The 141,930-nt window shown below is 51.7% G+C and overlaps 1 protein-coding gene and 1 non-coding gene across 5 annotated transcripts; one reads left to right on the top strand and one right to left on the bottom strand.

Moving 5' to 3' along the window:
- Positions 1-2,759: 2,759 nt before the first annotated feature.
- On the top strand, positions 2,760-106,660 carry PDE9A (phosphodiesterase 9A). Of its 4 annotated transcripts, none has more exons than XM_067035182.1 (19): positions 2,760-2,996; positions 37,970-38,040; positions 39,293-39,370; positions 46,341-46,384; positions 74,517-74,571; positions 75,454-75,524; positions 83,100-83,184; positions 88,908-88,989; positions 90,757-90,831; positions 93,630-93,716; positions 95,037-95,141; positions 95,331-95,413; positions 96,555-96,711; positions 100,052-100,165; positions 101,124-101,228; positions 101,696-101,824; positions 103,249-103,344; positions 104,809-104,881; positions 105,607-106,660. In XM_067035182.1, exons 1-19 carry the CDS (start codon positions 2,928-2,930, stop codon positions 105,618-105,620), a joined length of 1,593 nt encoding a protein of 530 aa, XP_066891283.1. In that variant the 5' UTR covers positions 2,760-2,927; the 3' UTR covers positions 105,621-106,660. The 4 variants fall into 4 exon arrangements, with proteins under 4 accessions (XP_066891283.1, XP_066891282.1, XP_066891285.1 ...); XM_067035181.1 differs by having other exon boundaries at positions 2,781-2,996; positions 104,812-104,881; positions 105,607-105,831; XM_067035184.1 differs by lacking the exons at positions 2,760-2,996; positions 37,970-38,040; positions 39,293-39,370; positions 46,341-46,384 and adding an exon at positions 74,284-74,336 and having other exon boundaries at positions 105,607-105,833.
- Positions 106,661-128,155: 21,495 nt separating this feature from the next.
- LOC131757914 (U6 spliceosomal RNA) lies at positions 128,156-128,262 on the bottom strand. Its single transcript, XR_009336061.1, has one exon. It is a non-coding gene; the product is annotated as a U6 spliceosomal RNA (small nuclear RNA).
- Positions 128,263-141,930: the final 13,668 nt, after the last annotated feature.

The raw sequence follows: 141,930 nt of genomic DNA on the forward strand, positions 1-141,930 counted from the left end.
CCAGCAGTGGCTGAACCCGGGGGGGGGGGGGGGCGCGTCTCTCCACTGCCCAGCCTTCCGCGCGGCACCATCTGGAAGAGTGGACCACGTCCGCGGCACGGAGCTGCCACCCCTCACCTCTCTGACGCACAGCCCGTGCAGGCCCCCGCGTACCACGCCCGCCCTCCTCTCCTGTGGGGGGGGAGGGGCTCGGCCTGAGGCTGCTCCCTTTGCTGGAAGGCTCTTTCCTCCCATGGACACGGCCGCCTGCTCCCTCTCTACCCCGGTGTGTTCCTGCCCAGACACCCTGCCGAGGTCGGCTCTGCACACTCCATGACGCACCCCTTTCCCCACGTGGCTTTTCTCCTTTGCACTAATTGCTATCCACCATGCTACATGTTGCATTTATTTACACCATCTCACCTGTTTCCCACTAACATGCCGGCTCCTCCAGACCAGGGATTTCTGTTTCTTCTCCACTCAATTCCCCGGGGCCTAGAACAGCACCGACACACGGCAAGGGTGGCGCTGATGAAGGATGGAACCTCGGCTCCTGGGGGCAGGGTAGAGGCAGGGGCTGCTGGCTCAGGGATGGAGTAACTGGGCAGCAGCTTAGTTGGTCAAATACTTATGGGGCGATTATTATTCTGAATGCAGAATGAGCCAGATGGAGTAAGGGCCACCCCCAACACACAGTGGTACGGAGTGAACCGTCACGGAACCTCACCCTCTGATCGGTGGTAAATGGCCCTGAAGAGCTGCGTTCGGTGTTTGGGCGCTCGAAGGAGATGGTCTGAGAGAGCAAAGGTCAGATGACAACAAGACACGGAGAATAAATAAGTACCAAGCTAATGAGCCATCTGCCGGGTGGTGAAGTTTCCACACCAGGCGGCACAATAGCTCTGCAGATTGGTCACCAGATGAGCCCAAAGAACATCAGAACGTTTGACAACAAAATTGAGCTGTAATAACTGTGCTCCTTCCAATTTTCTGGGGATACGTTTTCACAACCGTGAGCCAAGTGGCCAACTGTGGCCCCCCCACCAGGGTTGACCCTCCACCCCAAAGGCCTCCTGGTACCTCTTCTCACCTCCAGCCACGTGTAAAGCAAATCTCGTGGTGCCCGGGAGCTGACGTGGTCCCGTCGCTGCGCTGGACACAAGAGCAAAACCATCATCATTCTTTGAGAGCCAATCGGCCCCCCACCCCCCACCCCAGAGCAGGCAGGGGACGTGAAGCGACACGTGCTAGACCGTCCAAAGGCTGAGGAAGGCCACTTCACCTACAGATGATGACCCCATGCTCGCCAGGGGTCCAGCCTGGCCAACTCTCCAGGCAGCTGGGAGGAGTCTGGAAAGCCAGTGACTGTCCTCCAGGTGGAGGCCAGATGGCCAGCGAAGGAAAAGCAAAGACCATTGGCCGTGGCCGTGGTCAGCCGAGCCTGGGCGGACCGGCAGGGAGGAGGGAGCCTGTGTGCTCCAGCCACTCTCTCAGTAAGCAAGCCCCAGACATTCAACAGATGAAAAGCAGTGGCTTGGAATTCTCTTAGAGCGAAACAATAAGTGCATTCTCCGCCTGGTTTCGACACCAGCTTCCAAAAGCAACAGGCACTGAGAGCCATTCAGCATCATCACCCTCCCAAAACTTGTTCCCATCCCCTGAGAGAGCTGGGGAGCTGCAAAGGCAGCCCCCGCTGTGATCTCCAGGTCAAGAGCTGCCTGCAAGCCCTCCCTTTTTTCCCACATTCCCTGTGGCAATTAACGAGGGGGGTGGGGACCAGAACAGTGCTGAAACCAGCAAATAACTGGTGGCTGGGTAATCCTCGCTCTGGCTACATCAAGGACAGAAATAAAATTGCCATTTCAGCTCTGGGTGCAGCTGGAAAAAGCTTTCACTCTCGAGGATGTACAGAAAACTTAGGGGAAGGAGGTACATGAAGGAGAAGAAACTTTTCCCATCTCCTGTTGAAATTAAATGAGAATGGCACTCACAGCAGGGAGAGCAGGAACCCAGGGGGATTCTCCTAGCGTTAAGTGGTGCTTGGGTTTAGATCATGACCACGAATAGCTTGCGGCCCCATATGCCAGCCAGGTGCTTGCTGATGATGGAGTATCCACCAGCAGCAAAGGAGTCCCAACTGGCAACTGTCCACTTGCGGAGGCGACCAGCCCTGCGGCCAGAGGGGGTCGCTGTGGGATTCTGGTCACAGCGGGAGGTGACCAGCCCTGTAGCCAGAGGGGGTCGCTGTGGGATTCTGGTCACAGGGGGAGGTGACCAGCCCTGCAGCCAGAGGGGGTCGCTGTGGGATTCTGGTCACAGAGGGAGGTGACCAGCCCTGCAGCCAGAGGGGGTCGCTGTGGGATTCTGGTCACAGGGGGAGGTGACCAGCCCTGCAGCCAGAGGGGGTCGCTGTGGGATTCTGGTCACAGCGGGAGGTGACCAGCCCCCTGCAGCCAGAGGGGGTCGCTGTGGGATTCTGGTCACAGCGGGAGGTGACCAGCCCCCTGAAGCCAGAGGGGGTCGCTGTGGGATTCTGGTCACAGGGGGAGGTGACCAGCCCTGCAGCCAGAGGGGGTCACTCGCTATGAGCACCTGTCCAGAGGGCACTTGGAGACAGGCTGCCCTCTTGGCCCTGTCCCCAGGGCGGCTGGACTCAAAGGGAAGATGAGAGGGTGTGCCTTAATGTGGGAGGGGAAGAGAAGGGAGTGAAGATAAGGGGGAGAGGAGAAACGCGGAGGGGAGGGGAAGGAGGGAGGAAGGCGGCGTGGGGAGAGGAGGAGGGGCGGGGAGAGGAGGGGCCGAGCCTGCGGCACGGGCCGCGGCGGCGCGCTGGTTGGCTGGTCTCCGCGTCCTCCCGCCCCCCGCCCCCTCCTCCCACTGCCCGCCCTCCCCGCGGCGGCTGGCGTCGAGAAAGTACAGTAAAAAGTCCAAGTGCAGCGCTCGTCAAGATGGGAACGGGCTCCTCCAGCTACCGGCCCAAGGCCATCTATTTGGACATCGATGGACGCATTCAGAAGGTAGCCCCCTCCCCAGGCTTCCCAGCCCGGCGCGGGCGCCCTCCCGGCGCGCCCCCTGCGGTGCCAGCCCGGCGGCGGCCCCTCCCCGGTGCCAGCGCGGGTCCCGGAGGCGGGTGGGGGGCCGGCCAGGGGGCGCCGGCGGGGGAGGGGACGGCGGTCCAGCGAACCGGCATCAGTGGAGTCTGCTGCGGCCCTCGACAACTCGGGCCGGGGGTTGGTGGGGCCCTGCGGGGCAGGTGTCTCCACGCGCGGCCCCGTGGAAAGGCGCGACTGCAAGGGGGTATTTTTTCCATTTCGTGGGCAGAGCTTTCTTTGTAACAGATCTGATTAGGCTGAGTTCCTCCGTTCAGAGGCTGGTCCGTTAAGCCTTTTACTTCCGGTGGAACACTCACCCGGGGAGCCGGTGGGCAGACCTGCCGGGCAGAGTCCTCAGACAGGGCGGGTGCCCGGAGCTCGCAGCCCCTGTGGGGACCGGGCACTGCTTCCCGGCCAGCAGGGAGCGGGTTGGGCGTGGGGTGTTGGTAGAGGCTGGCTCAGCGGGGGCGGCTCATCCGCCCACCTCCTTCAGTTACCCATCTCAGCAGGTGGTCGGCTCTGACCGCCAGGGGGTGACCCCGGGGCTGCTGTACCTCCTGGGCCTGCAGAGAGACTGGGTGACCTTCTGGACCAGCTTTACATTCAGAGCATCTCCTGCTTCTCACTGGCAGAGAGGGACAATAAGAAAGCTGGCTTGGAGCGGGCTTCTCTAAGCTCCCCCTAAGGTCCTGTAGGCGCGGGGGACAGGGAAGGCCGCAGTGAGGGAAGCGCTCCCAGATCTCAGCTGGATGTTTCGGGGAAGCCCTGCAGCTGCTGAGGCTCACTTTGCTCTTCTCAAGGTGGCGCACGCAGAGCCGGGAAGCAGGGGGAGATGCCCCAGCCAGGCACGGAGTAGCCTCGGGGGCTCGGGTGTCTCCGGTTCTCACACAAGCCTCTGCCAGCTGCCTCGCTCTCAGCCCATCCCCTGCTTGATCCCAGGAAAGGAGAAGTATGGGCTCCCCTTCTCCCACTGTAGCCCACTTCATTGGAACCGTATAACGGGGAACAGGAAGCAGCTGAAACAAGGGCAGGTGGTCCACCCCTCGTATTTCATCAGCACAGGGCAGCTGGTGACCTGATGCAGGACTCCCCCCAGGTCCCCTGACTTCCAGGGCTGGGCACCTGTGACTGCACCAGGAATTTAACAGCCTCCCCAAAGGAAGAAAGGGCCCTCCGCTGAGTACTTCCCTGCTCCAGCATGGACACACATGCACAAGCATGCACACACCTGGGGACACGCATTCACACACAGCATGCACATTAAAATATGTGCACACACCACATGTAAACACACAAGCACACACACACACATGCACACACACAGGCACACATGTACACAAGCACACATGCTTTTTCTACCCCAGCAGAGGAGAATTATCAAAGATTGGCCCTTTTTATCTTTGGAAAGAGGTGAGATGAGATGCTGTCACCATCAGAAGTGACAGTTCCTTCCCAAGAACTTCCCAAAGGTTTCCTAGAGAAATTCAGTGGGATGTGGGTGAAAAGTGGAAGAGAGGGTCTGGAGGGAGGTGAAGGTAGAGTGGCGGGCTCAGCTCAGCTGTCACTGTGGGCATTTTGCGGCTGAGATGCTCGAGGTTTGGGTGACCTCCACGAGAGCAGCCCTGCAGGTGGCCCTGGGAGACCGCGGGCACCTGCGCTCAGGGGGTGCCAGATCTGACGTTGAGTGCTGGTTCCACCACTTTCTGTGATCCTGGGCATCTAACCCTTGGCTCCTCTGAGCTGGCCTCCTGGTCGGTAAAGTGGCACAAAAACGTCTGCTGCATAGACTGTCGTGCACAGTGAGGGAGGCTGTGTAGACAGAGCGCCCGGAGCGCTCCGGAACACAGCGGGTGTGACGCCGCTCTCTCTGTTTCGTCCACGCCCTTTAACTAATACAGAAGCGGGGAGACAGACCGTGCTCCTCAGACCTCGGCCATCTTTGTCACTGCTTCTTGACCTTGCTCTGCGCCCTCTGCCTTTGTTGCGGGTCCTGCTGGGGGCTCCTGGCTGCACCTTTAGCCCTGGGGGAGAGCCGGATCATTCGGGCTTCCAGGCGTGCGCCAGAAAGTCATAACCCCGCGCTCACCTCGCGCTGGACGCCCAGCAGCACTGTTGGGACTTGAGTCCTGGGTTGAGAGCGCCTGCAGCAATGCTTCCAGCGGCTGCGGCTTCTTTTCTTAAAGTCCCAGGCACTGGATGAATCCCTCAGGTTCCCGGCATGCAGTCGTGTTCTCTCTCCCTTTTATCCCCATCCCATCTCCTTTCCGGCAAAGGTCGCTCTTGAGGGGAGGGCCCCGCGGAGTCGGCGTCCGGGGATGAGGCAGGCACCGCCTCTGGCGCGCGCGCTCTTCTGTCCGCCCCTTCGTCCCTCCTGCGGCTCCCCCGTTGTTTCTGTGCCCTGTCCGTCCGGTTCCCCGGCTCCTGGTCCTTCCACGCTCCCCCCCGGAGAGGGCCCCAATGGGGAAGAAGATAACAGTCAGAACAGTGGCTTCTGCAGATGGTGTCTGCTCCAGCAAAGCTTGGGGTGCAGACGTAACGTTGCCTGTAGGGCGAGCCGGCCAGCGTCGCCGTCTGAGGGCGTACCCTAGGTGTACCGTAGGTGTTCCAGGTTCTTAGAGGACCCGTGGCGGCCCTCGGGAGGCTGGTTCACTGCTTCCTTGGTGTGAAGGAGACTCCAGCACACACGGTCACTTCACCTGCTCAGGTATCCAGTGGGAGGCCGCCACGGGGATCTGGGGTCCACTTGAGGGATCCGTGTTCCATCCGCAGGCTTCTCCTGCAGAGGCTGTGCAGGGGAGGCTCAGAGGGCAGGCATGGCTTATCTTCCCGGGTCTGGGTCTACACAGAAGCAGCATCCGAGGTGGCCGGGAGCCATGCCAGGAGCCAGACGGCGGTCCTGTCCTAAGCACCTCCCCTACCATCCCCACGGCCTCGGGTTAGTCACCCAACCTCTCTCTGCCGTGGATTTCTCCACGGTCACGTGGGGACGCTAGTCGTGCTGCGTTTTGTAGGAATCAAAGCAGACAGGGCAAATAGCTTAGTTATCCAAACGAGTTCACTGAGCAGCTGCTATGTGCTGAGAGCTGGGATCCAGTGTGAATGGAACATTCGTGACACTTGGTGAGTCCCCCCGAGCCATGGCCCCTCTGCCCCCTGCTTCCCCCGGGAGGGACAGGTAGGAAACTGCCACTGTTGCAGGGTGCCTGGTGACGGGCAGGACACAGCGGGATTCGGCGGGGGGGAAGGGGCTGTGATGCCGGCCATACATGGGGCCCGAGGAAGAGGCTTCCTTCCTCAGAGAAGACTTGCATTGTGGGGAAGGAGCGCTTCTCGCAGACCGGGTGGCCTCAGGGGGACCCAGGCCGGGAACTGCCGGGTGGCCGGGGCTGCGGCCTCTCGCGGCCAGCAACCCCTCTGCACGCCTGTCCCATCGCCTGCTCCTCCACCTGCCAGGGGGGCAGGTGGGACCTGGCACCTCGCAGCCCCAGATGGAGGAAGAGGGAGTGGGAGCCCCCAGGCCCGGAGAGCCGGAACCGCAGCTCCGCGGACCCTGCTCTAGGAGCTGACGCGTCCGGTCCCTACCCAGAGGGCTTTTGCTGTTTCTCTCCGCGGCTCCCCCGACTTCAGAACGTGCCCCTTTCTCCCACCCGTGTCAGAGGAAGGATGAGCTCGGCTGGCTTGCCCGGGGCATGACGGGACGATGCCCTTGGCGTCAGGGAGCTTGAGGGGTCCTGCCTGGTGGCACGTCCGGGCGTGGGTTTGCCACCTCCTGAATGAGGCAGTGAGGCCTTTGTGGGACCCCCGGACCTGGCCTTGGGCTTGGGTTTGGTGAGAGACCTCATCTGGGCAAGACTGACCATCCTGGAGGCCGTGATCAGCGCCATTAAAGGGACCGCCTGTTGGTGCTGGCCCTGGCCCAGCGGCCCCCTGGGGGCGAGCCCCTTGTCGTGGGACCACCCTCGGCCTCTCTGAGCTGCCACGTCCTTGTTCCTGCCTCGCTCCGCCGCTGGAACTCAGGTCGTAATGGGCGATCAGCCACTTGAGTTCTGCTGAGTTGTTTCTGCTCTAAAATAATGGAACAAATGAGAAAAGTCCAAAAGGAAGGGCAGTTAGAACATTGGAAAGTTGTTAACATGTCAGCAGAGGGCTGTTCCCAGTTCCCAACGCCTCGTTGTGGTGGGTTCTCCCCGCCCTGTGGCTGTGCCCCCTTCCCCGCTGGGGCTGAGCCCCCGTCTGCCGGGCCTTCTCTCCACCCCGCTGCCCTCCCCCCAGCCTGGCCCCGTTGACACGTGGGACCCCAGGCCATGAAGCCGGCGTTCAGCCCCCCTGGAGCTGCGGGGCGGGCCTGCCATCCCCTCCCCAGAGGTTCCCCCGGGGCTCAGGCTGGGAGCCCCGGCTCTGCCCGGTCTGCCGCAGTGTCCCTGTGCTCCCCCCCTGCTCTGCTCTGGCTCTGCTCGCTCCGAGGACGGCAGCCTCCGCTGCCTCTGGCACAGACACGAGCCAGCGCTTCAAGCTGGCTGCTCATCTTCAGCCTGTTCGTTGCAGGGTGCACCTGCCCCCGTCTGGTCCAGCGCGGTCCGCGTGGCGGGGCCTGGAGTCCCTCCCTGGCTCATGGAATGTCTTTCCCCTCCTGGAATGTCTGGCTGGCTGCCTGGCGAAGCCTAGTGAGGATTCCCGTTTGCCCTCAGACGTGCGCCCCTGCTTTGCCCCGCACTCAGAACGTCCCTGTCCTGCCGACCGGAAGGGTCTATGCCCGTTTGCACAGGGATGCTCTCCCCGGCCAGGCAGCCCCGGCGAGTCCTCTGGGCTTCTGCACTGCTGTCCTCTCTCCACATCACTGCCCGGTGGACAGCGACTCCCCTTGGTCACCCTCCACAGTCCCAGCAAAGTCGTTTATCCTCCTCTTAATGGTCATAATGTAAGAGCTTTAAAAAGATATTGCAATGGTAACAAGCTAACTGCAACCAAGGGAAGTTGGAGAGAGGGGGTCATTGCATACCCTTTCAGGGAGTCCGGTGCAAATGGAGGGATAGGGCTGGTCGTGATGGGGAGAGGACCCAGCCCCTCGCCTGTGATGACCCTCTGTCTGCAGCTGCACCAGAGCTGGGCTGTGAACACTGATGTCTCCATTTTCAGTCTCTTTTTCAACAAGTAGCTCAGCCACTGAAGTCAGCCAGCCTGACTCCTGAGATGCCGTATCAGGTGCTTCCAAATAGGATCTCTTGGAAACTTAGTCTCTCAGATTTTGGCCCGAGGTCGTGGAGAACTCAGGAGGCTGCTGGACTCCCTCCTTCCCACTAGCTACGGTGGGAAAACCTCTTAAACCAGACACTTTCTGACATCCGGACGCCCCAGCACGGGGTTGGCTGGAGGCCCGAACCTCACTAATGTCGTCAGGGTTGATGGATAGTGACATGGAGACCTTGGCGGCTAAGTGCAGGGGGGCCGGAGCTGCTCTCGGCGGTCACGTGGAGGGGCAGAGGCCGTGGTGCTGGACAGACAGCCTCTCAGTGCCCGGCTCTGCCACGGAAAGGTCACCTTCTCCTCGGTGAGGCGGGTGCAGTGCTGACGCCGCCCACGGGGTGATGCGGACGGCGCTGAGTAGCACTCGTACAGAGCCCAGGGCGGAGCTGGCCACCCGGGGGGCTCAGGAAGCACGTCCTGTCCCCCCCCCACCCTGTCCACTCGGAGACTCTAGAAGAAGCCTTGGCAGTGCCTTGGTGTCCCCGGTGTCATATCTGTGAGCCAGCCCTCTGTGACAGACAGCCACAAAGAGGGGGGCAGTGCCAAGGCCCCGAGACCCCGGGCCACTGCCCAGGGCACCTCCCTCTCTGACCCGGCAGAGGCGAATCTCTTGCCCTGAGCGAGAGGGCCAGTGGCCTCACCAGAGCCCTTGTGGGCTGAGCGGCTGCTTGGCCTCAGAAACGTGCAGAGTACGGCTCTGAGTGTCAGGGAAGAAAAGCAAGGGCAGGGCGCCCCGTCAGACAGCTTCTGGGAACCCTCATTTGCACGCTCAGCCGGGATGCTGAGCCCTGTACCAGCCACGGGGACCCCGACATGGGCCCGGCAGTGGGCAGTGGGGGCTGGGCGGACAGGTAGCCTTGGGTCACTGCAGGCTGGGGCCCCACTCCCCTGTCCTGGGTTTGCGGTTTGCAGGTGGCAGCAGCCTGCACTCCTGGGGACTGGGGGAGGGCTTTGGCAAGAAGGGCTGAGAGGGTCCCCACAGGACACAGAGGGACCTCAGGTGTCCATGTCAAGACAGCTGCAGCCCAGCCCTGCCCCGGTGAAGGATTCCTCTGTGCTCCCATCCCCTCCCCTTCGGCCGGACAGGCCACGAGATGGGAGGGGGGCCCCGGCAGCCGCCGCCCAGGTGTGGCAGAGGATGGGCTCCAGCCTGGAGGATGGCTTAACGGCCGGTGCAGGCGGCGTGTCAGGCGCCCAGCTCGAAAGCCGTTGAGATGGAGCCATAGCCCTCTCACTCAGCTCATCGGGCTAATTCCTCCCACTTTTGTGGTTAGGTGGTTGCATTTCCAGGGTTCTGACCCTTTTTGAGAAGAAAGTATTCTGAGGCAGTGCACGCTTGAAGATCCAGCTGTGGGAGTATAAAGATGCACCCGTCTCTCCCTGGGCACCAGGCTTACAGCCGTGCTGTGGGTCACTGTACGGTGCATTCGGGTGCCTGGGAAATGGCACCAAACGTTTTCGATCTCAAAAACATAACCTCTGCGGTCAATGGTGTGGTCATTTGCCTTGGCCGCAGCCCTGCCTCCCTGCGCGCCCCCCCGATCACCCCCACCAGGTACCACATGTGCTTCTCAGTTTCCAAAGCTGATCACCCGATAGGGACTTCTGCCTGGACAGAAACTCACAGCACCTCTGAGAACTCGGTCTTGACACAATTAAAGAAGAGCCAGAACGTTGCGTTCAGTCGGCTTTAGATGCACCCTGCCTTACATTTCTTTCAATTTTTAAAAATCGTAGTAAAATACACATGGCATAAAACTTGACCGTCTTCGCCATTTTCAGTGTACAGTTAGTGACATGAATACATTCACCTTGTTGTGCAGCCGTCGCCACCATCCATCTCCAGAACTTTCTCATTTTCCCAACTGAAACTCTGTCCCCACTAAACACGGACTCCCCGTCCCCCCTCCCCAGCTGCCCGGCAACCACCGCTCTACTTTCTGTCTCTGTGAGTCTGAGTCCTCGAGGGACCTTCTGTAGGTGGGATCATACGGGATTTGTCTTTTTGCGACTGGCTTATTCCGCTGAGCCCAATGTCCTCAAGGTTCATCCTTGTTGTAGCAGGTGTCAGAAAGCCCTTCCTCTTTAAGGCTGAATCCGATTGCATTGTGTGGATGGACCCCATTCCATTTATTCATCCATGAATTTGCCTGCTATCTTTTAAACCTGAGTCCTTTCTACTCTTATCACCTCAGTTTGCAAAGCGTAGGTCTGTTGCAACAGTGAATTATTGTGTCTTCTGGAAAACTTTGCATTTCCAAAGCCCTCCCCCATTTCCCGGTCCTGGTCGAGTTTATCTAGGGCAGTTGTGTGTGGTGTGGTCTACGAAGTGACATGTTACAGGCGGGGACAGGAGTCAACTGTTCAGGGAAGACAGATGCTTTTCAGATTCAATTACACTCAGTCCGTTTACCAGCAACATGACATCACGGCCGAGAGCACCGGTTCTGGGGCGGGTTTGTCTGCGTTTGCACCTGGGAGCGTGCGGGCAAGTTACATGCCTCGGTGTCTCCGTCTGTGAAGTGGGAGGAAGCCGGCGTCCACCTCACAGGGCCGCTGTGATTAAATTCAAGCGTGTGTGCTGCTGAAATGGGGTGGCATGTGGTGTATGCTTAGGAAGGTCCTGTTATTTTTACTCGTTTGTTTGTTATTTATGCGTGTCATGGATTCAAGCCGCCGGATCTCCGTGCCTGGCTGGGGGAACCTTCCCGAGACGTGTGGCCCTGTGTGTCCTGCCATGGTTCCAGGCACAGGACCGTGTGTCCAGGAGTGCTCTGCGGAATGAGGGGGCCGGCCCAGCCCCTCGGGTGTATCCAGCTCTGTGATACCCGGTGACTGGGTTCCCCAGGTCGGCCCCCAAACCTCTTCCCAGCAAAGAAAAGACCGCAAATGCCTTTCATTTCTCCTCCGGCTGTTTCGGAGGTGGCGCTCCATCAGGACTGCGGTAAGGAGGGAGGGCAGGGGAGGGGGACGTGACCGCCCAGTGCAGGCTCTCAGCTTGGATGCGCTGGGACCACCGGCCCGGAGAGTGACGTGGGGCAGCTGCATGCCCGCGTGCTCTCCAGCTGCATTAGGGTTTCCAGGCTTCTGGTCCGTTTGTTTTGCTGGAGGGGATGGTAGCGGTACCCACAAGCACTTAACGATAATTTTACAGGCGAAATCAGCCTTGCCTTGGGAACGAGCGGTGTTTGGAGAGTGCCCGGCTGATCGCCGTCCCCTGTGGCCCTGGGAGCATGCTGCTGTCTCTGTCCCTTGGATGCTGGCTGCGCTCTCCCAGCCTCCACGTGCAGCCTGGGAGAGCTGCTCGGCCCTGGGCCATCTGTCACAGGCAGACCCTCCTCGGTTTAGCCGAGAGGGAACACGGCCGCGAGGAAAAGCGGCCACCGCCCTGCGGTCACCACCGCCCAGCTGCAGGCTTCCGGGAGCCAGGGTGCTGTCCAGGTGGGGTCAGGCATCCCCGAGGCCAGCTGCAAGGTGCACTGATTCATTGTGTAAGCAGAACGGTTAGCAGGCCCAGTGATTCAGGCTGGCTTTATCCCCACAGCTTCTGCCTTGGGGATTTTTTTTTTGTTTTTACATTTATAGCCTTACAAATAACGGAAAAAGAGGCAGTGCATTTGACATGATCAACTAGAGATCTTCAATAATCTCTCCACCTGCAGTTCCCATTTGCAAAAAGCACAGCTAACCCAGAGCGTCGTTCCTTGTTACGTAAAGGCTGTCGGCGGAAGCGCCGGGCGTGGCCGGCGGCTCGTCCGGGGCCCGCCCGCCACGCGCACCAGTTCCAGGGCGCTTCGGGGAGCAGCCCCCAAAATGCTTGCGCTCAGAGTTGTGTTATGTAAGCTCCCCAGGGGGAAAAGTCAAGATGTGGGCAGTGCTTAAAGGCTCAAAATTCATGGTCACACATACTCTGAGATCTCTCAGTGAAGCTTCTTATGTAAGCCTCAGATGTCTTAACCGTCACTATTAATAACAGAAAAGGAGCAAACACAAGAAGCAGTGGAACACGTGACTCAGAGACGGCTTCAGATGTGGCCCCTGGAGCCAACAGGATGTGCGGCCGTGGTCCCGCGTGTATCTGAGACCCATTTTGCGGGGGGTGTTTTGAAGGCTGAGCCCCAACGAGCAGAGATGGGAGACGGCACCTGTGCCCTCCCGGCAAAGACGGCCCAGAATATTCCAAGGGGTGAGGGTCGGAGAGGCACTTCCTGTGGCAGAGTTATGAAGGGGCATACGTAGGAGCAGTGAGTTTTCTCCGGGAGTATTTCTTGAAGCAGTGCTGCTGGCACCAGGCAGAAAAGGTGGATGAGATGGGTGACAGCCTAAGGGAAGGAGAGGACACTCCCGTGCAGGTGAGGCCTGGGTGACGGGGGAACAGCAGGCCGGAGGGTGATGAGGTGGGTGGGCGGGGCGCGAGGGCGGCCCTTCTCAGGGTCAGGCTCGGCTGCCTGTCCTGGGCACCTAAGATGAAAAGCCTGACCATCAGGGCCCGATTCTCAGGGCTCCCGTGAGTGAGCCTGGAGGGTGCGGGCTGCGTGCAGCAGCGGACGTGGCCGATATTCTGAACCGTAGACACGTCCAGACCTCGTTCCACCCGCTCCCCTCTCCCTGCACCCCATATCGCCCCCCCAGAACGTGACGGCGTGCCAAGCCCTGCACCCTATTTTTTCCGACTCGTCCTGTGCACGGCATCTCCCCTCCCAGGCCTTTCCCTGAAGCCCAGGGCCTCTCCAGGGATGGGGGACCCCGGGCCTCTTGGGCACTGGTGCTGGAGCAGCGGGGCCCCCTCTACGTCTGGGGTTTCTGACTCGTTCTGCGGCCCTGTGGTGACCCCTCCCCACACGCTCCAGAGGGACAGCTCAGGCGGCCCCCAGCGGACACAGGTTGGGTCCAGACACCACGGGGCCCCCTCGAAGCCTCCAGCTCCCACCCCCCCTTGGAAGTGCCGGGCTTGGCCTCTGGAAGAAAAAGCCAGGGTTTAGTGGCTTTTGGCCAACCGCTGTGAGCCCCTGGCATCAAACTAAAACTAGTGAGCCCCAGAGGAATTGTTCGGTTCGGTGCAGAGGCTGCACGGGTGACACGGCCTGCACACGCTGGGTGGCACGGGCGCCGCGCGATGTGGGACAGCGGGCATCTCGGCGTGGCCCAGGAGACACTGTGTCCGGCTGACGTTACATCGGGGACGAGCACCCCCGAAAGTGCAGCCGCACTGAGCAGAAACCCCGATCTTTGGAGGCACTTGTAGCAGCCGTAGAGGATGCCCGTGGGGTTGTTCTCCCGGTGTGGACGCCGGCCTCTGCCTGGATAAGACGCAGGACGGTGGGGCTTGGACCCGCTCACGGCATAAGACGCAGGACGGTGGGGCTTGGACCCGCTCACGGCCCCCAGCGTCACCCGTGCCCAGAGACATTTCTTTTCTGGCAGGAAAACTGCTCAATTTTTCTAATGAAATTTCAAGCAATAAAAAGAAAGGGAAATACAGGAGGCGACGGAGGTGGGAAGGAAGGCCGCCCCACTGCAGGTGGAAGCCTCTGGGCACCCCCGCGCCCCACGGCCAGCTCAGCTCCCTGGCCTTTCTCCCCCAGCCCCCATCTCGGTGCACACGCCACTGTTCGCCAGGGGGCCCGCGTGACGGCCCCAGGTGCCTCTGGCAGGTTCCCGCCTGCCTGCGTGTCGCCTCGTCCTGTCTTTGTTCCCGTGGGTCCCCACTGTTTGGGGTGAATTGTGTCCCTCCCAAAAGATATGCCCACGTCCTAACCCCCAGTACCTGTGAATGGGACCGTGTTTGGAAATAGGGTCTTTGCAGATGTAACCAAGTTGAGATGAGGTCACGCTGGTTGAGGAGGGGGCTTTATCCCACGTGACTGTGTCCTTTAAGAAGAGGGAAATAAATGTGCACGTACAGAGGACAGAAGGTGGAGGTGGAGACTGGTGTCATGTGTCCACAAGCCAGGGAGCCCCAGGGGTTGCTGGCCGCCACCAGAGCTTGAGAGAGACTAGGACGGATGCTCCCTGAGAGCCCTCAGAAGAACCCAAACCCGCCATCACCTTGACTGCAGACTCCCGACCTGCGGGCCTCTCACTGTTGTGGCCTCTCCCATTGCGGGGCACAGGCTCCGGACGCGCAGGCTCAGCGGCCACGGCTCACGGGCCCAGCCGCTCCGCGGCACGTGGGATCTTCCCGGACCGGGGCACGAACGCGTCCCCACGCATCGGCAGGCGGACTCTCAACCGCTGCGCCACCAGGGAAGCCCAACTTCTGTGGTTTTAAGCTGCCTGTTTGTGGCACTTTGTTACGGTAGCCCCAGAAAACTCATACAATTGCCTCATTTTAACTCCACTAACCTCTTTAAAGACTTTCTCCAGAGACAGCCCTCCCCCGAAAGCCTTGATGTGCTCTGGAAAGGGCTGAAAGGCGCAGCTTCCCTAGACCCCTCGGATTCCCGGTTCATTCCCACTGGGGCTGACACTGGGGCGTGGACGCTTGCTTCGCAGGCCGGCCGAGCTCTCTGGCCTGAGCTGGAGGGAGGGGCCCTTCCCGCCTCCCGCCTCCCGCCTCCCGGGTCTCACCTTCCCGCGGTCTCTAACGCATCTCGTCTTCGCCCTTCCCCCCCCCTCCCCCCGCCACACTCACCTTCTGTCTTGAAACAGGGCCAGAGGGACTGCGTGTTGGGGGGAGGCTCCCCACGGCGGTCCCCGAGGGGCTTCGGCCCCAGGTCCTCTCTCTCCCGCCCCCTCCCACCCGGGGCACCCAGGAGCCCTGACCACAGGGTGGGTCTCCCGGGACCACATCGGAGTCCTGGTGCAGCAGAGCCGAGACAGGCCCGGGCGATGCAGGCAGGGGAGCAGGACGAGGGCCCATCAAGGGGAAAGACAAGGGTCGTGGACCGCGGGCTGCCTCTTGCTGGGGTTGGATCTCAACAAGTAAAGCGCACTTGAAGCAGACACGCCCCCAGCCACATCCGAGCGTCGAGCAGCCCTCCGAGTCGAGCTCCGCCTCAGCACATTTCTTGTTCTTCCGGCTCCTGGCTTTGTGCGATTTCAGTCCCCCGTGATCCATGATTTATGACAATGGAGCTTGACCTCAGACACTAGAAGCGAGGAAAGACAGAAGCAAAGCAACCCCGAAAGGTGACAAGAGCGGTGAGAGCATCAGCCATGACAGATGGGTTCAGGGTGGAGGCTGCCGCAGACTCGAGCTGGAAAATGGGCCCCGAAATCCCGCTGAGCCTCCGGGCAGCCCAGAGCCTGAGCGAGTGGGGCTTTACAGAGTCTGGCTGGCCGCGTCCTGCCGCTGGACAAGCTCACGTCCAGGACAGTTCCCACGACTGGACAGTTCCCGGGCTGTTCCCCTCCAGCCGCCCGGCCTCACCGCCCCCCAGGCCCACAGCAGCTCGTAGGGGCCGAATCACAGCCTTTGACCCGCTCCCGAGCCTCCAGTGTCTCCGCCCTCCGACCCGTGCTTCCCTGGCCCCGTCCTGCAGTTTGGTCCCAGTCCTACAGACACTGCATGGCTCACGCAGCTTCAAGGACTCCCATCACCTCCAGTAAAAGACTCCAGCCTTCTCAGAATGGAGGCCAAGGGCTTGTTAGCTCCCTGGGACTGCTGTAACAAATCGCCGTGGACAGCATGACCGAAAGCAACAGAAATGTATTCTTTCACTGTTCCGGAGGCCCAAAGTTCTAAATCAGTGCGACGGGGGTCAGAATCAAGGCGTTGGCAGAGGCCCTGGGGGAGCCTCCGCCCCCGCCCCTTCGGCCTTCTGCGGCTGCCGGCATAGCTTGGCTTGCAGCCTCATCCCTCGAGTCCTCCGGGCCAGCACCTTCCAGTCTCTGTGCCCCGGCTTCACATCACTTTCTCCTCCGTGTGTTGTCGGCTCTCCTTCTGCCTCCCTGTGATTCTGTGATTTCATCTAGGCCCGCCGGAATAATCTGGCATAATCTCAGGGCCCTAAGCTGACCGCACCTGCGGAGACGTTGCCCCGTAAGAAGATATCCATGGCTTCCCGGGGTTAGGGTGTGGGTGTCTTTGGGGGCCGGGGCATTCTTCAGGGCCCACGGGGCTCTCAGCCACTTGGCTGTACACACATTCTAGCCTCAGCTCACAGCACGTTTCCTCAGCCCCGCGGGCTCTCCACACAGAGTCACTGCGCCCTAAGCCCAGCGGGATTGAGGTCTAGAATTGTGGGCAGGGTGGAGCGAGATGATCACACCTCCCCTTCCCCTCCAGGCTGATGGCTCTGCGCCTGGTGGCCTCCCCATCCCTTGAGGTCGGCCCTCTTTCACAGATGTGTCCCTGGAGGTCGGCCCTCCTTCACAGATGTGTCCCTGGAGGTCGGCCCTCTTTCACAGATGTGTCCCCGGAGGTCGGCCCTCTTTCACAGATGTGTCCCCGGAGGTCGGCCCTCCTTCACAGATGTGTCCCTGGAGGTCGGCCCTCCTTCACAGATGTGTCCCTGGAGGTCGGCCCTCCTTCACAGATGTGTCCCTGGAGGTCGGCCCTCCTTCACAGATGTGTCCCTTGAGGTCGGCCCTCTTTTACAGATGTGTCCCTTGGGGTCGGCCCTCTTTCACAGATGTGTCCCTGGAGGTCGGCCCTCTTTCACAGATGTGTCCCTGGAGGTCGGCCCTCTTTCACAGATGTGTCCCTGGAGGTCGGCCCTCCTTCACAGATGTGTCCCTGGAGGTCGGCCCTCCTTCACAGATGTGTCCCTGGAGGTCGGCCCTCCTTCACAGATGTGTCCCTGGAGGTCGGCCCTCCTTCACAGATGTGTCCCTGGAGGTCGGCCCTCCTTCACAGATGTGTCCCTGGAGGTCGGCCCTCCTTCACAGATGTGTCCCTGGAGGTCGGCCCTCCTTCACAGATGTGTCCCTGGAGGTCGGCCCTCTTTCACAGATGTGTCCCTGGAGGTCGGCCCTCTTTCACAGATGTGTCCCACCTGCTTTGTTTTCGTGCGTGTCCTGGACACATTGCCTCCTCTGCCGCCAGGCACACGTTACAGGCAGGGTCTTAGACTCTCCCTGCTCCCCCCACCAAATTTGGGTCTTCACTTTGATTGCATTAACTCGTGCTGCGCTAGGCAAACGTGCCTCTCAAACCCTGTCACCTAACAGGCTGCCTCGACTGCCTCTTGTGTGTTGGACCCCAGAAAAGGTGCGTGAGGGAGAGATGAATCTCAGGAAGCTGTGGTTTGCTTCAGAACCTCAGCCTCACATCACGCCGCACCCCACCACCCCCTGGGCTGCTTATCCAGCGGCCCCGGAATCAGCAGACTGGGCTTTGCTTCCAGCAGTGCCACGTGCGGGTTGTATGAACTTGGGCCTCAGTTTCCACATCTGTAAATGGGGCTAGTGCCTGCCCGGCTGACATTTGGGTCATGCTCACCACATCCCAGGTATCTTGGGACACACTCTATAGAGGCTGTGCCTCTTCCCTAGATTGCAGGTGAGGAAAGTATGCGGTGAAGAAGGTAAGGAATTTGCCCACCAGCCCAGAGTCCTTGAGAAGCAAAGCTGGGCGTTGAGCAGGAGGGCAGGCTCCAGGCTCTGTGCGGTGAATGTGCCTCTGGGGGAGAAGGAAAAGCCACCCATGGGGTGGGGTGGTCATTCCAGTATCTGGGGCTCAGGGCAGAAGCTGCCCGGGGGAGCCCCGCAGCACCGAGAAGCTGGCCCTGTCCACTCTGAGGTTGAGAGACTTGCCTGGGGCACACGGTGTATTCGAGAAGGAACAGAGTCAGGTCCTGGAAGCCCAGTTCAGAGGCTTTTCCTCGGCCGGTTCGTCACGGCCTCACAAGCTCTGCAAGAGCAGTGAAGTTGGTCTCTAGGGACCTCTCTCTGCATTTGTCCCAAACTCACCCTCCCCCAATTCCAGGAGGCTTTGCATGTGTGCTGCCCCCCGAGCGTGTCCATAATTACCAGCTTCAGCCACACCTGATCTCCATCATCTCAGACGTTTATCGCACCGAGCCACCAGCTCCTCTCTCTTCCCTCGGCCTGACCTTCACCCGCTGCTGGACTCGCAGTCGCCCTTCCTTTTCATTCCCACTCACTGGCTGTGTGAACCTGGATGAGCTCCTCCACTCTCTGAACCTTAATACCTGCAAAATGGGAATAACAGTGCCCACCTTTAAAGCTTGCTTTAAGGATCAAAGAAAATGCGTGGTCTTCGACAAATAAATGGCAAGAAAAGGGGACCGTGTCTCTCTCTCTCTCTCTCTCTCTCTCTCACACACACACACACACACACACACACGCACACACACACTTGTTTTCAAGTCAGGATCTACACAAGACTCAACATGGTGCATTTGTTTGCTGTCCCTCTTCTTGGTCTTTCTCTAGCCATTGGTTTCATCCCTTTACGTTCCTTGCCATTTTATTGGTCCAAGAAGACATATTACTTTTGTCCTCTAAACATGCCCCAAGGATAGATATCTGACAACCTGAGAAGTGATAAGGGAGATTGCTGTCAATTTTATTCCCACGTGATAATCGCACTGTGACTATCTTAAACCATAAGAAAGAGATCTTATATTTTAGAGACCCACACTGAAGTACATGCATGAAATAATACGATGTCGAAAATGAGCTTTACAATAACCCCAGTGGAGGGAGAAGTCGGGGGACAGACAAAGCAGGATGGGTCTCGCGTTGAGAGTTGTGAAAGCTGCGAGGTGGGGAGTGAGGCCCCGTTACGCCAGGCCTTCTGCTTTTGCAGATGTTGGAGCATTTCCATTATACAAAAGTTCCTTTTTTTTTTTCCAGAGAATGTGTGTAATGCGTCTGGCTCATAGTAATAAATGGTAGTTTTCATTATTATTTTTAACACCTTTATTGGAGTATAATTGCTTTTCAATGGTGTGTTAGTTTCTGCTGTATAACAAAGTGAATCAGCTCTATGCATACGTATATCCCCAGATCCCCTCCCTCTTGTGTCTCCCTCCACCCTCCCTATCCCACCCTTCTAGGTGGTCACAAAGCACCCAGCTGATCTCCCTGTGCTATGCGGCTGCTTCCCACTAGCTATCATCTGTTTTACATTTGGTAGTGTATATGTGTCCATGCCACTCTCTCACTTCATCCCAGCTTACCCTCCCCCCCTCCCCGTGTCCTCAAGTCCATTCTCTATGTCTGCATCTTTATTCCTGTCCTGCCCCTAGGATCTTCAGGACCTTTTTTTTTTTTAGATTCCATATATATGCGTGAGCATATGGTATTTGTTTTTCTCTTTCTGACTTACTTCACTCTGTATGACAGACTCTAGGTCCATCCACCTCACTACAAATAACTCAATTTCGTTTATTTTTATGGCTGAGTAATATTCCGTTGTACATGTGTGCCACATCTTCTTTCTCCATTCCTCTGTCGATGGACACTTAGGTTGCTTCCCTGTCCTGGCTATTGTAAATAGAGCTGCAGTGAACATTGTGGTACATGACTCTTTTTTTTTTTTTTTTAACATCTTTATTTGAGTATAACTGTTTTACAATAGTGTGTTAGTTTCTCCTTTACAACAAAGTGAATCAGTTATACATATACATATGTTCCCATATCTCTTCCCTCTTGCATCACCCTCCCTCCCACCCTCCCTATCCCACCCCTCTAGGTGGTCACAAAGCACAGAGGTGAACTCCCTGTGCTATGCGGCAGCTTCCCACTAGCTATCTAATTTACATTTGGTAGTGTGTATATGTCCCTGCCACTCTCTCACATCGTCACCGCTTACCCTTCCCCCTCCCCGTATCCTCAAGTCCATGCTCTAGTAGGTCTGTGTTTTAATACTCTTTTTGAATTATGGTTTTCTCAGGGTATATGCCCAGTAGTGGGATTGCTGGGTGTTATGATAGTTCTATTTTTAGTTTTTTAAGGAACCTCCATACTGTTCTCCATAGTGGCTGTATCAATTTACATTCCCACCAACAGTGCAAGAGGGTTCCCTTTTCTCCACACCCTCTCCAGCATTTACTGTTTGTAGAATTTTTGATCATGGCCATTCTGACCGGTGTGAGGTGATACCTCATTGCAGTTTTGATTTGTATTTCTCTAATGATTAGTGATGTTGAGCATTCTTTCATGTGTTTGTTAGCAATCTGTAAATCTCTGGAGAAATGTCTGTTTAGGTCTTCTGCCCATTTTTGGATTGGGTTGTTTGTTCTTTTGATATTGGCTGCATGAGCTGCTTGTAAATTTTGCAGATTAATCCTTTGTCAGTTGCTTCATTTGCAAATATTTTCTCCCATTCTGAGGGTTGTCTTTTGGTCTTGTTTATGGTTTCCTTTGCTGTGCAAAAGCTTTTAAGTTTCATTAGGTCCCATTTGTTTGTTTTTATTTCCATTTCTCTAGGAGGTGGGTCAAAAAGGATCTTGCTGTGATTTATGTCATAGAGTGTTCTCCCTGTGTTCTCCTCTAAGAGTTTGGTAGTGTCTGGCCTTGCATTTAAGTCTTTAATCCATTTTGAGTTTATTTTTGTGTATGATGTAAGAGAGTGTTCTAATTTCATTCTTTTACATGTAGCTGTCCAGTTTTCCCAGCACCACTTATTGAAGAGGCTGTCTTTTCTCCATTGTATATTCTTGCCTCCTTTATCAAAAATAAGGTGACCATATGTGCGTGGGTTTATCTCTGGGCTTTCTGTCCTGTTCCATTGACCTATATTTCTGTTTTTGTGCTAGTACCATGTGTGTACTAGCATGTCTTATAGTTTTCTGCATACAGGTCTTTTGTCTCCTTAGGTAGGTTTATTCCTAGGTATTTTATTCTTTTTGTTGCAATGGTAAATGGGAGTGTTTCCTTAATTTCTCTTTCAGATTTTTCATCATTAGTGTAGAGGAATGCAAGAGATTTCTGTGCATTACTTTTGTATCCTGCAACTTTACCAGATTCATTGATTAGCTCTAGTAGTTTTATGGTAGCATCTTTAGGATTCTCTTTGTATAGTATCATGCCATCTGCAAACAGTGACAGCTTTACTTCTTCTTTTCTGATTAGGATTCCTTTTATTTCTTTTTTTTTCTCTGATTGCTGTGGCTGAAACTTCCAAAACTATGTTGATTAATAGTGGTGAGAATGGGCAGCCTTGTCTTGTTCCTGATCTTAGTGGAAATGGTTTCAGTTTTTCACCATTGAGGACAATGTTGGCTGTGGGTTTGTCATATATGGCTTTTATTATGTTGAAGTAAGTTCCCTCTATGCCTACTTTCTGGAGAGTTTTTATCATAAATCGGTGTTGAATTTTGCTGAAAGCTTTTTCTGCATCTGTTGAGATGATCATATCGTTTTTCTCCTTCAGTTTGTTAATATGGTGTATCACATTGATTGATTTGCGTTTACTGAAGAATCCTGGCATTCCTGGGATAAACCCCACTTGATCATGGTGTATGATCCTTTTAATGTGCTGTTGGATTCTGTTTACTAGTATTTTGTTGAGGATTTTTGCAACTATGTTCATCAGTGATATTGGCCTGTAGTTTTCTTTCTTTGTGACGTCTTTGTCTGGTTTTGGTATCAGGGTGATGGTGGCCTCGTAGAATGAGTTTGGGAGTGTTCCTCCCTCTGCTATCTTTTGGAAGAGGTTGAGAAGGATAGGTGTTAGCTCTTCTCTAAATGTTTGATAGAATTCGCCTGTGAAGCCATCTGGTCCTGGGCTTTTGTTTGTTGGAAGATTTTTAATCACAGTTTCAGTTTCAGTGCTTGTGATTGATCTGTTTATATTTTCTGTTTCTTCCTGGTTCTGTCTCAGAAGGTTGTGCATTTCTAAGAATTTGTCCATTTTTTCCAGGCTGTCAATTTTATTGGCATAGAGTTGCTTGTAGTAATCTCTCATGATCCTTTGTATTTCTGCAGGTCAGTGGTTACTTCTGCTTTTTCATTTCTAATTCTATTGGTTTGAGTCTTCTCCCTATTTTTTCTTGATGAGTCTGGCTAATGGTTTATCAATTTTGTTCATCTTCTCAAAGAACCACCTTTTACTTTTGTTGATCCTTGCTATTGTCTCCTTCCTTTCTTTTTCATTTATTTCTGACCTGAGCTTTATGATTTCTTTCCTTCTGATAACTTAGGGGGTTTTTTGTTCTTCTTTCTCCTATTGCTTTAGCTGTAAGGTTAGGTCGTTTATTTCAGATGTTTCTTGTTTCTTGAGGTAGGATTGTATTGCTATAAACTTCCCTCTTACAGCTACTTTTCCTGCATCCCATAGGTTTTGGGTTGTCATGTTTTCATTGTCATTTGTTTCTAGGTATTTTTTGATTTTCTCTTTGATTTCTTCAGTGATCTCTTGGTTATTAAGTAGTGTATTGTTTAGCCTCCATGTGTTTGTATTTTTTACAGAGCTTTTCCTGTAATTGATATCTAGTCTCATAGCATTGTGGTTGGAAAAGATACTGGATACAATTTCAATTTTCTTAAATTTACTGAGGCTTGATTTGTGGCCCAAGAAATGATCTATCCTGGAGAATGTTCCATGAGCACTTGAGAAGAAAGTGTATTCTGTTGTTTTGGGATGGAATGTCCTATAAATATCAATGAAGTCCATCTTGTTTAATGTATCATTTAAAGCTTGTGTTTCCTTATTTTCATTTTCATTTTGGATGATCTGTCCATTGGTGAAAGTGGGGTGTTAAAGTCCCCTACTATGATTGTGTTACTGTCGATTTCCCCTTACATGGCTGTTAGCATTTGCCTTATGTATTGAGGTGCTCCTATGTTGGGTGCATAAATATTTACAATTGTTATATCTTCATCTTGGATTGATCCCTTGATCATTATGTAGTGTCCTTCTTTGTCTCCTGTAATAGTCTTTATTTAAAGTCTATTTTGTTGGATATGAGAATTGCTACTCCAGCTTTCTTTTGATTTCCATTTGCATGGAATATCTTTTTCCATCCCCTCCCTTTCAGGCTGTATGTGTCCCTAGGTCTGAAGTGGTTCTCTTGTAGACAGCATATATATGGGTCTTGCTTTTGTATCCATTCAGCCAGTCTATGTCTTTTTGTTGGAGCATTTAATCCATTTACATTTAAGGTAGTTTTCGATATGTATGTTCCTATTACTGTTTTCTTAATTGTTTGGGGTTTGTTATCATAGGTCTTTTCCTTCTCTTGTGTTTCTTGCCTAGAGAAGTTCTTTTAGCATTTGTTGTAAAGCTGATTTGGTGGTGCTGAATTCTCTTAGCTTTTGCTTGTCTGTAAAGGTTTTAATGTCTCTGTCAAATCTGAATGAGATCCTTGCTGGGTAGAGTAATCTTGGTTGTAGGTTTTTCCCTTTCATCACCTTAAATATGCCCTGCCACTCCCTTCTGGCTTGCAGAGTTTCTGCTGAAAGATCACCTGTTAACCTTATGGGGATTCCTTTGTATGTTATTTGTTGGTTTTCCCTTGCTGCTTTTAATATTTTTTCTTGGTATTTAATTTTTGATAGTTTGATTAATATGTGTCTTGGCATGCTTCTCCTTGGATTTATCCTGTATGGGACTTTCTGGGCTTCTTGGACTTGATTAACTATTTCCTTTCCCATATTAGGGAAGTTTTCAACTATAATCTCTTCAAATATTTTCTCAGTCCCTTTCTTTTTCTCTTCTTCTTCTGGGACCCCTATAATTCGAATGTTGGTGCATTTAATGTTGTCCCAGAGGTCTCTGAGACTGTCCTCAATTCTTTTCATTTTTTTTCCTTTATTCTGCTCTGCAGTAGTTATTTCCACTATTTTATCTTACAGGTCACTTATCCATTCTTCTGCCTCAGTTATTCTGCTATTGATTCCTTGTGGAGAATTTTAAATTTCATTTATTGTGTTGTTCATCATTGTTTTTTTGCTCTCTAGTTCTTCTAGTTCCTTGTTCAACATTTCTTGTATTTTCTCCATTCTATTTCCAAGATTTTGGATCATCTTTACTCTCATTATTCTGAATTCTTTTTCAGGTAGACTGCCTATTTCCTCTTCATTTGTTAGGTCAGATTGGTTTTCTCTTGCTCCTTCATCTGCTGTGTGTTTTTCTGTCTTCTCATTTTGCTTATTAACTTACTGTGTTTGGGGTCTCCTTTTCCCAGGCTGCAGGTTTGTAGTTCCTATTGTGTTTGGTGTCTGCCCCCAGTGGGTTAGGTTGGTTCAGTGGGTTGTGTGGGCTTCCTGGTGGAGGGGACTGGTACCTGTGTTCTGGTGGATGAGGCTGGATCTTGGCTTTCTGGTGGGCAGAGCTGCAGCTGATGGTGTGTTTTGGGGTGTCTGTGACCTTATTATGATTTTAGGCAGCCTCTCTGCTAATGGGTGGGGTGGTGTTCCTGTCTTGCAAGTTGTTTGGCATGGGGTGTCCAGCACTGTAGCTTGCTGGTCGTTGAGTGGAGCTGGGTCTTAGCGTTGAGATGGAGATCTCTGGGAGAGCTTTTGCCATTTGATATTATGTGGAGCCGGGAGGTCTCTGGTGGACCAATATCCTGAACTCAGCTATCCCACCTCAGAGGCACAGGCCTGATACCCGGCCAGAGCACCAAGAACCTGTCAGCCCCATGTCTCAGAAGAAAAGGGAGAAAAAAAGGAAGAAAGAAAGAAAAAATAAATAAAATAAAGTTATTAAAATAAAAAATAATTAGTAAAAATTTTAAAAATTTTAAAGTAATTAAAAACAGAAAGAAAGAAGGAAGAGAGCATTGAAACCAAAAAACAAATCCACCAATTATAACAAGTGCTAAAAACTATACTAAAGAAAAAAAAAAAACCGACAGACAGAACTGTAGGACAAATGGTAAAAGCAAAGCTATACAGACAAAATCACACAAAGAATACACATACACACAAAAAGAGAAAAAGGAAAAATATATATATATATATCATTGCTCCCAAAGTCCACCTCCTCAATTTGGGATGATTCGTTGTCTATTCACGTATTCCACAGATGCAGGTACATCAAGTTGACTGTGGAGATTTAATCCGCTGCTCCTGAGGCTGCTGGGACAGGTTTCCCTTTCTCTTCTTTGTTGGCACAGCTCCCGGGGTTCAGCTTTGGATGTGGCCCCGCCTCTGCATGTAGGTCGCTGGAGGGCGTCTGCTCTTCGCTCAGACAGGACGGGGTTAAAGGAGCCGCTGATTCGGGGGCTGTGGCTCACTCAGGCCGGGGGGAGGGAGGGGCACGGATGCGGGGCGAGCCCGCGGCGGCAGAGGCCAGCGTGACGTTGCACCAGCCTAAGGTGCGCCGTGCGTTCTTCCGGGGAAGTTGTCCCTGGATCCCGGGACCCCGGCAGTGGCGGGCTGCACAGGCTCCTGGGAGGGGCGGTGTGGAGAGTGACCTGTGCTCGTACACAGGCTTCTTGGTGGCGGCAGCAGCGGCCTTAGCGTCTCAAGCCCGTCTCTGGGGTCCGCGCTGATAGCCGCGGCTCGCGCCCGTCTCTGGAGCTCCTTTAAGCGGCGCGCTTACTCCCCTCTCCTCGCGCCCCAGGAAGCAAAGAGGGAAGAAAAGGTCTCCTGTCTCTTCAGCAGCTCCAGACTTTTTCCCGGGCTCCCTCCCGGCCAGCCGTGGCGCACTAACCCCTTCAGGCTGTGTTAACGCCGCCAGCCCCAGTCCTCTCCCGGCTTCCGTCCGAAGCCCGAGCCTGAGCTCCCAGCCCCGCCCGCCCCGGCGGCTGAGCAGACGAGCCTCTCGGGCTGGTGAGTGCCGGTCGGCGCCGATCCTCTGCGGGAATTTCTCCGCTTTGCCCTCCGCACCCTGTGGCTGCGCTCTCCTCCGCGGCTCCGAAGCTTCCCCCTCCGCCACCCGCAGTCTCGGCCCACGACGGGGCTTCTAGTGTGTGGACACCTTCCCTCCTTCACGGCTCCCTCCCACTGGTGCGGGTCCCGTCCCGATTCGTCTCTTGCTTATTCTTTTATCTTTTGCCCTGCCCAGGTACGTGGGGAGTTTCTTGCCTTTTGGGAGGTCTGGGGTCTTCTGCCAGCGTTCGGTGGGTGTTCTATAGGAGCAGTTCCACGTGTGGATGTCTTTCTGATGTATCTGTGGGGAGGAAGGCCATCTCCGCATCTCACTCCTCCGCCATCTTGAAGGTCTCTCCCGTTATTATTTTATAGTCTTTTCACACGGCACGACCAGCAAAATATCTCTTAAATTGGAAAGAGACATAAGGCCTAATTCAAATTTAACTTAGCAGACAAAGAAGCCATGATTACCTGCCTGGTGGTTAACAGTGATCCATTCTGAATGTGACATTATTGTTACATGTTCTGGAAGCAAGGGGCAGGACAGAATGAACACTATGTTCACGTTTATATATATAATTTGTAATTAGAGGGGAATTGCAGATGAATTGTGGGTATACATGGATGGATGGATGGATGGGGAGACAGCCTACAATCTTTCCTTTGGTGAAAATGTACTTTTTGAGTGATAGTAAAAAAACAATAAAATGTGGGGTTTGGGTCTTGGTCTCTTTTTAGCTTGTTTGTTTTATATATTAAACACTTGGAATTCTCAGGTGCTGAAAAGGCAATAGAGATTCAGCTTTTAACTCCCCCAAAGATAGTGGAGTTGCAGAATCACCACTGAGTTGGTGTTTGGCTGTCCTGACAGCCAGTCTGGTGAATTCTAACTCGTGGACGTGGAGCACAAGACCAGGGGGTCAGACTGAAATACTCTTTGAGGGTAGACAAAGCCCTGTACAAGCTTAGCAGTTTATAAAAGCTACTAAAAAATCAATCATGGTCAGATAGACAAAGGAAAAAGAATTTGGATTGGTTTATTTTCTTCCAAGTGTGGGATCCAAATCAATATTCATTCCAAGTATGCAATCAGAAATATCAGTCACTTGAGAACAAGGCAAACAGAATGCATACAGTGTTATAGGAGAGTGACAGTGGCAAAGAGGCCAAGAGACCACCTCTACTTCCCATGTGGACCACCATTAAAAGCCTGATTTCAGGCACTGCACGCATCTCTGGGCTTGGAGCCAGGCGAGTCGAGTTTGTATCCAGGACCACAGGGACCCGACCGGGCCAGGTTCTGTCTCTGTGGCTCAGAGGCCTCCTCTGTGAGGAGGAGGAGGATACCCCAAGCTTATGAGGTCCTTCCAAGGACCCAGGGTCATAGGGTATAAGATGCTTGGCTCAGGTTCTGGCCCAAGCATGAGTTGAACCTCAGTAGTTGGTGGTGGTGGTGATGGTGACCGTAGAGGTGATGGCGGTGGTGACAGTGGAGGTGGTGGTGGTAGTCCTGGTGGTGACACTAGAGGCGCTGGTGGAGGTGATGGTGGAATTGGCATCCTTAGTGGCGGAACCTAAAACCCACAGATGCAAAATTCAGCCTCAGCCTGTTCACACAGGAGGATACTTGGGCACCGGTGTCCTGTGGTCAGATGGACAGGCCCTGTGCTCACAGATGGAATACAGAGGAACTAAGCAGGCTCCTGCCCACAAGGACCTCACCTTCCAAAGACTGTCCCCCATGTTTACCAGAAGAAAACTGACACTAAGCACAGTGAGGTCGAACTGATCATTTAACCTGTCAAAGTCTTTTAAATCCTGTGGCGATCCTGTCGACTAATGCACATTTGCATTGACACGATCCTGGTCTTCACTGCATTTTGGTTGTGGTTGGGTGTGGCTGGAAACACAGGGAGGTCAGTTAGTGCATCAGCGCCTGCTTTGTGGTGGCCTGCCCAAGTTAAGGTATCCCCATGTCCCGACGTATGAACCACCCAGAGATGCCAGCATGTTGAAGTTAAGGCTGTGTGTCCTCAGCGCCTCTTGCTTGTGAAAGGGCGTTGGAGGGGTCAAGGAGGAGCCTCTCTGTCTCTAGGGAAGACATCCGTAAGTTTCAAGGGGCCCGCCGTGTAATCACAGCTGCCACTTAACTGAGCACTTACTATGTGCCAGGCCCTCTGTGTGTCATGATGAAACCTCCTCTGGGGTATGATAGTCCTCACTGTGCAGATGAAGCATCAGGGTCTGAAAAAGGTGAAGAAAGTCGCCCTGGGTCCAGCTGGTAGGAAGAGGGACTGGAAGTGAACTCACTTGCCTGACCCCTCCCTTCCCACCCCTCTGCCCTGCGCGTGCCTGGAGCAGTGTGCGACTCTGGCACCAGCCGAGGGCAATCCTGGGTCGTGAGACACAGCATGAAACGCCTGGGCTCCGGCCAACCCAGCGCCCACCCGGCCAGCCGTAGCCCGCTAAGGGCAGTCACTCGCTGACTGTCCTCGCAGCCAGGCACCCCTTCTGCCCGGATGGCCAAAGAATTAGTGCAGTGATTGCGTAACTTTAGCAACGGAACTGTTTTCTTTCTCAAAAAATTTTACATACAGTCCTACTATATACAGCTTGGATAAACAGTTAAGTGCCATGTATTTGAACCCATTTATTCTGGCAGTTCAAATCCGCGGCACCCACCGGAGAATTGCTGCGAGCAGAGCAGGTCCCTGTGCCGGCACCGCGTTTGGAATTCGCGTTCAGAGCGGCAGCCGCCGGCTTGCACTGGCCTCAGCCTCAGTCACCCTCAGCTCGCTTCACTGGCCCCCAGAACGCTGCCTGAGGAGGGCCCTGACCTGCACGCCCCCGAGGCCGTGGAGAGGCCCAAAGGCCCGGGCAGCGCGGCCCTGCAACTCGCCGGCCAGGAGGCACGTACAAGACACTCAGGTCTCAGGACAGCAGTCGGGGGCAGCCGCGTGGGTACCGACCCCAAAGATGACGCGTCCCTCCTCAGATGCGTTGATATTTATGTTATTACAGCTGAGTACTTGCTTTAGAGTTGTGTCTAAAGGAGCTCACGTAAGGAAAGCTGAGCCCGGTACTGGCGGGCCTCCACCACCTGGCCCTGCCCCTGCCCCTGCCCCAGGGCAGTGCTGGTCAACCAGAGCCCCCCTTCTCATGTCTGGGGCGTGGCTCCCCGCCCAGGCCGGTCTCACCCCACCTGCTGGGCTGGACCCCTTGGGGTTTCTGCCCAGGCTCACTGCAGCCCCCTAGGAGGACCCCACACCCACCCTGATCACTGAAAACCTCACTTGGGTGAGTCTGGAAGATGCACGATGTGAGGCCCGTCAGGTCAGGGTGGGAAGCCGTAGAGATCCTTTAACGGGAAGTTCCGGCGCGTGGGCCGTGAGGCTCAGGTGGATGGGGCGGCGGGAGGGGGGAGGGGGATGGGGGATGCGGCTTCTCTGTGGCCCCTTCTGTCTGCACGGCCTCGGGTCCCCTGGAGGCCACGGCCAATCCCTCCAGCCCCGAGTCAGCTGTGTCCCTGCAGCTGGCACAGACCCGTGGGACCTGCTTTCTTGTCTGTCCCGGGAGGCACCCAGCTGGCCATTGCCTTCCCATCCACAGGGTCCCTGCCTCTCCGTCGCCTCTGATTTTCTGCCGGTGCCTTCGGCTCCGCACCAGCTCCCTCTACTCCTAGCCAAATGCTATTTAAGTTCTGAATTTTTTTTTTTTAATTCTGATTTTTGTTCTCTGGTTAACTTGTCATTTAATTTTCTCATCCGCTTGGCTTAAAGCCAAAGAGTATTCGTTCCAAATAAAAATGGTAAAGACCTTTTTTTTTTTTTTCCATCTCCTAAGAATCTTATGTAAATGCAGCGCAGCCCGCTGTTAGGAAGAGATATTCACAAGCCAGTTCTGTTATCGGTTATTAACCTCAGCTTCTAGATCTAGGTAACTTTTCTCTTGGTTATAAAAGCCCTGCGTATTCATAGTAGAATATTTGAAAACTACAGAGCAGCATAAAAAAGAAAAGAAAAGAACCCATTATCCCACCAGACAGTGCGAACATTTCAGGACCTCTCCTGCTGGTGTTTTCTTTTCAGAGAGACAAAGGGAGAGGGAATCACTTTCTTTTACATAATTTTTTATTTTGATCATTGTCACTCAGCATTCCATTAGCGGTCTTCAAAAACATGAGTTTAGGGCTTCCCTGGTGGCACAGTGGTTGAGAATCCGCCTGCCGATGCAGGGGACACGGGTTCGTGCCCCGGTCTGGGAAGATCCCACATGCCGCGGAGCGGCTGGGCCCGTGAGCCATGGCCGCGGAGCCTGTGCTCCGCAAGGGAGAGGCCACAACAGTGAGGCCCACATACCACAAAAAAAAAAAAAAAAAAAAAAAAAACATGAGTTTAATGCCTATATAATGTTCCATCGTTGAGACTTACTAAGATGTAATCATTTCGTTACTTTGAGATATTCATCTTAATTCCATTTCTCTGCAATAACTAACACACAAGGAACAGCCCCACTAGCTCTTTGCTTGCAAAGGGGCCGTGCAGGGCAGTGGTTTGGGCCTAAGCCTGGGAGGTGACTAGAACACTGCCTGACACTTGATAAATGCTCTCTTTATTATGTCTGCTATTATATTCTTAAGAGCAGTTCCTGGAAATGGGATTCCGGTCAAAGGGCACACATATGGCCACACTGTTTCCCAGCAGAGCTATCTGGACACACATTCCTGGAAGGCTATCCCTCTCCCCACTCCCATCCAGAGTCGGTGCCTTCACCTTATTCAGATAAGCTCTTGGGGACCATGGGAGATTAGCGTGCAGTTGTGAGCAATACTGCAGAATCTGTGTACCCTTCACCCCGTTTCCCCCAGTGTAACGTCTTGCAAAATCACGGTACAGGGTCACTGCCAGGATGTAACCGTGAGACAGGCCCCCGCCTTATGCAGACTTTCGCCATTTTGTTGTGCTTATCTGAGTGTGTGTGCTGAGTTCTGTACAATTCAATCACATATGTAGGGTCTCTTATCCACCACCACAATCACGGTAGAGGACAGTCCCAGCCCTTTTGTGACCACGCCCACCTCCATCCTCCACCCGGAGCCCCACCCTCCTGCTCCCCACCTCCATCCCTAACACTGTTCTCCATGTCTATAATTTTGTCATTTCAGGAATGTCGTATAAGTGGAATCATACAGCATGTAACCTCTTGGGTTGCCTTTTATTCACGCAGCATAAATCCCTTGGAATCCATCTCAGTTGTGTAGATCAGTAATTCATCCACAGTGTGGATGGACCAGAGTTTGTTTAACATTCACCTGTTAAAGGGTATCTGTGTTGCTTCCAGATTTGGGCTTTCCATCACTTTTTCGTTCTTGCCAATGTGGTGGTTTGCCTTCCATTTCTTGGAGGCCAATGTGGCTATTTTTAGAAGTCAGTACTCTAGTTTGGCTGGGTGGAGATTTCTGATGCCGCATGATGCGTAAAATTCATATCATCAAGTAAATACAAGTATGATGAAATGTCAGTGCTGAGATTTAAGGTGCTGCGGGGCTGAGGTCAATAGCTGACGTGGATGGAGCGAGGAGGGGCCAGAGTGAACGTCACGGGAAGAGGCGTCGAGTTCTCATTAACAGAGGAAGGCACCGGAGCCGGGTACTGCGTGGAGGAACAGAGCTCGCCACGTGCCCTCAGGAAGGACAGCTTGCTGGGAAAGGAGAAGTGCCTTTCTTCCCTGCCTGCTTCAGGGCCTCGGCATCCTGGTGTCTGCGCACCCCGGCTCTCATCTTCAGCTGTAGCCGTTTAAAATCACCTCGGGGAGAAACTGCAGAAGAATTACAATGAGGAAAGTTTTGCTCGAGATTCATTACTCCAAGTTCACAGACGCTCTGTGAAAATTGTTGCTAATGCAGTCGAATAAAAAATTTCACATGGGGCTTCCCTGGTGGCGCAGTGGTTGAGAGTCCGCCTGCTAACGCAGGGGACGCGGGTTCGTGCCCCGGTCCGGGAAGATCCCACGTGCCGCGGAGCGGCTGGGCCCGTGAGCCGTGGCCGCTGCGCCTGCGCGTCCGGAGCCTGTGCTCCGCAACGGGAGAGGCCACAGCAGTGAGAGGCCCGCGTACCGCAAAAAAAAAAAAAAAGAAAGAAGCATCACCTGTGTGAATTCATACGTGGATTTTAAGTCGTGTGCGTGCGTCAGGGGTCATAATCCTCAAATGCATGCTGCAAAACTCAGAGCTAATATCTGGCAAAGATGGAATACAGCATCTTTGCGCCACCTGGGCACCCACCCGGGCCAGCAGCCCCAGGCTCTGGGCCCACGGATAGAGCAGGACTCGGCCTCCGGGTCTGAGAACCCACCCGCACGGCAGCCACGACCATCGTGGGGCAGACGTGGAAGCAGGTGCCGGTCAGCCACGTGCCACAGTTGCGGACACATGGACGGGCTGGGAGTGGATCCGGGAGCGAAGGGGGCGGAGCCTGAGCTGGGGAAAGCGTGTGTGTCACGGTCCGGGCAGCCTCCCCAGGGTGGAGTCAGCTGCTGAACTGACCGGCTGCTCACCAGAGGAATCTTGCTGAACCAGCCCCTCCAAACTGGAGAATGGGACACATCGGCCTTAATTCTGCACCTTTTAGGTTCACAGAAACCCGGCCGGTGGGCCAGGCCACAGCCTGAAGGGAGAGGCAGACTGGAAGGAGGCCTGGAAGCTTCCAGGGCCGAAGGTGGGGAAGCCGGATGCAGGGCCCTCACAGGAGGTAGAACACCCTCCCGGGAAAGGTCCAGCAGAGGCGGGGCTGCCCCCACCCGCGGGTGAACACCTCAGGGCTTCTGCGGGTCTCGTTGAAGCCTGGGGCCCCAGTCCCCCGCGCCCCGTCGTTGCTGGATTGCCTATGTCCTGTCTCCCGCCCAGTGTACATACAGCCCATCGGGATTGGTTTCCAATCCAGAACATCTCAGCCGCTCCCCGCACACCGTCCTCGTGCTGAAACACGAAGCTGCGTTTCCCAGTGGAAGGTCCTGTTGGAATCTCTCCCGAGGAACGTGGAAACCCTTTCATGCTGGGTTGGTTTGCAGAAGACCAGAGAGTGCCCTCCAGGAGCCCCGGCTGGGCGATGATCAAATCTCCATCCTCCTAACCTCATAATGGGAAACTCGCTGATCGATTATCTGAGCTGCCTGGCGGCCCGGAGACCATCCGTCCTCCTGCTTTTCGACACGGAGACAGCAGCGTGTGGCTGGAACTCGGGAACTCAGGGGCTGCTTCCTGCATTCTCCCCTCCATAAGCCTCTGAACAGGGGGTCCAGGGGGAGAGAGGAAAACACAATAGAATCCCGTCCCAGGAAGAGGCCTCTGGACTCAGAATGGACAAGTCACCCCCAGGCCTTTAGGAAGTGCCGTCCTGTGTCTTTAACCCCTGGCAGTGCTCTGACCATCTGCGCCACGGTTACCAGCCCCGGGTTCTAAGTACGTTGATGGAGGTGCTTTTGATACCCAGAAACAGAACCATGCGTATATGGCAACTCAAGACACTGGGCTCTCCTGCCCTCTGAGCCCCGTGATCCGGCCTCCCTCCCCGCCTTCTCCGGGGGCTGCGCCTCCTTTGTGATCTCGTGGGTGGCCTGCCGTGGTCAGCCCAGGTCAGCCTCCCCGTGACCCTGTGACTCACCCCAATTGCCACCAGCTCCGGATCGCTTAGTGACGTTCCAACGAGGAAAGGAGATTGTGTGCTGGCCCGACAGTTGCAGGTCAGGCTGCGGGCAGGGTCCCCGGGGGCCAGGGCTCTAGGGAGGCGCCCCGTGCCTTGAGGGCTGTGGCTGGGCCACGGCAGTCCCCTGGGTCTCGCTCCCAAGTCCCCACCTGTAAGGACGGGCCTGCAGGATGTCTTCAGAAAGGTCCCCACCCAGCAACCCGCCTGGGAGGGCACAGCCCTGACCAGAGCCCCGGGCCCATTTCCTGGGCTGCCCGCCTGGGATGCGTCAAGGCCAGTCCCGACCATGCATGGAGCCGGAAAGCCCGGTGAACCCGTGTGGGCCCCGGGACACTCACCTCTCTTCCCCGTCTGCACCGGCGGTTCGTTGCTCCCCACAAAGCCCCAGCACCGTCCTGCTGAGAGCTCGCGGCCTGGAGCTCCCACCCCGGGCTCCATCCCTGCCTTTCTGGAGCCAAGGGTCCCCCGCCTACCAAGAAACAGTGGACACGGAGGAGCTGGGTTACACGTCCTGTCTTCACGCTCTGGAAATGCTGCAGTCGTACATTTGAGGTCCCACTGGAATAAAATTGGGTGCCAGACAAAGGAGGGCCAGAAGTCGCTTTGGGTGCATTCGGCAACTTGAAGAGCCCTGGAGACTTCCATCCACGGTCAGGATTTTAGAGCCGGTGGGGAACCGGGAGGCTCACAGGCCGCAGAGCTGACACGCGGCTGAACTTTGTGTTAGAGCAGCAGCGCCCTGAGGGCGCCGTTCAAGCTCCTTCCCTCACGTGCTGCCCGGCTCAGCCCTGAGAGGCAGGCGCAGCCGCCGCGATGGACCTCGTTCGCAGAAAGGCAAACTGAGGCTACGGGGCGGTGGCCGTCTTGCCCACGACGGCGGAGGGGCGGGCAGGGCACTGGGAGCGAACCCACGGATAGAAGAATAACCGACAGGGAGCGCGGGACCCCCTGCTCTTGCCAGGACACCATCGCTGGGTGGGCGGGGGGTGAGTACAGATATTGCACGCCACGCCGAGCCTGCGAGTCAGAGCTGTTTGGGTCACGTGTGTGTGTGCTGGACATTGGGAGGCCTGGGCTGTGATCCTGAGCCCCTGACCCCTCGCTGGCTGGGCCCAGGGGAGCTTCGTCCAGCTCTGTGTGCTGCTTCCTCCGGGGACCCCTCAGCTTGGCGGGTGGCTGGTCTCCATGAGTATTTGTTACCCAGCTCTGCAGGCAGCAGGCAGGTTCCAGAAGCCGAAGTTCCCCTCTGACGTTCGCAGACCCCCGCTGAATATGGGGGAGGACCAACATCCGGCAGAAGAGAGGCCTCTGGGCTCTCCTTGTTTTCTCTCGTCCTGTTTTAACGTCACGGTGCCGCCGACCAAGCCACGTGAAAGGCTCCGGGGTGACCCGCCGTGCTGACCGATGAGCCGCATTCCCCGGGGCCGCGTAAGACCCTTATTTCTCTGTCAGTCGTGCTGCCTCCACTTTTCACGTTTAAATTTCATTTCACCAACGCTTTTTTCCCCCGCTGTTTTATTTCTGGATAGAGCATAAAGGATTTGCAGAATGATTCAGCATGGGAACAGAAAGCCTTGTGCCCTCCTGACCAGGCTGCCTGGTGACGGGGGCCGGGGAGGGCTTCCTCCCAGGCCAACCAAGCCTTTGTGCTACAGGGGCTGGTTTCCCACCCCAGGAACAACCCATCTAGGCCGGGAGCTTCTCCTGACACCCGGCCAGGAACTAGGCTGTCCACGCACTTCCGACGTGAGGGCTCACGTGATGCGTCAGCCCAGCCTCTCACCTGCGTTGGCCCTGCTAAAAGCTCATCAACTAACTAACTAAGTAAGGCGAAAGCCTGACTCTCGCACAGACGTGAAATGGCCACACGTCAGACTAACTCGTTAGCTGAACGGGAAACAGCAAGATGTTACAACCAGTTCAGAAGTGCAATCAAAGAACCCTGCTTTTCTATGCACTAGAGGAATGTTGAAATGGATTTACAGATGGACACAGCATATGGTTTTCCAATGGAAAACCATATGGAAGATATGGAAGATACCCGATGCAATCTTTTCTGCTTATTTCTGATTTCCTTCCACCCCCCGCCCCCCCAGTCAAAAATAATCTCAAAGACTCTTCTGGACCCAGAAGAAGGCCGGCCTCCCTCACTAGGTTGGGCTGTGGTTACAAAGGGGCAGCGAGAGTGTCAGTGTGCCCTGTGGGCCCTTCTGGGTTTGTTTTGCTGGTTCGTAACTGGACTTTTTAAAGCTTCTATTATTTGCTATCCCGAGGCTAGGAAGCCATCACAAAAGACTCGCTCCTCCAGATTTCATCGAAGTTGGGCAAACTCACCTCTTGTCAGGGCCCCCAGGATGTTCCAAGCTCCTGGTCTCTGTTCCCACCTCCCTCGCTGGGGAGGGCCTTGTCAGCACTAACTTTCCTGCAGCCACGCTCAGCGCCTGGCCAGCATCTGGCCGTGACCTGCCAGCCACCTCGCCCTGCGCCGGAATCTCCGGGCACATCGCATGTTCACAGAGCTGTCTTGTCCTCTGCCTCGGCCCACCCTCGCCTTTTACTGGGCTCTGGAATAAACCCACGCAGTCGGCCGGCACCAGGTGGACACGAGCTTCACAAAGGCTTGAGTGGGAAGGTCAGAAATGGTCCCGTGTCAGTGGGCGAACGGCCAGGACCCCGCACCCCACCCGTCTTGGGCTCAGCTGCAAAGGCCGAGGCGTGAGCTAAGGCCTGTGCTGGGGGCTCTGGGACGCCCTGTCGTGAAAACGCGCGGGGACGAAGGCGCAAGACGCCTCTGGCGGTGGGGTCGGGGGGCCGTGTGGAGAAGCTGGCCCCGAGTCCCGAGGGCTGGGAGGAGGGAGAGCGGAGGAGGGTCTCTGGGAAGGGGGGGCCCAGAGCAGAGGGCGAGGGAGGGGCGCCCGTGGCCCGGAGTGAAGGCGGGGCGGGAGCTCGGCGAGGGCACAGCCTCGAGGGACACAGCCCAGAACCTCAGGTGCCCAGCGAGGAGACGGGCTTTCTCCGGTGGGCTTGCGGGGCAGCAGAGGCGTCTGCGCGGCAAAGTGGTACAGCCAGGTTTGAGTTCTAGAAACCAAGGGTGGGTGCTGGGCTGAGACCCAGCAGGGGTCCAGGCGGGACCAGCTCTGAGCCAGGCCGCTGGCCGCCGGGTGGACAGTGCCGAGCAAAGGCCCCGTCACCAAGGGAGCGAGTACCACCCCGGGGGGCAAGCGGGGCAGCCCGGACAGTGGTGCTGGCTGAGTCTCAGCGTAGCCAGGCCAGTAGCGCACAGGAGGCCGTGGTAGTCAGGGAACAGCTCCGTTTGCGGGGGAAAATATCTGCTTACTCTGTTTTACTGTTTCCAGTAAAAAAAAGGTGCAAACTGATCTGGCTGAAAAAATAGCGCTCTGGGCACTGAAAAATACCCACCCTCCTCAGCTTGGCTCTCCCCACGCCCACGGACTCCTGCTGGTGAGCAAGAGGGGCCTTGCAGCAATTAGCCAGGGAAAATGTGGAAGGAAAGCCTCTGCTATGGTGGAAATGGGAGCCTTGGCGTGGACCGTCCCGTGCGCTGTCCAGCCTTGGAGAGCAACCCCCCTCTCTGTACGTGAAGCCCCCTCTCTCAGGGAGGGGTTCCGGAGCTCAGATTCACAATCGGGGCCCCTCGGATGCAAGATGCTGATGTGACGTGTTTCTCTCCTGTCCAGCAGGGACTGGACACCCAGGCCGTGTGTAAAATTGCCTCTGGTGAAATTTGTTCACTAGGCAGAGCGACGGTTCCCATCGGACCCTTTCTCAGGGTGACGCCCTCTTGGATGTGGTCCTGCACCTCAGCCCCCAAATCCTAAAAGGCAATCTTTTGTTTTTAAGCTAATGATCTTAAATCGCTTTTGCATAATGGCCCCGGAGGTCGGAGGTCGTTGGAGACCCCCTGCGATGTGATATCGTTAAGCTGAGGTTGTCGATGCGGCATCAGACATCACCATCACGGGCACGAGGCAGCATGTCACCTCAGGTGTCCTCACGTGGGTGATAGCGCTGTTTCCCACAACTCTTTTCAGCGAACAAAAGAGTGAAGTTTTTCTCAGCCTGTATAAATCGACTCAGTGAAGAGACAGACGTGCATGTCACGTTCCAGTGCCCACGGTTATTTTGGTTTTTTCTTTGTAAAATTAACCTGCAGGTCGGGACCAGAGAGAAAGCTCTGGAATCTGACGTCACCCTGGAAACCAGCTGCCCTGTTCCTGCCCGTGTCCCTCACGGCCCTCTGCTTCTGTTTTGCAGGTGGTCTTTAGCAAGTATTGCAACTCCAGCGACATTATGGACCTGTTCTGCATCGCCACCGGCCTGCCTCGGTGAGTGACCCGGAATCGCCCCCGCCAGAGGGACGCCTTTAAATTCACCTGGAGGGACAGGTACCTGGGAGGGCGAGTGGCCGAGTGTAGGGGACAAGAGGTGTGGCAGGGCCCGTGGGCTCACCTTGTACCTTTGCACTCGGGACCTTTGGAATCAGTGGATGAGTCCCTGGAGGTTTCAGCTGCCGCTGCGCTACACAGAAGGACCCTTTGGGCGGAATTAGGCAGAAACTACTGTCTTAAGAGTTTCTTTTCTCCTTTCATTTATTCCTTTGCTTTGGGAGAAAGGGTAAAGGACGGTGGTAGTGTTCAGACTTTGGTCCCCCAGCCCCAGATGATCCGGCAAGGGGGAGAGAGGGGCTCATCACAGATCAAGGTTTAGGAAAAGACTGATGTCAGAAATAAGTTGAAAAGACCAGAAATCTACCTTATAGAACCATAAGAATTCCAGAAGAGCTCTTTTCCCCAAATCGACAGTTTGTTCCAGCAAGTGGAGTTTCGGTCCTAACTCCCCAACTATAGAGAGCGATCAGGAGTAGCTGTGGCTTGCAGTTAGCTAAAGGTATGACCCAGGCCAAGGAGGGTGAGAGAGGACAGTAGGAGCCTTTCAGAGTCAGGCGAGGAAAAGGAGAGTCGGGGATGAGATTACACACCTGAAGTTGCAGCACGTGGCGGTCTGCAACAGCAACAAATAGCCCACAGTTCGGGGCATCTCTTATTAGGCACTGTGCTAAGAAATAAATACATGTTATTCTTTAGAACAACCTGGGTTTCAGGTGTCACCCCCACTGCACAGATTTTGATACACTGCTGAAGACCAGAGAGTTAAGTCACCAACACCTCCCGTGAAAGACCCCGCAGATGAGAAGTTGGAGGAAGATTCAGTGTATCCACTTAGAACTGTTTGGTAGGAGAGCTTTTTGCCCCACAGGAAATGAAGCAGAAAGGCAAACCCTGAATTCATCACTGGCTGATATAAATGTTCATTTCTACTTTACCACAGTTTAATCTCCCCACTCAACAAATTACACTTTCTCCAATCCCCGTTTTAAATCACGTACACATCTACTGAGCACTTAGACCCGTAACTTTGTTTACAAGCTGAGGGCCGGTGTCCTGAGGCCAACTCCTCATGGCCCCTCGGGCAGGACGGGCTCGCTACCCGGGCTCCTACCTCACGGGAGGCCCAGACTCAGGTGCGCACCCAGGGGACAACATCGGGGTGAAGACACTGGCTTCTCCTGTCTTCCAGGAACACGACCATCTCCCTCCTGACCACGGATGACGCCATGGTCTCCATCGACCCCACCATGCCCGCCAACTCGGAACGGTAAGCGGCTGGCGGGCTACGTCAGCTCCTTCTCGTGGTGTGTCTGACAGCTCTCTGCGTGCGCGGCGGGGTCTGCGTGGTGGTTTTTGAAATTCACTGCTGCAGGAAAATCTGAATTTAAAGCAAAGATGGGAGGGTCTGGGAAGGAGGCTGCTGGTTCCTTTGCAGAACTCGTCACTTTCCAAGAAAGTAGCAGCTCTTCGTGTGGCCAGGGACCTTTCCGAGGCTCCACAAGAGCCCTCTGAGGGGGCGTTTACAGATGGGGAAACCGAGGCACTTTGTGGCAGTAGCAGAGCTGCCCCTAGTCCATCCGGGCAGGAGATTCCCTGACCAGATGCCCTGGGCAGCGCTGGGCGTTGACCCCCTGGGGCAAGTCCTGGGGTTGTCAAGCACTGTCCACCGGCTACTCTGCCCAAGAAGCCTGGGGGCCAGAGGAGCGAAACCAGGAGAGACCTAGAGAGGAAAAGGCTTGGGCAGTAAACACACCTGTGAACATCTGTAAAACAATCCGGCTGCATGTGGCCGGAGGGAGGACAAGGACTCGAAGCAGAGCCTCTCCCGTCCATGCCCGCCCCTCTGCCCAGCGGCTGGTGAGGTACCCGGAGGTCCCCACTTTGTATTTGTAGCAGGGCCGGGCAGAATCCAACCCACGTGCCCTGCGAGGCCGGAAGCAGGAGCGTGTTTGGGAGTGGGGTGCCCCTGGGGACCCCTGTCACTCCTGCCCCTCACTGCATCCCGCTGCGAGGGACACGTGTCAATCCGGCCATCAGGGTGTGCCCCCCCCGACCGAACCAGGCCAGCTGCTCCAGCCGCAGGAGAGAGCATGCCCGGGCAGACCCTCAAAGTTCCCGGCCACTGGAGGGCCCTGGCCCCCGGATGGCAGTGTGGGAATATTTGGGGTCCCACGATGGGGTCCCTGGGACCTCTGCTGTAGGTGCCCAAAAGGTTCCCCCGACCAAAGGTGTGTGCACACCTGAGCGCCCAGGGGTGGGCACCAGCTCTTCTTCCTGTGTCCCCCGAAGCCACCTGTCAGCCATCCACGCCAGCCTGGGAGCAGGATGCCTGGCCCCAGGCAAGGGCTCAAGACCTCGCAAAGACTGCCAGGCTTTGGTGCAGAAAGCCCGGCAAGTGCCAAACCCTTGGGATGTACAAAGTTCTAGAACGTTTGAACAGCCTCCAGTGTCCTCCGAGCTCCATGGTGAGCGGCCAGCACTGTCCTTCCCCGAGCATCTGGGTGCTTCCGCCCGGCCTCCCCTCCCCCTCCACTGCATCCATCAGTCTCCTGAATTTTTAATTTCGTCATCAGGAGCTTCTGCCCCCATGCGTTCTGGCTCTGATAACGCCCTGATTATCGGCTCCGGGCTCCCCGGAAGGAGCGATGCTAGTTGAATCCCCAGAGGCTCCAGGAGGATTGTTGTAAATTGTGGCATAAGCTCCAGCCTGACGCAGATCTGTACTCATAAGGAAAGTCACGAGTGACCTGTCACCCCTGACGTCCACAAGATACAACGATGTCATCAGGGGGAAGTGCCCTGTCCTTGCAAGCCGGTGTCTGATGGGGCAAAACTGCATTTTTCCCGAATTAATTTAAAGCAGTTTGTAGGGCTTCCCTGGTGGCGCAGCGGTTGGGAGTCCGCCTGCCGATGCGGGGGACGCGGGTTCGTGCCCCGGTCCGGGAAGATCCCACGTGCCGCGGAGCGGCTGGGCCCGTGAGTCGTGGCTGCTGAGCCTGCGCGTCCGGAGCCTGTGCTCCGCAACCGGAGATGCCACAGCGGTGAGAGGCCCACGTACCGCCAAAAAAAAAAAAAGCAGTTTGTAGTTTGTCAATTCTGTTCTGCCACTTCATCGTATCTCCTTTGGCTCTTTATTCTGTGCCAGCCCTTCTCAACGGGGGGCAGTTTTGTTCCCCAGGAGACACTTGGCGAAGTCTGGAGCATTTTGGCTGCCACGCCAGGGGATGGGGTCTCTGGCATCCAGCGGGCTGAGACCAGGGCTGCTGCTCTACGTCCCTCAGTGCCCAGGGCTGGTCCCACCCCAGACTCACCTGCCCAAATGTCCGTGGTGGCGAGGCTGAGAGCCGGTGTACGTGGTCCCCACTGCTTTCTCGTCGCAGAGCCGCCCGTTGTCCTCCAGGCCACCGGCCTCACGCACACCCCCGGGGGGCTGGCTGAAGCAGAGCCCCCTCCCTCCCTCTCCCCACCCCCTCGGGGCCCCAGAACCGGCATTTCCGCAGGTTCCCAGGTGGCGGTGCTGTTGGCCGGGACCTCCTTAATCACTGTTCTCAGCACTGGGCCTCCCCTCCCCATCTCTGTCTGCTCCCTGCATTCGAGGTCAAGGACTTCTCCTTGTCTCGAGCTGCCGCCATCATCTTCCCCGCCCCCCACCGTCCGTGTCCGCTTCCCTCTCTCAGCCCCCGAAAGGCGGCGTTCCCCAAGGTCCCCTTCCTACCTGCTCACCTCCCTCTCCCGGGCCACGCGCGAGCCCCGGCGAGGCCTCCGATCTGCTCCGTTAGCCTCTTAATTCTCCGGTCCCGGGGTTCCAGCTGCCGTCGGGGGTCCCGCCCCCTCTAAACATGCGCGGTATAACCTAGTCCCACCAATCCAGCGACCGCCAGCCCTGCCTGCAGGTTCAAACCACCAGGGATCATCAAAACGGCTCTGGTGGCCAGAGCCCCACGAGGACCCAGGAAATGTGGATTTTTGAGGGATTTTTTTTTTTTTTTTTTTAAGCTCACCGGGTGATTCCAATATGCAGCGAGGGTGAGAACCACTGGAGTCAAGCGGGCAAAACCTAAGAAACTACTCTCGACCCCCAGGTGGGTGCGTAGCCTGCCCGTGACCGGAAGGTCTCCTCTACCAGACACAGGGTTTCCGCTTCTCGGAAGGTGCTGGATACGTTCCGTTTCTTCCCGGAAGACGGTCAAGTCAGGTCGTGTCCCTCCAGCTTCCTCCGCCGCTGAAGACCCCGCAGCCCCTCGGTGCGGCCTTGTCAGCACCTGTGCCCCCGGCCCCCGGCCGCGGATTCAGGAACCGCCTCCCGGGAGAGGCTCCCCGGCAGGAGCCAGCTCGCCCGCCCGTGCCTTCTGTCGGCCCCAGTTCACACTCGCAGGGGCCGCTTTTCACCGCCTCTCCTCCAGGTTACAAGGGCTCTCGACCGTGCCCACCTGGTTACCGATCAGAAGTCGGGGTCCCAGTTTTCCCATCGGTTACACTAAACCTCGGCTCATTTCAAACCAGATCTCGTGACCTTCTGACTCTTCCTTCAAAATGCTTCTTCCCTTAACGATCAGAGAACGTTCAGACCAGCATTTTGAATAACCTGGTACCTCTTTACCTAAGTGAGAGAGGCTCTCATCTAGCACTGGGCCGAGTGGCTTCCTCTCTCTTCGGGAGCTGATAGAAAAGGTGATTGACTGCTAATCACCCTCGTTCCTAAAGACTAACAGACCCAGGTAGACACATGGCAGCTTCGTTCGGATCTCGCCCGGCGGGCCCGAGCGTCGGGTCCCTCGCTCCTTTCTGGACGAGGGGACATTGTGGATCCCGCGGTGTCCCGCTGACCAGCGTGTTGCTTCTTGAGCGCCCTTCCGTTTCTGCCTCTGCTGCTTCAAGATCCTTTGCTGAAGGAGAGAAACAGACCCTTACGTAGGTTGAGGAACAATGGGGCGTGTGGAGAGAGGCGAGCCAGGACGGCGCGGCACACGTGTGATACAGACGCTCCTCTATTTCCAGCCATAGCCAAGTTGTGGTACCGGAAGCTGTGCCCCCCCGATGAAATGGCTGAGCATTTACAAGGACCACGTGTGCCCGTCCCCTCGGCTGGGGACAAACGCTCCCTGGGTTCCGGCGCGGCTCCCACTAAACGTGTTTGAAAAGAGGCATTTTGGAAAGAGACAGATACAAGTTCAAGGCAAATGGAAAGTGGTTTATCTCGATTCTGTCGTTGAGGAAGAAGTGATGAAGCTGCAACTCAATTTAGGCCGAGGCAGGAGTTTATTCAATCGTGGAAGCAGCATAGCTGGTTCCGAGAACGTTCCTGCCGTTGAGTCAAGGGGATTAAGGAACCAAGGGCCAAGAGTAATCTCGGGGAGCCAGCTGTGGCCAGCGCCTCTGACACGGGGAGGGGGAGGCGCGTTTCGGGACACGTGGCCCTGTCTCTCCCCATCCGCACCTCCGGTACCTCCTCTGTGCCGTCACCGTCACCTCCCGGCCAGCGTAGGCCTGTGGAGAGCAGGGGAGGGCAGTCCTTGTGGCTGCAGGGGAGGGAGAGAGAAGGGAGAGAGGGGAAGGGAAGGCCCCTTCCTGCGCCGCTCGGGCCTGGGGTCCCGTCTCTCCACCCACTGCCCCAGCATCAGTGCTGCTCACGGGGCTGAGGGAGGAGGAGAGGGGAGAGGGGACGCCCACCTCGCCTCGGCTCTCGGCGCCCCTCACCCCGTCGCCGCAGCCCTGGCCCCGCAAGGCAGCATCGACACGTGCTCTGGACACGCCCCTGGTTCAGAGTCAGCCCCACACACGCGGTGGGCTTCAGGGAGGTTCCCCGCTTCCCTGAGCGGGGGCTCCTGGAAACCTGCCAGCTGGCGAGGCGGACGGCTGCTGGGGGGGCCCGGGGAGGGGGGACTCGCCCTGCTCACCGTCAGTGTGAGGACAGAGGCAGCCGGCACCGCCTCGGCCAAGCCCCGCCCCAGCCAGCCGTCTCACCTGCTCTACAGGTGGGGCCACACTTCAGACCGCGTTGATTCTGAGCAGGACGTTCTGTGATCTCCCGGGACCCAAACACCATGACGACGAAACCTCTGTAGGGAATGTTCCCCAAGTCCCAGATAACCAACTCCCGGGGACCTTTGGAAGAGGACCTTTCCCCAAGCAAGGTGCATGCTCCCGCGGGGGAGGTGGGTGGGGGTGACTTGCCCCTCACGGGCTCCACCAGGAGGAGACCCTCGCGGGGAGGCGGGACTCGAGACCACCATGGGCTTGTCCGTCCATCGCTACTAGTGCCACGCAGTTGTTATTTTTATACTTTATCGGCCTTTTAAATGTAAACAATCTTCCGTGTGCCCTGTAACTGTTAAACCACAGGTAGGATGCCCAGTCAGCCACCGTTAAGAGTCTGGCGTTTGGTGTAACTCCTTCCGGAGCCTCTGTACTTCCTTTCTCCGTCGCTGAGCTGATTCTCCGTCTGAGACCCTGTACTTGCCGTGTCTCCCTAACGAGCTGTTGTGGGCGTCCCTCCACGTCAGTACTTGCTCACTCATCTCCATCTTTTTGACAACTGAGTGACACTCCACAGTTCAGCTAATGTGGCATCCGGCCCCAGCGGAGAGGGGCCCGAATAGTTCTTAGCCACTCAAATGGCAGCACTCACGTCCTTTCAACGCGTACTTGACCGTGGAACGCGGGATCCGTGAGGGCAGAGTGTTCTTGCCTGATTCACTCTTTAAAAAAAAAAAAAAAATTATTTATTTACTTTTGGGTGCGTTAAGTCTTCATTGCAGCGCGCAGGCTTCTCACTGCGGTGGCTTCTCTTGTTGCAGAGCATGGGCTCTACGTGCGCGGGCTTCAGTAGTGGTGGCATGAGGGCTCAGTAGTTGTGGCTCGTGGGCTCTAGAGCACAGGCTCAATAGTTGTGGCATGTGGACTCAGTAGTTGTGGCTCACAGGCTCAGTAGTTGTGGCACATGGGCTCAGTAGTTGTGGCTTGCAGGCTCTAGAGCACAGGCTCAGTAGTTGTGGCACGTGGGCTCAGTAGTTGTGGCTCACGGGCTCTAGAGCACAGGCTCAGTAGTTGTGGCACGTGGGCTCAGTAGTTGTGGCTCGCGGGCTCTAGAGCACAGGCTCAGTAGTTGTGGCACGTGGGCTCAGTAGTTGTGGCTCACGGGCTCTAGAGCACAGGCTCAGTAGTTGTGGCACGTGGGCTCAGTAGTTGTGCCTCACAGGCTCTAGAGCGCAGGCTCAGTAGTTGTGGCTCTCGGGCTTAGCTGCTCCGCGGTATGTGGGATCTTCCCGGGCCGGGGCTCAAACCCGTGCATTGGCAGGCGGATTCTGAACCACTGCGCCACCACGGTAGCCCTGACTCACTCTTATATCACCAGAACCCGACCACACTGAGCACTCAGCGTAAAACGTGTTGAATGAATGAACGAGTGACACGTGAAGGTCCCTGTGTACAATAACCGAAAGAGTTAATACTTTCGTTCCTAGGTTCACATGCTGAGACAAAGGATTTTACATTTGAATCAGTGCTGCTAGGTTGCTTTCCCCTAGGTGACGGCAGTCCGTACTCCCACTAGCAATACCTGTGAGACCCTGAGTCCCTGTGTCCTAGTAACATTCATGTTACCAGGTTCGAAAATTTGGGTAAAAGAATAGCCTCTTTCTTGAGGTCCCTCTTTTTATTTTTATTAACTGTTATCAATGATTTCCTGTTCCTATTCTTTGCCTATTTTCTGTTGACTTGTCTCCCCTCAACCTTTGCCAGAGGTCCTTATATGTCAGGGACCTTTACTCTGTCTTTCCTATCACCAGTATCCTCTCCCCACCCCCTGTGGGTCTCGTGATTACCGGTGGTGACATCACCGAGGTGCCAGTGCATTTTTGACTGAGTTATTGACATCATCCTCTCTTGTGCGCTTGGGGGATGCAGTCTCCAGGAGCTCAAAGCAAAAGAGGGAGAGCCTCCTGCATCAGTCAGGTGTCAGGACAGACCAGGACAATTCTGTGCCATCCCAGCTGCATTCAACATGTTTATTTTATTAACCAAATATGAGCATTATAGAGGAGGTCCATTGTTTAAATGATATATTTAAAGTATTTAGAATTCTTCTGAATGAGAAAGCTCAGACCTGCCAAAGAAATTCATTTTTGAAAGACCTAATTGACTGAATTCTAATTCAGCCCAAATGCTTCTCTCTCAGACCAGATGTACATGAACCTCTTTGACAGCATGTTACAGTGGAACTGCCTTCTCTCTTGCAGGACTCCCTACAAAGTGAGACCTGTGGCCATCAAGCAGCTCTCTGGTAAGACCTTGCTATCATTTTTTAAATTAAAAGGAAAAAAAAGAAAGAGCTCCAGGCTGTGCCTGTGATTGAATATGTATGAGTCAGGCGTTGAATTGGACGCCCGGTACTGTGACAGAATCTAAAGCCGTGAACTGCTGCAGAGACAGCCATGCTCTGCCCTCCACAAAACCCCAGGATGCCCAGCCCCACCCCCTCCCACCCGGTCCTGATGACTTAGCAGACACTGGGTGACACCCCACTCGTGTCTCCCTGGGCCCAGAGTCTGTCCTGACCATTCAGACTGTGAGCAAAAGGCCAGCCTCCAGGATACACCTCATACAGCCAGTGGTATTGTTTCCTTAAAATCCCATTTCCTTTTGGATCCTTGATCCCTCTTATTTATGTATGATTTACACATAATAAAATGCTCCCATTTCAGTGTATGTTTTGATAAGCTTTGAAAGTTCTATGCATCCTTGTTAACTGCCACCAAAACCAAGGCTGGGAACAGTTACGTCACCTAAAAAAGTTTTCCTGTGTCCCTCCGCTCCTGGCCTCTGCCAGCCACCAGCCAGCCGCTCTTTGACACCGTAGATTAGATTTGCCTTTTTGAGGGTCTCATAGAGAATGAAATTGCGTGACACGTGTACTCTCTCTCTTTTTTTGACTCGACCTAAAGTTTTTGAGACTCGTCCACGTGTATCAGCGATTCTTTCCTTTTTATTGGCGAGTAACATTCCTGGTATGGCTGGACCACAGTTTGTTTATCCATTCACCTGTCAAAGGACATCTGGGTTATTTCAGGTTGGGGACTTTTACGAATACAGTAGCTGTGAGCATCCAAGTACAAGCATTTATAGGGACATATATTTCTATTTCCCTTGGAGTCAATGGGATTGAATGGGATTGGTGGATCACATGGTTAAGTGTATATTTCACTTTATAAAAAGTACTGCCAGGCAATTTCCCTGCACGTCCTGCGTCCCCACCCAGAATGTACGAGAGTTCCCGTTGCTTCACAGTCTCAGCAGCACTTGACGTTGTCAGTCCTTTTCGTGTTAATCAGGTCTATTGGGTGTGGAGTGGTACTGCATTTGATTTTAATTTGTGTTTCCCTAGTGATTAATGATGGTGAGTATCTTTAAAGTATTTACCGGCCATTCTTTTTTTTTTTTTTTTTTTTTTTTTTTTGCGGTATGCGGGCCTCTCACCGTTGTGGCCTCTCCCGTTGCGGAGCACAGGCTCTGGATGCGCAGGCTCGGCGGCCATGGCTCACGGGCCCAGCCACTCTGCGGCATGCGGGGTCTTCCCAGACCGGGGCAGGAACCCGCGTCCCCCGCGTCGGCAGGCGGACTCGCAACCACTGCGCCACCAGGGAAGCCCTTTACTGGCCATTCTTAAATCTTCTTTTATGAAGTTTTTATTCAAATCTTTTCTGATTTGTTGGTTGTGGTGGTGGTGGGTAGTTTTCCTTCTTACTCTTGAATTGAAAGCATTCCTGGTATATTTGGGATACACGCCTTTTGTCAGGTAGATATTATAAATATTTTCTCCTGGTCTGCAGCTTGCTTCTTCATTTTCTTATGAGTGTCTTTCAATAACCAGAATTAAATTTTGATTAGGCCCAGTTTATCAGTTGTTCTTTTATGGTTTGTACTTTTTCTGTCCAAAGAAATCTTATTTTATCCCATAGATGTGAAGTTTTCTCCTCTGTTTTCTTCTACAAGTTTTATAGTTTTAGCTTTTACATTTAGGTCAGTGATCAATTTTGAGTTAATTTTTGTGTATGGCCTGAGGCAAAAGTTGAGGTTTATTTTTCTTTTTAAAATTTAATATTAATTTAATATTAATTTAATTTTAATTTTTGCAAAATTGATGTCTACAGAATAGAATTTTGATGCCACCCATACTCATACTGCGCTGGATGGTGTGTGAGTGAGGCCCTGATGTTTCTGTGTCTCAGGGTCTCATCTTTCAAGTGACAACGTTTACATAGGAGCACTGGTTGCTTTAAATATTTTTATGCCTGAGTAGCTCATTATGAAACTCTTAATTCAGTTCTTTTGATAGTAGATGTTAGAATAAAATCTGAGTTCTAACTTTTTTTCGTATGAAAATAACTTTCTTTTTTTAAAAAATAAATTTATTTATTTATTTTTGGCCGTGTTGGGTCTTCGTTGCTGCGCGCGGGCTTTTCTCTAGTTGCGGGGGCTACTCTTCGTTGTGGTGCGCAGGCTTCTCATTGCAGTGGCTTCTCTTGTTGCAGAGCACGAGCTCTAGGCACGTGGGCTTCAGTAGCTGTGGCACACAGGCTCAGTAGTTGTGGCTCGCAGGCTCTGGAGCACGGTCTCAGTAGTTGTGGCGCACGGGCATAGTTGCTCCGCGGCATGTGGGATCTTCCCGGGCCAGGGCTCAAACCCGTGTCCCCCACACTGGCAGGCAGATTCTTAACCACTGCGCCACCAGGGAAGCCCAATAACTTTTTATTAACATAAAAAGTGTTTATCAAGCCCTTGACTTAACAATAAACTTTTTATTATTGTTTTTTGTTGTTGTTATTAACTAGATCCTCAACTTCATTCAGGCTTCACTAGTTTTTTTCCTGATGTCCCTGTCCTGATCCAGGATCCAATCCACACTTAGTCGTTTTGCCTTCCAGTCTTCTCTGGTCTGACAGTGTCTTGGACGTTCCTTGTTTGTCATGACTTTGGCAGTCTTTTAAGAGTCTGTACAATGCCCTTCGATCTAGGCTTGTCTGATGCTTTTCTCATGATCAGCCTGGGGATGTGGGTTTTTGGAAAGAATACAAGGAGGCCATAGTACCCACATGAATCACTGGCTTCTTCGCTGTAAAGTCACCATTTTCCCCTTTCCTTGCTCGATTCTTTGGAAGCAAGTCCCTAAGTATAGCCCACCTTCAAGGGAGGGAGAAAAGAATTGAGGTTCACTTTCTTAGATATCCATTTGTTGAAAATGGTGCTTCCCCCCCCCATTGAATTATCTTGGCACCTTTGTCAAAAATCAATGGAACAGGGCTTCCCTGGTGGCACAGTGGTTAAGAGTCCGTCTGCCAATGCAGGGGACACGGGTTCGTGCCCCGATCCGGGAAGATCCCACATGCAATGGAGCGGCTGGGCCCGTGAGCCATGGCCGCTGAGCCTGTGCGTCCGGAGCCTGTGCTCTGCAACGGGAGAGGCCACAGCAGTGAGAGGCCCGCATACCGAAAAAAAAAAAAAAAATCAACGGAACATAAATGTGTGAGTCTTAACTGTCATGCTCCATTAATATCCATTTCCATCCTTACTCAGTGCCTCACTGTCTTGGTTTCCTAGGTTCATAATAAGTCTTGAAATCTGGGAGTGCAAGTCCTTGGATTTCATTCTTATCTTTCAAAAATGTTTTGTTTACTCCAGGTTCATTTTTTTTCAAATAAATTTTAGAATCAGTCTGACAGTTGCTACCCAAAAAAGTCTGCTGGGATTTTGATTGAAATGATGTTAAATATATTGACAATTTGGAAAGAACTACTATCTTAGTAATGTTGAGTCTTCTGATTGGTGAATATGGTCTCTCTCAATTTATTTGAGTTTCCTTTAATGTCTCTCACTAATGTATTATAGTTGTCAATGTAAAGTTCTTGAATGTATGTTGATAAATTTATCATGAAGTATTTCATATTTTTAATGCCACTGTCAATGGATTTTTTAAAATTTCAATTTCCAGTAGTTTTTCATTTATAGAAATACAGTTGGCTTCTCTGTATTGACCTGGCTAAACTCACTTATTAAGTCTAGTATCTTTTTGTAGATTTCCTGCGATTTTCTACATATGCAAAGATAGAATTACTTCTTCCTTTCAAATCTGATGCCATTTATCAGATTCTTTTTCTTGCTTTATTATACTAACTAGGGTATCTAGTACAATAGAAGAATAGAAGGTGTGAGTGGAGATTCTTGCTTTGTTCTCAATCTCAGAGGGAATGTATGAAGTTTTTCAACATCAGTTATGAGGTTAGCTATAGGGTTTTTTGGTGAATACCCTTTATCAAGTTGAGGGTTTATTTGTTGTTGTTTTTTTAATTTCTCATCCTAATGTGTTGAGATTTTTAATCATAAATTGGTGTTGGAATTTTGGAATTTTGTCAAATGCATTTTCTGGCTATATTGAGATCATCATGTTTTTTTTCTCCTCTCTCCAGTTAGTAGTGAATTTTACTGATTGATTTTAAAACCTTAAACTAAGCTTGCATTCCTAGTATAAACTCCATTTGGCCATGGCATATTTTCTTTTTGTTTTAGATTAAATTTACACATATTTTGTGAAGGATTTTTGCATCTATATTAATGAGGGACTTTGGTCCATAGTTTTCTTTTCTTATATACATCTAGCCTCATAAAATGAGTTGGGAAGTGTTCCATCCTCCTCTATTTTGTGGAAGAGTTTGTATAGAGTTGGCATTATTTCTACCTTAAATGTCTAATAGAATTCACCAATGAATCCATCTGTGTTTGGAGTTTCTTTGGGGAAGGTTTCAGATTATGAATTCAATTTAATAGGTACATTCAAGTTTTCTATTTATTTGGGTATTAATTTTAGGAAGTTGTGTCCATTTCACCTAAGTTTTATCTAAGAATATACTGGTATGATGTAGTTTGAAATATGTCTTTGTTATCCTCTTTAGGGGATTGTAGTGAAATTCCCCCTTTCATTCAAGGTATTAATAATTTATATCTTCTCCCTTTTTAAGTTGATCAGTCTAACTAGAGATTTATAAATTGTATTGATTCCTTTTTCCAAAGAAATAGGTTTCATTGGTTTTCTCTATTGTTTGTCTGCTTCCTATTTCATTGATTTCTTCTCTTGTGCTTATTATTTCTGTCCTTCTACTCATCCAGATCTGATGTGTTCTTCTTTTTCTAGCTTCTGAAGGTGGAAGCTTGGATCATTGATTTTAGATCTTTCTTTTTTTATATAATGATATAAAGCTAGAGATTTCCCTCGAAGCATACTTTAGCTGTATCTCATAAATTTTGATGTGTAGTGTTTTCATTTTTACTCACCTTCAAATATTGTCTAATTTACCTTGTGGTTCCTTTTCTGATCCATTTGTTATTTAGAAGTATATTATCTAATTTTCAAATATTTGGGTATTTTCCAGTTATCTTTCTGTTACTGATTTCTGTTCATTCCACTGTGACTATGTAACTTACGTCTTTTTTGATTTATTGAGATACATGGTGTATCTTGGTGACTGGTCCATGTACACATGAAAAAGAACATGTACTGTCGTTACTGGATGAAAGATTCTACACATGTCAATTAGGTCAAGTTAGTCAATAGTGTAGTTCAAGTTTTCTGTATCTTTACATATTTTTTGTCTGCTCATTCTATTGATTACTGAAGGATGAGTATTAAATTATGTAACTCTCTTGTGGATGTGTTGTTTCATTTCTCAGTTCTCTCAGGTTTTGCTTCATGCTTTTCAGTTGTTCTGTTATTGGACACATACTTATTTAGGATTGTTGTGTCTTCTTGATGGATCAACCCCTTTATTCTTATGAAAATTTGCCCTTTATCCTTGGTACTATTCCTTGTTTTCAAGTCTTCTTTATCTCATGTTACTATAACCACTCCAGCTTGCTTATGCTTAGTGCTCCTATGCTATATCCCTTTCCATCTTTTTACTTTTAATGTCTTTATATTTGAAGTGGATTTTTTATAGGTGGCATTATCAATTCTGGCAAATTAAGCTGTCCTTTTTTCTTTTTGCGGTACGCGGGCCTCTCACTGCTGTGGCCTCTCCCGTTGCGGAGCGCAGGCTCCGGATGCACAGGCCCAGCGGCCATGGCTCACGGGCCCAGCTGCTCCGTGGCACGTAGGATCCTCCCGGACCGGGGCACGAACCCGCGTCCCCTGTATCGGCAGGCGGACTCCCAACCACTGCGCCACCAGGGAAGCCCTAAGCTTTTTAATTAAGTTTTTAAGCCATTTATATTAAATGTAATTATTGATATGGTTGGGTTTAAATCTACTACCTTGTTACTCATTTTTTATTTTTCTCATTATTCTTTTTGATATTTTCCACTCTTTCTACATCTTTTGGATACGAAGCATTTTTAAATTCCATTTTTTTTCCTCCACTCTGGATTTATGAAGTATACTTCTTTGTCTTATCTCTTTGTGGCTGCTCTTTTTGGTTATTTTCTTTGTGGTACGCGGTGCCTCTCACTGCCGTGGCCTCTCCCATTGCGGAGCACAGGCTCCGGACGCGCAGGCTCAGCGGCCATGGCTCACGGGCCCAGCCGCTACGCAGCATGTGGGATCTTCCCAGACCGGGGCACGAGCCCATATCCCCTGCATTGGCAGGCGGACTCTCAACCACTGCGCCACCAGGGAAGCCCTGTGGCTGCTCTTGGTGTTCCAATATGTACCATCGACTCATCACAGTCTGCCTTTCAGTTCCATTACCCCACTTCACGATAATGCAGGACTCTCAGAATAGCATGATTCCATTTCTCCTACCTCATTCTTTGTGCTTTATGTCATACGTTTAAACCCCATGATACACTGTTATCATTTTTTGCTTCCAACAATTATATTTTTTTTCCTCATGTCTTTGTATATTCATGTTTGCCTCTTTGTTATGTTGTGGATCATCTGGATTTTGTTTTCTTCCATTAAAGAGCATAGGCTATGTCCTGGAAGACAGTTAAGCTACTTACAAATCAGTTTGTTGCCTTTGAGACCTGTCTTTTAGCTTAGCTAGGACGGTTCTAGAGAGCCCCTACTCCAGGGAGAGTTCCATCCTGCAGCTGAGGCGCCATCCCTGTGGGGTCTCCACTGACGTCCTGGCGACCACCAAGCATTCCTGACTCCAGCTCTTGGGAGCTCAGACATTTGGAAATGAGGTGTGAGGTTGCTGGGGGCAGGTCACGTGGGACCTTGAAGGTGCCTGAGGAGCTGGTGCCGTGATTCCCATGTGGGAAGGACAGGGGAGGTGGTGAGGAGTGATCAGATCCTGGCGTGTTCTGAAGGAAGAACCAGACTTATTTCCTGACTGAGTAGGAGTGGGATGTAGAAGAAAGAGCAGTCGGAGAAGCCTCGGGGCTCCGGCCTGAGCCACAGAAAGGACGGAACAGCAGCCCGTGAGGGTGTGAGCTGAGGGTGACGTGGGCTCAGGACGGCGGGTGGGGGCGGTGCATGGTTTGCCTGTTGGACATCCATATTGGGTAGACGGGTCTAGGGGAGCCGTCACACCTGAGCTGGGGATGTGACAACGTGACACCGGACTGTCGGTGTGGGTGGTGTTTGCAGCCATGGGCCTGATGAGCTCCCCAGCGAGGGAGGGACCGAGGGCTGAGGCCTAAGACACCACACTGGGGGACAGCATCCCCTGCGACGGACACTGACGACTTGACACCATCCAGAAGAGGGTCCCTTTGAAGAACAAAGGGGAGAAAAACAAGCCGAGCAGGTGGACGGGACAGGGATGAGCTTCCGGAGACAAAGACTGGGGGGCGTGGCAGCGTGGTCAGATGTCTGCACAGTCCTTGCTAGAGGAAGAAGCAAGAGGGTTTTGTGTGACTCTCTGCCCTCTGGGAATTGCTCGTAGGAGTCTTTAACCCTTTGAGCTTCTCTCTCTGGAAATAGCCTTCCGTCTCCCATCCATCAACACCTGGCCTGGCTTCCTGGAGCCTCTCGGCCTTTGCCCCCAGTCAGTAACCAGTCCTGGCCATGCATCCCTGAGTCAGGACCTGTAAGGAGCCCCACTGGCCCTGCAGTCGCCAGGCCGCACTCACGATGGCAGGGAAAAGAACCTCAGGAGAGGACTCAGGAACCTGTGTCCAGACTTACGTGCAGCTGCCGGGGCCCGTGGGCCTGGCCTTTCCTGGGGGCCCCGCCGTCTTTGCTGACCCTCTGAGTCACACGTGCCAATAAACGCTCCTGGCGTCCTGGTGGGCCCGGGCAGTGCAGAAATGCCCCAGTCTGCCTGTTTTGCAGTTTAAATATTAGGAAACAGTGAAGAGAAGAGTATTGTGAAAAACATGACTTTTCATAGAAGAGAAGGACGGCCCAGTCCTAACCCAGCCACCACATGTATAAGAAGGCCAGCCACCGTCCAGCTGCAGACGTAAATGCAAAATACACACTGAATTTTGAAGACTCAGCATGGAGAGAAGGAATGTGAGCTATCTCATGAATAATGTTTATATTTCCTGTTTTCTTATTGAGATGTACTTCACACAGCATAAAATCCACCATTTTAAAGGGCACAAACTCAGTAGTTTTGTAGTATATGCACCTTGTTGTGCAACCATCACCATTCTCCAATGCCGGAAGCTCTCCATACCCCCAAAAGAAGCCCCATAGCTTCCAGCACCCACTCCCATCCCCTCACCCTGTTCCCTGAGCCACCTGTCTGCCTTCCATCCCCGTGGATAGGCCTGTCGTGGACGTGTCGTGGAACAGAGTACGTGGCCCTTGGTGCCTGGCTTTGTTCGCTTGGCCTCACGTAGCCAGGGTTCCTCTGTGTTGCAGCGAAGGTCAGCGCTCGTCCTCTTGTGCGGAAGAGCCACGTGGTGTTTTTCATCAGCTCATGGACACTTTGGGTGTTTCCACTTTTTGGCTAATGTAAATGATGCAGTTGTGAACAGGTGTGGGCAGGTTTTCCTAGGAATGGTACATGTTGAAATGATATATTTTTGAGATAAGTTGGGTTAGATAAAATATTTCAATTAAAGAAACAGGGCTTCCCTGGTGGCGCAGTGGTTGCGAGTCCGCCTGCCGATGCAGGGGACGCGGGTTCGAGCCCCGGTCCGGGAGGATCCCACGTGCCGCGGAGCGGCTGGGCCCGTGAGCCGTGGCCGCTGAGCCTGCGCGTCCGGAGCCTGCGCTCCGCAACGGGAGAGGCCACAACAGTGAGAGGCCCGCGTACCGCAAAAAAAATAAATAAAATAAAATAAAAAATTAAAATTAAAATAAAATAAAAAAACAAGAGTCCAGCCACCTTGGAGGAAGGGTCTAAGAGAAGAGCACATGCAGAGTAAGGGCTTCCTCCTCGGAGTCCCCTGCCTGTGGGCTCGCTCTGCACGGGAAGCTCTGAGGGCTGACGCCCCGAGAACGGTCCTCCTGCCAGAGAGGGAGCCGCGGGCAAGTGTTTGGCTTCCTTGCCCCTGGGTGGAGCGGTGGGGACAGTTCACGCGTCGAATATGCAGTTGCCCAAAGGGACCCCAGAACGATCAGCCCAGATGCCCCAGCTCATCGGCTCACACTTCCCGGCTTTTCCTCCGCTCCCCACGCCCCCCGGCTTTCCTGGGACCTCCTCCCCGTGCCCTGCTGGCACCTGCTTCCTTGTCTCCAGCTCGGCTTCGCAAGATCCAAACCTAAGAAGCAGGGACCGTCCAGCTGCCTTCGTCCAGGTGTCAGTTGGGTGAAGTGGTGTCAGGAAAGCTACTGACCACGCCACAGCGCAGTTACCCTGCAAAGTAGGAATTAGGATACACACCCGCATGGTTCTTACGAGGATAAATGAAGCACTGCATACAACATGGTGCGCGCCACTTGGGGAGCGCTCGCTAAATGGCGCTATCGTTTAACATGACCTAGAGGACACGTGTGCATGGCTGAAGCTGTGTCTCTCTGGAATTGCTGAATTTTCAGGGAGCCAGGACTGCTTCCTAAGGTCGGAAACTACACATGGAGGGCTGGCTCTCTTTTTCACTTGCCAGTCAAGTTAATGCTTGACGTTTGAGCACAAGCCTGGTGCTTAGGAGAAATAATAATGCTTCTTAGTAATATTTTCTATTTTTAGTGCCGTTTCATTGCCCACAGCTTTGTCATCGTAGCCGTAGTCATCTTGTATTCTCTTGAGAACAGAAAGGGTTCAGTGTATAAAATGAAAAGCTCCTATTCTCCCGTGGTGTCCCTCAGGGGCTTAGCGCACTTCCGTTTTCTTTAGCTTTATGGAATTGCGTGTTCACCTGCTCCTTGGGGTGGTCTAGGCGACAGCGGGAGCGCGGAGCACATCACTGTCAGGGAGGCGGGTGGCAAACGGTAATACCAGACACAGAATCGGCATGTGATGACTGTAGAATCTGGTCCAGTCGGCCCTCGGTGCCCGCAGGTCCCACAGCCCCAGGTGCGGAGGGCCGACCAAGGGTACCAGAATCAGCAGCAGACTTTGCTGTCCTTGGGGGCAGGGGTCTTGGAACCAATCCCCTGCAGATACCGGGGACCAACCGTGCCTCTAGGAAGCAAAAGTTCAAACAGGAAGCAGACGCTCTCCGCCGCTGGGCATCTGCGAAAGCCAGGCGCACACACATCCGTGTCCCCTCTAACTGTGCGGTGAGATGCGCAGACACAAAGGATACCATCTGACGAACTTCCATCAAAGAGCGCACGCGTGTAGCCAGCACACCAGTCAAGACAGAGAATGTTTCCATCGCCCCAGAAAAATTCCCTTGTGCTTGTCTTCAAATCTGTTCCCACGCACCGTGAGAAACCACTGCTTCTTTTGCCGCAGGCAGACTGCTTTTTCCTGTTCTTGAATTTCATGCGAATGGAATCACACAGAGTGAGCTCACTCGCGTCTGCATTCTCTCGCTCAGGATCATGTCTTTCAGATTCACGCGTGTCGTTTATTTACTTTGTATCGCTGAGTAGTGTTCTATTTCACGAGCACCCCACCGCCGTCATCAGTTCTCCTGTGGATGGACGTTTCCAGTTTGGGGTTAAGCTACGGTAAGCATAGTGCACCTCTCGTGACGGACACATCTGTCAGTTGTCTTGGGTAATACCTAGGAGTGATGTTGCTGGTTCGTATGCCAAACTGTCTTCCCAGGCGGCTGCACCACTTATGTGCCCACCAGTAATGTATGCGTGATCCCGTTGTCACATCCAACCCAACGCTAGGCATTCTCAATGTTTTTCATTTTAGGCACTCAAGTAGGCGTAGAATCATATTTCACTATGGTTTAAATTCACATTTATCGGATGACTTAATAATTGTTGAGCGTGGTTTCCTGTGCTTATTGGGTACTTGACTATCTTACTTCGTGAAGTGTCTCTGCTCCAAGTATTTTTGTGCAGTTTTTAGACTCTGTTGTATTTGTGTTTATCACTGGTTTATAGGAAACCATATATTCTGGATATAATTCATTTGTGAGATGTATATATAGCAAGGATCTGTTCCCAGTTTGTGACTTACCTTTTTCATTTTCTTAAAGAGGTCACTTGATGAGCAGAAGTTTTCAACTTGATGAAGTTAATTGAACACGTTTTCTTTTATATGTAGCACTTTCTGTGTCTTCTTTAAGAATCCTCTCTCTACCCCAAGGTCATGAAGATACATTCTCAGGAAATTTAGGGTTATAGCTGTTATATTTCAATCTGTGATCCATTTCAAATTAAGCTTGTGTACAGTGTGAGATAGGAGTTGATGGTCTTTTTTTTTTTTTTTTCCATACGTGTGTACCCAGTTGTCACAGTATCCCTTGTTAAAAAAGAGTCTCCTTTTCCATTGAACCACTTTGGCATGTTTATTGAAAATTAATTGACTCTATATGTGTGAGTCCCTTTCTGGACTCCATGTTCTGTCTCATGGATCTGTTTGTCTGTCCTGACACCAAGACCACACTGGCTTAATTGCTAGAGCTTGGAATCTGGTAATCTTCCACATTTGTACTTCTTTTTCAGTTGTTTTGGTTCTATGGGTCCTTTTCTTTTCCCTACAAATGTTAGAATAGAGAATCAACTTGTTAATTTCTTTCAGAAAGGCTTCTCTACTTGAACTGGGATTGCATTCAGTACATAGATTAATTTGGGAATAATCAACTCTAAACAATATTGAGTCTTCCAACCCTGAGCATGATACACCCCTCCACTCAGCAACACTTAGAGCTTTCACAGTAGAGGTCCTGCATATCTTTTGTTAAATCTGTTCCTCAGCATTCTCTGTTTTCTGGTGTTATTATAAATGGAATCTTCATGTAATTTTCCATTTGTTTGCTCCTCATTTATAAAAATACAACAGATATTTGTGTATTGACATAGTATCTTGTGACATTGCTTATTAATTCGTGTGTTAGTTCTGGTAGTTGTTTCGTAGAATCTTAGGGTTTTCCATAGAGACAATCATATCTTCTAAAAATAAAGACAGTTCTACTTTCTGCATTCCAATATTTTTGGACTGTATTTATTTTACTTGTCTTGTTGCATTGGTTGAAACCACAATACAATTAAATAAGACTGAGAGCAGACATCCTTACCTCATTCCAACCTCAGGGGAAATGCATTCACTCTTTCACCATCGGGTGTGATGTGAGCTGCAGGCTTTTTTGTAGATGCCCTCTGTCAGAGTGAGGATGCCCTCTTCTCCCAGTTTACAAAGAGGTTTTTTTTGTCAAATCTCCTTTGACAAAATTCTCTGTTAAATTTTATCAGATGTTCTTTGTGCATTGAATGAAATGGGTTGAGGAAGTTTCCTTTTATTCTTAGTTTTCTAATGGTTTTTTCCATCATAAATAGGTGTTAGGTTTTTGTCACGTGTTCTTTCTGCATCTACTGGGATAACATATGATTTTTCTCCTTTATTCTGTTAAGACAGTGAATTACACCGACTGATTTTCGAATGTTAAAACAACTTTGCATTTCTGGGATAACCCCACTTGTATTCCCAGGAAGTGTTCCTAGGAAAATACTTAGGAATAACTTTAACAAAGGGTATACAGGACCTCTACCGTGATGTAAGATGTAGTCCCTTTTTATATATTGCTAGATTTTTATTTTTTAATAATATGTTAAGGAGTTTTGTGTCCATGCTCATGTGGGATATTGGCTTATAACTTTTTTCTTGTCATGTCTTTGTCATGCTTTGATTGTGGGGTTATGGTGGCCTTATAAAACATATTGGGGGATTTACTTTCTTCTCTGTTTTCTGAAAGATTGTATGTAATTTTGGTGTTATTTCTTCCTATATTCATTTACATGTAATGTATTTCTTGATATGCTCGAGGTTAGATCTACCCTGTTGCCATTTGCTTTTTTATTGATCTTGGGTTCGGTTTCCTGGTTCCTCCTCTTCTGCCTTCTCTTAGGTTCATTGGATAAACTTTTGTATTCTATTTTATTTCTTCTGTTGACTCTTTTTTTTTTTAATGGAAGAAATTAGCTCTTTTTTTAAAAGTCTTTATTGAATTTGTTATAATATTGCTCCTGTTTTATGTTTTGGCTTTTTGGCCACGAGGCATGTGGGATCTTAGTTTCCCGACCGGGCATCAGACCTGTACCCGGTGCACTGGAAGGCGGAGTCTCAACCACTGGACCGCCAGGGAAGTCCCTCTTCCACTGACTCTTTACCTCTGCTTTTTGCATTATTTTTAGTTGGTTGTTATATTTCACCGTGCATCCTTAACCTTTTTTTTTAATTGCAGGCTTTATTTGTTGGAGATCAATAAAAACACAAAATTGAGTGAAAAGTACAGAGTTCCCACATAGTCCCTCCTTATACACTCACTCAGTCTCTCCCACCATCTGAATCCTGCCTCAGAGCTTTATATTTGTCCCAGTCAGTCAGCCAACACTGACACGTCATTGTCAGCCAAAGTCCATAGTTTACATCAGGGTTCACTCTTTGTGTTCTACAGTCTGTGCGTTCTCGGATGCATAATGACCTGCATCCACCACTACAGGGGCATACAGAGCAGTTTCTCTGCTCTAAAAATCTTCTGGGCTCCACCTGTCCATCCATCCGTTCCCCTAGACCCCTGGCAACCACGGATCTTTTTACTGTCTCCATAGTGGTGCCTTTTCCAGAATGTTCGTAGTTGGAATCATACAGTCTACAGCCTTTTCAGATTGGCTTAGTTCACTAGGTACTATACATTTCAGGTTCCTCCATGCCTTTTCATAGCTTCATAGCTCATTTCTTCTGATTTATTCCTTCCCCTATTGAAGGATGTCTTGGGTGCTTCAAAGTTTTGGCAGTTATGAACAGAGCTGCTACAAACATTTGTGGGAAAGTTTTGTGTGGACATAACTTTTCAGCTCCTTTGGGTAACTACCCAGGAGTGCAGTTGCTGAATCATACATTTAATTTTGTAAGAAACCACCAAACTGGGACTTCCCTGGTGGTCCAGTCGTAAAGAAGCCGCCTTCCAATGCAAGGGACACGGGTTCGATCCCTGGTCGGGGGACTAGGATCCCACATGCCGTGGGGCAACTAAGCCCACGCACCACAACTACTGAGCTCACGCACCTCAGCTAGAGAGCCTGCGTGCTGCAAACTACAGAGCCCACGTGCTCTGGAGCCCCCATGCCACAACTAGAGAAGAGAAAACCCACACGCCACAACTAGAGAGAAGCCCACGCGCCGCAACGAAAGATCGTTCATGTTGCAACTAAGACCCAATGCAACCTAAATAAATAAATAAATAATTGTTTTAATGTTTTAAAAAGAAAAAAAGAAACCACCAAAATACCTTCCAAAGTGGCTGCACCATTCTGCATTCCCACCAGCAGTGATGAGAGTTCCTGTTGCTCCACACCCTCACCAGCATTTGGTGTTGTCAGTGTTTTGGATTTTTGCCATACTAATAGGTGTGGAGTGGTATCTCATTATGGTTTCAATTTGCAATTCGCTAACGATATTCAGCATCTTTTCATGTTTATTGGACATCCGTATATCTTTTTTTTTCTCAAAGTGTCTTTTCAGATCTTTGCCCATTTTTAAATCATCCTTAACTTTTTAGCCTAGTTAAAATTAATATTGTGCCACTTCACATAAAAAGTAAGGACTTTGCGGCAGTAAAATTCCTCCCCACAACCTTTGAGCTATTGCTGCAATACACTTTACGTCTATGCTTCACGCTGAATGTTTGCGTCCCCCCCCCGCCCCACCAAAATTCACACGCTGAGATCCTAACCGCCAATGTGATGGCATTTGGAGGTGGGGCCTTTGAATGGTGAGTAGGTCATGAGAGCAGATAGATCCCTCATGAATGGGATTAGTGCCCTAATAAAAGAGACCCCAGAGAGCTCCCTCACTCCTTCTGCCCTGTGAAGACACTGAAAAGATGGCCACCTGTGCACCAGGCAGTGGGCTCTCACCAGACCCCGAACCTGCTGGCGCTTTGATCTTGGACGTCCAGCCTCCAGAACTGTGAGAAGTAAATTTCTGTTGTTTACAAGCCACCGAGTCTCTGGTAGTCTCTTAGAGCAGGCAGAGCAACTGAGATCACCTACACCCAGTATAAACTCCATAATACACTATTAAAATTTTTACTTTAAACAGCCAGCTGTCTTTTGAAGAAATAATGAAAAGACACTTAAAGATACATTTTTTGTAGTTACCTACCTATTTGCCATCTCTGGAGCTTTTATTTTTTTCCCGCAGATTCCAACTCCTGAGTGGTGTTGTAGCCCTTCAGCCTGAAAATTTTCCTTTTTCTCTGAGCATCTCTGGAAGCACAGAACAGCTAGTGAGTAATTCCCTCAAGCCATTGCTGCTCTGAACACGTCTCTGTTTGCCCTCCTTTGAAAACATCTTTCAGGGTGTAGAATGCTGCATTCAGAGCTTTGTTTTGGTTTTGTTTTTTAAAAGAGGTCTAAAGATGTCCTTTTTTTTTTTTTTTTTTTTTCCTGGCTTCCATTGTTTCTGCTGAGAAGTCAGCTTTTATGGTCTCATTCCCCTGCAGATGAATCATTTCATTATGAACCATATCATTCCCTTTCTTCCCTCTGGATGCTTTTCAAGGTGTTTTCCCTTTATCTCTGGGCTTCAGCGCTTTGACTGTGTCGTGCCCTGGTTTTCTTTTTGTTTATCCTGCTTGGTGTCCTTTGTTGAGCTTCCATGGTATATAAATGTGTTTTCATCAAATTTGTAACATTTTCCACTATTATTTCACTAAGTGTACTTTATGCACCATTCTCACCCCTTTCCTTCTGACACTAATTACATGCATGTTAGAAAGTTTGCTCTTCTCCCTCATGTGGCTGGCTCTGTTATTTTTTTTAAACTTTTTTTCTTTTTGCTCTTCAGATTGGAGAATTCCTAATGATCTGTCCTCAATTCCCCTAACTCTGCTGCTCACTCCAAACTGCTATAAACCCATCTGTGAATTTTTTTTTTGCGGTACGCAGGCCTCTCACTGCTGTGGCCTCTCCCGTTGCGGAGCACAGGCTCCAGACGCGCAAGCTCAGCGGCCACGGCTCACGGGCCCAGCCGCTCCGCGGCACGTGGGATCCTCCCGGACCGGGGCACGAACCCGCGTCCCCCGCTTCGGCAGGCGGACTCTCAACCACTGCGCCACCAGGGAAGCCCTCAGATACATTTTTTTAATTCAACAATTTCATTCTGTTCTTATTCGTGGATTCCTCTAATAAGATCCCCTGTCTGTTTACTACTCACTAACATCTTTTTCCTTTAGTTTTTGGATGTACTTATATTTGCCACATAAAAGGCAATTATAAGGACAGGCTCATTTCAACTTCTGTGTCACCTGGGGTTTTTTGTTTTTAGTTTATCTTGTGCAGCCTCTGCAATTGTGCAACATTAACGTCCACAGATGGTTCTCAAAAAGGGTTCAGTCTCTTAACAGAGCTTTACAGGAGCCCTTCTGTCGTGTGAATCACCTTCGATCATCTTATTGGATCGGAGTTGATCCTGACAGCATTCTCCCTGACACCCGTCTTCTGGGGTCATGTGACACACCGTCAAAGCCCAGACGCAGTGAACCAGGCTTGACTCGACTCCCTTTGGTCTCACCATCATTAAACGTTCCCACAGAGCGTCCGCTCACTGAGGCACTCAAGGTTATCACGTAATGGACAAAGTCCCTCCAGCTTGTACAGTCAGTCAGCTGCTAGATCTCAAATTCAGACTCCTCCGAGGGCATCCTCAAGAGAATGTCACACCCGTGTCCTCCTCCCTGAAAAGTCCACCCCCCGACCCCAGCAGGGAGGAGGGGTGGCTCTCAGGGAGGAGGCCAGTGTGCAGAATGTCTTTGCCCCCCCTGGGCTCAGTGCGACACCGCCCATCTTTGCAGTCCTACGTGGGAACACGCCGGGCTGGGGGTGGGGGGCAAGGTGGGTTTGGCCGGGTCGTGCCATGGCTTTCTCTCTGCGGCCCCTTTGAGCTCTTAGGAGGCTTTTACATGACCAGCATGGGCAAAGCACTCAGAACAGTGCCTGGAACCTAGAAAGTGCTCCATAAAGATCGTTTTGGTTGTTGCAATCCATAGAGCAAGAAAGAAAAATTGCATTGCCAGCTGTCCCAGAAGCTTCTCCCTCCGAGGCATTTTTCTCAAAACTGAGCCTAAGCGGAGAGGAGGGCATAGGGAGGGATTGTCTCCAACCTCTGAGATCAGACTCAACTACGCCGAGTACAGATCCCAGCTCCAAAAGCGAAAGGGGAAAAAAAAAAAAAAACAATCCAATCCCTGCCGCGGAGCCGCGGTCCTGCAAGGGCTCGGCCGAGACAGTTACGTACGGGACGTTCTCCAAATGTCAGATGTGGTTGCCAGGGCCCTTTGGTCCACTTTGCTTTCTTTGTCCCATCTGAATGGCTAGCAGGAGGCGAAAGCATCTAGCCAAAGTCACACCGTGGGTCACCTGGGACGTCCCTTTGGCCGCTGATAAACAAGGGTGATTTCTCGACAGGACAGACCGTGGAAAGGGCACTGTTCCTTTAAGGAGCGAGGCCAGGCCACTGTTAATCATATCATTTTATTGTGCTCCTGGGTTGTAAAGGAAACGTCCTCCTGCTGCACGTTTACTTTATGACATCCATAAACAGTGAATTGCTGATGACTGTGCCCAGGGCTAGAACATCCTCTGTGGCCGGAGGGGCCCGGAGAGCAAGAGTGGGGCAGAGGTGAATTCCCCCGCTTCTTTCCGGAAGGAGGGCCAGGAGGGGACAGAGAGGGAGCCCCCTCTAGGCCCTTCCTACACACAGCCCTGGAAATAAACGCACCCCCAGTCTTCAGGGCCTTGGGGTGTCTCTTTGGGCCAAGTAATGGGGGTGATTTTCCCTAATGCAAAGCAAAACACCCCTTTCTGAAGGGATATCCATGGTTTTTTTTTTTTTTAAAAAAAGGCTTTGGGAGGGTGTCTGTTAAGTATGGATTTTTTGAAGGATGCTCAGGGCTTCAGGTGAGGTAGATAAGGTCGGACAGCTCACACGTCATGTGAACAGCATGGAGACACAATAGCAATATCGTGCAACAGTTGCAGACGTATCAGGAGAGGTTGGGACCCACCATGGACTCCAGGCGGTCCACTCGTCGCACCCCCGGCGGTTGGGGTTCAGGTGCCCGTGCCGGTGTCCCCATGCAGGGTGTCCCCTCCCTGCACGCACAGGTGTGGAGGCAGCCTGTTAACTAGGGCTGTGTTTGCGTCCACTTGCACTGGGGGAGAAAGGCATGCGTGCCAACCAGCTCAGGTGTGCAGAGGATGGAGGAAGGGCCGTGGCTGTCATTGTTTTGTCCAGCGCGGGGCGGGAAGAGAGACGCCCGTCCGCTGGCTGACCTAGCCAATCAGGGCACCACCTTCCCGCTGACCTTCAGGAACGAGAGGGCCGGGCTGTCCTGTCGACCAGTTAAACCAGGTTTTTATGTCCTTCTGTGCTGCAGAGACTCAGGATTTGTCTGAAACAAGTAAACAGTTCCTGGAAGGGCTGGGAGAGGTGGAGGCGGGTTCCTTGAAGCGTCTGCTGCAGGCCAGCGCGGAGTCGGGCAACAGCCGCTGGCATCGGGGAAGGGCAGGACCGGGCCGAGGCGGTGGGCGCTGTCCTGGCCACCCCTGGGGACAGCTGGCGGAACATCGCAGGGGAGGGTGCCTGTCCCGCCAGCCCACGGCGGCATCCTGCCCGCAGACCCCAGCAGGCGGCTCTGCACCCGTCTCCACAGGGCGGGCTGCTCCAGACCCCTCGGTTCTGTTCCAGGGGAAGCTCCTGGGGCCACCCTGGTGCACATCCACGGCCAGAAGCTGGACTGATCTGGCAGCATCCTTAAAACAGGACTCGGATTCTGCCAGACCCCAAGATTGTCCTGGAACGAAATTAAACGCTTCTGTAACGTGTGGGAGGCCCTGCCAGCCCCAGCATTCACCCGTCGGGGCCCATCACCTGAGAGGCCAGCCAGATAAGGCCCCCAGAATATCTAGGCTATAGGCCCATCCAGGTGGAAGCAGGGAAAAAGCAGCCCAGACCTGAAGAGGCTGATGCTAAGCCTACGGAGATCTCTGTGCTTATGACTGACCATTTGGCCTTTATTAAGTCTTTTGCTTTTATGAAAGCCGTGGGTGCCTAGGAATAAATCACGGTGAGCTTGGAGCAGTGTCCCGGAGGTTCGCTAGCGTGGGCTGTAGGTTCAGGGACGCTTCCGATGTCAGCTGTTCTCAGGGAGCGGAGTTTTCTCTGGAGAGCACCTGAGTCACCCGTGACTCTGCTGGCTCCCCCTCAGCCTCCATCCTGTGGGCCAGCAGTCATTCTGCGGACTCGCATTCTTTCAATCGTACTTCCTCTCTCCCAATTTTCTCAAAAACTTCGAGATCCAGAGACCCCCAAAGACCCAATCGTGTCCAACCCTGAATTGCCAGCATCCCTGGCTGCGGCTGGTTACTCTTAAAGCTATTTTAAAATTTGCAAAGCAAAAACGCTTGAATATGCTTCGATTTTTAAAATTCGATATATGCCACGTGGCATCTCGGAAATAGACGGGTTTCCCACATGCTGTCAGACTTTTCTGATCGGGTGAGGTTTGGCCACCGAGGTTGGGCATGAGTAATATTTGCGACTGAAAACTGCCCGTTGCCCCCGGATCCAGGGGTGTAGGGCTCGCTGAGGCTTCTAGGGGAATGAATAGCACCTTCGGGACGGTGCAGGAAGCATGCGGCTGCTTCTCAGCCTGGCCCTGGACCCCCAGAGCTCTGCGTGTCACCCCAGGGACAGCGCACACACCGGGGAAGACACGCGAAGCAAGAGAACGTGTCAGAGAGCCTGTGGCTGCTGGCGACCCTCAGTGATGGCATAACAACACCTGTGTCTGTTGGTGACCCTCAGTGATGGAATAACAACACCTGTGTCTGCTGGTGATCCTTAGTGATGGAATAACACCTGTGGGTGTCAGGGACCCTTAGTGATGTAATAACAACACCTGTGGCTGCCGGCGACCCTTAGTGATGGAATAACAACACCTGTGTCTGTTGGTGACCCTTAGTGACGTAATAACAACACCTGTGGGTGTCAGCGACCCTTAGTGATGGAATAACAACACCTGTGTCTGCTGGTGAGCCTTAGTGATGGAATAACACCTGTGGGTGTCAGGGACCCTTAGTGATGTAATAACAACACCTGTGGCTGCCGGCGACCCTTAGTGATGGAATAACAACACCTGTGTCTGTTGGTGACCCTTAGTGACGTAATAACAACACCTGTGGGTGTCAGGGACCCTTAGTGATGTAATAACAACACCTGTGGCTGCCGGCGACCCTTAGTGATGGAATAACAACACCTGTGTCTGCTGGTGAGCCTTAGTGATGTAATAACACCTGTGGGTGTCAGGGACCCTTAGTGATGTAATAACAACACCTGTGGCTGCCGGCGACCCTTAGTGATGGAATAACAACACCTGTATCTGCTGGTGAGCCTTAGTGATGTAATAACACCTGTGGGTGTCAGGGACCCTTAGTGATGTAATAACAACACCTGTGGCTGCCGGCGACCCTTAGTGATGTAATAACAACACCTGTGTCTGTTGGTGACCCGTAGTGATGTAATAACAACACCTGTGGGTGTCAGCGACCCTTAGTGATGTAATAACAACACCTGTGTCTGTTGGTGACCCGTAGTGATGTAATAACAACAGCTGTGGCTGCTGGTGAGCCTTAGTGATGTAATAACACCTGTGGGTGTCAGGGACCCTTAGTGATGGAATAACAACACCTGTGTCTGTTGGTGACCCGTAGTGATGTAATAACACTTGCAATGTAATAGCAGCAGCAACAGCCAACAGCCAACATAGGAGCGCTCGCCACGGGCTAGGCCCTGTCCTGAGTACTTTACACACATTAAGTCAATTAATTTTAAATTCGGAACTCCCCTGGGAGGAAACAGTGGCCCGTGACAGGAATGCCAGCGCTCTGGGGTGCAGGGGGTGGGGGGTGGCGGGAGGCACCCACTTCCTGATCAGGCTCTGTTTATGGTTGTGTGGGTGTGGTTGGCCTTTTGCATAGAGGCATTTTTTCGCTCTTTTCCCCTGCAAAAGAATGCAGACTGCGCAGTTATCTAAAGAGGCAGCTCAGGGCGAAGTTACATACATGGCAGTGGTGTGAGCGCCACAGCCTGGGCAGTGGCGCCCTGAGGCTTTCTCGCCACCAGCTCACCTCTGTGCCCGGGACCTTTCGGAGGACATCGGATTTGTTGTCACGGGTGGCACGTGGGCTGAGGTGTAGCTATTACGTGGACCGGAATATGAGTGTCTACGCCTTGGACTGAGCTGGGAGCAGGAAGGTATGGGATGAGGTAGCGAGAAGCGTTATTACTGCTTTTGGGGCTGGAAATTAAATTTCGGCATCAAAATCCTATAATGCTCAAAGGAGCCCACCTCAAAAGTCCAAAGGAAAATTCCCCCTTAACTTTTCCTTTCCATTCTATCTATTAAATTTTTTATTAAACCGTTTAAAATGATTATAGAGTCACATCGAGTTGTAAGGAAAAAGGCAGAGAGACCCAGGCACCCTTTACCCTTTTTCCCCCAGTGGTAACACCTTTCAAACTGTAGTAAGATATCACCCCTGGGCTGTTGACACTGATGCAGTCCAGATACAGAGCATTCCGTCCCCGCAACGCACGAGCCCTCCTTTTATAGCCTCCCCCACATCCATCCCTTCTATTCCCCACCCCTCCTTAACCCCTGGCACTCGCTAGTCTGTTCTCCATCTCTATATACTGTTGTCATTTCCGGAATGTTCTATAAGTGCATGCATCCAGTGGGTGAGTTTGGGGACGGACTTGCTTCGCTCAGCGTGATTCTCTGGAAATGCACCCAGGTTGTTCCGTGTATCACAAGTTCAGTCCTTTTTATTACTGGGTAATATTTCATGGCGTGGCCGGAATACAGTCTGTTTATCCGTTCCCCTATTGAAGGCCACCTGGCTTGTTTCTGGTTTGGAGCAATTAAAAATAAAAGCTGCTCTGAACATCACGTACCAGCTTTTGTGTGAACATAACTTGTCATTCTCTGCCCCAGAGGGCAATTGCTAGGTCATAGGTACGGTAGTTACATACTTAGTTTTTTCAAGGAATTGCCAAACCATTTTCCAGAACAGCTGATGAACCATTTTACGTCCCTACCAGCAGCGTGTGAGTAATCCAGTTTCTCCACATCTTCTCCAGCATTTGGGGTTGTCACTTTTTTTATTTTTTAGCTTTTTTTGATAAGTGTGCAGTGATAGTTCAGTGTGGTTCTAATTTGCATTTCCCAATGACTCACGTAGCTCAGCATCTTGTCATGTGCTTGTCACCCATCTAGATATTCCCTCAGTAAAATGTCTGCTCGTGTGTTCTGCCCATTTTCAGATCGGGTTGTTCTGTGTTTCACTGTAGAGTTTTGACCGTTCTTTTCATCGTCTGTATTCAAGTCTTTGTCAGATACGTGGTTTGCAAGTATCTTTTTCCCAGACTATAGCTTTTCATCCTCTTAACAGGATTTTTCTCAGAGGAAAAGTTTTACTTTTGATGAAGCCCAGTTTATCAATTTTCCCTTTTATGGATTGTGTTTTGGTGTGAAGTCTGAGAACTCTCTGCCTAGCCCAAGAACCTGAACATTTTCCCCTATTTTTTTTCCTAAAAGTTTTATAGTTTTCTATTTTACATCCAGGGTCCGCTTTGCATTGATTTTTATATAAACAGTGAGGTTTAATTCGAGGCTTATTTTTCTTTCTTTTTTTTTTAAACATCTTTATTAGAGTGTCATTGCTTTACAATGGCGTGTTAGTTTCTGCTTTACAACAAAGTGAATCAGTTATACATATACACATGTTCCCATATCTCTTCCCTCTTGCATCTCCCTCCCTCCCACCCTCCTTATCCCACCCCTCTAGTTGGTCACACAGCACCGAGCTGATCTCCCTGTGCTGTGCGGCTGCTTCCCACTAGCTCTCTATTTTACATTTGGTAGTGTATATGTGTCCATGCCACTCTCTCACTTCATCCCAGCTTACCCTTTCCCCTCCCCGTGCCCTCAAGTCCATACTCCAGTAGGTCTGCGAGGCTTATTTTTCTGCCTGTGAAAGTTCAATTGCTCCAGCCCCATTCATTGGAAAAACAATCTTTCCACCATTGAATTGCTTTCGTTCATTGGTCAAGCATCAGTTGGGCGTATTTGTGTGGGTATCATTCTGGGTCCTCTGTTCTGTTATCTGTGTCTAACATTCCACAAATCTCACAGTCTTGATTATTAGCTATGTAATAGGTCTTAAAATAAGATACACTGATCTGTCCCATTTTATCTTCTTTTTCAAGATTGTTTTAGCAATCCTAGTTCCTTTGCATTTTCATGGGAATGTTAGAATAATCTTGTCTATTTCTACAAAAAATCTTGATGAGGTTTTGATAGGAATTGTGCTAAATCTATATATTAATCTGGGGAGAAGGGACATCTTTACTGTGTTGTCTTTCAAACCATGAAAATGGTAGGTCTCACCATTTATATATCTTTTTTTATTTCTTTCAGCACACAGCTTCTGCATCTGTTTTGTTATATTTACACTTAAGTTGTTTGAGCTTTTCTAAGTGTTTGTAAATGGTGTTGTGATTTTAGTTTCAGTGTCTCCACGGTCATTGCTAGTATATAATCAATATTGTATCTTTATTTTGTATCCTGTGACCTTGCTGAACTCACTTATCAGTTTTACTTTTATATTTTGCTGAATTCTAATTGCTAATATTTTGTTAAGGATTTTTGCATCCACATTAACGAGGGATATTGATTTGTAGTTTTCTTTTTTTGCTGTCTTTGTTGGATTTGGTATCAGGCTAATACTAGCTTCATAAAATGAATCGGGAGATGTACCCTCCTCTTCTGTTTCCTAGAAGAAATTGTTCAGAATTGTATTACTTCTTCCTTAAATGTTTGGTAGAATTCTCCAGTGAAACCATATGCAACTGGAATTTCCGTGGGGGGAGTTTTTAAATTAGAAACTCAGTTTCCTTAAGAGATACAGACTGTTCAAATTACCTATTTCATATTGCATGAGTGTAGCAGTTCCTACTTTTCTAGGAATTGGTCCATTTTCATCTAGGATGTCAAAGTTATGTGTTTAGAGTTGTTTGTAGTGTTCCCTTGTTATCCTGTTGATGTCTGCAGGGTCTGTAGTGCTAGCCCCCTTTTCATTCCAAATATCGGTGATCTGTGTCTTCTCTCTGTGTCTCTTAGTCTTGCCAGGGATTTGTCACTTTACTGATATTTTTAAACAACCAGCCCTTTGTTTCATTGATTTTCCGCTTGTTTTTCTGTTTTCTGTTTCATAGATTTCTGCTTTTTATTATCTCCTTCCTTCTGCTATTGCTTTAGTTTATTTTGCTCTTCTTTTTCTAGGTTCCTAGATTATTGTGTTGAGGGTTTTCCTCTCTGCTAGTGCAAGCATGTAGTGCTATAAATATTCCTCTCAGCACTGCTTTAGTTGTGTCCCACAGCTAAATTTTGATGTGTTGTATTTTCATTTTCATTCAGTTCAATGTCTGTTTTTATATCCCTTGAGACTTCCTCTCTGACCCATGTATTACTTCCAAGTGTGTTGTTTAGCTTCACGGTGTTTGGAGATTTTCCTGCTATCTTTCTGTTACTGATTTCTAGTTTGATTCTCTTAAAGGTCAGAGACCATACTCTATATGGTTGCAGTTCCTTTAAATTTGTTGCGGGTTTTTGTGTGTGTATGTGGACAGCATATGGTCTATTTTGGTATACGCTTCATAGGCACCTGAAAAGAATATGTGTTCTGCAGTCGTTGACAGACTTTTTTTTTTTAACATATTTTTATTTAAATGTATTTATTTATTTATTTATTTTTGGCTGCATTGGGCCTTCGTTGCTGCGCGCGGGCTTTTCTCTAGTTGCAGCGAGCAGGGGCTGCTCTTCGTTGCAGTGCGCAGGCTTCTCATTACAGTGGCTTCTCTCGTTGTGGAGCATGGGCTCTAGGTGCATGGGCTTCAGTAGTTGTGGCACACGGGCTCAGTAGTTGTGGCTCGCGGGCTCTAGAGCGCAGGCTCAGTAGTTGTGGCTCATGGACTTAGTTGCTCCGTGGCATGTGGGATCTTCCCGGACTAGGGCTCAAACCCATGTCTCCTGCATTGACAGGCAGATTCTTAACCACTGTGCCACCAGGGAAGCCCCCGTTGATAGAGTTTTAAATATAGCTCAAGACTTTGAGACAGGTCATTAACTCTTGAAGGTTATGTGATACATTACTTTTTTAAACTTTTATTTATTTATATATTTTTTATTGGAGTATAGTTGCTTTACAATGCTGTTAGTTTCTGCTGTACAACGAAGTGAATCAGCTATATGTATACCTATATCCCCTCCCTCTTGGACCTCCCTCCCCTCCTCCCCCACATCCCACCCACCCATCTAGGTCACCACAGAGCACCGAGCTGAGCTCCCTGTGCTGTACAGCAGGTTCCCACTGGTTATCTATTTTACACATGGTAGTGCAATCCTAATCTCCCAGTTCATCCCACCCTCCCCTTCCCCCACCCATATCCACACATCCATTCTCTACATCTACGTCTCTATTCCTGCCCCATAAATAGATTCATCTGTACCATTTCTCTAGATTCCACATATATGTGTTAATATACGATGTTTGTCTTTCTCTTCTGACTTATTTCATTCTGTATGACAGACTCTAGGTCCATCCACATCTCTACAAATGACCCAATTCCATTCCTTTTTATGGCCAAGTAATATTCCATTGTATATATAGAATATATATACATTTTCTTTATCCATTCATCTGTTGATGGACACTTAGGTTGCTTCCATGTCCTGGCTCTTGTAAATAGTGCTGCAGTGAACATTGGGGTGCATGACTCTTTTTGAATTATGGTTTTCTCAGGGTATATGTCCAGTAGTGGGATTGCTGGGTCATATGATAGTTCTATTTTTAGTTTTTTAAGGAACCTCCATACTGGTCTCCATAGTGGCTGCATCAATTTACATTCCCACCAACAGTGCAAGAGGCTTCCCTTTTCTCCACATCCTCTCCAGCATTTGTTTCTAGATTTTTTGATGATGGCCATTCTGACCGGTGTGAGGTGATACCTCATTGTAGTTTTGATTTGCATTTCTCTAATGATTAGAGATGTTGAGCATCTTTTCCCGTGCCTCTTGGCCATCTGTATGTCTTCTTTGCTGAAATGTCTATTTAGGTCTTCCGCCCATTTTTTGATTGGGTTGTTTGTTTTTTTAATATTGAGCTGCATGAGCTGTTTATATATTTTGGAGATTAATCCTTTGTCCCTTGATTCGTTTGCAAATGTTTTCTCCCATTCTGAGGGTTGTCTTTTCATCTTGTTTATGGTTTCCTTTGCTGTGCAAAAGATTTCAGAATAAGTGATCTAAAATCCTGCCGAGCTCACCGAGGAGCGCTGTGAACCCTTCTCTCTGGTGATTCCTATCAGTGCAGCGGAGTCACCATCTTTCTTCCCTGATAGGTGTGGGCCTCTCTGAAGGGTAGAACTTGGATCAGCTCAACATATGTCTTAATGAAGTTTCCTGGCTGACATTTTTACTCTTATATTTCCAAGAGATACAACAAGACATTGTTTCCCTTCTTCTCATCAAGTTATAGAATGCTAAAGCCAGAGGAAACCTTGGGTCATCTGGTCCACCCTTTCATTTGGCAAGTGAAGGAATAAGGTCCAAGAGGTTAATTTAGATTGATTTTTAAAATACTTTTATGAAGTTAACATATGTTTATTATAGAAATGTATTAGATATAAAGAAACAAAAATAAGGAAAGAAAGTGTATATGTAATCTTACAACCAAAAAGTAACTAGAATTATTCTTTTGGAATGTATCCCCCCAAGTTTTCAGAGATGGGATCACACTGTACTACAATTTTTTTTTTCTTTAACAATAGACGTGAACGTTTTCCAAGATGTTATTCCTAATAGCAGAATGTGTTTCCACGGTACAGATATACCATCATTTATACGCTATAAGCGATGTGCATTTGATGGGCACGTAGGCCGTTACAGTTTTCACTGTGCTAAATAACACGGTGATGAACGTCTTTCTCCTAGAAATGAAGACACTATAGATCATTTTTAGCTTTTCAGCCCTGTTGCCAAATTGGATTATCAACGTTTTTTGTTTGTCTGGACAGGCTTGGTTTGGTTTTGACTTGTGTTGGTTTTAGAGTCAATATAGAAGATGGCATGAGTTCAGGAGGAGGCCTAGTTTAGGTCCCCAGCGTTTCAGGGCGTGAACTAAATGGCCATCTGGATCCAGGAGGAGAACCCTCCCTTCCTCAGAGGGTGGAGTTGCTGGAACAGTGCCGGGCAGTCTACACCTTCCTGTGAGGCATCCCGCCTTGGGCCCGGTCAGGAAACAGGAAAGCGGGCAGGTTATATTCAGCCTGGGGCCCGAACCTTGTAAAACCAGCCACCCAGCCCGGTTTTACGTACCAGGCAGCAAAGGGACAGACTTGCTCACCCCGGCCTGCTTCCTCTCTCTGGGACCTGCCGTGGGAGGAACCCTGTTGTGCTCTCAAATTATGCCTTGAACTCGCTTCGTCATCGTAGTTTTGCCCCCATACAATGGACCAGGGCGCCACATGAAAATGTCCCGCGTTTAGAGGCCCAGTCCTGCCTGCTTTCTGTGGCTGGCGCGGACCGCGGGAGGACCTCAGCCCCGGTCACTCCGCCCAGGCACCGCCGAGAGCAGTCCAGGAGGGAAAGGGCGTCTGAAGGTGGACGGGAAACCCCCGGCCCAGGGGAGGCCCTGCTGCTGAGAGGCGGCCAGAGCATCCCTCCAGGTGCCCGAGCGGCTCCCTGGCACGGCGCCGGCGCCCCTGCCCACAGCGTGCGGGTCCAGCCCGCGGTCCGCACAGTGTGCCCTTTCCCATCAGTCTTTCTTCCTTCACCTGCAGAGAAAGAAGAATTGATCCAGAGCGTGCTGACCCAGGTGGCAGAGCAGTTCTCCAGGTACAGAATCTTCTGGATACGTCATCTCCAGAGCTGGGTGCTTTTTCTCTTCATGGCTGGGGTGGGCCACTTGCTCTGAGGCTGTCCTGGCCGGCAGGCTCTGACACATCACTTGCCCCCAGAAGCTGCCTCCCCAGGGGAATCCTGTGGGGACTTACGTACCTAAGCCAGCTTGGATGGGGTCCAGGAAACGCCCGTCAGGTGCCGCAGACCACGTCGAGTGGGTGTTTTCAGAACGAGAGCCCGTGTTGCTGGTAATTTTCCCAGCTGGCTCTTCCGGGGCTAGGACTTCAGCCTCCAAGAACTGACGGCTTTCGCAGAGATCCTCCTCCCCATTCCGAGTTATCCTGCCGGCTCCGCGTCGGTGCTTTTCCACCTCTCAGTTACCCCGCCGTGCCATCTTACTGCCCGAGAGTAGTTAAAATGGGGAAAGGCCGTAGGGTGTTTTCTTAAAGCCCAAGAGTTGTGGAACTGAAGGGGTTGGAGCCCGGAGAAGGGCACATCAGGTCCCCTGAGGTGCTCTGTGCCCAGCAGGGGGCAGGGTGTGGGGTGGACCATGCCCTCTGTGAGCAGAGGACCTGGTCCTCCCCGGAGAGCACCTGCCCACTGCCCACGTATGGGGAAGTAAGCATACCTGCTCTACGTTCCCGTCTTGGAAAATGTACCTTTGAGATAATTCAGGGGTGTGTCTTTTTCCTCCGCCCCCTCACCAGCCCTCCCCAACTCCCATGGGCTCCTTAAACGCGACTGCTCCGTGCGAGCCCCTCACCAGCCCACCTGTAGGCCTCACCACGGCAGGGAGTCAGCAGATGTTGGCTGAACCCATTTTAACTTGGAGAGTGTGATGAGTTATGTTGTTCTGTTTTGTTTTTTCCTTCCTAGAGCATTTAAAATCAACGAGCTGAAAGCTGAAGTCGCACATCACTTGGCAGTGCTAGAGAAGCGCGTTGAATGTGAGTGCCATGTTGATTCCCTTTCGCTGATTTGTCTTTTAACCTCTGCTCAGAGTAACCACTGAAAACCGTGGCACTCGGTGATGGCAACGGAGGTGAGGCTGACAGCAAATGTCTTGTCTTTGGGAAATGCACCAAAGTTGCCTTCGAAGTTAACAAGGGCTAGAACAGTGATGAACCCTAAGTGTTTTATTTCTATTTTAAAAGTAACTCAGTGACATGTGACGTGTTATAAGTACGCAGTAACTTGCAACATGGTACTTACTGTAGCACAGCCCCCGGAATAGGGTCTCTTGGGTGCAGGAGAGCACAGGACGAAACCGTGAGGCCCCCAGACTTAGCCCCCTCCAGAGAAGAACTTCTGCAGAATAACTTGTGTGTGTGTCTTTTTACAAAAATGAGAATGCACCGACCCACACTCTGTGGTTTCACAATTTGGGGGGGAGGATGTCTACTAAATCATTACCGAGTCTTGATTCAGTGACCAAATAGCTGAAACTCTGGGAGGAAAACAGCTTCCAGTCACTCACCCTTTGCGTTCCCGTCCATCAAATAAGGAACAAAGCTTGAATTCCACGTGACCCGCAATTCCCCATTCAATGCACAACGGGAAGGCTCTTTGTCAGTGTCAAGGCCAAGGTTAATGGCTCCTGGGCACCACATTTACTGACTTCCGGAATGAGTAAACAAACTCCAAACCTGAGGCCATCGGGGTCCTGGCATCACGGACTCTACCTGGCTGACTCACTGAATGCCACTTTTCATATCTTGTATGAATTGCTTGGAGTTTTTCCAAGAAAAAAAATTCAGGATCACGTCCAAAACCAATTCACCTAACTAACTTGAATCATGATTTATATAGTTACCCTTTTCAAAGTATGGCAACATTTTTTAAAATCCATTTGGTCGTATCACCCTGGGAGCTTTGTTTTTCTCCCCCAAAAATCACGGTACCCAGAAACTGCCGTGAACTTAGTTTTCTGGGAGTGGTGCTGATACTCTAAATATACAGTGGTTGGAATATAGCACATTGTTTCTGCTGGATGTTTTTTCAAAAGAGAGAGCTTCATAATAAAGAAACTTTGGTTTGGGTAAAAAAATAAAATCCATTTGGTCATTAGAGCTTCAGAACAGTTTTATTTTCCCCGTTGGTGATGAAGGAGCCACCAAGAGATGAAGTGACCTGCTCAAGTTCATTCAGCAAATTGGAAAAGTAAATAAAACTGGGACCAGCCCCGGGGTCCTGGCGGGGCTGCTCCCACCGTCACCTTTTCACCGTCACCTTTCCCCATGGGGAGCCAGTGCCACAGGCGGGGCGGGGAAGGCCTGAGGATGCAGGTTAGAAAGCAGCTGTGACGGCTGGCCTCGCGGCTACAGCCGCAAACACTGGTCATGGCTGCCCTGAGCAGAAAAGAGGTTTTGCCCTAAGGGACTGGGGGAGCTCCCCTGGGTGTCCGGAGGGCTCAGGACCAGGGCTCAGTAGCTCTGCAGCAGGAGCGATACCCCCAAACCCCACGTAGAGCTGATGCTGTGAGGATACCGATCTGGTGGATCTGAGCCCCAGGTGCACAGTAAGTACCCCCCCCCCGGCACCCCTAGATCTGTGCTTGGAGCCCCATAGCCCCTGCGGCCACCGCTGTGCATACATCAGGCCGCTTCTCTGTACACGAGCTACAGATCCAGAGCCCGGACGGAGCTGGATCAGGTGCCCACACCCTCGCTGCGAGGACGGCCAAAGACAGCAAGTGTTAGTGGCCTGTGGCTCTCATGACAAAGCACTGCAAACTGGGGAGCTTAAAACGACAGAAATGGATTCTCGCGCTGTCTCGAGGCCAGAAGTCCGAGATCAAGGTGTCGGCAGGGTCAGTTCCTCCTGGAGGGGAAGCTGTCCCAAGCCTGCTCCAGCTTCCAGGACGCCCACGGGCCTTGGCGTGTGGCCTCACCCCTCCAGGCTGCCGCGGCCTGTACGTGGCCTTCTCCCCTTGCATCTGCATTCAGGTCGTCCTTCTATCAGGACACCTGTCTGTGGATTTAGGGCCCACCCTCACCCAGGATGAGCTCACCTCGAGATCCCTTTTCTAAACAAGGTCACGCTCTCATTCTGGGAGTCAGGATGTGAGCCCGTCCTTCACAGGGCCACAGTTCGACCCACTGCCGCGAGCGTTTGGGGTTTCCGTCTTCTGCCCCGGGCGGCCAGCTCAGCCTCCCACCAAGCCCCACGGAGGAGGGAGCTCTCTGGACTTGGGAAGAGGTTCAGCCAAAGAGCACAAAAAACATTTCACCGCCGAGCCACCACCTGCAATCACAGGGATGAACAGTCATACGGTCCCCACCTGGAGAGCAGGTGCCGGGGGGGTGGGCACGGGTGGGGGGGTGGCAGGTGCCCCCCGCTCCGTCCTCCTCTCCTCCGGCTCCACTGACCACCTCCCCCCGCCCCACACGGAAGCCAGCTCCAGTGCCGCCGTTCCTTGGAAATAGGCAGGTTGAAGAGGCCATTAATTAATTCTCCGAACTCCTACAGAGAGCTGTGCTGACTTCAACTCGAGAGGCTTCCGGTATCTGGCCGAGGGGACGGCAGTCAGGCCGAGAAGTGTTTTGATTTTGCCTTCAAGCGGCTTGTGGATTGAGGACCATTAAAGGATGGATCCCGGATGACCTTCCCCCCAGCATGTCCTTTCCCGGAAGCCTGCAGCACTAGCTCGCATCTCCTCCTGGGGCTCTTGTGTAAATCCGATCATTCACTCTCATGCGCATAAATTACCTGGAGGAGGGCATCACCGCCTCATCCCCCAGCTCAGGCTCACTGCACAGATCAAAGTGACGAGCGTTTTTACTCGTGGTATTAATTTCTAGCACCAGAGCCCTGGGCACTGAAGGAGGGGGTTGGAGAGAGCTTTGCATTTCTCAAGAGGGAGAGGAGGTTAGCGCTAGGGTTCCGGGAGCTGCGGTCAGGTGGCCGGGTGTGGGCAGCGGCCTCCCCCCATGGCCCACTTTGGTACCTCTCCCTGCATCAGCCCCTGGCCTCCCCACCTCCTCCTGGCTGCCCGCTGCCCACAGGAACGTGGCTATGGGGGCCCACGCACCCCCGGAGGTGGCCCTCGTCCTCCCCGAACTCCACCTGGCTTTGGCGCACCCTTTCCTGGCGCTTGTGGCTCACCGCTCCCCGGGCTCCCCCAGCCTCCGCGTCAGCGCGAAGGTGGGCGCCGTCACCTCACCCGTGCTGAGCCCCGGGGGGTGTGGGTTCCTAAGAGCCGCCCAGACACAGCAATCAGGGCCTCCCCGCAAGACATCGCAGGGACCTTGGAAATGGACAGGGGAGTTCTTTGGAGGACAGGGGTTCTGCAGCTGGACCTCTCCCGCAGGTCACTTGGGGAACTGGTCATGCGAGCCACTCAGAAGGTCAGCCCTGTCCCCGCAGAGCTGCCAGAAGCAAGCCGGCCTGCGCTGCTGGCCTGGGAAGAGGCTGCCGGGCATATGACTGTCAGGCTGCTCCGCTGGGCCCGGCCAGATATGGACACACACACGCACGCGCGTGCACACACGCACACGCAAGCGCGCACACGCGCACACACACACAAGCGCACATGGACACGCAAGCGCACACACAAGCACACACGCAAGCACACACAGAAACGTAGGCACATACACTCGCACACATACACGAACCCCCGTGTACATACACACAGAAACACACATACCATGCTCAGGCACACACACACTTTGGTACGTGTGAGCTGTTAGGAGCTGTTCTCTGCTTCTTGAATTCAAAGAGGCACCAGCTAGAACTGCCCATCTGTAAACCACATTGCAGTGATTTGACTTGTTTTAAATGGAATTTCCTGCCTTTTTTTTTTACCTTCTCAAGTGTATAATTCTTTGGAATCAAATGTAAATTTTACCATAGCTCTTAATTCAGCTTAAAAGCTTTCCTTCCTTTTCTGTGAAATGTTTTCGTTCTTTGGGAGGCTGGGGTCTCGCTTAGGTGAGAAGCCATTTCCTAAACACAGGACATCCAGGGCCTCCCCTGACTTCCCGGTTGGAGACGGACCATCCAGGGGCGCCCCTCCCTCCCTTCCTTCCTTGTTTGCGGGAGGAGCCCAGGCACCCCGCAGTGGGCACAGGGCAGTCCTGGCCCTGTCCAGCCTTTGCGCCTGCCGGGGCCTGGCCCAGAGCCTCCGGACTGGAGAGCTGGCCCCACGGGGCAAAGCTTACAGCCCGGTCGTGCAAACAACCCAGAAGACCGAAACCGAAGCTTGCTTTTCTTTCTGTCACTGGGGAAATGTGCTTTATGCCAATTCTTTACCAAAGTCCCTGGAGGAAGAGCTGAAACCCGAGGCTCTATTCCTACGTGGCTATAAGCAACTTTCCCTAAAGCTCTGCAGCCTAACTAGGGCCTCGCCTGCCCACAGCCGGCCTCTTAGGAGAGCCCAACGGGTCAGGGGGAGAAGGGAGTAGGACAGAGCTGCCTTCGTGACCTGACCGTGACCGAGCTGTTACTCCTGCCTGCTGAGGCCCCGTCCCCGAAGCCAGTGTCCCTCTTAGAAAATCATTCTTAAGGGTCCTCCAGGTGGCCGTGACCAGAGGCCCACAGAGTCCCCCCTAAAGCCTGAGAGAACAGCAGTGTCCGGGTGGTCCTCACACGGCCAGCCAGCCTGGGGCTCGGGAGCCTCCACCTCCGTCTGGGGTTCTGGCCCGTGCCCGCCTGTGTTTAGAGTTTGAGACTCTGACACGTGGGAAACCGGCATCCGTCTCAACCCCGGGTCCTCGCTGGCGTCGGTGCAGGGCCTGGGGGAGCCCCAGCTCGGACGGCCTCCTCCCTCCCCCAGGATCTCCGCGAGGCAGCCCGGTGCCCAGCAAGGCCTGGGAGCGGCGGCCCTGGGTCTGCTGGTGCCTGAATCCGCCGAGCGCTCTCGCGGCCTCCCGGCCGCCTCCCGGCCGCCTGGCTCTTTAATCCCGTGATACATTGTTTCTCTCTTCCATTGATTCATGCACTTCTTTTGCCATCTCATTACTCACTATCAGTTTCCTTGGCAACCAGGCTCTATTTCATAAACATCATTGCGGTAAATTCTATCATTCCGTGTTGCCCAAAAAGGCTTAATCTTAACATCACTCCCAATAAATGGCCGAGGGACCTGATCTACATCCATTTCAATATTCACACAATCAAATATCAGGCAGCCCCCAAGAACCATGAGCTAGGAAGCAGCTGCTAACAGGGGCACCCTTGACTTGTTGATGATGGAGAGAAGCAAACGAGAAAACATTATCCCAATTCTGCCTTTTTTTAAGTAAGAAAGATAAATAGATATTTAGATTGCATGGGGGTGGGAGAAAAATGCCTGGAAGGATACACACCAATATATACAATATTAAATGAGTTCTCTGGGCCGATAGGATCATGGATAAATTTTTTTTTTTTTTTTTTTGCTGCATTGGGTCTGTTGCTGCGTGCAGGCTTTCTCTAGTTGTGGGGAGCAGGGGCTACTGTTGGTTGCGGTGCGCGGGCTTCTCACTGCGGTGGCTTCTCATTGCAGAGCATGGGCTCTAGGTGCGCGGGATTCAGTAGTTGTGGCACACGGGCTCAGTAGTTGTGGCGCACGGGCCTAGTTGCTCTGCGGCATGTGGGATCTTCCCGGACCAGGGCTCGAACCCGTGTCCCCTGCATTGGCAGGCGGATTCTTAACCACTGCGCCACCAGGGAAGTCCCGTGGATAAATTTTTTAAATACCCTTCTTTGAGATACTCTGTATTTCCTCCATTTTCTACAACGATCATAGGTTATTTTGTATTCAGAGAAGTGATGTTGGAAACGGGTAATGAACGGTACCCGTGGACCCTGACAGGCAGGGCACCACTACCCTGTTTGGACTCTGTACCGTGTGCTCCATCTCTTCCGCAGATGGATCCACCTTTCGGATCCAAGTCTATGCCACATGCCAGGTCTCTTCTCCAGATCTATTCAACTTTCCAAAATTTTCTGCCCTTCACGTGTTAACAACCCCTTCCTGGGCCCCTTCCCGCCACTGATGTTGAGTCTGCCATCTGTTCCATTAGCAGGCCCGCAGACACAGCTCCGTGGCGGTCCTCTCCTCCTCGGGGTAAGCGTCCTGCAATGGGACGGAGGCCGAGAAATGCCTGGGAGGCCGCGCACGCCTGGTCCAAATGCAAACCGTAGAGGGTGTGTGCTGATGTGCTTTTTCTTGGAAGAGGACCCATGGTTTCATCCACCTCCTAACAGGGTCCACGATGCAAGAAAGCGCTGAGAGCACCCCCTCCACACCAAAGGAGAGTGTGGGCTCTTGGAGCACAAAGTACCAATGTCCAGTTCCCTGGCTTCCCCACCTCGCTGGGCCCGCGTCCTGGTACGGGAGGGTGGAGACGGTTTTCGAGCCTCTCCCTCGACATCCCGAACGGCACAGGAGCAGGTCACTGGGACCAGATCCGGGTATCAGGTCCTCCAGGCTCCTGCCACTGGGCGCAGAGCAGCAGCGGTTTCACATAGTCTTGTCCCCACTTGGCCCCTGACACTGAAACGTTCAGAAAACCCATCCAGGGAGGTTGTGGTTCCTGGCGGGCCGCCCGGGGGCTCGGCGCTGGGAGAGTTCCCCCAGCCGCGAGCTCCAGAGCTGCTGACAGTTCCTCCGGGCGGGAGATGGGTGGAAGCCCGCGGAAGTCGCCGAGTTGCTTTGTTTTTCTTTTAGAAATCACCTGCATTCTAGCTTTAGCCATATTCTGAGCCGCCTGATGGAAAGGAGAGGGAGTGGCATTGTGGGTAGTATCTTTCTGCACAAAAATCAAGGTGTGATTTACCAAGTAACAAAGCTAATCTTTTTTATTCCTTATGAACTGACTCTAATCTGAAAGCCGTTCCAAAACTGGCAGCGTTTCTGAGCTAAATATGCACCTGCCAGAGTGAACGTCTTGAAGTTGAACGCTCGCTGGCAGGCGTAAGCGCCGGTTCATCCTTTGATGAAAAAAAGAAACCATAGTGTTCTGACTCAGGGGGGCCCGTACTGCAGGACCCTGCGGGTGTGACCCAGCCCAGGCTCTGCTCCTCTTTCACCTGCCTGATCACTTCTCATCCATTTCAAGTCAGCACTTCTCCTGGTTAACTGCTCTACCCAGGACCTTAAAATGCAAAGCTTTTTACCTCAGCGAAATTTTCATCCTTGCTGGGAAGGCTGTGGTTTTGCTCCCCGAGCCCTTCACTGCGTTTCACTCCCCTGGGAACACGTACCCCCTTTTTCTTTGGGGGATAAAAGGTCCTCTGTCCCGTGTCCTCAGCTGGCGCTTAGGGGTAGGTACGGAGAAAAAGCAAGAAGTAGGTGCGGGAAGAGTGGAGATGCGGGGAGGGGGAGGGGCTTCTGTCCTCGAGGGCCCATGATGAACAGGCTTCGGTGAGCTGAGCGAGGGGGGGGGCCTGAGAATCAGCGGCGTGGGCGGGGTGGGAACCAGTGTCTGCGCCGGCTTCCACCCCCGGGGACGCGGGAGCCACGGGCGAGCCCCCGCTTACCAGCCTCCCCACCCTCCACGTGTATCCATGGTAACCCCCTTGTTTCTCTTGGTCTCCAGTGGAAGGACTGAAAGTGGTGGAGGTTGAGAAATGCAAGAGTGACATTAAAAAGATGAGGGAGGAGCTGGCGGCCAGAAGCAACAGGTAAGGTCTGCGCTCGGCTAGCGCGGCAGACGGCCAGGGGAGAGCTCCGCGCGGCCGTGCGAAGCCGAGAGGGGCCCTGGGGTTTTTTTTTTTTTTTTTTCCCGCAGAAGCAAAGCTGGAGAATCCCAGCTCTGGCTGGGGTGGGCACCGTCTGGGATTTGCTTTTCAGTTACACAGCTTTCTTATCATAAAAGAGAGTTGATGGCAGAGGGGGGCTGGGAGGTTGCCTTCACAGAAAAGGAGAGTAATCTTCTTGCAGATCAAAGTGTTGGGGTTCACGGCCCCAACTTGAACAAAGTTGGCATCGGTTTTTTGAAAAGGGAAACGATAAAAGCAGAAAGGCCTTTGGCTTTCAGGGGACGAGGGTCCTGGTGTCCCGGAGGCCCCGATCCCGTGCGGACATCCCCATAGCATGGAGCGGCCCGTCGCGGGGGAGTGGGGGGGTCTGGCGGCCTCGGGGCGGGCTCGGGGACCAGCCTGACGGGCTCCGAGCCCGTTGGTGCGTGTCTTCCGGGGACCGCGCCACGTTCGTGGCCCGCTCGCTTGTCAAGTATTCTGGACTTCGGGGTGTCTCATCCCGTTGGATTTGGGGGAAGTCGGGCAAAGGAGTCCGTGACGACAGAAACTTGTGAGTGCACAATTCGTCCTCACCGCCCCTGGCGCGCAAGGCTCTATGGGGTCAGGAGGCAGATGCCCCGGGTGACCCAGGAAGAGCCCTGGAGTTGCCCGTGCAGCCCCGCGGCTGGGCCCCGGCTCAGCAGCTGGAAGGAGGCCCCCGGTCACGGTGTCGTCCTCGGGCGCGGCATCTGGACGGCTCAGCTTAGCCCTCTGGCTGCCGCGTGCTGGACCTCTGTCCTGCGGCCAGTCCTGACGCCCTGGGGAGAAAAGCTAATCAGCCAGGCCCTGTCGCGGCCTCAGACAGGCGGCCCGTGGCCGAGTGCCGTGTCGGCGGTGGCGAGCGGGTGCTGCCCCGGGCCCCGCGCCCCGTGTTCCCTCTGTAGGGTCACCTCACCCATAAACGCGCTGCGGCCACGCAGCCCACAGAGCGCTTGCAGGAGGCGGCCTTTGGGTTTGGGTTTTGCTCTGAGGTATATAGTTGATTTACAGTGTTAGGTTAGTTTCAGGGGCATTGACATAGTGGTTCGAGAGCAGAAGGTGGTTTTTTTTGTTTGTTTGTTTTTTTTTTGTGGTATGCGGGCCTCTCACTGCTGTGGCCTCTCCCGTTGCGGAGCACAGGCTCCGGATGCGCAGGCCTAGCGGCCATGGCTCACGGGCTTAGTTGCTCCGCGGCATGTGGGATCTTCCCGGACCAGGGCACGAACCCGTGACCCCTGCATCGGCAGGCGGATTCTCAACCACTGCGCCACCAGGGAAGCCCCAGAAGGTGTTTTATAATGAGGCCTCTCATCCCTTCTCAAATGGTTCAGTCCTGCCACCCGCCCCGAGCAGCCGGGGTGAGTCAGGAGCCCCCGCCCGCCGGTCCTACCCCGCCGGCCGTGTGGCAGAGGCAACCCTCCGCCGCCCCTTCGGTAAGAGCCAGGCTGGGGCGGGGACACGTGGCGCCCCTGCTGTGCTTGCTGGAGTGCGCTGCCCCGCGGCTCAGGCTGCAAGAGGAAAAACAAAATTTCGTCCAAGTGGTATGAGTCTCCTGTGGCTGCTGTAACAAAGGGGCACACACTGCAGGGCTGGAAACACTAGGAACGTATCTTCCCACAGTTCGGAGGGCTGGGAGTCTGACATGAAGGTGTCAGGAAGGCCCGGCTCCCTCTGAAGGCTCTCGGGGAGAATCTGTTCCAGGCCTCTCTCCCAGCTTCTAGGGGGTGGTCAGCAACTCTTGGGCCTCCTTGGCTTACAGAGCATCAGTCCAGTCTCTGCTTCTGTCTCCACGTGGCCCTTTTTGTGGTATGTGTCTGTCGCTGTGTCCAAATGGCCCTTTTTTAAAAAGTCACCAGTCGTATTGGGTTAGGGGCCGCCCTACTTGGTGTGACCAATCTCAACTCATCACACCTGTTACAGCCCCGTTTCCAAATGAGGTCGCAGTCACAGGTACTGGGGGTTAGAACATCAACATATGTTTCTTGGGGGACACAGGAGACCATGTGGAGAAGACCTGCCCGATTTCAGAGCACGAGGGGAGCAAGATGTCACCTGCAGGCACCCGTCGGAGGCAAAGTGGGCCGAGCCGGGGCTCATGCAAGTCATGAAGCCTCACCCACGCCCCCCGCCCCCCGCCAGAAGCATCGATACGTGTTTTTGGAACTCACAGGGCTGCGATCCAAAGAGGAGCCTTCCCTGTGCCCCAACCGCTTCTAGAGCCGTGTCTTCTCAGCAGGCAGTTTTCACAGCAGCCCCCGTAGGTGAGAGACGGGGAACTGTGACTCTTCAGTCAAAAACGGAATGGGGTTAAGTCTCAGACGGCGCTGACACGTTGCGAAAAAGAAATGCAGCCTCCGGGGCTCAGGGCTGATCCACAGCATCACCCGCCTGGGACCCCGGCCCGGGAGCCTAGCACCCCTCTGTGCCCCGTACAAACAGCCCTGCCCTTTTCTTGATGGAGAAGTCAACTCAGAGGGAGGGTAAGCTTCTCCGCTGCCCCTCGTCTCTGCTGACGGCTGGGTTCCATCTTAATCACGCAAGGGGGCCGTGGAGCCATTCAGCGTCCTGGGACCGGGCTCGTTACCTGCGGGGGACGTCGCACAGCTGAGCAGCTCTTTCTGAGGATGTCAACCGCGCCGGGCTGTGATCCTGCCTCTCGGGGGCGGAGGGGGGAACAGGGGCAGCAGCCCGGCTGAGCTCAGGTCTGCACCCGCTCGGGTGGCCAGTGAGCCTGCAGTGATGACCATCTTCACCCTCCCACAAGCGCACTCCAGCGTGGCCTCGGAGCCGGGGGTCTGCACGGACCAGAACCGCCTTCCCCTGGGGACTGGGGACGGCAGTGGGGCCGGGTGAGGCGCCGGCCCACAGACACCCTCGGCACAGGCTGCACGCCCCTGAGACGCAGGCCTTGGGTTTCTCTTGGCTTTTTCCCCAGGAGGAAAGCGGGAGGATGGCCCGCCCACATTCAGGGCAGGGCCCGGCCTCGCCGAGCACGTGGGGGCTGCAGGAACACGGGGCGGCGTCTGAGGGCTCCGGGGTCTGTCATCTCCGCTTTCATCCCAAACAAATGGCCTTGACCACTGGACTGAGCCCCGGGAGGGGGGAGGCCGGGAGCGCAGAAAACGAAAGCAAAAACCAGCCCCAAACGGAGAGAAAAGACAAGGCGCCACGCCAGCTGCTCTGTCGGCCGGAGGATGCTGGTCCCCGTGGCGACGGGGCACAGAGCGCGGGCGGGACTGCCTGGCCGAGGCGGCAGGACCTCCCGACGCCGGGATTTTCAAGGAAGCGGTGGGCTCCAGCAGTCAAATCATCTTCACCGGTGGAAGCTTACACAGCCCTCCTGGGGACGGCGCGGGTCTGACCTGCACAGCGCGTGTGTGGGTGTTTGTACAAAAGAGGTTAAAAGCGGAAAAGAAACAATGACGATGCTACCTGAAGTCACAGACCAAGTTCTCACCGCTCAGACGTGTGTGTGTGTGTGTGTGTGTGTGTGTGTGTGTGTGTGTGTGTGTAAATGGGAGTTCTCGTTTACAAGGGCAACCACGGAAAGCGTTTGGTTGGCGGGTTTTCTTGGTTCCTTTTGTTACCCTTTTGCTAAATCTGTCTTCAAATCCCACCCCATACACGAAGCTGTCTTAAGCAGCTCGGATGATTTTCGCAAAGCATCAGGTGGAGGGAAGGAATAGCAGCACGCCAAGAAAGTAATCCTGAGGCTCTTTTTCCAAAAAGGAAGCAGGCGTATCATTCTGAGTTTGCAAGTGGCATAGCCACCTTGTCAAACCTCCAGACTCTACTGGTGAGGGGGGCAAGTCAGTAATAATAACAGCAACCACGATATGCTCCCAGTCGAAATCCAGTCCTGAGCTTCCCAGATGTTCTTCTACGCACAGATAGCCAGTTTGGAAAAACAGCTACGAAATACCGTTGTGATTTTCTTCACTTACAACATTGTAAACAGTCAGTAGATGAAAATGCAGCCTCAGACATTTTTCCAGAAGGCCACGGTCCAGCACTCATTTTCACCCACCCAATGAGTTCTTTTCTCCTCATTCCGTGGCCAATTGTTTTGCAGTACCTTTCAGGACATACTGTAGGCAACGTTTCTTTTTCCCTTTTCACCCAAATTCCCTCGCTTCACATAATACTCATAATTAAAGGGGACATAATAGTCCTCCCTGTTGAAGTACCATAATGGTTTAAGTTATTTCCCATTGGAGGAGGTTCCGGTGGCTTCTAGCTTGGTTTTGTGTTTTTGCAGCAACAGATGACACTGTGATGAATACCTTCAAGCTGTTTGCTTATGTCTAACTCTTTCCTTATGATAAATTCTCCAGAGGAGCCTTGCAGCTTAAAGGATGTGAATTTCCTTACGGCTCTTAACAATACAGTATAAATTGCTCTCCTGGAAGATGGAAGTTTATTTACAAACTGCGTGAGCTTCTGTGCTGGCCCCACCCCCAGGCTGGGGTTCTCACACAAGGCAGGAACAGGGTGAGGAGCAGGGTGTTAGACCCTCCCGCCACCCCCGCTGTGCTCCGTATTTGAGGTGGGGGGACTTCAAGTTCCTGCCAGAGGAGTTAAGGTGCCCATGTGGGCTGGGGGCCCAGGCGCTGCCGGCTCTCCTGGAGCAGACCCGACCTGCAGTCCCTGCCTGTGACCCCCTCGGGCCAGCACACTCGCCCCTGATGTCCGAAGGGCGCTTCCCTCCAAAACCACCAGGCTCCTTTTGTTCTGTTCTTTTGTTTTGTTTTGCTTTTGTTGCCGCAACCCGAGGCATGTGGGATCTTAGTTCCCCGACCAGGGATAGAACCCGGGCCCCCTGCATCAGAAGCGCAAGTCTTAACCACTGGACCGCCAGGGAGGTCCCCGTTCTGTTCTTGATGCCTTGATGTTAAGGAATGGAAAGCGGAGTGAGAGATCAAGCTCGCCTCTCAACGTGTGTGTAAGGGGAACAGTTGGGGACATCCTGAAAGTCTATCACAGGAGGCGGGATTGATGACCTTATGAGGTCCATCACGCCCGAGGTCCCAAGGAGGACTTGCTTTTTGATGAGGTCAAGCTCTTTGAAGCAGCAGCAGCGCATTTGTGACATGGTAGTGGAAAAAGCAAGTTGCCAGAGAGCAAGCTTGATACAATTCCATCCTTATTTAAAAGGACCTGGCCCGCTGTGTGTGTCCATACCTAGGAACGTTCTGGAAAAGTACCCCAGACTTAACAGAAGGCATTGCCAGATGTGAGATTTAGAGGAAAGAAGTGAGTGAAAGGGAACTTACTTCTTTTTACTTTGCTTCTGTGTTTTTTGAATTTTTTAGAATAAACGTATTTTGCTCGCATCATTTAAAAGAGATTTTCAGGAACTTCCCTAAACTGAAGATGCCATGTTTGCTGAGAGCTCAGTATTATCTCAGGAGGTCCAGGCAGGGTCTTCAGGGTTTAGCAAAGAGGCATCACTGGCTTTATGACTTATTCTTCTGTAACAAATAAGACCAGAGGGGTTTGTGGGATGCGAATGGGGTTGGGTTTTGTGCTTTTCGGTTTTGCTCCGATGAGGTCCCCTCAATCCACCGCCCAAGTGACACCAAGACCAAGGCGGCAGTGCCAGAAACAATCTTTGCTTTTCCCTTCAGGACCAGCTGTCCCTGTAAGTACAGTTTTTTGGATAACAGCAAGAAGTTGACATCTCGACGCGACATCCCCACTTATCCCAAGGTAAGGTGACATCCTGCCCCTGAAGAATCCGCAGTCAGCGTCCACAGCCTCCCACCCTCAACCCCCCTGGCCTCCCAACCCGGGCCCTGCCGTCTGCACACCTGCAAAACCAGCTCCCGCCTGGGCCCTGGGCTGTGGAACGCTCCACAGTGTTCCACCGGACACGGATTTCTTAGGCGGGATATATTTTCACTTTGACATTTGTTTAGCCACAGTGGTCCCAGACCAAGCTTACTGTGCCGAGAGATCGGAGCTCCTCCCCGGTGTCCAGCCAGCCCCCATCGCTGACTCAGTGAACAAACCGTTCTTACGTGCAAATGTTACTTGAAAGAACTTTCATTTTTAACTAAATTATTTAAAATCTGCTTCGCTGCGTCTCCTGTCCCTGAACAGTGTGTAGTTGTTGTGAGAAGTTTTGCTTTTCGGTCCCAAAGGATTTCTCAGTTACAAGAGAACCTCAGCCCTCGTTAGAGCAGCAGTGACCTGGGAACGGGGGTAGGGTTCTTCAGACAGCTGCGAAAGAGGGGTCCCCCATCTCACAACGCCTGCAGCTGGTGACTGAGCAGGACGCTGGCCCAACTGTTCTTTGCATACTCTCTCCCCCTGAGATTTGGGCTTCGCAGTGGCCCGGATCCCGCAGACAGGGCGCCTGGCCGTGCCCAAGGCCACCCCCCGCCCTTCCCACAGCAGCAAAGAACCTCGCAGAGCCTCCCTGCCAGGGGGTTCCCCAACTCGGATACGACAGACAAGCTAAGTAGTGTCCAAGGTTTTCACGTGGACACGAGTGCCCTGCCCCATAGGAATACGTGACCCGCACCTCAGGATCCTGCCCCAGGGAGTCACGGGGCCCAGCTTAGGCCCAGAACAAAAGGTGCCAGTCCTCCACAGTGGTTCCTTTTTAAAAAACAAATGGAAAGACCTAGGAGACGACTATACCTAATTCCAAAACACCGTGACTGTCTTGGCTCTAAAATCTGTTTCCTCTGACAATATAACCTAAACTCCGGTGTTCCGTAGAACCAGCGCCTGCCCCCAGCAAGCTGGGCTGTTATAGCCCACGGCTAAACCAGTGACAGCGTCCAAAAGCAAACCTCAAAATAGCTTCTTAGCCACTATTTGAATTTATGCCAAGTAAAAATTTTTTCCCTTGATTTCACTTTTTTTTTTTTTTTTTTTTTTTTTTTTTTTTTTTGTGGTACGCAGGCCTCTCACCACTGTGGCCTCTCCCGTCGCGGAGCACAGGCTCCGGACGTGCAGGCTCAGCGGCCACGGCTCACGGGCCCAGCCGCTCCGCGGCACGTGGGATCTTCCCGGACCGGGGCACGAACCCGCGTCCCCTGCATCGGCAGGCGGACTCTCGGCCGCTGGGCCACCAGGGAAGCGCTGTTGTATTTTTTAAAGTCATGTTTCTGGGGATGTCATCAGCATGCAGGAAAGCTCCCCTCCTGCAGTGCGGAGCGCTATGAAGTGTGACCGGCGTATGTGGTCACGTACCCACCACCACGGTCCAGGGGTGAACGTTCTGTCTCCCCCAGGCGCCCCCTGGTCCCCTGTGCGGTCATTCGTGGCGCTGTGCCCCGACAACCACTGGTAGGATGTCTGTCCGCATGGTCTGACCCCTCCAGAATTCTCGTGGGTGTAGCCTTTGAGAAGGTGCGCAGGTGTCCTGAGCGGGGGCCAGAGGAGAGTGGAGAAGGCACGGCCAGCCTTCGTCTCAACCCAGAGGCCCCCGTGCCTCTGCTCACACTGCTCTCCTGTCCCCTCCAGTACCTGCTGTCCCCCGAGACCATAGACGCCCTGCGGAAGCCCACCTTCGACGTCTGGCTCTGGGAGCCCAACGAGGTGAGTGCAGGAGCCGCCTGGGACCGGGACCGCCCTTCGGGGACCCGACGGGGGCGGCCCCATCGCTCTTCTCCTCGGCTGCTCCTCTGTCTTCTTTGTCTTTCAACTTGATTCTCCAGGTTTGCAGCCAAACTGCCCCTTGCCGGGCTCGGGAGGGGGCGTCAGAGCCAAGGAGGTGAGCGCGGGGCCTCGAGCCCAGGCTCTGGCCGCTCGGTGCAACCCCCTCCTCCCAGCAGCCCCCCGGGCTGCGTCCTGATCCCCGGGGGCAGCTGCCGAGCCTGCAGAGTGCAGGCCTCCCGGGCTTGGAGAGGATTTCAGGAAGGAGCTTCCACTGGGGGTGCGGCTGAGAGTGGGCGGCCCGGGCCGCCGTGAGGACTCGGGGACCCAGAGTGACGTTTTGCAGCAGCACATTTCTTGAAAATCCCCCTTGGGCTTCCCTGGGGGCGCAGCGGTTGAGAGTCCGCCCGCCGATGCAGGGGACGCGGGTTCGTGCCCCGGTCCGGGAGGATCCCACGTGCCGCGGAGCGGCTGGGCCCGTGAGCCGTGGCCGCTGAGCCTGTGCGTCCGGAGCCTGTGCTCCGCAACGGGAGAGGCCACGGCAGTGAGAGGCCCGCGTACAGCAAAAAAAATAAAAAATAAATAAAGTCCCCCTTTTGCTGAGAAAACACAAACATGGAGATCGGTTCGTTGTTGTTTAGTCTATGATATCAGTTATGCCTTCCTCTCTCTGAACCCGGAGAGAACAAAAAGTCCCTCCACGTGGACACGAGGCCACCAGAGTCGACAGACTCTTGCCAGCGTCTTGGTCACACGGAAGCCCGGAAAGGCCACCCGGAGGGGCTCACCCCACTTGGACGAGATCAGCAGACCGACTTCCCTGCGCTCCAGGAGAGGAACGGTGCACACGCTGAGCATTCGCCACCCAGGCCGGCCCCGCCTGGGCCCGGAATCTCCTGTGTGAACCACCTTCCCTGGCTGGTCTCCCAGGATGAGAAAAGCCCCAGCAAGAGGGGCCAGGAAAATGCAGATCCCGCCTCCACCCCGCCTGGTCCACCCTGAGAAGAGCCGCGCGCTGGCCGGCGCCTGAGAAAAGGAACGAGGTGACACGTGTGCCCCAAACCGTCCAACCAGCCAGCACGCAGGGCTGGAGCTGCAAGTTCAGGGGTGGGGGAGGCATCCTAAGTGTGCAGCTGTCACCTGCCAGATTGATGCATGATCAGAAATGGACGCGGTGGAGGGGACCATGGCAGGAAGAGAAGAGTCAGATCTTCCAGGAGAAGCATTAGGACCTCCCGTCCCCAAAGCTCCCGCTGAACAGGGGCCCCCGCTGGCCTGTCCACGGGCACGTGGACGCACAGGAGCTCAGAACGCGCACCCGTGCTTCCAGCAGGTGGACGAGCTCCGCTGCCGAGCACGTCTCACGCTCCCCAAAGACCTTTGGACCTCAGCAGCCCACAGGGAGGAAGAGCAAAGCTGGGGCCCTGATGGCGGAACCCCCGCCATTCCTGTCTCCTTGGAGCACAGGCCGCTTGCGGCCAGAGAGGGAACGCCACGCTCACGTTGAGAGGTGGAAGGATCCACGCCTCCGGGGTGCGAAGGCGGTCCCTCCGCCCTCGGGGTGTATGTGCAGCCGCCATCGGGGCGGGGATGAAAGCGGGGACCAGCCCCTGCCAGGGGGCTCAGCCCGTGTGGCCGTCTACCGGCCCAGGCCCTCGCCAGCACACCTGCGCGACCCCGGGCAGGCTGGCAGGGGTCCCAGTGCTTCCAAAAAGCACCTCGCTGCCCGCAGCGGCAAACCAGAGGTGCTCAAAGACGGGAGCCCTGGCCTCTGGGGCTGCCACGAACTCTGGAGTGCAGACAGCAAAGGTGAACAGCGACAGGGACACACCTGAAAGCTTCAACAGCCCTCCTGGCCCCCAGAACTGCGTCTGGCCACCCAGGAAGCAGCTCGCACCCCGAGAACATCAGGGCTCCCGGCTGGTGCTGGTTCACCTCTCTCCCTTCAAGGGGGGGTGACGCACCCAGCGTCACCCAGGGGCCCAGCGTTGTCTGTCGGCAAACCAGGCGGGGAGGTGACTTCCCACTGCTCCGCTCTCACGGGCTGACCTCTGAGCACCCCCACCCGACGCCGCGTCGGCCGAGCGCGGGCTTGCAGGCTGCGGGGCCTCTCGGTCGCCTCATGCGCCCTCCACGCTCAGCGTGGTGCAGCCGCCGAGCCCGGGGCCCGCGGCAGCGTCAGCGCGCGAGCAGATGCACAGACGCGTCACTCGCGCTCCGAAGCGGCCACATAAGTGGCACCAGATGGTTTTGTCTGCCGATCACCTCCGCCTCCCGACTCTGCTTTCACAGCAAATATTTTAGCTCCTCGGGGTTGCCCGCAGCTGCGACTAGGCTGGTGGGACGGGGAGCGGGGCCGTCGGATCCACAGGCCCCCCGACGGCAAAACCCTGGCTGGGCGCCCGTGCTGCCGGCAAAGCTGGGCTGGTCGGGGCAGCAGCCGGCCAGCAGCCTGGACTCCAGCCCTCCCGCTCTCAGCCGGGACCCTGCAGCCCCTTCAAGGCCCCCGTTTCCAAACTCTGGCGCCCGGTCTGCACGTGTGCCGTGCCCTCGAGGAAGAGCTGTGTGTGGTGGCCATCAAGGACTTTCCATCCGGGACACCATCCCGGTTCTGGGATGGGCTGGGGGCGGCTTCCAGCTTCCCCGGTGGATTCTCTGTGCGGCTGGAGAAGCCACCCGGCCGCCCTGAGCGCGTCTCCTGGCCGCTCTCGCTGCTGAACGTCCTTCTCCTGTGCCCGCAGATGCTGAGCTGCTTGGAGCACATGTACCACGACCTCGGCCTGGTCACGGACTTCGCCATCAACCCCATCACCCTCAAGAGGTGGCTGGTGAGTGTCAGGCCCCCCGTCCCCCCGACACACTTTCGCGGGAGTGGACGCTGGGCGCCTTCCTGATGGCCCCGGGCTCCCTACAGACGGAAGTGCCGCTTCCATGAGAGCCCTGCGGGGACGGTCAGCCAGCCTCTGCCCGCCCCCCCCCAAGCACTCTCTGCTCTTAGGCCCCCGCCCTGGTGAGCAAGAAAATAGCAAGAACCGGGGAGGGTCAAGCGAAGCAGGGTGTTCTGAGCAGCGCGTGCGTGTGAGCGAGCGTGTCGTGCAGGTGTGTACGTGTCGGGGGGGGTGCATGTGAGTGTACGTTTGTATTGGTGTGTGTGTGCGTGTGACTGTGTGTGAGTGCCGGTGCCTGCATGCTTGTGGGGCGTGTGCATGTGACTGCGTTTGTGTGATTGCCAGGGTGTGTGTGTGAGAGAGTGTGTATTTAGCAGCGGATCTTTCTTTTTTAAAAAAATTAATTTAATTTATTTTATTTATTTTATTTTCGGCTGCACTGGGTCCCCATTGCTGCGCGCGGGCTTCCTCTAGGTGCCGCGAGCGGCGGCCACTCTTCGTTGCGCTGCGCGGGCTTCTCATTGCGGTGGCTTCTCTTGTTGCGGAGCACGGGCTCTAGGCACGCGGGCTCAGTAGTTGTGGCGCATGGGCTTAGTTGCTCCGCGGCCTGTGGGATCTTCCCAGACCGTGGCTCGAACCCGCGTCCCGTTCATCGGCAGGCGGACTCTCAACCGCTGCACCACCAGGGAAGCCCCAGCTCTTTCTTTTTAATAAAATACTGCTCACAACCAGATGTTAAAAGCCTGTGGAGGGCTTCCCTGGTGGCGCAGTGGTTGAGAGTCCGCCTGCCAATGCAGGGGACACGGGTTCGTGCCCCGGTCCGGGAGGATCCCACGTGCCGCGGAGCGGCTGGGCCCGCGAGCCGTGGCCGCTGGGCCTGCGTGCCCGGAGCCTGTGCTCCGCAACGGGAGAGGCCACAACAGTGAGAGGCCCGCGTACCGCAAAAAAATAAAAAATATAAAATAAAGCCTGTGGAACGTTTGATGGCGGCTGGACACCCAGCGCCCCGCATGTAGCCCCCCAGCTCTCCCCCCAAGCTTCACGCCCCAGCGTGGCTCCCCTGGGGACACCTTCCCCAGGGTGGGATCGTGGGGGCCATGGCGTGGCCCCCGGGTCCCCTGGTGCTCACCCTCGGGAAGCGGGAGGGTAGTTGGATGAGGACCAGGTGGGGAGCAGGCAGTCGGCACCGGGAAGGAGGTGCCAGCAGCCGGGGGGAGGGGTGGGCAGCTGGCCACAGGGCGGACCCTCTCGTCTCCGCAGCTCTGCGTTCACGACAACTACCGTAACAACCCTTTCCACAACTTCCGTCACTGCTTCTGCGTCACCCAGATGATGTACAGCATGACCTGGCTCTGCGGGCTGCAGGTGGGTCTGGGGGGCCCCCGCCCAGCTTCGTCCGCAAGCAGATGGGTGCCCACCCCCGCCCCGCCCCAGGGAGACGCAGGTCCTCCCCCACCCGGCCGGCTGCTGGAGGGGCTTCACCCGCCTGTATCACCCGCTCCCCACCCGACTCCAGCCCCCTCCTCACCCCATCCCACTCTCTCTCCGATCCAGGAGAAATTCTCCCAGATGGATATCTTGATCTTGATGACAGCGGCCATCTGCCACGATCTGGATCACCCAGGTTACAACAACACGTACGTACGCGGTCTCTGTCTCTTTTTCCCTTGTAAAGGGGCCTCTGGGTATCAGAGGTGAGCGTTTCAGCTCCAACCCCCAGCCAGTTCCAAGCTGGAGCTGTCGGCCAAGGCCTCCTAAGCCCCCAGCTCCGGGAGGCTCCTGGGCCTCGCGGGGCAGGACCATCGGAGGTTACCAAACCCAGAGGGGCTGCCATGGCCCTCTGCGTCTGCACCGGCAGAGCCCCAACGGCAGCAGGACCTCCCTCCCCCGAAACAGGCAGGGACGCCTGCACACACGTGGACGGGGAGGGGCAGCCCTCCCCCCTCCCCGGTCTCTGGATCCCACTCCCCCGTGGGCAGCCTCCCCAGCCCGTTTCCAACAGGAACAAGGCAGAGGCAGGGGCTGTGACAGCAAGAGCAGGGCCGTGGACGAGCGGGAGGTGGGAGGGTCCAGGGCAGGCGTGGAGCCAGGAGGACGGGCCGGGCTTTGCTGGAACGCTGGTCCACTCCCGCCTCTGGGGCGAAGGCTCCCGAGTGCCACCCCACGCACCTGCCGGAGTCCAGGCCGGGTGGCGCTGGTTTGTGTTCCTAGTGACACGTTGGTGGTTCTGTCGAACTCGTGTATTTGCGCATCGAATATTGCCGGGTGGGCGATGATGCCAGGTCTGCCCGAGAAGCGTGCCGTCGTTTGTGAGGACCAGAGCGGATTCCAAGGTGTGGACGTTAGTGGCCCTCAGAGGAGGCGTCTCCGTGGGCATCCATCCCCTCGATTCACACTCGGGTGGCGTGCCCGAGCACAGGCCGGCCAAGGGCCGTGCCCACAGCAGCTGACGTGAAAATGCACCCCGGTCCTCCTCCACGTACGGAAAATGTTTGCAGGGTGTCTGACCATCTTGAGGGCACGTGACAGGGAGGGGCTGAGGCTTCTTGGGGACGTCCGCTGTTAGGACTATAACGACTTGGGGGTCTCTAGCTGGAGGGGCAGCGGAGAGCCAGGAGAGCCAGGAGGAGGGGCTCCTGGCCCGAGCGGAGTGCGGTCCCCTCCGTCCCTTCCGGCCTCCGTACACCTCCCCACCCCCCGCCAGCGCTGCTGCCCTGGCTCGAAGGTGCCTCTGAGTGCGGGTGCCCGAGGGCCCTCTGCTCTCTCCTCCAACCCCAGGTACCAGATCAACGCCCGCACGGAGCTGGCCATCCGCTACAATGACATCTCGCCCCTGGAGAACCACCACTGTGCCGTGGCCTTCCAGATCCTCAGCCAGCCCGAGTGCAACATCTTCTCCAGCGTGCCGGCGGAGGGCTTCAAGCAGATCAGACAGGTGTGCGGGGTGAGGGCATGCCCACCGCAGAGTGGGAGGTGCCGGGGGGACAGTGAGCCCGACCAGAGGGTAGAAGCCCTCTCTCCCCATGCCTGAGGCCCCCAAGATCTCCCAGTCCCCCACCAGGGATCCTGGGGGACCGGCCCTCCTCCCCAACCTCCTCCAAGACCGAGTGGCGCCCCGGGAAGAGGTGTGTGCTTGACACACATGCACGGTGTTCCATGGACCTGCAGATCACGGCCACCATTTAATTGAACCCTTTGAGATCGGTCCTTTCTCATATCACAGCCCAGGAAAGTGAGGCTGACACAGGCGAGGTCACTCGCTCAAGGGAGCAGGCCCTGGACAGACACGTCTGCGGCATCCAGCCCGGCAGAACCCCAACCACTGTCCCCTAGGCCCTGCTCTTGTCCCCTGCAGCCCCACCACCCATTTCAGAAGAGATATTTCTGCTGTTCGGGGCACATTGGGAAGAGGATGAGGGAGGCCAGCTGACTGGAGTCAGATGCTTCCAACTCACCAAAAGTGAGACCCCCCACACACACACACACAGGAGGTCCCACTGAACATGGCCCTGTGCCCCATCCTCTTGGTGGGTTCAGGGGAGGGGCGATGTCAGAGAGATCTTGGAGGAATGAGGTGGGTTGAATGATAGCCACCCCCCCAACCAAAAAAAAAGAAGAAAGGTATGTCCTCTTCCTGACTCCCCAGGACCTGTGAACGAGTCTTTACAGGCATAATTAAATTAGGAGCTTTAGATAAGGTTACCTCGGATTATCCATGTGGATGTGAAATCCAATGACAAGTGTCCTCATAAGAGACACCCAGAGGAGAGATACAGAGAGGCCATGTGACAACAGGGGCAGAGACAGGAGTGATGTGGACACAAGCCAAGGAGCGCTGGGGCCACCAGAAACAGGGAGAGGTAGGGAATGGACCATCCCCGGACCCTTCAGAGGAGACACCTTGCTTTCAAGACTTGCGGTCTCCGGAACCGTGAGAGGACGCCTTCCTGCTGTTCCGTCCCCCAGCACGTGGCACTTAGCACGGCAGCCCTGGGACTCGAACAGGAGCCGCGTCCGCCGCGTAGGAGGAGCCACACGCTGCGTCTGGTCCGTGTCTCGGTGGCCTTGCTCCAAGATGCACTAGAGCCCATGGCCAGGACACACGCCCCTCCCTCCAGGGGAACTGATAGCTTCACCTTATCAGACAACAGCAGCTTCGTTCCCCATCCTTCCAGCTTCCAGGAAGTCAGAGCTCAATCAAGGCTTAATTACCGGCCTTGTTGAATCACCGATTCCTGGTACAGTTATCTCCCCTTTATCTGCTGGCTTTCTGGCCTCCCTTCCACGTTTATGGAACCACCCAGCAGGCACGTGCTACATGTTGTTCCATTAGCTGTAGTGAGTCTTTCTGTGAAGCAGGTAAACGGGCAAATCCTGAAGAAAGGACCCTGCCTCGGTGCCTCCCCTGATGGCTGCCGGGTGAGGAACCCTGCCAGGGACTCAGCCCAGAGAATTCAAGCAGCTGAGCCCCTTTGTGCGTGGAGTAGTCAGAGCAGCGCCCCGCTCCTGCTGGAGGAGCCGCACCCCAGTGGACGGGGCCTTCCTCACGCCACCCGCCACAGGGACACAGGGCGATCTTGCCCCAAACACCTTACCGACATTAACACTTGCTAAGGGTAAAATCCGTTGTCCCAATCTTTAATAATATTTCGTCCTTGAATGCTTTGAGGGATAACTCATCATAGGAATAGATCCTTCACTAATAATACAATTAAATCTTTACTGAGAAATTGCACACTTCAAAAGGCCAGTGATGCCCCCCCCCCATTTTTTATCTGTCTTGACTGATTTGAGCTCTGTATTTGATGTTTGTGGTGGTGTTTTCTTGGAAAAGTAGAACACCATACTTAGCACAGAGGTGTGTTCTGTAAATGTTTGTAGGATGGATGGATGGATGGATGGATGGATGGATGGATGGATGGACAAGTGGGTGGGTGGATGGATGGATGGAGAAGTGAACAAGTGAATGGATGGACGAATGAGTGAACAAGTGAATGGTTGGATAGATGGGTGGGTGGATGGGTGGATGGATGGATGGTTGGATGGATGGATGGATGATTGGATGGGTGGATGGATGGATGGTTGGATGGATGATGGATGGATGGATGGTTGCGTGGATGGATGGATGGATGGATGGATGGATGGTTGGGTGGATGGATGCATGATTGGATGGATGGATGGTTGGGTGGATGGATGCATGATTGGATGGGTGGATGGATGGATGATGGATGGATGGATGGTTGGGTGGATGGATGGATGGATGGATGATTGGATGGGTGGATGGATGGATGGTTGGGTGAATGGATGGGTGGATGGATGGATGGATGGGTGGGTGGATAGGTGGATGGATGGATGGATGGATAGTTGGGTGGATGGGTGGATGGGTGGATGGATGGATGGATGGATGGATGGATGGATGATGGGTGGATGGATGGATGGTTGGGTGGATGGATGGATGGGTGAGAGGACAAGTGGATGGATGGGTAGACAGATAAATTGGTGGGTGGATGAGCGGGTTGATGGCTGATCATGTTTCAAATTATGTTATTTCTCCTAAACCAATACTGGATTAACAAGGTCAAAATATTTGTATTAAAAAACTTATTTGGGGACTTCCCTAGTGGCCCAGTGGTTAAGACTCTGCACTTCCAATGCAGGGGGTGCGGTTCGATCCCTGGTCAGGGAACTAAGATCCCATATGCCACGTGGCACGGCCAAAAACAAAACAAAACAAAACCGCCTTTATTTCATCCTTACCTACAAATTCGTTAATAGAAGAATGCTATTATATGATCAGACTTTGATCACTCCCAAGCAAGATAAGCACATATAATCACATACAGATTAGATAACAGGAAAAAAGATACTCTTGGAAAATAGGTCACTGACCTCCAACAACAAGCTCTGGAAGGAACAGGCCATATATCTAAATTACCAAATCAGCGGGAAGCATCTGTCCTTGGCTGAAAGCGGCTGGAGTTCTCGAGGAGACACACGCTGAGCCTGCCCTCTGCAGGTGAATGGTCTTGGCGGCCCGATGCGCTGCCTTCTCCAGGGACACAGCCTGTGCCCGGCAGCCCTGGGCTCACTCCCCAGCCTCTCTGGCTCTCAGTGTCTTTATAAAAACGAGGACAGTGGTTCTTAGACCCGCCCGTGGCATTGGCACGAGGCCTAGATGAAGTGGTAGAAGAGCAGAGGGTTCCACGCAGGGCGGGCGCTCACTGAGTAAGTGTTGGGACCGTGCCCCGCGTCAACACTTTGCTGTCACTTCCCAGGGGATGATCGCATTAATCTTGGCCACTGACATGGCGAGGCACGCGGAAATCATGGATTCTTTCAAAGAAAAAATGGAGAGTTTTGACTTCAGCAACGAGGAGCACATGGCCCTGGTGAGCGGCGGGCTTGTCTTCCCTCTTTGGGGGGCTGGTGAGTGGGCGCCGCCCCCCAGCTCAGACCGGAAACCGGAACACCAAAGGGAAACGTGTGACCTCGCCTCGCGGCGAGGTGTCGGTAAAGCCGGTTCTCAAAGTCTCAGCACTTCACAGGGAAAGCCCCCCGTCACCCCAGTAGGACCCCCTCTCCTAGTTAAAGTCACCCCTTTCCCATTGCCCCATCTCATTCAGATTTGAAGGTTGTGAGTAGGTGAAGGTAAGCCTGCACACGGAGGCCCGGCCGGTGCAGGGGAGTGCCGGGCTCGGGAGCAGAGGGCAGAGGGCAGAGCCAGGGCCGCCTGGACATTTGTGTGACTGTCCACCCCCCCCCGGGCCGGGGGCGGCAGAGGCGGAGTCCTGCCCCGGATGCCCCTTGGACCAGCCGGCAGGACTGTGCTTCCCACCCCTGCATCCCTGCCCGGGGCCGAGGCCGGTGGGCGCCCTCCCTGTTGTTATGTGAGGACCCCCTTCTCCCCGTGTCTCTAACACCCCTCTTCAGTGCTCTGGGGTCCCAGCACTCTCCACTCGCTGGGGGTTTTTCGTTATCTTTTCAACCTCTGCCTCCAGACTATTAATACCGTCTGTCTACATTTTTTACATACTCTCAACATCAAGAAGATACTTTGAGCTTTGCAGTGTAGTTTGTATGACAAAAACGTCCGTGTGTTAAAGGGGCTTTCCTACTACTCAGGCCCCTCCAGGAAAGATTCTGAGCCTCGGGGGTGCGGGGATGCCCCGTTTTCCCCCTGCAGCGGGAAGTATGCCCTCGCGGGGGGCAGGGGGCAGCCATGCTGGGTTCCCCTCCGCCAGCATCACCCGCCCTCCTTCCCCGCCGGCCGGTGATGGCGAGTCCAGACGCCCAGCGCTGTGGGATGTGTCCCGTGTTGCACAGCTGATTCCAGATCTCTTCTTTCAGCTGAAGATGATCCTGATAAAATGCTGTGACATCTCTAACGAGGTCCGTCCGATGGAGGTGGCGGAACCCTGGGTGGACTGTTTATTAGAGGAGTATTTCATGCAGGTAGGAGCGTCACACACAGTGTCACACGGCGTCACGCAGCGTCACGCCTCCTGGGCTCGTAAGCCCCTTAACTGGGTTCCTGTTGGAAGCGTGGCGGACGGGCCAAGGTGGCCGTCAGCATCACCGCCCCCGGAAGCCTTCCCAGCAGGCGCACGTGTAATTTGAGACACGAAAGACAGGGACCAACAGGAAGAGCTAATGTCGAGCTGTTACCACATCAGTGCCCCTGTTACCACTAGTGAAACCCCCTCCCCGGCCGCCCCCCGCACGACCCTGCAGGCCCAGCGGGCACCTAGTTCGCATGTGCGGCATCCCCGTCTTCCCACGTGGTCACTGACGTGCATGAGGCAGGTGGTTCCGTTGGCGTATTAGCTGTTTCTCTCTTCCTCTCCGACGATGGTCCTGGAAGCTCCCAGATTCCACGGGTGTTTCTTTCTTTAACGTCGTGTCCTCTGCCTTCCCCGTAGAGCGACCGCGAGAAGTCGGAGGGCCTTCCCGTGGCCCCTTTCATGGACCGGGACAAAGTGACCAAGGCCACGGCCCAGATTGGGTTCATCAAGTTCGTCCTGATCCCGATGTTCGAAACGGTGACCAAGGTGAGCGACCGTCACCACGAGCGGGTGACCCAGCAGTGATAAATACACGTGCGCGCGCACACGCACACACACGCTCGCGCTCACACGCTCACACGCACACACACGTGTGCAGTGGCCGCCTGCCCGACGCCCACCCGAAGCCCCCATCCATCTTAACACCCGCGCGTTCGAAACAGACTCCCGCCTCCTGGCCTCCCGCCCGCCCCACGGGCAGCGACCAGCAGCAAAGCCGCCCCGTCCTCGGCCACCCTCCTCCATGGTGTCTCTGGCCCCCCCCCCAGGCCCCCACTTACCAGGGCACCCGCCAAGGCCCTGTCAGCCTTTCAACTCCGCCTACAGAAGCCCCTCTAACCTGCCCCCCACCCCACCCAGCACACGGCTGACACCAGGTTAATCCTCTGCCGCCTCTCTCCCGAACCTTCCATGGCTCCCCACTGCCCCCAGCACAGGGCACACAGCCCCGCCTCGTTGGGCACAGCCCCCCGCCCTCCCAGGCCCTCCTGTCTTGCAGGACGGCCCTCGGCTCCTGGTCCTGCCTTTCTTCAAGCCTCCACCTCTGAGCCCACCCTCCTTGGCCTGGGCGCCCCATGCCCTGCTCAGCAACCTTCCAGAACGCCCCCAGCACACCCTTCCTCAAGCCCCGTGGCTCCGTTCCTCCTAGAATTTGTCTCCCTGCCTGCAGCTTCCTTCCTCGGGCTGCGGGGTCTTCCCCGTGGGCACTGGGTGCCAGGGCACAGCAGGGCAGTGGTGGCTCCCACAGGGGGCAGGAGCAGGGCTGGGGAAGCACAGGAAGCACGAGGGGCCGAGGGCCGTGTGCGCAGGGCTCCCGGGGGCTTGCCGGGGGCTCTCGGAGTGGGAGGCGAGCCCCTCGGACCTGAGTCTCAAAGGTAAAGGCGCTCACCAGGTGGACCCGGGGCGGCGGGAGCCGCAGGGCCAGGCCTGAGCGCGGAGTGAGCGGAGGGGGCCTGGGCCACGCAGCGGCGGGACGGCGGGGAAACGGCCTCACCCCTCCCGCTCCGGGGCTGCCAGGGCTCTAGCGGGCGAGGTTGGCGTTTGGAAGATGAGAGTCTGCAGGGTGGACAGTCGGGGGTTGCTTCAAGCGGAGAGCAGGGGGTGGCTTCTGCCAGGTCCGCGAGGACAGCGTGAGAGCGGGAAGCAGGGACCTGGAAGGGGTGGGTGGGCGGTGAGTGGGGGCTCTCCCTCCCCAAGGGCTCCCGGGACTCACTGGCCAGACGGCTTCAAACCTCGGGCACCTTGGATTCCGCCGCAGACGAGACCCAAGAGGGTCCAAAAGTGCCCCTTGGACAGAAGCACATTTCCTGTGCGGCTTTTCTCCCGGGACGCACGGGAGCTGGCACGGTTTTGCTCACACGTGCTCTGTGAGGATGGCCAGCTGCTGAGAGGGCCTGTTTGTTCCCCCACAGCTCTTCCCTGCAGTGGAGGAGCTCATGCTGCAGCCCCTGTGGGAGTCCAGAGATCGCTACGAAGAGCTGAAGCAGATGGACGACGCCATGAGGGAGGTGAGCCGGGGGACCGCGCGGCCCCGCCACACGACCAGGGGGGGGCCCTCCAGACGGGAGCTCGTGCGTCCCACGGAGGAGAGGGGTCAGTCCTCGGGGAACTCGCGGCGGGGAATGCACAGAGCCTCAGGCAGAGTCGGTGCCCCGTGGCCGTGACCGCCCGCGGCAAATCCAGAGCATCACAGGGCCTTGGCTGCCCGCATCCCCTCAGGGCGGCGCCCTGGCCCCGTGCAGGTCCCCCACCTCCTCCCGGGGCGGACCCTGTGCAGAGGGAGGGCGGCGGAAGAGATGCTCCCCCTGGCACGGGAAAAGCCACCACCACGAGCCGGCTGCAGGGCTACCGCGTGGCACCTTGAGGGGGGTCTGGGTCTGGCTCTCGGCCGCCGTTGGGCTTGATCCTGTGTTTCAGGCAGGTCCAGTTCATAGGCTCAGAGCTGGGGTAGAGGTTTTCAGAGAAGCCCCAGAAGCTGGTCTGGCCAAGGCAGGACCCCAGTGTGTGCAGATCTGCTTCAGGTCCCCCTGCCGCTTGGGGTCCCGGGACCTCAGTCCGTGACGTCCAGTCACTTGGGTGTGGCCTCCCTTCCGTCCACCCTCCCACCCGCCTCTCTCCGGGGCCCGTCCCTGCTGCCTCGGGCTTGGTCCCCCCCTGGCCTTGGCCGGTGTCCCCCCCGCACCCACCCAAGGGCCCCCTTCTGTACCATTTGTCCTCACTGCGGGCGGGGCCCCACCCCACCCCACCCCACCCCACCCCACCCCACCCCACCCGTCTTTGTAGCCGGGAACTCCCGCCCGCCCCGCTGAGCCTCGGCGCGCTCTCGACCTCCTCTGTGTACAATGTCGCACACGCTGTGGCGCTCGGTAAACGCTTATGGGTCGATGGGCGGGCCGGGCCGGCGGCCGATTCCCCTACTTGGATTCTTCTCCCAAGAAGTCGCAGACGGGTCCTGAAGCTCCAGGAACCTAAGAGCAAATGGTGCAGACAACAGACGGAAGAGGCGGTGTCCCCCTGCCGAGCCCCCTGCCAGGAGGGCTGAAGGGGCCTGACTCCCCAGGGTCAACTGAGAGCCATCGCTGCGAAGGCCTCAGTCTCCAGGTCCCAGGCCAGCCGCCCAGAAGGGCCGCTAGGACCCTCCGGGGCCCCTTCCTGTTCCCAGAAAGAACAGACCCACAAAAGAGGTGAAAGGGCCTCGGACTCCGCACCCGCATCCACCAGTGCGCTGGCGCTGCACGTGCGGCCAGCACGACTGAGAGGACAGTGGCCGCGCACAGTGACCCCTCTGACCGCGGGGAAGGCGGCCCGCGCAGAGCTGGTGTCCAGGAAGCTCCCCCAGGCTGTAGACCCCAGTTTCCTCCCACGTCTTAGCATCTGCAGCCCCGGGAAGGTCTTGAGCAGACAAGCAGCCACTCGCTCACTGCTTCCTGGAGCCTGATTTTTGCCTTCCGTATACTCTGTCCTGGTTACAGCAGAAGGCTGGGAGTCTGACCCCTGAGAGCGCCATGTCGAGAGAGAAGAGCAGAGACGGGGGGAAAAGTGAAGGTAACGCTGTTCCGAATGATGTCTCCGTGTACACGGTAGCGCAGACCGAGATGGGGACGGCGTGGAAATCTGGAAAGGAAGGAGGATGGAGGGAAGGAAGGGAGAGAATCTGAATGTGTGAATGTTTTTAACTGAAACGTTTCTTCCTGGCATATAACCTTTACAATTAGGCTCTGAAAGAAGGGGCCGTGCCTTAGAAAAAGGTCAGTGATTGGCATAGGTACTACTTACAAGGAAAAGCACTTTTGAAAAGCTTTTCAAAAATAAAGTCTCTGCTTATGTCGCTGCAAGCACTTCCTGCACACTTGCATTTAGTCCAGGTAGAAGGCAAACCAGCCCATTCGGCCTCCGCGTGCTGAGGTCACACCGCACACGCTTGGGAGATCCTCGCTTATAGAGCCGTCGGGGTACGGGGCATGAGAACTGGGTTGGTTTTACAGAGGAGAGGTGCCAGGCCCTGGCGTCCAACAATCCTTGTTCTGAGTCCGGGCTTTGCTAATTACATGCTGAGTGACGTGCACAAGCGTCTCAACCTCTCTGAGCCGCAGAGCCCCGGTCTCTAAACCAGAGGCGATGACCCCCTTCCTCTTGTTTCAGTGATTAAATGAGCAGAGTGCTGGGACGGAAGTGCCCGTTGTTCGTGTGTGAGCCTGTGACATTTGCGGCATTGCCCGCACACTTCCGACCCCCCAATCACAAACCAGCCGTCTTTTTCCTTTTCCAAGCGGACCATGCCTGAAGAGAGCAGAGCGCTGTGGGCTGCTGTTCTGGACCCGGCCGGCTGGGCTCTGCAAGATCGTCCCTGCAGGGAGAAGTGGTCCTGAGCATCCTCCACCGTGAAATCATGTTTTCTAAGAACCATTTTGTTCACTGATACACAAAAAAGGACCTCACGATGCTGTACAGAATTTTTATTTTTAAACTGTCTTTTAAATAATATATTCTTATACAGAAATGGGCGCTGTCCTTTTTCTTTGGTAGTGCCGTGTATCCCGGGCTGCTTCTGCTAAACCACAGGAATCTCCCCCGTTCCGCTTCCCACGGGGAGACAAAGGACGCTGGGCTTTCCTCACCCGTGTGTCTCGGGGTGACGGCCTGCGTGGCGTGCTGCGTGCCTCCGTGCAATTCAGCATTAAATGTCAGACCGGTGCCCGGAGCGCGGGGCCGCGCGTGTCCTGTTTGTGAGCTGCAAGGGGGACGTTGGGGGCTGTGTCCAGGGACGCGAGGCCGGAGGCAGCTCGGTCAGGCTGCAGGCAGCATGTGAGCCCAGGAAATCCTCGCGGGGTACCAGCTACCACACGCTGGACCGTTTCCAGCATGGGAATTCCACGTTAAAGTGGGCACATAGGCAGAGGAGCCGCGTTTACTCAGCACGTTTCAGGGCCCCCGTTGCAGGGGATGAAGCCGCCCTCCTCTTCCTGCCTTTGTTTTAGGGACAAGCACTGGGGACGTCCTGGGTGGCCCTGCGCCCACAAGGGGAGACCCAGCCCCAGGCTAGTTCACAGTCGGGCTTCGCCGGGTTGCACACGCCTGAGCTCTCGCCCAGAACCCCCTCCCCGTGAGCGTTCAGACTCCTCAGTGCTTCCCGGGGCTGTGAGCTCCATCTCTGTCCCCCCAAAAGCATCTGCTCTAAAAACTGACTTTAAAGGCCGTCAGCATAATCTGAGCTCTGTGGACATTTCGTTTGCATGTTGGTTCAGTTTCCTCAGAGCATCTATTCCCTCTTGGTGAATTCCAGAATATTACTTCCCATCTTTGAATAATTCATTTTTGAGCTGTGAAATGTTCCGCCTCTTCTTGAATTCAGTTCAATATGGAGAGGGGGCTTGGGTTCCGCCTCTCTTCTTATTTTTTTCATTTTCATCCTGCTAAAGCCAGTACATACCGCAGCTTTGGCTAAAGTACAACCCAAATTTAGTAGGTGTTTGGATATTGATGCCTTCAAGCTACACGTCATCCTATACAGACACTTTATCACCCGCCCTCCCAATCGGTGAGGGAATGCGCTGAATGGTGCCTTCTGTCTGCTGCGTTACGCTGAATGCCTACCTCACCAAACTCTGCCCCTGATCAAGCTTCAAACAATGATTACTGAATTTAACACTCATGCACGCACAAACACACATGCACGTATACACACAGTCACAGGTCCACACACATGTCCACACAGGCATACACATGTATCCACACATGCGTACACACATGCTTACATATACACGCAACCACCCGTAGGTGATACACACGTCGACACACGCACACATACTTACATACACATGTGCAGTCACGCATATGCACAGGTGTCCACGCACATAATGCTTCTGTGCACTGTACACATGATCATAATACACACGCATGAGCATGTGATGATGCATAGGCACATGTGTGCACACATATTGCATATACACAATCACACGCATGTGTCCACATACACAATCACACGTGTACATGCATGTGTAGACATGCACACACTTATATACACGCATACAGGCAATCGCACATACACGTGTGTGTACACATGCACACGCACACGAACACACTTCATCTGCATTACTGGGTTAGGTTATACCAAGTCCTGGGACAATGAGATCAACAAACAAGAGGAGAGACCGTCCTGGCAGCACCTGTGACAGTCCGGGTCCTTGTGAAGCCAGCCTGGTCCCTTTAACAGGATCCCTTAGAGCATCAGTATCCCACTGAAAGCTGTCCTGAACCTTCTGCTTCAAAAGCGTTTCCATGGGCTTCCCTGGTGGCGCAGTGGTCGAGAGTCCGCCTGCCGATGCAGGGGACGCGGGTTCGAGCCCCGGTCCGGGAGGATCCCACGTGCCGCGGAGCGGCTGGGCCCGTGAGCCGTGGCCGCTGAGCCTGCGTGTCCGGAGCCTGTGCTCCGCAAAAAAACGCATTTCCACACTGCAGGTAGCTCCTCCCCCATCAGCAGGGCCCGGGGACCATGAGGCCCCATCCCGAGTCGCCTCTCACACGGGACGTCCCTCCCTGCAAGTCGCAGAAAGGCTGCCAACCGCCCCCCTGCTGCACAGACCAGCCCCAGAGCCCATGGACAGGGGCCCCATCCCCCCGGGTCAGCCTGCACACCAGCACCTGGAAGGCCTCCTGCCCTGGGGATGGTCTGGATGTAAGAATCCAGGAAAGCAAATGATGACCCTCTGCTTGGCCAAACTCAAACCTGAAATGTCACCTTCAACCACCTGGGTACGAATGGGGAGTGTGTCAGTCAGCTCTTGCTGTGTAACAAACACCCTAAAACTCAGTGACTTGAAACAACAACGTGTATTATTTCTCAGGGCTTCATGGGCTGACTGGGCAGGATGGTTGGTCTGGCCCAGTTCAGCTGGAGCTGGTTGGTCTACATGGCCTCGCCCACGCATCTGGCAGTGTCTGGTGTCAGCTGGAGTTGCAGCCACACGTGTGTCTGTCACCACGTGGCAGGTTAATAAAATGTGGCTTATTCATGTGGTGGCAAAATGGTCCCAGCAGCAAGAAAGCATAAGCCCCCGGGGGCCCAGGCACTTTTCAAGTCTCATCAAGTACCACAGTCACGGTGTCCCATCCGCCACAGCAAGTCCCTTGGCAAAGCCTAGATTTAAGGGGTGGAAAATAGGCCCCACTTCACGACAGACGGAGCTGCAAAGAACGTACGGCCATTTGCCGTCTACGAGAGTGGGTATGACCGTGGAGTCAAACACAGCTGGCATCGTTCTCCAGTCTCCTCTCAAGGCCTGTTTCCTCCCTGACCTCCACGCTCCCCACCCCATTAGTGTTTCTAACCCACCCAGGAGTTACTTGATTTCCCATGAAGAGCAGCTGAGACGTTATCTTCACGTCCCGGTGCCGTGATCCCAGAACGCCTGTTGAAGGGCTTCAACCTAAAAGCTCTTGAAAGCTTCCCCAGGGCCCTTGGAGCGACTGCCGCAGGCCCACTGTGGGCTCTGCTAACAGCACCCCCACCCCGATGGGTCTGCTTGTCTCAACCCGGGGAATCGGGCAAGAATGACACCCAGCTGGCCAGGCCTTGTGAGCGGGCCAAAGCAGACCTTCCTACATCTGGTATTATTTCGCCTCACCAGATTTTACACATGGTTGTTTACTGTACCTACAGCCACCAGAGGCATCTAATTCAAGTGTAAAGAATTTTTAGACATTATCCTTGCAGCAGGAGCATGTAATTAAGGGGTTCCGAAAAATGAGAGCAAGGTTTTATTCTGAGGCCCTAAAAGTGCTCACAGAAACTGTCATATTTGGCCTTTCAAATGGTTGGAGGGCAGGGTCACTCCATGTTCTGAGAAATTCAAGGATTTGGTGTTTTCAGGCAACCGTAAGGCAGGCGGATAACAGTGTCTTACGGGTGGGAGAAACTTCACGTAAACCAGGAAACATCCGTAGCATTTGACACGCTGCAGCCACAACAACCGTGTGTTTCCAGGGCATTTAATTTTATTGGAAAGTGTTCCTAAAATAATGTCAGATTGGGCAAGGCGGATACAAATGGTTTGTTCTTTACGATCCTGATTTTGTTGAAGAAAAATGTTCACAGGTATTTCACAGGTTATTCCTGGGTGAAATTACAAGTGTTGTTTTCTCAGTCCCTATAATGAGTGGGTATCGCTTTTTCATCAGCAGATAGCCATGAACAATATTATATTCCGACGAGGTAGCTTGGCCAAAAAAGCGACACCAATAACCGAGGCTCAGAGGCTGGACAGGTGGAAGAAGAGAAGTTGGGACTATTGGACCACAGCCCCTGTACACAGCGCCCTGGCTTGTCTGACAAACACATCTCTAAGCCTCCAAGTAGGTGATAATGGTTTGCTTTATATTTATTGTCGGAGAAACCCTACCCCCATAAAGGTAAAAGCAGCCATACTCTTGAGTCATCGGTAGCCCCGCCATGGAGACCCTGGGGGGCTCTGGAGTCCTAATGCCCCCGACTGGGACTGCAGACATGGGGGCTCCCTCAGGGCTCCCTGAATGAGACGGTGATTAGGGAGTGGGTGTGCAGGGCTAAATTCGATTGGGAATTGCTGGTGCATAATTAGCCGTTTAATTACCCAGAATCAATCATGCAGCTTGAACCGAGTGAGGTAAAGTGTGGAGTTTGTGGAATAAGCATGGTGGCTGCGTTTGTTTATTAACTAACTGCCTTATGTTTTCATTCTCTTGGGCACATTGGAGATCTAACCTTGCCCATAACCTTGCGAGCCTCCAGGGCTCCTGCCTGATACGAGCAAACGTGCCAGACCCTGCGTTCCACCAGGGACCTCCAGGTCAGGTCAATCCCATAATTGACCTAATCCCATAAGCATTAGGAACCTTTTCTTAAAATCTCGTTCTCGCGGGCTTCCCTGGTGGCGCAGCGGTTGAGAGTCCGCCTGCCGATGCAGGGGACGTGGGTTCGTGCCCCGGTCCGGGAAGATCCCACGTGCCGCGGAGCGGCTGGGCCCGTGAGCCGTGGCCGCTGCGCCTGTGCGTCCGGAGCCTGTGCTCCGCAACGGGAGAGGCCACAGCAGTGAGAGGCCTGCGTACCGCAAAAAAAAAGGTAAGTTTAGGGGCTTCCCTGGTGGCGCAGCGGTTGAGAGTCCGCCTGCCGATGCAGGGGACGCGGGTTCGTGCCCCGGTCTGGGAGGATCCCACGTGCCGCGGAGCGGCTGGGCCCGTGAGCCGTGGCCGCTGAGCCTGCGCGTCCGGAGCCTGTGCTCCGCAACGGGAGAGGCCACAGCAGTGAGAGGCCCGCTTACCGCAAAGAAAACCCCAAAAATCTCGTTCTCATTCACCACATGAAGGAGCTAAACTAATCTCTGACAAGTGAGCTGCCCTCACTGGCATCTGAAGAAAACACCTGAGCGCACTGGGGTGGGTGAGGATGGGCGCCCAGAAATGCAGGGGAGGCAGATTCTCTGCCTTCTTGAGGGTACCCAGCCTCGGCGAGCAAGGGGCTCGAGGGTGCTTGGTGAACACATGAGTGAGAGGGTGAAGGAAGGAAGAACAGTTAAAAGGCAGGTACTTGGAAGGTGGGTTATGCCGCTAACGTAGCGGCGTCATTGGGTCTGCTGCTCAAGTTTTCAGCTGCAAGGGTTACTAGCATTGCATTCAAATTGACTTTAAGGAAGCTTGTTAGAGTGAACGGGGGAAATGCACGGGTCTCCCCACAGGTCAGACCACTCGTTTCTGATAGGGTTTCACAAAAGCCCCGGGAAGAAGCTTGCGGTATTTTCTCCGTCCTCTGTGACGAGCCGCTGTCCACCACTTCAGCTAAATAGATTCCCCAAGTGTTTGCCTTCAGGAAAAATACGTCTGCTTTTGTTCAGAAACGAAGGGGCGTAGAGAAGGCACGTGTGATTGCAGAAAGACCAAAAAGGGTATTTTCCTCCTGTTTATAAAGGGAGATTTTTCTCCTGTTACGAAGGGCGTTTTTTTTCTCCTGCTATAAAGCTGCAAAAGCAGCTTCGCCGCCACCCTTGTACAGCTGCTACCCGCGCGCTGGTGAACGAGGGGCCGCGGGGCCAAGCAGCCCCTGGGGAGCGGGGCGACAGAGCGCTGACCCACGAGGTCTGCGATTCTTCGTTTGTTAGCGGGCCGTCCTCGCCGACCGCAGCCCGGCCTGTGGGTCACCGCTTGTCACCTGCCGTGCCCACAAGGCGGACGGGCCGTGCTCCGTGCTGCTGGCGCGGTTGGTCACTTCCAACAAGCGCCGCTTCCTGGGGAGCTGAAGGGAGCCCCCAACTCAAGGCGCGGCGCCTGGTCTGAGCCTTCCTGGGTCCAGGTGAGGCTACGCACACAGCCCCGTAGCTCTCGGGGCCTCCACGGCGTGGGCCCCTCCCAGCCCCTCCAGCAGGATCTTCTGTGGCTCCTTTAAATCCCCCACAAGGAGACCCTCGTCATCACAGCCGGGGCCGGGCGGGGCGTCGGTCCCTCAGTGACCCACCAGCCCACAGGCTGCATCTAAACCCCCAGGACGCTTTCCAGCTCAGGGCCTGCACCCACCCTGGGACACCCTCCAGGCCCACAGCCTGCCCCCCCCGCCACCCATTCCCACATCTCGGGAGGCGTGGTTCAGCGCCAACAAGTGAACTGTTTGCTCTGCGGGGAGACTTGTGTGGCTGCAGGCTGATCCGGCCTGAATTGCGGAGGGCCCGACTGGGTCAGCAGGTGCCTGGAGAGGCCAAAGGGATCCGGAAGAGGTCTGCCTCACAAAGAGCGTTCTCCCAGCACCGGGACGCCGTGAAATTAGCTTCTCTTTGATGTTATGACCAAAAAAATGATCTCTTTTTTTTTTTGGCCATACGCCACACAGCCTGTGGAACCTTAGTTCCCCAACCAGAGACTGAACCGGGGCCCTCGGCAGTGAAAGCGCCAAGTCCTAATCCCCGGACCACCAGGGAACCCCCCAAATGACCATGTTTTAAATTAAACTTTTTATTTTGAGATAATTGTGGGTTCCCCTGCTGTCGTAAGAAAGAACACAGAGGGATCCCGTGTGGAGTTACCCAGATTCGCCCCGCCACGGTAACACCTTACGGAACTCTGTACCGAATCACCACCGAGCCGTTGGCTACTGCAGCCCGGACACAGAATGTTTCGTTCCCACAGGGAGCCCTCTGCTGCGCTTTTATAGCCTCCCCCTCTTTCCTTCCACCCCACCCCCTCCCCAACCCCTGACAATCACTAGTCCGTCCCGCATCTCTACAAGTGTGCCATTTCGTGAATGTTCTAGAAATGGAATCGCACAGTATGTGACCTTTGGAGTTGGCTTCTTTAATTCAGCACCGTTCTCCGCAGACTCATTCAGGTCCTTGTGTGCTTTGGGAATTCGCTGCTTTTAGTGGCTGAGTACCGTTCCACGGTTGGATGGATCACAGTTTGTTTACCTGTTCACCTCTCGTAGGGCACCTGGGCTGATTCCAGGTTTTGGCTATTACGAAGCAAGCTGCTACGTACATTCACCAACAGGTTTTGCATGAGTATGATGCTTCATCTCTCTGGGATGAACGCCCGGGAGCGTATTTATTAGGTCATATGCCAGGGTTTGCTTGCTTTTATAAGAAACAGCCAAACCGCTTTCCAGAATGGCTATACCTATACTTTCCCACTAGCAATGTCCGAGGGATCCGGTTTCTCCACACTTTCTTTAGCATTTGGTATTGTCACTGTTTTATTTTACTTTCGTGAGAACCCACGGTAGCCCTAATGTGCATGTCCGTGGCGGCTAAGGTGGTGAACATCTGAAAGATGTGCTCTATAGACGCTCATTGGTACAACGTGTGCCCATGTCTTTGGCTCACTTTCAAATCTGTTTGGGGATTGTTGTTGTTTCATCGTTTTATTTTTTATTGGAGTCGAGTTGATTTACAATGTTGTGTTAGTTTCGGGTGTCCAGCAAAGTGACCCAGTCACACAAATATTGACACATATATCCACCTTTTTTTTTTTAGATTCTTTGCCTCTAGAGGCCATTACAGAGTGTTGAGTGAGATTCCCTGTGCTTGTTTGATTGTTTTTAGTGTTGAGTTTTGGAAGTTCTTGGTATGTTCTAGATACTAATCTGTCAGATATGCGGTTTACAAACATTCTCTCCCAGTCTGCTGCTTGTTTTTCATCCTAACAGCGTCTTTCCCAGAGCAAATATTTTTAATTTTGATGCAATTTATCAACATTTCTTTCTGCCAATCTCGCTTTTCACATCAATTCTAGGAACTCTCTGCGTAGCCCTAAATCCTGAAGGTTTTCTTCTGTTTTTTCTCCAAGAGTCTTATAGTTTTACATTTTAATCCATGGTCCATTTTGAGTTAACCTTTATACGAAGTGTGAGGCTTAGGTTGGGGTTCACTTTTTCCCCCCCGGGGATGCCCAGCACCCTTTGTTGACAAGGCTGTCCTCCTCCATGGAATTGCTTTTGCACTTATTGTCAAAAATCAGTTCGGCATATTTGTGTGGGTCTATTTCTGGGTTCTCTGCTCTGTTCCGCTGATCTCTGTGTCTATCCCTCCACCAATATCACAGTCTCAATATAATAAGTCTTAAAATCAGATAGACTGATTCCTCTCATTTTATATTTCTTCAAAAATATTTAGGAGTTTTTTTAACTTACCATATAAATTTTAGAATAATCTTTTCTGTATCTATAAAATATTGCTCAGATTTTGATAGGAATTGCATTAAACATGTTTTTCAATTTGGGGAGAACTGACCTCTTTACTTTGTAGCTCACCTCCTGCAGGCCTTGGTGTGGGGCATTGGACCATCTGGTCAGGAGCCTGGCTGGTTTGGGTCTGTTGTTGCCATGGTTATCTCAGTGCTACACTGACTTCCTGGACCAGGAAGTTCTGTCTACTTGCTCTATTGACTGAGAAAGCAGCACAGAAATCTCCAGGTGTAATTGTGGTTAGTTTATTTCAGTTCTTTCGGGTTTTTCTTCATGTATTTTAAAGCTCTATTATTAGGACATACACAGTTAGGACTGTGATGTTTTCCAGATAGTCTGACCCCTTCATCTTTACGTAATGTCCTCTTTATCCCTAGTAACAATTCTTGTACTGAAATCGACTTTGTCTGATATTAATACCGACACGCCAGCATTTTTTTAATCTGTGTCTGCACGGTATATCTTTTTCCATCCTTTTGACCTGTCTTTATACTTAAAATGGCTTCTTCTAGATAGCACATAGAGAATAGCACTCATAACACATGAAACAGAATATTTTTTTAAAGAAGAATTTTTTAAAAAGCAAACAAAAATTTTAGATCTATTTGTTATGATTCATTGAATCATATGATTAACGTATGAACATAACAGTAATTACATTAACATATAATTTTAAACATAATTTAAAAATTAACACAATGATTATACGGTAGACCAGATACAGCTGAAGAGAGAATTAATGAACTGGAAGCTCGATCTGTAACACAAGCAGATAAAGGCTGAAAAATATTAAAGAAAACTTTAGACAAGGAAGATAGAATGAGACGCTGTAATAGATATTTTCTAAGAAGGACAGAATAGAAGGCATGGAAGAGGCAATATTCAAAGATAAGAGCATTTTCCAGACTTGAAAAATATGTACTAAACTGTGCTTTTGTGGGATATTGCGTTTCAAGCTAGTTATAAATAAGAGTGGTTTAAAGACGATAGAGGCTTGTTTTCTGTCATGTTAAGAAGTCAGGGGCTTCCCTGGTGGCACAGTGGTTGAGAGTCCACCTGCCGATGCAGGGGTCACGGGTTCGTGCCCCAGTCTGGGGAGATCCCACATGCCGCGGAGCGGCTGGACCCGTGAGCCGTGGCCGCTGAGCCTGCGCGTCTGGAGCCTGTGCTCCGCAACGGGAGAGGCCACAACAGTGAGAGGCCCGCGTACCACAAAAAAAAAAAAAAGAAGTCAGGAGATCAGCAGTTGTGGGTCAAATGTGAAATAAGCCTCTTGCCAGCCTCACAACTCCTCAAGGACCCAGGAGTATCTCTTTGAAATGCAATCACCGAGGAGGTTAATACCCCATCTCCCAGTTTCCTAGGAGGAGAGATGGCCAAACTTCAGCTGGTACCCAACTCCATGACACAAACCCTCTCTCCAGTCATAAAGGTAGAAGAAATTGAGCAGTTTCATCTTAGAAATGTGAATGTAATGGGTTATAGTTACTTCGCTACATACAAGAGAAAGATTCCTGCCTTTGTAGAGTCTCTGTAACAGATTATCTGGGGTGCACATCACATTGTAGCTAAATGCTTGTTCAAGAATAAAACCGCTTTTCTTTTTCTCCTACCTTTATGGAGATGGTTTCCGGATTGGGAGGAGATTTTGTCTTTCTTTCTATTCCCCCAGCATAGTTCTGAGCTAGTAGAGCAGCTGCTCCTCTGATCAGAGCTCCAGGTCCTTTTGTGCTTCTTCTTCACCATCCTTAATATGTGGTATCATGGAAATAAATGAAACCCACTCAAATGAGAAAGCAAAGGCTATTTATTCAGAGCTGTGGCTGCAGCAAGGGGGTCAGAACTCCCAGGCAGATAGAGGTGGGGGAAAGCTTCACAGCAGAGAAAAAGGAAGGCTCCAGGTGTGCCCTGACGGAGGCTGTTGGTGTGAGAAGCTGTAGGCAGGCTTACTAGAAGTGGGGGTCCTATGTGATTCTTTAGGGGTGCATATTTGGCTTTCTCTGGTTCGTCCCAGGTTGCAAGCAGGAACAAAATTTAGGGAAGCTGTCAGTTATTAATCAAGTCCTGGACATTTGGGGCCAATTGTTGCAAGGGTTATTATTTGGCTTCCTGAACCATTTACTAGAGATAGCAGTCTGAATTCATACATGTCTGACTTACAGCAGTCTGGCTGTAAGATAGAGGGTTGGTTTCCTCTACAGGTCCCTACAGTTTGTGGGTCAGCATTCTTTTTTTATATATGATCTGGCCATTGTCCACTTATACATTTAGTCTCTCAGCATTCATCATCAAGGTCACCTCACAGTCCCAATATGGCCACAGTAGATCCAGCCATTGTGACTACATTCCAGGCAGAAAGAAAGTAAACAGAAGGGCAAAGAGTATGCCTCCCAGGTGAGTCCCTTTGCAGGACTTTTTGTTATGAGGTTCCTCCCAAATACATTTGCTTAGATTTTTCCAGTCCTCCCTACATTCAGGGAGGCAGGGAAATGTGATTGTTTACTAGGCATAAGGGTGCTCCCCCAAAAGGAGACCTTGTGCTAAAGGAAAAAAACAGAGAATGGATCCAGAACAGGCAACCAGCAACGTCTTTTATACCTTCAGATTGAAAAAATGGAAGAATAAATCCATCTAAAAAACATGTTTATGAAAAATACATCACTGAGCATAGTCTTGAATGTATTCTTCAATATGAAATATTTGTTTTATGACAATTATTTCATGCTAATAAAGAGCTGGTTGATCAGAACTCCTCATAGTCAAGGTCACAGGCTTAAAACATACTCCCCATTGCCTTCTCAAAAGGCCCCTTTCTACATCCCCCCCATCCCTAGGACACTGAGGCAGAGACAGAAGAACAGTCTGAATATGCAGATATGAACAAAAATTGAAAACTGCTCAACGACAGTGGATTAGTTCAAAGAAACCATAACTTCAGGGAATTGGTCATTCGGCAAATCGGCTCTTAAGAGAATTGGCTTTTAGCAGAGTTGCCGGAGAGCCAAGCGCGAGTTCAAGCAGCAGAGCACATCATGATGGGGGTGGGGGTGGGGGAGCTGTCTGTCAAAGGCTCCCGGGGGCTTTCCTGCAGCTTGGAGGGTCCTCCCCATGCTCAGGGGAGGTCCCAAGGGCCGGAAAGTTGACTCCACTGCACGGCAACCACTCCTCCCTCTGCAGTGGGTAATTTATGTCCTCTGGAAGCAAGGAAATGAAACTCAAGCTGAAAAATCCGAGGTCAGGAGAGAGATCAGATTCTGAAGAAATGCAAGGAAATGAGTCCTTTGCACATTTGAGACCGAGTGTGCTTTTAAGACGGGGCCCCTTGACAGCCAGGGAAGCAGGACAAGCCTCGCTGGGGAGAACACTGTCACAGAAGGAAATGGGCCAAAACAGGGGGCATCACAGCCTCCCCTGCGGCTCCCCGGGGAAGGCAGCTTTCCAGCCAATGCAACCAAAGTTCTCAGGACACCAGAGCGACCCTTATGTGCCTTTCCCTCCCCTGCGAAGGGTCCAGGTGCTGCAAATACCCACGTGCACATACACACAGGCGTGCACGTGCCCGCACGCACGCACATGTACGCGGCGCTTGCCTGTCCTTCCCTGGGGTTTTCAATTTTCTCGGCTGCTAGGAATGGATTAGGAGGGGCTTCCATTTCCGCGCGGTGTGATTTGCCCTGCACTTTCCTCAGCTGCAGTGCCGTCAGCCCAGCCTGTCCCTCCCAGGTGAGGTGCAGTTTACCACCTGACCTGGGGAGCACACGGGGTCCTCCTGCCACCAAGTCTCCCACAGAAAAAAATTTTTTCAATTCCTCCATCAGAAATGTGGGGTTTTTTTCAGTTTTTTATTTTTTTTAATTTTTTTATTTTTATTTAATTTTTTTCTTTTAACATCTTTATTGGAGTATAACTGCTTTACAATGGTGTGTTCGTTTCTGCTTTATAACAGAGTGAATCAGTTATACATATACATATGTTCCCATATCTCTTCCCTCTTGCGTCTCCCTCCCTCCCACCCTCCCTATCCCACCCCTCTAGGTGGTCACAGAGCACAGAGGTGATTTCGCTAGAAATGTATTATTTTTCCGTTAAGGAAGTGTCCATCATTAAAATGCAAAATGGGAAGCAGGAGGACGTTTTGAGTGGTAACTTCCAATCTACAAAGAAAAAAATCTGAAGTGCTTTATAATCCTGGGAAAACAGGGAAAATGGAAAACCTCAGGGGCAAAAGGAAAGTCTTGTCTGGTCCTGCTTTGATTGAAGGGTTGGAAACAAGAATATTTAGAAGGCAAAATAGGAAATTAATGGAGTGGAAGCTTTTTAAGGGTAAAGAAAAAAAAAAAGTTGATGAGTTGATGCATCGTTGACAATTCAGTGGGGACCAGTGCTCTGATCACACCTGAGTGCACTCGACAGGCGCGGGATTGGGAAGGAAGAGAGCCCACCATTGTGTAACCGGGAAAGGGCCAGAAAGCACGTTTCTTCGAGTGCCCCTGTGGGGATTTCACTGGGAAACCGCGGGCTCGCTGTGAGGAGGGGCGTCGGGGGTGGTGAGATAAGGAGGGTGCTTGCATGGAAGGTGGCGAAGATGGGCTCCCATGGCACCAGCCACAGGCTTTCCGATGCCCAGGCGGCCATGGGGCGGCAATTCCCGCTAGACCAGCAGGGACCGTGGGCTTTGCCTCGGAAGCCAGGCAGCCAGGTCCAAATTCAGGATCGATTACTGCTAACCTCTGGGGCCTCAGCTGCCCTGCTTTAAAGGAGGGGTCAGCATGACATTCATGTGGGTTCATAAAACCCCACTGAAGGAGTTCAAAGAGTTCCAGGTTGATCCCATCCACACGCCAGAAGGTGATGTGTGCCTCAGCTCCACGGGGACAGAAGCTCCTGCGCTCAGGGCCCCTCTGGACCTTGCCCCGGCTACCTCTTCATCTGGCTGTTCATCTGCACCCCTTATGATAAATTGGCAAATGTGGGTAAAGTGTTTCCCTGAGTTCTGTGAACTGTCCTTGCAAATTATCAAACCAAGAAGGGGGTTGCGGGAGCCCCTGATTTGTAGCCAAGCCAGACGAAGTGTGGGAAGCTGGGGACCCACTCCTTGGGGCTGTGGCATCCACAGTGGGGGCCGTCTCGTGGGGCTGAGCCCTCAGCCTGTGAGCTCTGCACTGACTCTGGAGACTTAGCATCAGGACTGAGCTGAATTACAGGACAGCTGGTGTCAGGGTTGGAGAACCGGTTGGAGCGGGGAATAAACTCACACATTCGGTGTCAGAGTGAAGAGTAGTGAGTTGAAAACAGAAGTTTCCTTTTACGTCGAGACTGAAAGCAGCCTGGTGGTTGCCGGGGGCTGGGAGTTTGGGGATGGGGAGTGGCTGCTTAGGGGGTGTGAGGGTCCCTTGTGGGTGATGAAAGATTTGGAACTGGAGGAGGTGGTGATTTGCTCGTCACTGTGAATGCACTAAATGTCACTGAATTGTACTCTTTCAAACGGTTAATGAATATATATATTTTTTTAATGAGTCATGGTCTCTGCTCTCAAGACTGAATCTAGTCGAGAAGAAAAAGCATAGAGTCATCACAGTTTGTCACTGCAGGAAGCAAGGGGGAAGAACACAAATTCCAGCCCATTCTCAGCTGCAACCTCCGTCCCTCCTCTTGACCCGACCTCCCCCATGCCTTGGTCCTAAGATTAACCTAGAACAGAACATTCCGAGGTGCCCACAGAGCTTCCCAGGCAATAACCCCCTCACCCTGACTCACCCCCTTCCCGACACCTGCTTGCAGATATGTGCTGTTCCTCATTTTCTGGATTAAGGTTTTTTTATTCCATTTTTTTCTCTCTACTCTTTGAGAGTTACGTACTTACTCTATGTCTAGTCTTGCAGTGGCACCGTTATGTTTTTAACTGTACACTCAGATTAACGAAATCTAAAGTGACTATAACTCTACCCTCCTGCAAAGTGCAAACATCTCAGGATCTTTCACTCCGATTTGCCCCTTTCGTTTGTGTGTCATTTCTGCCCAGTGTTTTGGGGTCTACCTGGGTGTTTTAACATCCCAAGGTAGACTTTGACCATTATCGTTATTTTTCAAAGTCAATACTTGTGTCTATTTACTAAATCCTCTGCTCACTTCTGTATCTGGCTGTCTAGCTCCTTTCATGGTAAACTCCCTTTGTTTTCTCTTGTTTGAAAATGTCTTTATTTCCTGCAAGTTTGTGAAGGATAATTTAGCCAAGTGTACAGTCCTAGGTTGGCCGTTATTTCCTTTCCTCGGCACTTTGCTCTGCGACGTTCTCGCCGTAGACGTCGCTGTTGAGATGTGTGTCCGCTGTTGGTCCGCCACCATCCAGGTTATTTAGCTTGCCTCTCGGCGCGCTTTTAAGATTGGTATGTGGGCGAAGTGGGAAAGCCACAGAGGAGTGAGGCAGAGATCAGGCAAGAGACGGTTAAGATGAACACAAGCGTAAACGAACTTAAATTTCACATCTGAAGGTGGGCTGGAGCAGAGAAAAAAAGACAGAAGGTGGTATGGGAAGAGACAGCATGATGAGCGGAGAGCTGGTGTGGGGTGAATTTTTCATCGCTTCTGTCTGTCACGTTCCTCTTATCGGTGGCGTGCTGAGCTACTTTGGGGCTGGGGCAAGTGGGCCTGCATAGAGCAGACCTTGTGTGGTTGCTATGAGGACAAAAGAAGCTAATATTTGTAAAACATTCGAGCAAGGCTTGACATACAATTTTTTTATAAGAACCAAATTTTTAAATTATTTGTTTATTTATTTGGCTGTGCCAGATCTTCGTTTGGCATGCAGGATCTTTTTTTAGATGCAGCAATGCAGGCTCTTTTTTAGTTGTGGCATGTGGGATCTAGCTCCCTGACCGGGGATCGAACCAGGGCCCCCTGCATTGGGAGTGCAGCGTCTTAACCACTGGACCACTAGGAAAGTCCCTAACATATAATTTTTATATGTGTTTATTAAATAAGCATCTTCCTGCTCTGCCATACTTGGTGCAGTGCCTCATGGACCAGAATAGCTGCTGAAGCACCAGCCATCATGACTGCATGCCAGGAGGGAGAGGATAGGACACAACATTTCCTCTCACTTTTGGGAAGTGCAGTCCTCTGATTAGGCAGCAACGTGTCCAGCTAAATCAGGATTCCATCACTGAGGAGCAACATTCATTTTACTACATGCTGCTGGGCATTCATCTCACTAAATAATGCCATTTTTCTTTAATGACAAATTCCCATCTTCATTTTATCAGGATTTTGCCACCTGAGCCATTTGTTCCTTCTCCCCCAGGGAGATTATGCCGGAGAGACAATCATCAAGTACTGTATGTTCGTCCACATCCCACACACTGTCTCAGGCTCCCCGGACAAGCCCATCTCACCCACGACAGCTCAGTTTCCAGGGATGACTTTAGGGGAAGCAGAAGGAACACTTGCCCAGCCCCCGCCCATGTAGAGGGGCACACGTGGAGGGAGAGGCTGGTGGATGCTGAGCCCTAGCACACCTGTGTCTACCTCACCTTTGAGTGAGTGATGACTCATTGCCAGGAAGAGGTAGTTATTCCACCACGGTTTCCCTTCTGTAACGAATATCCTTTATCACATTGTTGCACTGAAAGAAGAGAAATAGAATGTATGACTTGCAACAGAGTGGAGTGAGCAAAAGTGTGTGTGTGCAGGGTTGGGGGAGATGGGTAAAAAAGCCAATCAACCTAAAGGAAAGAGAGTGAAGGGAGGCAGCAGTGAAAAAGGATGCAATAAGTGGAAAACACCAAGCAAGATGGATAACCTTAGTGCAGAGGTACCAGTAATTACATTTCTTACGAATATATTAGGCTTGTCAGTTACAGGACAGACTTCTTAGAGTAGGAAAGACATACAGCCATCTGCTCTTTAGGAGATTTACCTAACATATAATGAAGCAAAAGGATTAAGGAAAGAGTTGAGGGAAATATACCAAGAAAGGATTCACCAAAAGAAAGCTGATGCTGTAATGTTGACACCGAGTAAAAATGCCTTTGCGGCAGAGAGCATTACTAGGGATAATGAATGTCCTTGGTTGGTAGTAAAAAGAACAATTCCTTAGGAAAGACAGACAAACCTTGAACCTGTGAGCCACTCAGTAAAGGTTTTCAAAGTATAAAAAGCCAAACTAGGGCTTCCCTGGTGGCGCAGCGGTTGAGAGTCCGCCTGCCGATGCAGGGGACGCGGGTTCGTGTCCCGGTCCAGGAGGATCGCACATGCCGCGGAGCGGCTGAGCCCGTGAGCCGTGGCCGCTGAGCCTGCGCGTCCGGAGCCTGTGCTCTGCAGCAGGAGAGGCCACAGCAGTGAGAGGCCCGTGTACCGCAAAAAAAAAAAAAAAAAAAAAAGCCAAAATACAGGACAAAATTAATCAATCCTCAGGGACTTCCCTGGAGGTGCAGTGGTTAAGACTTCACCTTCCAATGCAAGGCGTGTAGGTTTGATCCCTGGTCAGGGAGCTAAGATCTCACATGTCTTGCTGCCAAAACCCCAAAACGTAAAACAGAAGCAATATTGTAACAAATTCAGTAAGGACTTTAAAAATGGTCCACATCAAAAAAAAAAAAAAAAATCCTCAGCTACTTCCCCTCCCTCTCTTAATAATTAAGTCTGAAAGCCATTTGACTGGGCAAGGCAGTGGTGGAGCCCAGTGTGGAAGGGGGTCTGCGGGAGGGGCACAGGATGGCAGGAGGGTGCCCGGGAACCAGCCGGGGAGAGGAGGGGTCTGCGCTGGTGAGCCCATGGTGTCAGCAGCATGGCACAGGGTTTGGGAGCCCAAGCAAGACAAGGAGGCAGCCATGGGGTCTGTAGCCCCTGAAGGAGCCTGGTGCAGAGTTCCAGACCCCGACAGGAGTGCGGAGGGTTTACTTACGGTGGCGGAGAGAGCAATGGTTGGTGGCCCACGGGGTGTCAGGGCTGAAGTGGAATGAGCAGGGCGTCCACGCTGGAGGTGGTGCCATCCACGGGAGATCCGGTAGGGACAGGGGACTGATCCAATAGTTAATATACGTAGCATAATGGAAGCCAGATTTCTTCCTGTTGGGAAAGGGAGTCACAAATGTGGAAAGGGAAGAAAGGAGAATGAACTCTGTGGCGCTGGACTGGAGGAGTCCGTGTGAGCTCGTGGTCTGCAATATGTACAGGCGGATACAGAAATACATCCATGTAGAAGTGTGTGTACTCATGCACCGACTTCCTCTCTCTGTCTCCTGAGAGGGCCTAGGCCGCTATAGCAGTGAGCACACCCAGTGCCCAGATCTCGGTTTCTAAATGCCATTCTCCAATAAATGAAACCAGGGCTCCTTGGAGAAATGGCTGATGCTAGGGCTTGGGAGGGAAGGCACAAGATAAGCCTGAAATCTTTTTGTACCAGAAAGTGAGAGAGTACTCAAAGAATGATGGAATGTGCCCCCCCCCCAAAAAAAATGACACAGGAGCCAGGTTGAAGCCTCTCTCTTTGGCCAAACCAGGGACAATTTAAATTTCTCCACATCTTCACCAACACTTGTTTTGTTTGTTCATTTTGTTTTGTTCATAATAGCCATCCTGATGGGTGTGTGGTGGTATCTTACTGCAATTTTGATGTGCATTTCCTTAATGATTAGCAATGTCGAGCATGTTTTCAAGCGCTTGTTAACCATTACGTATCTTTAGAGAACTGTCTGTTAAAGTCCTTCACCTATTTTTGAATCATGTTGTTTGCTTTATAGTAATCCCTGGTCAGATATATGATTTGCAAATATTTTCTCCCATTCTGTAATTGCCTTTTTATTCTGTTGCCTTGTTACTCTTTTTACTCTGTGTCTTTTGATGCACAAATTTTTAAAATTTTCATGAAGTCAAGTTTGTCTATTTTCCTTTGTTGCCTGTGTCTTTTCTCTTATTGCTGGTGTCATATTCAAGAGATCATTGCCAAATCTAAAGTCATGAAACTTTACCCCTATTCCTTCTAAGAGTTTAATTATTTTAGGTCTTACATCTAGATCTTTGATTCATCTTGGGTTCATTTTTATATATGGTTTAGGTAAGGGTCCAACTTCGTTCTTTGGCAGGTGGATATCTAGTTTTCCCGAATCCACTTGCTGAAAAAACTGTCCTTTCCCCATTAAATGGTCTTGGCACCCTTATCAAAATCATTTGACCATATATGCAAGTGTTTATTTCCGGGTTATTCTATTCCATTAGTCCATATGTCTGTCTTTATGCCTGTACCATAATCTTTTGATTCCTGTAGCTTTGTAATAAGAGAGTGTGAGTCCTCTGGCTCTGTTCTTTGAGATTGTTTCAGCTAATCAGTGTCCCCTGAGATTCCATGTGAATTTTACAATGAGTTTTTCTATTTCTGCAAAAAAAAAAAAAAAAAAATGCCATTGGGATTTTAATAGTTATTGAATCTATCACTTTAGGTAGTTACTGACATCTTAACAATATTCATGGTTCCAATCCATGAACATGGAATGTGTTTCCATTTATTTATGTCTTCTTTAATTTCTTTCAAAAATGTTTTGTAGTTTTCACTGTACAAGGCTCTCACCTTCTGGGTTATGTTAATTCCTAAATATTTTATTCTTTCTGATGCTATTGTAAATGGAATTGTTTTTGTCATTTCCTTTTCAGGTTGTTCATTGTTAGTGTATAGAAATGCAGCTGATTTTTGTGTGTTGACTTTGTACCCTGCTACTTTTCTGAATTCATTTATTAGTTCCAACAGTTGTTGTGGGGTTTGGGGGGTTTTGTGGAATCTTCAGGGTTTTCTACATATAATATAGTACCATATATCTGCAAATAGAGACAATTTTACTTCTTCCTTTCCAATTTGAATACCTTTTATTTCTTTTTCTTGTCTAATTGCTCTGTTTAGAACTTCCAGTACTAGTCCAATAACAGTGGCAAAAGTGGGCACCCTTGCCTGTTTCTGATCTTAGAGGAAAAGCTTTTAGTCTTTCACCATTGAGTACGATGTTCACCGTGGAGTTTTTATATATGGTTTTTATTATGTTGAGGTAGCTGCCCTCCATACCTAGTTCGTTGAGTGTTTTATCATAAAAGGCTGTTTAATTTTATCACATGATTTTTCTGCATTGAGGTGATGGGGGGGTGTCCTTCATTCTGTTAATGTAGTGTATTACATTGATCAATTTTCATATGTTGAACAATCTTGCATTCCAGGAATAAAACCCACTTGGTCATGATGTATAATCCTTTTAATATGCTGCTGGATTCAGTGTGCCGGCAGTTTGTGGAGGATTTTTGCATCAATGTTCAAAAGGGATACTGGTCTGTGGTTTTCTTTGCTTATAGTTTCCTTTTCTGGCTTTGCCATCAGGGTAATGCTGGCCTCATAGAATGAGTTAGGAAGTGTTCCTTCCTCTTCAGTTTTTTGGGGGAAAGCTTGAGAAGGGCTGACATTATTTCTTTGAATGTTTAGTAGAAATTCACCAGTTAAGCCATCAGGTCCAGGGGTTTCCACTGTTGGGAGATGTTTGATTTACTGATCCAAGCTCCTTACTAGTTACAGTCCTATTCAGATTTTCTATTTTTGTGTGTGATTTAGTCTTGGTAGGTTTTGTGTTTCTAGGAATTTGTCTACTTCATCTAAGTTGTCCAATTTGTTGCCATAGTTATTCACAGTACTCTCTTATAATCTTTTTTATTTCTGCAGAAGTGGTAGTTAGGTCCACACTTTTCATTTCTGATTTTAGTAATTTGAGTCATCTCTCTATTTTTCTTGGTCTATCAAGCTAAACATTTGTCAATTTTGTTGATCTTTTTGAAGAACCAACTCTTGGTATAACGAATTTTCTACTGTTTTTCTATTCTCTATTTTGTTTATCCCTGCTCTAATCTTTATTAGTTTCTTCTTTCTGGCAGCTTTGGGTTTAGTCTGTTCTTCTTCTAGTTCCTTAAGTTAGAAAGTTAGGTTATTGGCTTGAGATCTTTCTTGCTGTTTAATGTAAGCATTTATAGCTATAAATTTCTCCCTTAGCTTTTGCCACATCCCGTAAGTTTTAGTATGGTGTGGTTTTGTTTTCATTCATCTCTAGTTATATACTAATTTCCCTTGTGACTTCTTCTTTGATCCATTGATTAAGAGTGTGTTGTTTAATTTCCACAATTTCGTGTTGTTTAACAGTTTTTCTTCTATTATTAATTTCTAACATCATCCCGTTGTAGTCAGAGTCTTTGTATGATATTTATCTTTTCATATCTATTTTTAAAATAAATTTATTTATTTTTGGCTGTGTTGGGTCTTCGTTGCGGTGTGCGGGCTTCTCATTGTGGTGGCTTCTCATTGCAGAGCATGGGCTCTAGGCGCATGGGCTTCAGTAGTTGTGGCACGTGGGCTCAGTAGTTGCAGTTCACAGGCTCTAGAGCACAGGCTCAGTAGTTGTGGCGCACGGGCTTAGTTGCTCCACAGCATGTGGGATCTTCCCGGACCAGGGCTCGAACCCACGTCCCCTGTGTTGGCAGACGGATTCTTAACCACTGTGCCACCAGGGAAGTCCCTATCTTTTCATATCTATTGAGACTTAATTTGTGGCCTAACACGTGGTCTGTCCTGGAGAATGTCCCATGTGCACTTGAGAAGAACGTGCATTCTGTTTTTGGGTGGCGGGTTCTGTATAGGTCTGTTAGATCTTGGTTATTGCGTTAAGTCCTCTATTTCCTTACTTATCTTCTATCTAGTTTTTCCATACACTATTGACAGCGGGGGTTTGAAGTCTATTACTGTAGAACTGTCTATTTCACCCTTCAGTTCTGTCAGTTTTTGCTTCATTTGCTGGTCTGTTATTAGGTATACACATGTTTACAACAGTTATAGCTCCTTGCTGTACTGAACATTTTGCTAATACATAATGTCCTTCTTACCTCTTGTGATCTTTTTTATTTAAAGTTTGTTTTTTTCTGATATTAGTAAAGCCACCCTACTGTCTTTTGGTTACTATTTGCATGGAATATCTTCTTCCAGCCCTTTACTTTCAATCTATTTGTATCTTTGGATCTAAAGTGAGTCTACTGTAGACAGCATATAGCTGGATTGTGTATTTTCATCTATTCTGCTAAGCTCTGTCTTTTGACTGCAGAGTTAGTCCATCTACGTTAAAAGCAATTATGGATAAGGAGGGACTTACTTCTGTCATTTTGCTATTTGTTTTCTATATGCCCTATAGCTTTTTTGTCCCCGATTTCCTGCATTCCTGTCCTCTTTCGTGTTTAGTTGATTTCTTGTCATGAAATGTTTAAATTCCTTTCTCATCTCCTTTGCTGTATATCCTACAGCTGTTTTCTTTGTGATACCATGAGGATTACGCTTAGCATCCTGAAGCTAGAACTCACTCTAATTTGAATCTGTAGCAGCTTAATTTCAATAACACCCAATTCTGCTCCCTTACAGCTCCATCCCCACTCCTTCTCCTTGTCGATTTCACAAAATTACATCTTTATACATTGTGTCTCACAGGGTCCTCAGGCTCTGTTCACTTTTCTTCAATCTTTTTTTTTTCCTGTTCCTCAGACTTGATCATTTCAACTGTCTTATCTACAACAGCACAGATTATTTCTTCTGCCCAAATCTGCCTTTGAATTCATCTGGTGAACTTTTCATTTCAGTTGTAAGCTCCAGAATTTACTTTTGGCTTCTTTTCAGGTTTTCTTTATTGGTCTCTATTTAGGTCTATTTATTGATATTTCCACTTTGTCTGCATATCATTTTCTTGACTCTCTCCACATCCTCCTCTAGTCCTTTGAGCCATCTTTAAGGCAGTTGCTTTAAAGTCTTTGTTTTGTAGATCTGCCCTCAGGTCTCTCAGGGACAGTTCCTGTTGATTTTTTTTTTCTCCCCCTTTGAATGGACCCTGTGTCCCTGTTTCTTTGAATGCCTTGTAATGTTTTGTTGAAAACTGGGCATTTGGATCTAATAATGTGGTAGCTCTGAAAAGCAGATTCTGCCCTCTTTCCCAGCATTTGCTGGGTTCTGTTGTTGATTTGTTTATTGTTTTTGTTTTTGGAGTATAGTTTCTTTACAGTGTTGTGTTAGTTTCTGCTGTACAGTAAACTGAATCAGCCGCACGTATACGTATAGCCCCTCTAAAAATATGGAACGCTTTGCAAATTCGCACGTCATCCTTGCTCAGGGGCCATGCTAATCTTCTCTGTACCATTCCAATTTTAGAATATGTGCTGCCGAAGCGAGCACTGTGTGTGTGTGTGTGTGTGTGTGTGTGTGTGTGTATGTTTAATTGCTGTAGGCTGTCTCTATGCTGTGCCTGAGGTGTAAACTTAGTCTTCTCAGGTCTTTTCTGAGCCTTTCCCTGGGTATATAGTCACTTTCTAGTTTTCCCCATATATGCAGTTGTTTTTGGATGTTCTCATCTTTGATGTCTGTGGCTCCAGAAGAGGAAAAAGCAAAAAACGAAGGACGATTTAAAAAAAAAGATGCCGGCCCTTTAAATGCTCTGGCAGTCACTTCGGCCTGAAGGGGAGGAACTGGCTGCGATGGAGGAGGTACAACTATGGCTACGCCCCCTCTGGGGGCCCCTCTGGGATGGGAAGCAGCAACCTGCCCTCAGATCACAGTCCCCTGTATGTGGGGGCAGAGTCCTGTTTCCCACCCTTACTCTCACAACCTATGCAGGTGGCTGCGAGGGCGAAGCTGCCTGCCCTGGGCCGGTGATGGGGGCTGAGTAGCCACTACTGTGCAAGAGCTGAATTTTACCAAAATTAACCGCAATTTACAACCCAGCCCTTCCCCCTTGAAGCTGCAAGGCTTCAACAGACTCCAGATTTCGAGAACTGTTCCATCATTCAGACGCTGCCAGTGCAATGGTCCCGGTGGGGAGACAGATTCTGCAGCTTCCTGCTCTGCCGTCTTCCCAGAATCCTCCCCCGTAACTCCGGGTGCCTCCTGCACAGGGGAGAGATGAGGCTCAGGGACATAAAGACGAAGAAAACTGTGTCTTGTCTCAAGGAGACAACAACTGCACATGGTAGAGGTTGGACTTTGGAGCCAGAAAAACCAGTGCAACCCCTGGCTCTGGCGCTGGCAGCTGTGTGGCCCTGGCCACGTCCCAAGTCTCAGGCTCCTGACCCAGAAAAGGGTGATAACAGTCACTGCTGTGAACATTCGGCAAAATGGCCCATGAGAGCACCTCCCGTGGTGGTCAGCAGGTCAGCACTCAGAAAATCATTTTCTTCCCATCTCCATGGAAACAGCCCTCAAAGTCCTCAGGCTTTGCTCTCCGCCAAATCCGAAGATCTCAGAGGGAAACCGTTCTCAAAATCAAGAGTGACCACTCACAGCTGATTTGCCCCAGCCCGCTGTGGCCCCATGGATAGGCGTGCCCTGTGCCTGCCAGGGGACAAGCCAGACCTGCCCAACGATAGGTAAAACTCAGGAACTAAACAAGAGCTCCAAAACATTTAAACCTGAAAATGTAATCCCGGGTCTCCCTCCGTCCAATCAATCCTCCAATCGTGCTGTGACCACACTCACACCGGGAAGGACACGCGTAGGCGTGCATCAGGCAGGGCACACGCAAGGACGGTCGCAGCGGCTCAGATGCAGTGGCCCAAGGCTGCAGCCAGCTCAGCTGTAAGGCAAGGCGTCCTCGCAATGGCGTGGTGAATCGCACGCCGTGATGCAAAATGAAAGAGCCAGACACGATGGAGAACATAATAAAGGATTCCACGCATATCAAGTTCAAAAAAGACACAACAATACATGATGTCAGAAATCAGGGCTGTGGTTACAGGGGAGCGGAGGGGAGCGAGCCCAAGAAGCCTCGAGGGGCGAGGGGCTTCTCCTGCTGCTGGCGCCCCGTCTCCTGACTTGGGAGTGGACTGCACAGGCGGTCAGGACAAGGAGAAATCAAGCTTGGCATGTGCTGCAACAGACGGGCCAACTTCCCTTTTCAGGTTAAAAAATAAAAGTAGAAAGGGCTGGGGAGCAGGATTCAACGGGCACAGGCTGTTTGTTCTGGACCAGAAGCAAAGAGCAGAGCATCCGGCCCCGCGCGCAGCGCCGAATGCCAGCACGGTACGCCTGGTGCACACCCGCTGCGGCGCTGAGAGCAAAGCTCGCTGCCCCGGTGGGGTCTAGGAGGGACATCCATGGATGCCCGCTGGCCCTGCAATTAGAGGGGACAGGCAGCTGGCACCCGGACATGGGAAGCCCCGAGGGCTCAGGTGGCGGATCCAGACACAAATCTTACGCGGGCACGACAGACGCTTCACAACAGACGCAGACCAGACATCCAGCCCTTGCGTGAGAATGAGTTCCAGACTGCTGCACAGTCTCAATAAAACGACATCTGAGCTCTGCATCGCCGCCCGCCCCCACTGCAGGTTACCTCTGGTTACCTGGGCATCCCCCCACCTGGTTCCCCAGCCTGACACTCGGTACGAGAAGGTCAGAGAAAGAGGCAGGACAGTCTGTCCATATGGGGTTCCATTGCTGCAGGTCTGTGGCACCTCTTGACAACTTCCTATGACCTATGCTTCCCTTCCCTCGATACATGTAGATTGAGAACGGGCTTAGAATTGCAGTAACGATCCAAAAGCTTGTATCACTGACCAGCTTTGTATCCTCAGCGCTGGCACACAGTGGGAGCTCAGGGATTATTTTTTCAGTGATTTAATCTCCAGTTTGCAATTTTACATATAGCAATATATACAACACACATAGTTCTTAGTCTATATCTAACGAGCTAACATTTATTAAGGGCTTATTATGTGCCAAGCCCTGTTCTAAGCAAGACACAGATGAATATATGTAGTTTCTTCTACATGTAATTTTCACGATTCTAGCAAGTGGGCATTCCTTTTGCCCTCCCTGTATGGATGAGACACTGGCAGAGGTGAGTTATCTATCTCACCCACGATCATAGTTGCTTATCTCGTCTAAGCCTTCTGCTACAAACTGTGTCTCCCCACAATTCATATGTTGACATCTTTCTTCTTATAAATTCATTTATTTATTTCTTTATTTTTGGCTGCGTTGGGTCTCTGTTGATGTGCACGGGCTTTCTCTAGTTGCGGCGAGCGGGGGCTACTCTTCACTGCGGTGCACAGGCTTCTCGTTGTGGTGGCTTCTCTTGTTGCAGAGCACAGGCTCTAGGCGCGTGGGCTCTAGGTGCACGGGCTTCAATAGTTGTGGCATGTGGGCTCAGTAGTTCTGGCTTGCAGGCTCCAGAGTGCAGGCTCCGTAGCTGTGGCACATGGACTTAGTTGCTCTGCGGCCTGTGGGATCTTCCCAGGCCAGGGATCAAACCTGTGTCCCCTGTATTGGCAGGCGGATTCTTAACCACTGCGCCACCAGTCAAGTCCCATACACTGACATCTTAATGCCTGATGTGATGGTGTTAGGAGGTGGGGCCTTTGGGGTGATGAGGTCATGAGGGTGGAGCCCCCGTGAATGGGATCAGGGCCCTCATTACTCACAGTGCAGTGGCTCTGGGGAACCTGTTTTCATGGAAACAATCTAGGTCTTCCTGCTGCCCGGTTTCCTAAGACCACTTATTTCATGCTGGTTCCCCCGGCACTTGGGTTGCTGTACCACCCATCTTGCTGCCGTGAATAGAAGTTGTCAATGGCTTTCAAACATGTGGTTAATGGTGACTGCAAATGCAAATGCGAATGACAGTTCCTTTTCTGGCCGTGTTGGATTTACTGTTGGAAATTTCATGTAGGACAAGGCATCTTCCAGTCTTGTCTCCAACCGGCCTCCCCAGCTGTGATCGCTACACTCCCAGAACTCTCTCAGTGTTGCCACACCCATGCCCTCCACACTGCCACCAGTGGGAGGCCAGGAGAGGGGCCAGGGTGGAGCCAGAAGAGATGGCCCATTTGCACATATGCAAGGTCCATGACTTTTCCCACAGGGTGAGCCTGACATAATTGCCTGGGTCGGAGACCAGAAAGGATAAAGGTATGGGAGCAAAAGGGCCTCACGGCCCTCAGGGGAGATGGGTGTGGCCACTCCCAGGACTGCCTGCTGACAGCCGGGGGGGCACACAGGGCAAAGGAGGCCCCCCGCCATCTTGCTGCCCTTGGGTGCTTTACCTGAGCAGTGGAACATGGAAGGGCGAGCAGAAGTTGGGCATGCAGACACACACACGCGCACACACACACACACACACAACACAACACACACAACACACACACAACACACACACAACACAACACATGCGCGCGCACACACATACAACACAACACAACACACACAACACACACAACACAACACACACAACACACACATACAACGCACGCGCACACACACACAACACAACACACAACACACAACACACAACACAACACACACGCACACACGCACAACACACACAACACAACACACAACACACATACAACACACACATACAACACACAACACAACACACACACAACACAACACACACAACACACACAACACACACAACACAACACACACGCACACACACACAACACACACACAACACACAACACAACACACACACAACACACACAACACAACACACACGCACACACGCACGCGCACACGCACACACACAACACACACAACACACACAACACACACACAACACAACACACGCGCGCACACACACATACAACACACACAACACACACACAACACAGCACACACAACACACCACACACACAACACACACAACACAACACACACAACACACACACAACACACACACAACACACACAACACACACACACACAACACACACACAACACACACACAACACACACACACACACACAGGGCTGCCGCCCACGAGCGAGGGAGGCACTGGTCAAACCCAGGAGGTAGAGTATAGAGGCTCACGAAGTGCCCCCAAAAGGGAAAGATGGGGATCGGCCATTTCCAAGCATGAGAAGTACTTGGAAAATTCAGAGGAAGGCACTTCAAGGTGTGGGGCCCCTGTGAGGGTTCCCAAACCACTTTGATTTGCTGAACCCGTCCACCTATGCCTGAGGCACGGGGTTCCACTTGCCCTGGTCCAAGCGTGGTCCCGGGGAGGTACTACTGGGGTCAGGGGCCCAAGGAACGTCTCCAGGGATGGAAGCCCTCAGCTTGCTTTGAATGATGCTGTGTGGTGTGCACGTCTGTCAGTGCCCACCCAACGGCATCACGGAGCTCTCCGTCTTTCCGTGCGTAAATTAACCCCTGCCCCAAAAGGCAACCAACCCCACAAAGGCAGGACAGGCGGCCACTGGTCCCAGCCGGCTCCCCTTCCCGTGGACTCCCTCCTGCCGCCCTCCCCTCTCTCCTCCTTATCAACTGCCCCGCCTCTACCAGTCCGTTCCCATAAACACACACCAGGCCATAAACACACACCAGGCCAGGCACCTCCCATGTTTAATAAGTGTCCCACTGACGTCCTCTTCCCGTTCCAGGATTCAAGCCAGGCTCCCACACTCCCCCGGGTTGCCGGGTCCCCACTCACCTCCACACCGAGGCTGTCCCCAGTCCACCCGTCCGTAGCGGCCGTGACGCCTTGGAAGGGTGAGCCCTGGAGACTGTCCCTCCAAGAGGGCTTGTCTGACATTGTTTCATGGGTTACTCGTGTTGACAGGAGCTCCACAGCCATGATGTCAGGTCCTACTCAGTGCATCAGGCAGGTCAGGGGGTACGTGGTGTCCACAAGCCTGATGACAGGGGAGGCTGACCTTCATCACCAGCCTAGGGGGTTTCCGTTGTAAAGGCATGGTTTCCCTTTGTAATGAATAAATATCTTGGAGGAGGTACTTTAAAACTGCGCAGCTCTCCTGTTGCTCCCCAAACCCCTGCCCTCTGAATTGAGCATCCGTCGGGGGGTCTTGCTGGCAATGATTATCACGGTGGCAGGTGCCCAGTGGTGATTTTGAATTTCAGTCCTTCCTTTGACATTTTAATTGGAACTCTTCTGTAAGGAAGAACTGTCTCTTCTCCACCATTTATTTATTTATTCAATACTTTATATGAGCTTGTGGATACCTGTTTTATGCTAGGGTTATAATACAACTCAATCACCATTTATTCAGTTGCCCAGATTATCCTAGATCTGGCCACTGGGAACTGCTGCAGGCTGCTTGCTGTGTACTTTCAACAAATGCCCCTCTTTTTCAAGCAATTCCTTATTTTCTCGTTCCACAAGATGTTTCAGCCTCAGCTTGTATTTCCCTACCACAGTCCTGGAATCAACCAGTTCTCCAAGGATCCTTGGTTCCTTACATTGGAGAATGGTGCTTAGACACCAAGATTTGGGCGCCAGGTGAGTTCACTGTGACTGAGGTGTCATTGTCTTTGAGCAACGAGAGCTAGAAAATATGTATATATGCTAACCCAAGCATATGCATGCATACTCTGTATTAATTTCTGTGTCTACATGTCTACATACCCGTATATCAAAAACCACAGATTCACACTAATTTCTCAGATATAGTCCAATACCACCAGGTTCCTTGCAGCTCTCCCCTTTCCTTACTTGTAACGTCTTTCTCCAACAGTAAGAATCCTGGCCTCCTTCTCCACCATGTATTTAATTATTTTTTCAGTCCTAATGTGCACACAGAGTAATTTTTTTACAAGATATTAAATATAATTCCCTGTGCTATACAATATATCCTTGTTGTTTATGTATTTTATGTACAGTAGTTTGTATCTGTTAATCCCATACTCCTAATTTGTCCCTCTCCCCTCCCTCTCCCCTTTGGTAACCATAAGTTTGTTTTCTATGTGATTCTGTTTCTGTTTTGTATATACATTTATTTGTATTATTGTTTAGATTCCACATACAAATGATATCATATAGTATTTGTCTTTCTCTGACTTATTTCACTAAGCATAATACTCTAGGTCCATCCATGTTGCTGCAAATGGCATTATTTCATTCTTTTTTATGGCTGAGTAATACTCCATTATATAAATATACCACATCTTCTTTATCCATTCATCTGTTGATGGACATTTAGGTTGCTTCCATATGCTGGCTATTGTAGATAATGATGCTATGAACATTGAGGTGCGTGCATCTTTTTCAAAATAGTTTTCACTTTTTCCCAGGAGTGGGATTGCTGGCTCATATGACAGCTCTTTTTTTTAGTTTCTTAAGGAAGCTCCATAGCTCCATACTGTTTTCCATAATGGCTGCACCAATTTACATTCCAACCAACAGTGTACAAGGGTCCTCTTTTCTCCGCACCCTCTCCAGCTTTTATTATTTGTAGAATTTTTGATGATGGCCATTCTGACTGGTGTGAGGTGATACCTCATTGTGGTTTTGATTGCATTTCCCTAATAATTAGCAATGTTGAGCATCTTTTCATGTTCCTGTTGGCCACCTGTATGTCTACTTTGGGAAAAATGTCTATCTAGGTCCCATGTCCATTTTTGTTATTGGGTTATTTGTTTTTTCAATATTGAGTTGTATGAGGTGTTTGTATATTTTGGATATTAACCCCTTGTCACTTGCACTGTTTGCAAATATTTTCTCCCATTCCGTAAGTTGTCTTTTCATTTTGTTGATGGTTTCCTTCGTTGTGTAAAAGCTTGTAAGTTTGATTAGGTCCCATTTGTTTAGTTTTACTTTTATTTCTTTTGCCCTGGGAGACTCTGACCTAAGAAAACATTGCTATGATTTATGTTGGAGAATATTTTGCCTATGTTCTCTTCTAGGAGTTTTATGGTGTCATGTTTTATATTTTAGGTCTTTTAAACCATTTTGAGTTTATTGTTATATACGATGTGAAGAAATGTTCTAATTTCATTGATTTACATGTAGTTGTCCAGTTTTCCCAGCACCACTTGCTGAAGAGACTGTCTTTTCTCCATTGTATATTCTTGCCTCCTTTGTCATAGATTAGTTGACCGTATGTGTGGGGGGTTATTTCTGGGCCCTCTATTCTGTTCTACTGATCTGTGTGTGTCTGTTTTTGTGCGAGTACCGGGCTGTTTTTGATTACTGTAGCTATGTAGTACTGTCTGAAGCCTGAAAGGATTATATCTCCTTTGTTCTTTTTCCTCATGATTGCTTTGGCAATTCTGGGTCTTCTGCGGTTCCATATAAACTTTAGGATATGTTTTTCTAGTTTTGTGGAAAATGTCATGGGTATTTTGATAAGGATTGCATTAAATCTGTAGATTGCTTTGGGTAGTATGGACATTTTAACCATTTTAATTCTCCTATTCCAAGACCATGGGATATCTTTCCATTTCTTTGAATCATCTTCAATTTCCTTTATCAATGTGGTTTTTTTTGTTGTTGTTTTTGTTTGTTTTTGCCACGTGGCATGTGGGTTCTTAGTTCCCTGACCAGGGGTCCAAACCCACGCCCTGTGCATTGGAAGCATGGAGTCTTAACCACTGGACCGCCAGGGAAGTCCCTCCTTTATCAATGTTTTAGAGTTTTCATCATATAGGTCTTTCACCTCATTGGTTAAGTTTATTCCTAGGTATTTTTTTATGCAATTTTAAACAGGATTGCTTTTTTACTTTCTCTTTCTGATATTTCATTAATAGTGTAAAGAAGCACAATAGATTCCTGTGTATTAATCTTGTATTCTACTACCTTGCTGAATTCATTTATTAGTTGTAATAGTTTTGTGTGGAGACTTTAGGGTTTTTAATATAGAGTATCATGTCATCTGCAAATAGTGACAGTTTTACCTCTTCCCTTCCAATTTGGATACTTCTTTAAAAATTTATTTATTTATCTTCGGCTGTGTTGGGTCTTTGTTGCTGCATGCGGGCTTTCTCTAGTTGCGGCGAGCAGGGGCTACTCTGTTGCAGCGCGCGGGCTTCTCATTGCGGCAGCTTCTCTTGCTGTGGAGCATGGGCTCTAGGTTCATGGGCTTCAGTAGTTGTGGCACGCAGGCTCAGTAGTTGTGGTTTGCGGGCTCTAGAGCACAGGCTCACTAGTTGTGGCTCACAGGATTAGTTACTCTGCGACATGTGGGATCCTCTGGGACCAGGGCTCAAACCTGTGTCCCCTGCATTGGCAGGCGGATTCTTAACCACTGTACCACCAGGGAAGTCCCTTGGATACCTTTTATTTCTTTTTCTTGTCTGATTGCTATCTCTAAGACTTCTGATACTACGTTGAATAGAAGTGGTGAGAGTGGGCATCCTTGTCTTGTTCCTGAATTTAGCAGGAATGTTTTCATCGAGTATTATGTTGCCTGTGGGTGTATCACAAATGGCCTTTATCATGTTGAGATATGTTCCCTCTATACCCACTTTGGTGAGTTTTTATCATGAATGGATGTTGAATTTTGTCAAATGCTTTCTCTGCATCTATTGAGATGATCATGTGGCTTTTGTCTTTTCTTTTGTTAATGTGATGTATGTATCACATTGATTTTGCATATATTGAACCATCCTTGTGACCTGAATGAATCCAACTTGATCATGGTGTACGAACCTTTTTATGTGTTGTTGGATTCAGTTTGATAATATTTTGTTGAGGATTTTTGCTTCTATATTCATCAAAGATATTGGCCTGTAATTTTTTTTTTGTAGTGTCTTTGTCTGGTTTTGGTATCAGGGTAACTGTGGCCACAAAGAATTGATTTGGGAGTGGTTCCCTCCCCTTCAATTTTTTGGAATAGTTTTAGAAGGACAGGTATAAATTCTTCTTTGTATGTTTGGTAGAATTACTCAGTGAAACCATCAGGTCCTGGATTTTGTTTGCAGGGAATTTTGGAGGGTTTTTTGTTTTGTTTTGTTTTGTTTTTAACAGATTCTATTTCACTTCTAGTGATCAATCTGTTCAAATTATCTGTTTCTTCTTGACTCAGCTTTGGTGGGCTGTATGTTTCTAGAAAGTTGTCCATTTCTTCTACATTGTCCAATTTGTTGTTTATAGTGTTCTCTTATGATTTTTTGTATTTCTGTGGTATTGGTTATTTCTCCTCTTTCATTTCTTATTTTATTTGGGTCCTCTCTCTTTTCTTGGTGAACCTTGCTAGAGGTTTGTCAATTTTGTTTATCTTTTTTTTTAAAAAAAACTGCTCTTAGTTTTATTGATCTTTTATATTATTTTCATCTCTCCTTATTTCCTCTCTGACATTTACTATTTTCTTCCTTCTGCTGACTCTGGGTTTTGTTTGTTCTTCTTTTTCTAATTCTTTTAGGTGGTAGGTTAGGTTGTTTATTTGACATTTTTCTTGTTTCTGGAGGAATACCTGTATCACTATGAACTTCCCCTCTTAGAACTACTTTTGCAGCATCCCATAGGATTTGTAAATTTGTTTTCATTTTCCTTTGTCTCTAGGTATTTTCTGACACAGAGTAGTTTCAGTATTACTAACCCATAGCCCTGTGTGAAACAAATTTACTATCTAAAGGACAGTATTTTGTCCAATTCTTTTTGTCTTTAGACTTAACAGTATCCTGCCAAAATACTGTTCTCCAAAGTGACTTAAGTTGGTTCTTTCCTTCCTGGCCTCCTTCACAGAGGTTCATTACTCACTGTAAGAGAGTTAGGTTCATTTGTTACTGTTTGTATTCATTTCTCCCCATATAGTGCTTGGTTTTCATCATTTATTTGGGGGTGCACTACTATGGTTCTAAGAATGGGAGCTTTAAAAAAAAAAAGTATCCAGTTCCCTGGCAGTCCAGTGGTTAGGACTCTGTGCTTCCACTGCAGGGGGCATGGGTTCAATCCCTGATTGGGGAACTAAGATCCCACATGCCCCACGGTGCGGCCAAAACAAAACTAAACCAAGTATCCTTAGGTGAAATTTGCTCTCACTTCCCCCACCCCCCCCACCCCCGCAGGCAACCAACCACCCTCTTTAGTTGTTGGTTTATCCTGTATTTCTTCTGCACAAATAAGCAGGTGCCTGTGTCTTTTCTTCTATCCCCATCTTTCTCACATGAAGGGATCACGCTACAGACACACTTGTGCATGGTGTCGTCCTGGTAATCACTGCGCCTGTTCATATAGATCTTCTTCATTCATCACTATGGCTGCACAGGCTCCACCATGTGGGTGTACCCTGTTTATTTACCCCTCCCTATGTGGGCATTGGCACTGGTTCCGACATTTCACAGTGACAAATCATGCTCAATAAATAACATTATGGGTGTGTATTTTCATATTGTTGGACATGTATCCTCAGGGTAGATCCCAAGAAGTGGGAGGAGAACATAAGTGCATGTGTGGTTTTGCTAGTTATTTGCCAAATTTCCCTCCAAAAGAGTTGTGCCGATTTGCGTTCCTTCTAGCAATGTACAAGAGGGCTTTTCCCCAGAGCCTCACCAACTGTGTCATTTTATTTTAAGTTTTTGGCAATCTGGTAAGTGAGAAACAGTATCTCATTGTCGTTTTAATTTGCATTTCTCTAGTTATGAGTCTGAACTTCTTTTTTTTCATGTTTGAGAGTCATTTTTATACCCTTTTTGTATATTATTTGGGCATGTCTTTTGCCCATTTCTCCCCGGTTTTTAATATTTTGTCACTCAATTGTTTAAAGAGCTTTTTATATGTTAGAGATATTACAAAGAGACAACTCTTTGGTCTGTGTTGCATATACTTCCTCTCAGTTTATCAGTTCAGTTTTTATTTGGCTTGTGGTGTTTTCTGTGATAGTTTTTTTTTTATTTGTATGCAGTCAAATGTATCAGTACTTTTCTCATATTGTCTCTGGATTTGGGGTCATAGTTAGACCTTCCCTACAGCAAAGTTAAGAAGAAATCCACCTATATTTTCTCCCATTACTTGTGTAGTTTCATTTTTTACTTCCTAATCTATTTGGATTTCATTCTTGTGTATGGAGTGAGACAAGGATCTAATTTTACCTTTTTCCAAATGGCAATCCAATTGTCCCAGGACATTTTCTAAAAAATTCATCTTTACCCAATGATATGAGACACTACCTTGTCACTCACTCGGCTTCCACATACACTTGTGGCTGCTTCTGCATTTTCCTTCTTATTCTGAGCTCTATTTATTCATGTACCTGCACCAAACGGTCTTGACTATAGAGGTTTGATGGTGTTAACGCTGGTTGGATTGGTCCCCCTCATCGTTTTTTCATGTTTTTCTGGCTATTTTTGTTTGTTTTTCCATATGAACTTCAGGATCAACTTGCCTAACTCCACAACACGGCTAATATTCTTAGTGGGACTGCTCTGAATTTGTAAAGTTAGGGAGACCTGGCATCTTTGTAAAGCTGAGTCACCCCATGCAAAAGGAGACATGTCTTTCCATTCCTTCAAGTCTACTTTTGTGTCTTTCAAGACTGCTTTAAAATGTTAATTGTAGAGGTTTCCACGTTTCTGGTTAAATTTATTCCTGAGCAAACTTTGCTGCGATTGTAAATGGAATTTTTCTGTATTGTCTCTTATTGTTCATATCTAGGCAGGCTATTGACTTTTTAATATTAACTTTGTATCCAGCTACTTCACTGAATTTTTTTTTTTAAATCATCGAGATCCCCTAAGGGTTTTCCAGATATACCATCATGTCATCTGCAAATAGAGATGGTTTTACTTCTTCTTTACCAATTGTTATGCCTCTAATTGACTCCTCTTGTCTGATACATGCAGGATGGTAGAAAAGGTAGCGGGCATTCGTGCCTTTTTCCTGATCTTAATGGAAATGCCTCTAAGTGCCTCTTCATAAAGTAAGGTACTGGCTTCAGGACTAAGGTGTATCTTGTCAGATGGCTGTAAACAGTGTGACTGTACTTAATGCCACTGAACTGTACACTTAAAAATGGCTAAAACGGCATGCTGTATGTATATTTTACCACGATTTTATTTCCCCTCAATTCCCATTCTTCTATCACGGTACTGAATTTTGTACAAGACGTATCCATGGAGAGAAGTATGCATTTTTTTCTTAGATGTGTTAATGTGATAAGTGATACTAATATTGAACAAACTTTACATTCTTAAAATAAATCCCATTCAGTCATGATGTATTATTTTTGTAATGCTATTGTATTATTTTTATGTTAGATTCCAGCGGCTAGTACTTAGTAATTTTGCACTGATAATTCATGAGTGATATTGGTATACAGGTTATTCCCTTTATACTGTCTTTATCTGATTTAAGTATCTGATATTATACCAGCTTCACAAGAGGAATTAGGAATTGCTTTCCTTCCTTTTCTACACTCTGGAACACTTTATGGTGCTCTGGGACTATCTAGTCCTTGAAATTTGGTAGAATTTCCCTGTGAATGTCTGGGCCTGTGGTTTTTCTGGGGTAGTTCCTTAAGAACTTTCTTATGTATACTTATTTCTAACATGCTGTTGTCCTCATTTAACCACATACAGTGAAGAGCTTTCCAACACGCACCTACCAGAGAAAAGTCTGCTCTCACCTGTGCTGGTGGTTTCGGGGGTCTTTTGAATACTGAACTTTGTTAAGGTTCAAAGCAAGCTTCCCAGCAAGGCTCAACTACAGAGGGGCCCAGACCACACGGTGCTGTACAGTCAGACTTGACTTGGCAGGATTCACAGGTGCAGGGCCAGCAAGTGGGGGGCCTGCTTTGTCTGCTCTTCAGGTCAGATTAGGAAAGCTGGAGAGTTGAGGTAGATCATCACGTGATCCTAATTCAAGGGCGCTGTCTGGCCGCCTGTTGTGCAGAACAAGCCACTTCACTGGAATATTCTCTGTCATCGGAATATTTCACAAAAGGAGCAGATGTTCCGAGCAGGGTCGCCGGGACAGATGTCTCACAGCCTTTTGATTTCTCTGGGTAATGGTCCGTCTGAGCCGGTAACCTCAAAGAACACTGACGTAAGAGATGCTTGGCCCGGAACCGCAGGCGTCCAGGAACCTGACCTCCTCTGTGGCCGCCCCTGCCCACCTGGCTACCGCCCGTGCCCTCTCAGCCGCGCCGGCCGCTCACAGGCTCCTCCCCCGCCC

Source organism: Kogia breviceps, chromosome 5 (assembly GCF_026419965.1).
Source record: "Kogia breviceps isolate mKogBre1 chromosome 5, mKogBre1 haplotype 1, whole genome shotgun sequence".
NCBI classification, from domain to species: Eukaryota; Metazoa; Chordata; class Mammalia; order Artiodactyla; family Physeteridae; genus Kogia; species Kogia breviceps.

Coding starts and splice junctions, on each gene's coding strand:
- PDE9A (XM_067035182.1), top strand. CDS start 2,928: ATGGGAACGGGCTCCTCCAGCTACCGGCCCAAGGCCATCTATTTGGAC. Junction 2,997..37,969: donor TCGATGGACGCATTCAGAAG/GTAGCCCCCTCC, acceptor TCTGTTTTGCAG/GTGGTCTTTAGCAAGTATTG. Junction 100,166..101,123: donor ACGAGGAGCACATGGCCCTG/GTGAGCGGCGGG, acceptor CTCTTCTTTCAG/CTGAAGATGATCCTGATAAA.